Source organism: Chiloscyllium plagiosum, unplaced genomic scaffold (assembly GCF_037043375.1).
Source record: "Chiloscyllium plagiosum isolate Xiang-an unplaced genomic scaffold, Cpla_swu_hap1 HiC_scaffold_30, whole genome shotgun sequence".
Lineage (NCBI taxonomy): Eukaryota > Metazoa > Chordata > Chondrichthyes > Orectolobiformes > Hemiscylliidae > Chiloscyllium > Chiloscyllium plagiosum.
In genome coordinates, this window is record NW_028270168.1 from 15,673,792 (window position 1) to 15,817,970 (window position 144,179).

General features: G+C 43.1%; 1 long non-coding RNA gene across 2 annotated transcripts; it reads left to right on the forward strand.

Moving 5' to 3' along the window:
• The first annotated feature begins 11,769 nt into the window (after positions 1 to 11,769).
• On the forward strand, positions 11,770 to 100,656 carry LOC122563546 (uncharacterized). Of its 2 annotated transcripts, none has more exons than XR_006315644.2 (6): positions 11,770 to 11,859; positions 66,240 to 66,384; positions 66,919 to 66,991; positions 78,698 to 78,844; positions 94,685 to 94,747; positions 100,565 to 100,656. It is a non-coding gene; the product is annotated as an uncharacterized LOC122563546 (long non-coding RNA). The 2 variants fall into 2 exon arrangements; XR_015752130.1 differs by lacking the exon at positions 11,770 to 11,859 and adding an exon at positions 19,030 to 19,180.
• Positions 100,657 to 144,179: the final 43,523 nt, after the last annotated feature.

A 144,179-nucleotide genomic window follows, 5' to 3' on the forward strand; every position in this document is an offset into this window, starting at 1 on the left:
TACTAATTATCGAATTGAAATTCCCCATTTGCAGACATGGTTTCATCATTAGTCAAAATGTGTGGTGCTCGTAAAGTACAGCTGGTCAGGCAGCATCCAAAGAACAGGACAGTCGACGTTTTGAGCATAAGCTCTTCATCAGGAATGTCAAGAGCTTATGCTCAAAATGTTGACTCTCCTGCTCCTTGGACATTGCCTGACCAGCTGTGCTTTTCCACCACCATATATTTTAATTCTGATCTCCAGCATCTGCAGTCCTCACTTTCTCCAAGGTTTCATCTTTCGTCCTGTCACCTCTGAGTCAGCAGCTGCAGTTCTAAGTTCCTACTCCAGAGCTTTTGTCTAAAGATCAATGCTGATACTCCAGGGCAGTACTGAGGGTGTTCAGATGTGGCATTTAGCCAAGGCCCTGACTGCCTTCTCAGTTGGACATCAATGATCCGTGGGCCTATTTTGAAGAAGAGGAGGGGATTATTCCTCAGTGTCTGGGCCAACATTTATTCTTCACTCAACATTTCTACAGTAGATTAGCTATTTGTGCGAGTTTGCTTTGTGTAAATTGGCTGCAACATTTCTTACAACAGTGATGACACTTTACTTCATTGGCTATAAGTACTTGGAGATGTCTGAAGGTCATGAAAGGTGCTATACAAATGCAATTCTTTTGTTTAGATGCAAGTTTTAATTTTTTAAATCAAAATTAAGATTCCATCGAGTGTACAACATTAACATTGATTCAGTAAACCTTGTTAGGTAATAAATAAGCACAGCTCTGGATGCACCTGCTACCTATCAGTGTATTTTCATGTAGGAATGCAGGACATAGGAACTGGAGCAGGCTATCACCCCTTCACCCTTTAAATTCTTCGTAGCTTAACCCCTGAAGTCCAGATATCATTCTTGTAAACCTACATAGTACTCGCTCCAAGGCCAATGTATCCTTCCCAAGGTGTGGTGCCCAGATCTGCTCACAGCACTTCATGTGGGGTCTAACCAGAGTTTAGTGTAACTGCGGATTAATTTCTGCACCATTATTCTAGAAATAGAGGCCAGCATTCCATTAACTTTCTTGATTATGTTCTGTATGTGATCATGGTATTTAAAGATCTATACACCCAGGTACACACACACAGGCACTCCTATACACACACATACACATAGACACACATATACATAGACTCGCGCACAGACACTCACACACCCTTACAGACACACACACTCCCACACTCACACAGGCATCCTCTCAGAGACTTAGACCACTCTACACTCGTGCACACACATATGCACTCTCTCTCACAGACACTCACATCCCCCCACCCCAGACACGCACACACACTCCCACACTCTTACATGCACCTCCTCACAGACTTAAGACACTCTAAACTCACTACACACACATATACACTCTTTCTCACACCCACAACCCATAACCCCCAACCCAGACAGACACACACACACACAAACAGACAAAGACTCACTTGCACACATATATTTTGTGGGGTGAATTTGTACTTGCAGAGTTACATTGTACTTTGCTCAAAAACTGCATGAATTCATGTAAAATTCTCTTTTCTCACTTTTTAGATTAGAATCAATCTAAACATCATGGCATAGACAGAGAACACCTTCAACATATTGTCTAGCGAACACCCATTGTTAAAGCTCACCTGAGAATGCAACTTTCAAAAAAAGGTTTTGTGATTTACACATGAAAGAAGTGATTCTGGATTAGTGGTGCTGGAAAAGCACAACAGTTCAGGCAGCATCCAAGGAGCAGTAAAATCGATGTTTTGGGCAAAAGCCCTTCATCAGGAATACAGGCAGAGAGCCTGAAGGTTGGAGAGATAAGTGAGAGGAGGGTGGGGCTGAGGAGAAAGTAGCATAGAGTACAATAGGTGAGTGGGGGAGGGGATGAAGGTGATAGGTCAGGGAGGAGAGTGGAGTGGATAGGTGGACATGGTTGAAGTGCAGTCCTTGTTTTTACCTAGTTGATTTTAACCCTACTGCAAATCCTCATGCAAGGATGCCTGCCTTGAAGAAGTTTTCCTCCACTCTCTACAAGAATCTCAGGGAGTCCCTCTCCCACTGCAACTCCCAGGTCATTTCCTCTGCCCTGAAGCTCTTCAACCATGTCCACCTATCCACTCCATCTTCCTTCAGGCTTTTGCCTGAAACGTCGATTTTACTGCTCCTCGGATGCTTCCTGAACTGCTGTGCTTTTCCAGCACCACTAATCCAGAATCTGGTTTCCAGCATCTGCAGTCATTGTTTTTCCCTACATGGAAGAAGTGTATTCGAACAGGTGAAAGACTCAACAGACAATCAAGATATTTTTCAATATATAATTTCAGTTACATCACACTGTAACTTTTTGCTATAAATTCTGTGCCTTACAATTGTGTCCTTCACAACCACCTGATGAAGGAGCGTCGCTCCGAAAGCTAGTGCTTCCAATTAAACCTGTTGGACTATAACCTGGTATTGTGTGATTTTAAACTTGTATCAATGCATCAAACAATACGGTAACAGGAGTAGGCCATTCAGCCCCTCACGTTCATTCACAGGAATTGTAATGTTACTGGAGCACTTTTCCAAAGGTTTGATGTCATACTTTTCAGATATGACTTCAAATGCCCCAGAGCAACTGGAGAATTTAAATTCCAACTGGGTAATAAATCTAGTATAAACATGTAGTCTTAGTCATGATGAAAACCCGTCTACTTCAGTCATATCTTTCAAGGAAGGAAATCTGTATTCCTTATCTGATTGGGACTACGTATGACTCCAGACTATGGCTGAACTCTATCATTTGAAATTACTTCGCAAGCTACTCTGTAACACCAAACCAAACCAGAAAAGTCAAATAAGGATGAGACTGGACAGAATGCCTTAATTTGCACTGAAAATAATAAAGATACACACAGCCCAGTCATCCCTGCAAAGTCCTCCTCATTAGTAGGCGTCGTAGTCCCACAGGCTAGTCAAATAACAGCCTGACATAGTTATAATCATAGAGTCATAGAGATGTACAGCATGGAAACAGACCCTTCGGTCTAACCCGTCCATGCCGACCTGACATCCTAACCTAATCTAGTCACATATGCCAGCACCTGGCCCATATCCCTCCAAACCCTTCCTATTCATATACCCATCCAAATGCTTCTTAAATGTTGCAATTGTACCAGCCTCCATCACTTCCTCTGGCGGCTCATTCCATACATGTACAACCCTGTGTGTGAAAAAGTTGCCCCTTAGGTCTCTTTTATATCTTTTCCCTCTCACCCTAAACCTATCCCCTCTAGTTCTGGACTCCCCTCAAAGCCAATGTCCCAGACTGCTTCATTACCATCCCCAGTTATGGTTGACCCTCCAGAAGTGATGCCACATCGGTAAGTAGTTGTGGAGGTGTGTCCCTGGGTGTCTCTGACTCTGGCTCCAGATAAACATGGGCAGTGAAGGACATTGGACACAGGAAAGTCTATTGGCCCTGATGTCAATCCAGCAGTAACACTGAACCCATACTCTATAGTACGGGTTCTATGATGATAACAACAAAATACAAACAGGTGCTGAAGATCTGAAATAAAAACAAAAGGTATTGGCAGAAATTCAGCAGATCTGGCAGCACATCTAGGGAGAGAGAAAGAGTAAACGTTTCAGGTCTGATGAGAGTCTTCTGCAGGATTAAGAAAATGCCACCAGGCAACCTATACACATACAGCCACAACACTGGCATTGGTTAGAGACAAAGGAAAACTGCAGATGCTGGAATCCAAGGTAAACAAGCAGGAGATTGGAAGCAGGCCCAGCAGCATCAGGAGAAGTCAATGTTTTGGGTATAACTCTTCAGGATTATACCCGAAATAGTGACTTCGCCTCCTCCTGATGCTGCCTGGCTTGCTGTGTTCTTCCACCCTCCTGCTTGTCGACAATACTGGCACTTACCAACACTGTTCACCAATGCAATGGAATCCATTCCACTTACTTGGATGAGTGCAACTTCAACAAAACCCAGTCAGTTCAACACCCATTCAGGGCAAAGCAGCCCACTTGATTGGCACCCCAATGTGAATACTTGTTCCCTCCAGCACTGACACCCAGGCTGTGCACCATCTACTAGATGCACTGCAATAACTCACTGCACCATTAGATTCTGGTCTTGCCAACGACATGCACAACCCATGAAAGAATATTTTAAAAATTGTAGCTGACTTGTATCACAAGTTGATGTGGTTTTGTAGGTTCATAAGCATAATTCTAAACCATATGTTTATAAATCCTGTGGCCGACAATGACATAAGAGCTGCATCTGGAATCTAACTGAGTGTATGATATGGAGCTGTCTGTGTCAATATGCACGATCTGGCAGTTTGTGGTGTCAATGGTAGCCATGATGTGGATGAAAGACTTAACAACAATCGAGGTTTGTTAAATATATCATTTTATTTGCATGGCACTAATCTTTTGCCATAAATTCCGTGTCTTATGGTCCTACTCCACAACCACCTGATGAAGAAGCAGTGCTCCGAAAGCTAGTGCTTCCAAGTAAACCTGTTGGACTATAACCTGGTGTTGTGTGATTTTTAACTGAGTGTATTGAGTGTATTGAGTGTATGAGCCGTAATGCTGGGTCTATAGGTTGGAGGTGATGCTACTACTCTCACATCTGTTCCAATCTTCCACCTTTTAATCATGTCACAATATTATTTCCTACGCCTTCATGTCTGGCATTTAAAATCAGAATAAGTTTATTTCAGCCTATTATTAAAGGTGGTATTTTTACAAATTCGAAGCATTATTCCTATTTAGTTATCCCATGGACTAGATTTGTGGCACAGTGGTTAGCACTGCTGCCTCACAGCGCCAGAGACCTGGGTTCAATGCCCACCTCAGGCGACTGACTGTGTGGAGTTTGCACATTCTCCCCGTGTCTGCGTGGGTTTCCTCCGGGTGCTCCGGTTTCCTCCCACAGTCCAAAGATGTGCAGGTCAGGTGAATTGGCCATGCTAAATTGCCCGTAGTGTTAGGTGAAGGGGTGAATGTAGGGGTATGGGTGGGTTACGCTTCGGTGGGTAGGTGTGGACTTGTTGGGCTGAAGGGCCTGTTTCCACACTGTAAAGTAATCTAATCTAATTAAAGTGTTTTTTTAAAAATATCACAACACATTGCAAGCACCCCCTCCTAAGCATTGTCCTTCATAGCCTAATCTCTGAAGGAATATTTGATGGTTACTGTTCCCTTATTAATGTTTACCTCACTTGCTAAATGGGGAATACTGTATTTCAGGTAAAGTAAATAGACTGACTGGTATTTTTGAAGCTTAACAAGAGTCTAACCAAAACATTTTGAATAAAATATACCACTAGAACAAATCTTTTTTTAAAAAAAATTGATTGCTATCAACAGCATTGAGAAGATTGTTTTTGAATTGTGATATCCGATGGTTTAGTTAGTTTCTATCATCTCTTGGTTTAATGAATAGCACGAGCATATGGACATTTCAAGACTGATTGCAACTTTTAAAGCAGATTGATGTTAAATCGTGGTTGTGAAAGCTTTTAAAGGAACAGATGGGAGAAGTAGATTTCTTGATGACGGTTTATATTTTTTTTAAATGCCACAGTCTGGTTAGAAACAGTTTTGAATATTTTGAAGTTTTTCACTTGCCCTAACATGAATAAACCATATTTTACCTTTTACTAACAGTTAAAGCACATTCCACAACTGTAGATGTAAATTCCAAAGACAAATATTGGTTCAAATGCATCTGATTTATTCCCTGTTATGCAGATACTAACTCCCTTCATAAGGAGCTATTTGTTTGTATGAGAGACGTTTTCAAAAAACTTAGTTGGTGAGGAATCTGTACATGTAACATATTGTATAACAAAAAAGGTTGCAATAATGTTATTTTGATTTAATTGCACACGTGCACCCCCCCCCCCCCCCCACACACACACACGAATGCATACACACATGCAGCCATACACATGTACACACACGTGTAACTTAACATAATGTGCACACTGAAGGACAACCATTTGTTCATTGCAACATTATCACAGACACTGATATTACAAAGAGAGCCAAGAAAATTAGTTACACAGAACGAGGCTGTTAATTTGATAGGAATTTTCAGACTATATTTCAATGAAATGCTTAGTTTAAGTGGTGAGTGGTAATTTGCTTTGACTTTAATCTGGAGTGGGGATCTCACCACGGGATATTGACTTTTAAGGTCAGTGGTGAATGACCGTTTGGGTAAGCCTGATATAGCCGGACTCACTCTGAACCTCTTTGTTATTGTCTGCTGTATCAGCATCAAGCCATTATTGTAATAAACTCTGACAAATTAATTGACTGGGGACAGCCAGAGTAAACACCGCAAGTGTGTATTCGCTTCAGATTATCTTGAATGAAACAAAATGTGATTTCTCATGTGCTGTATACTGCTAAATTCACACTGGGGTAAACCCAGAACACATCCTACATCCTCAGATGCATATGTCAATGGAAACAACCTTTGCTCTCCCACCACTCACTAGTCGATGGTAATTGGCAAGGATGGGAGTAAACATTGAAAGGTTGGTAAAATAAAACCTGAAGGCAAATTTACTAAGAACGGAAGGTACTAAATTAGTTTATTCTTGAGGGCTGTTAATTAATCACAGCTAACTTCTGTGATTAAGATGTTATTTCTTAGATTAATTTTTAATGCATTAATGCAAAGATTACAAGGAGAATATCTATATTGGCATCGTTTTTAACTGACTATATGTAATTGGTGCTAAAACAAAGTTGGTTGAAGTGGTTTGATATTTACTTGTTTAGATCTGGCAGATATAGAAAAGCTGCACTCATTTAATGAATGGTATAAAGATTAGGGGATACCGGTTTAACTTTAGGAACAAGAAATGCAAGGATAGTGTGAGGAAGATTGTTATTTAAAGCGGTGAGCTGCTTATGAGGAAGGTGGAAGAGGGGGAAGAGTAATGATTTCAAAAGGAAATTGGATACTTACAGGGTTAGAGCAGGGGAATGGGGTTAAATAGATTGCGTGAAACAATGGACTGAATGGCCTCTCTCTGAGCAGTCATGACTCAGACTCCATAACATTGTGAGATCTTCCTGCACCTTATATCCTGTAGCATCTGGCAAAGGTTTGAGAACACACCTGCTATACAGACTCCTGGAAGGTTCCACTTGCTAGACTGAGAACCACCTCACACCTTTTTCTGCCTTGATAATAGGAGAAATCATGTTCAGTACCTAAACGCTGGTAAATATTCACGTTGTTAATAAGTCACTTCCAAATTGAGTATTCATTACTTGGGATTTTCAGCAATACATTAAACTTATAAAGGCTCATAACTGATTTTATTACTCTCTTGTTAGTGGATATCTTTGGGTACCAGACCAGTACACCAGTCAAGCTGAGGTGGTTCCAGTTGGGATTAATCTCAGCCAGGCACCATTACAATCTGACATCTTGTAACTTCTAAGATTTACAAGAACGGTTGCAGAGATGAGGGACTTCAGTTACATGGATAGATTGGAGATGCTAGACTTGTTCTCCTTAGACAAGTTTGAGAGGAGATTTGATAAAGTTATTCAAAACCATGAGGGGTTTACTTGGTGGAAAGCTCTGATTGGTGGAAGTGTCGAGAGCCAATGGGCACCAATCGAAGGTAATTGGCAAAAGAACCATCAGTGATATTTCTTCACCCAGAGAGTGGTGAGTCAGTAGAGTTCCCTGTCATGAAACGTGGTTGTTGAGTGTTTTCAAAAAGAGGTTGGATATGGTTCTGAGGGCAAAAGGCACCAAAGGGGATAGGGAGAAAGTGGGAATAGGATACTGAGTTGGACGATCAGTCACAAATCACACTGAATGGTGACAAAGGCTGAAAGGGTCAAATGGCCTGTTCTGCTGCAATTTTCTAAGTTTCTAGGACATTTGGAGAAACTGTTTTAGGATTTGTAATGCACTGCCTGAGAGTGTGTTGGAGGCAGATTTAATCATAGCTTTAATAAAGATAATTGGATAAAGGCCTGACTTAATAGAAATTTGCAGGGCAGCTACAGGAAAGAGTTGTGGAAACAGGCCAAGCTAATTTTCTGTTGCACAGTGCTGACATGAACTCGATGAACCAAATGGACTCTCGTTATGCTGAGGCAAAAGTGAGGACTGCAGATACTGGAGATCAGAGTCAAGATTAGCGTGGCGCTGGAAAAGCACAGCAGGTCAGGCAACATCCGAGGAGCAGGAAAATCAACGTTTTGGGCAAAAGCCCTTCTGCTGAAACCAATCTGGGATTCTATTTCATTCACTGGTTAGTAAAATTGGGAGCCACTCATTAACCTCGAGAATACACCAAAGTGATAATGTCCGATCCACCTCTCTAAGTCCCTGACTATGACAGCAAAAGACAAAGGAATTCTTTCACTCATTAACAAATGACATGAGGATGGGAAATGGTCTCTCCATGACTTTCCTTACTGAGAGCTCGCAAACATCTAAGTCAAACTCCGATAGTGGTTAACCATAATGGATAGCTTAATTGAATGAATTACTGATGTATTGTACTGTGTGGGGGCTGACAATACACTGGGAATCAAAATTACTAATTGAAACAAATGTATAGATTTTTGCTGTCCACCAAACAGTTGGATTCACAAATTGTGATGCTCAGTGAACAGTCTCTTTACTTAGGGCTCATTTTTCACAGTTAGGAGCATGGAAGATCCAAGTCTCCATGTTAAATGAGATGTGATTTTCAGGTTGCTGCAATGATGTTCAGTCTTATCATGTACCAAGCAATGTAATAATATCGAAGAGATATCCTGAACCTAACTACATTGTGATCAATCACAAAGTGGAGAGTGTGGTGCTGGAAAAGCACAGTAGGTCAGGCAGCATTCGTGGAGCAGGAGAATTGACGTTTCGGGCAAAAGGAATGAGGCTTGTGGGCCAGGGGCTGAGAGATAAATGGAAGGGGGGTGGGATGTGTGGTGGTGGGGGTGGGGGTGGGGGAGGTAGCTGAGAAAGCGATAGGTGGATGAAGGTGAGGGAGAAGGTGATAGGTCAGAGGGTGGAGAGATGGACAGGTCAGGATGGCGGTGCTGAGTTGGAGGCTTGCGACTGGGATAATGTGGGGGGTGGAGAAATATGGAAGCCGTTGAAATCTACATTAACTCCATGTAGTTGCAGGGTCCCAAGGTGGAATATGAGGTGTTCCACCTCCAGGCGTTGGGTGGTAACGATTTGGTGATGGAGGCAGCCCAGGACCTGCATGTCCTTGATGGAGTGGGAGGGGGAGTTGAAGTGTTCAGTGGGGTTGGTGGGTGTGGGTGTCCCAGAGATGTTCTCTGAAACAATCCACAGGAAGGTGTTCTATCTCCCCGATGTAGAGAAGACCACACTGGGTGCAATGGATGCAGTAGATGACATTGATAGAGATACAGGTAAGTTTCTGATGGATATGGAAGAATCCCTTGGGGCCTTGGACGGAGGTGAGGGGAGTGATGTGGGTGCAGGTTTTGCACTTCCTGTGGAGGCAAGGAAAGGTGCCAGGAGTGGGGAGTGGGCTGGTGAGGGGCCCACAAGCCACATTCCTGATGAAGGGCTTATGCCCAAAACGTCGCTACACCTGCTTGTCTGATGCTGCCTGACCTGCTGTGCTTTCCCAGCAACATACTCAGGACTCTGATCTCCAGCATCTGCAGTCCTCACTTTCTCCTAATCGATCACATAATCATAATGTCACTGGACTGGTGGCTCAGAGATCCAGGCTACATGTCTATGGAAATGGGTGCAAATCCTATCACAGTTGCTGATGGAATTTAAATTAATTTAATAAATCTGGAATTCAAAGGGACCCTCATCAATGGTGCCCTCTGAAATGCTTTCGCAGTCAGTCAGATCAAGAGTAGTTAGGGAGATACCACAAGTGCAGGTCTTGACAGTGATGCTTATATCACAACAAGAATAAAGAGGTAAAGAGCTGACCACTCTGTTATGGATATTTTGATGTGTAACAGAAGATTAGCAAATACTCTGGGATTGCCTCTTCATTGAATCCATTCATTACATTCCCAGCAGATGTGTCTGTTTACTGTTTAAAACATTTGAATAAAGTTTCTATCAAGCCAGGTTTCAACAATATCGTTTGCCACCTGATATTTGTCCTATGATGACCTTTGACATAGGAGCAGCGTTTGGTAAAAACAATGACTGCAGATGCTGGAAACCAGATTCTGAATTAGTGGTGCTGAAAGAGCACAGCAGTTCAGGCAGCATCCGAGGAGCAGTAAAATCGACGTTTCGGGCAAAAGCCCTTCATCAGGAATAAAGGCAGAGAGCATGAAGCGTGGAGAGATAAGCTAGAGGAGGGGGGGGGGGGGGGGGGAGAAAGTAGCATAGAGTACAAGAGGTGAGTGGGGGAGGGGATGAAGGTGATAGGTCGGGGGGGAGAGGGTGGAGTGGATAGGTGGAAAAGGAGATAGGCAGGTAGGACAAGTCATGGGGACAGTGCTGAGCTGGAAGTTTGGAATTGGGGCGAGGTGGGGGAAGGGCAAATGAGGAAACGGTTGAAGTCCACATTGATGCCCTGGGGTTGAAGTGTTCCGAGGCGGAAGATGAGGCGTTCTTCCTCCAGGCGTCTGGTGGTGAGGGAGCGGCGGTGAAGGAGGCCCAGGACCTCCATGTCCTCGACAGAGTGGGAGGGGGATTTGAAATGTTGGGCCATGTGGCGATGTGGTTGATTGATGCAGGTGTCCCGGAGATGTTCCCTAAAGCGCCCTGCAAGGAGGCACCCAGTCTCCCCAATGTAGAGGAGACCGCATCTGTAGCAACGGATACAATAAATGATATTAGTGGATGTGCAGGTAAAATTTTGATGGATGTGGAAGGCTCCTTTAGGGCCTTGGATAGAGGTGAGGGAGGAGGTGTGGGCGCAGGTTTTGCAGTTCCTGCGGTGGCAGGGGAAGGTGCCAGGATGGGAGGGTGGGTTGAAGGGGGGTGTGGATCTGACCGGGCAGTCACACATCAATTAATTTAATACACGCCGTGACATCAAACAATTCTTCCGCCGCCTCCGCCTCCAAGCTTACTTTCACAATCAAGACTCCCGTCCACCTTCCGAGGACCCCTTCGCCCATCTCCAACACACTGCATCCATCTGGAAACCCCGTGCTGGCCTATTACCTACCCTCAACCTCTTCATTTCCAACTGTCACCAGGACATTAACCTCCTTCACCGCCGCTCCCTCACCACCAGACGCCTGGAGGCAGAATGCCTCATCTTCCGCCTCGGAACACTTAAACCCCAGGGCATCGATGTGGACTTCAACAGTTTCCTCATTTCCCCTTCCCCCACTCACCTATTGTATTCTATGCTACTTTCTCCCCACCCCCCTCACTTATCTCTCCACTCTTCAGGCTCTCTGCCTGTGTTCCTGATGAAGGGCTTTTGCCCGAAACGTCGATTTTACTGCTCCTCGGATGCTGCCTGAACTGCTGTACTCTTCCAGCACCACTAATTCAGAACCAGTGTTTGGTAATTTCTATAAAATGCATGTGGAAATTGTAATGGTTTAAAGGAATATTTTAAGAAGACTTTTAAGAGTTTGCATTGATTATAAAGGGATCAATTGTTTATTTATTAGATCGTGATAAATACTGGCCCATGTGATCTGTTAGCTCTTGACCTGGAAGCAGTAGCAACAGGAAGAAGTGGTTAGACACAAGAGAGCTGATAACACAGAAGAGAGTGACAAGCAGAGAAACTGGGAGTGCAGGCACAAGATGTAGACATCAAGAGAAAGCAGACAGAGACAGAAAGCGGAGTACAAAGAATTCTTGTGAGTAGGAAAAGCAAATCCTTCAATGGAAGAGGTCTTTTTCTTTTCTGTTTGCCTCTAAGAGCTCCTATTTCCTTTTCTGTCAATGTGTGAACTGGCTAATAATAATAAAAAAATCTAAAATTTGTGAAGCTCAGAGGCTTAAAGAGCTTGGTGTTTTCCCCGAAGTGGCCAAACTGTAAATCAGGGTATCATTGGTTGCCAATTAAAAAGAAACTTTGGACAGCTACACTATCAGGACTGTTGTGACTCATGAAACTCAAGAATGAAAAATGTTATTGGAAAGTACTGCTGACTGACACTGGATCAGCAAAGAACAGCATACCGTGGAACTGCTTATCCAAGTAATGCCACATCTGTGCAGGGAGTACCTGTGGTTGTTTATGATGTCTCTTTGATGTATTTACTGTTTAAAGTGAAATTTACCTTTTTATTTGAAGTATCATTTATCCAATAGTTCATATGTAATCTCCAATAGTTCTGAAAATTATTTTAAAGTAAAAACTACAATAAGTGCAACCTTGTTGGTAATTTCCTCATTTGGGGGTCACTCAGTAATTTTGGCTCTTCCAGTTGATAGTTCGCCACAGAGATCATAACGGCCTCAAAGAAAACATTGAACAGGCAGCCAACAGTTAAATTCACTTATGTAAGATGGATGTATAGTGGGCATGGAGAGGTCACGGTGAGACTGACAATGTGACCAGATCAGAACAATTACATTTACCAGTATTCTTTGTAATTTGTTTTTCAAAACCAAAGTGGATCAGGACGCAAATTCAACAAGGTACTTCTCATTACAAGATTATGACTGAAGCTTAAAATCAAGGACACATAAAGGCACTCAAATATAACAGAAAGCACAAGTTAAGACGATGGGGGTACTACAAGTATAATTAACAATCATGACTCCTGAACAAAAACAGAAAAGGAAAATTACACTGTATGAGTCACAGCTTTCGAATTATAACATTTGCATTACGTTGATAACCCAGTAAATCCTTAACTGCAGATTTGGAAATTATCCACAAAGAATCTTGATGCAAACACTTTTGGACATTTATGAAAAAGCAGTAGCTGCACAGCGCTCCATAAAAATGAGCCTAACGTAGTTGGTAAGCAAGCAGAGAGAGAGTGTGAGAGAAAGAGAGAGAGAGAGAGAGAGAGAGAGAGAGAGAAAGTGAGTAAGTGTATGTGTGAACAGGCATTTGATACACTGCAATATTTAGTGACTGTCAGAGAGCTATCAAAAGCTCCATTTCAAATTACTTTAGCAGCTGTTGATTTGATCCAGGAAAGACCTTCTATGGATTTTATTAATAGATATATATTTTTATATATATATATATATATATATATATATATATATATATATTACTTTTTAACATATTTTTATGCTTAGAGCATATCCAATAATGATGGAACATATTCACATCATTAACATATAATTTCAGAGTGAATACATTATCTTGTTTAATATATGGACATCACCTGATGGGCAATAATTGAATGTCTGACAAAAGGCTTTGCTTCAGAATGGTGTAGTCAATGAAGAACACCAATTTTACACTGGACTTTACTTGCTGTGTGGCCTCCATACTCAGCACCAACCATAAAATAAGTATGGTGTCGAGCTAGCCTATTGACTGCTACTCAGCATTTTGACACTGGGAGCAGCAGTCATTACCTCAAGGCAAGTCTTCCTATCTCAGGAGGAAGTCCAGCCTCTGAGAGCTGCCAGCCAATTGGATGACCAACAGCTCTGTAGTGCCAGTGGTGGTCACTGCTGGAACTACAGGCAGGCTAGATAAAGAAGGGCTTCTGGCACAAATAGATTAGATTTGATGATTAGATTCCCTACAGTGTAGAAACAGGCCCTTCAGCCCAACCAGTCCTCACTGACCTCCGAAAAGTAACCCACCCAGACCAATTTCCCTCTGACTAGTGCACCTAACACTATGGGGAATTTAACATGGCCAATTCACCTGACCTGCACATCTTTGGACTGTGGGAGGAAACCAGAGCACCTGGAGGAAACCCACGCAGACAGTCACCTGAGGCTGGAATCATACCTGGGACCCTGGTACTGTGAGCCACCGTGCTACACTGGACAAATAGATTTGTCCAGTGTGTTACTGATCCTAGTCAGAAGCGTGAGGGAGTGTGTTTCAGATGGCTGAGGATTGGGGAGGAAAGTAAGGGAACTGAGTAGGACCTTGAAGAAGGGACATCTGTGATGAGTCCTGCAACGAATGTCCCGTCTGCTTTGTGAAGCTAAGGCTGAACATTTCCTTGCTGTGGTATAAAAGGGGTATAAGAGAGGTAAATCTGCTATTGAGACAAGTGACCCAGTACCACTGGATCTTGCTTTTTCTTGTTGCCTTGTGGCAAGATGGACCACTGTAAGATATTCCTTAAATAAAATGAATGTTTCCCTCACCTTAGCAGACTCTGTAGACAGTTTTTAACACTAAAATGAAACCAATTATATTCCACCTGCTTGGTGTGGGTCTCCCCTTGTCCTGAGTAAATGGTGGGGGAGGGGTTAAGGTTTTCAGGCTGTGAGTAGGCCTCTGGGTTGTAGAGGCCAATGCTTTTCTCACATACTGCCCCATAAGGTGGGAGAAAGTCAGGACAAGTGGGTAAGCTGCAGAGACAAGCAGGAGGCTGGAAAAACACAGCAAACCAGGCAGCATCAGGAGGTGGAGAAGTCAACGTTTCGGGTATAACCATTCAGGGCTAGAGGTGGGGTAGGGGGGCCGCAGATAAAGGAAGGGGTGTTTGGGGTGGGGAGAGTAGCAGAATGGTGAGGTAGTGAGATAGTAGTGGATACAACCTGCTTCATCGATGGGAGGGATGAATCCACATGGTTTGAAGAAGCCACGCATTGGATGATATGAGCCTCCAAACCCAAAATGAGATGGGGAGGGGGGAGAGGTACAATGCAGGGTTATGTTATGTCTTGCATTAGAATCCATAAGCAAATCAAAAGTCAAGGCCAGGAAATGAGTATTTTGCATCAGTATTTACTGTGGAAAAGGATATGGAAGATATAGACTGTAGGGAAATAGATGGTGACACCTTGCAAAATGTCCATATTACAGAGGAGGAAGTGTTGGATGTCTTGAAATGGGTAAATGTGGATAAATCCACAGGACCTGATCAGGTATACCCTAGAACTCTGTGGGAAGCTAGAGAAGTGATTGCTGGGCCTCTTGCTGAGATATTTGTCTCATCGATAGTCACAGGTGAGGTGCTGAAAGATTGGAGGTTGGCAAACGTAGTGCCACTGTTTAAGAAGGGCGGTAAGGACAAGCCAGGGAACTACAGATCAGTGAGCCTGACGTCGGAGGTGGGCAAGTTGTTGGAGGGAATCCTGAGGGACAGGATGTACATACATTTGGAAAGGCAAGGACTGATTAGGGATAGTCAACATGGCTTTGTGCGTGGGAACTCATGTCTCACAAACTTGATTGAGTTTTTTGAAAAAGTAACAAAGAGGATTGATGAGGGCAGAGCAGTAGATGTGATCTATATGAACTTCAGTAAGGCATTTGACAAGGTTCCCCATGGGAGACTGATTAGCAAGGTTAGATCTAATGAATGCAGGGAGAACTAGCCATTTGGATACAGAACTGGCTCAAAGGTAGAAGACAGAGGGTGGTGGTGGAGGGTTGTTTTTCAGACTGGAGGCCTGTGACCAGTGGAGTGCCACAAGGATCGGTGCTGGGTCCTCTACTTTTTGTCATTTACATAAATGATTTGGATGCAAGCATAAGAGGTACAGTTAGTAAGTTTGCAGATGACACCAAAATTGGAGGTGTAGTGGACAGCGAAGAGGGTTACCTCAGATTACAACAGGATCTTGATCAGATGGGCCAATGTGCTGAGAAGTGGCAGATGGAATTTAATTCAGATAAATGCAAGATGCTGCATTTTGGGAAAGCAAATCTTAGCAGGACTTATACACTTAATGGTAAGGTCCTAGTGAGTGTTGCTGAACAAAGAGACCTTGGGGTGCAAGTTCATAGCTCCTTGAAAATAGAGTCGCAGGTAGATAGGATAGTGAAGAAGGCGTTTGGTATGCTTTCCTTTATTGGTCAGAGTATTGAGTGCAGGAGTTTGGAGGTCATGTTGCGGTTGTGCAGGACATTGGTTAGGCCACTTTTGAAATATTGTGTGCAATTCTGGTCTCCTACCTATCGGAAAGATGTTGTGAAACTTGAAAGGGTTCAGAAAGGATTTACAAGAATGTTGCCAGGGTTGGAGGCTTTGAGCTACAGGGAGAGGCTGAACAGGCTGGGGCTGTTTTCCCCGGAGCGTCAGAGGCTATGGGGTGACCTTATAGAGGTTTACAAAATTATGAGGGACATGGATAGGGTAAATAGGCAAAGTCTTTTCCCTGAGGTTGGGGAGTCCAGAACTAGAGGGCATAAGTATAGGATGAGAGGGGAAAGATATAAAAAGACCTAAGGGGCAACTTTTTCACACAGAGGTTTGTACGGATATGGAATGAGCTGCCAGAGGAAGTGGTGGAGGCTGGTACAATTGCAACATTTAAGAGGCATTTGGATGGGTATATGAATAGGAAGGATTTGGAGGGATATGGACCGGCTGCTGGCAAGTGGGACTAGATTGGGTTGGGATATCTGGTCGGCATGGACCGATTGGACCGAAGGGTCTGTTTCCATGCTGTACATCTCTATGACTCTATAGAAACAGCATCCATTCTCCTGTCCACTATTTTAGTCACCTCTTCAAAAAAATGCAGTGACGGGGTTTGTCAGGCATGAGCTATCTATCATGAATCTATGCAGTCTACCTGTTTAACTGGTTTATCTTTTTTTATTGTAAGCCCTTTCTATGGTTCAGCCTTTGCTTATGCTGTGCTCAGTGTCTCTGTCAAAGTAGCCGAGATGATTTGTTTTCTGACTCTATAACAACCTCTTCAGGTCCTCCCACTGAAATTAGCTCATCTTTACCCAACCTATCCTAACAGATTGACAAAACAGTTAAAATAGTCAACCAAGGGTTACCCAAAACTGCCAAACTGAGTTCATGATTACAGTCTATTGTACACAATCCTCACTTGTATCATCGTACTTCAGAGCAATTCAAATTGTCATTTGGTATGTTTGAATAATTTTACATTTAAAGAAATTATTTTTAGCGATTATAATGAGTACATAATGCATTCTCATTTCTCTGGGGGATGTCATTTAGAAAAACCATTGAAATAAAATGAGTCTCTAGAGTTGGTCTAGTGCACTCATTAGCCCCCAGAACAACTGCAGAATAGATGCTGGGAAACCTAAATGGCAGCATAAAAATAAAATAGGGGAAGAGGAAAAATGGCTGTAAAGATATTGAACAGATATCTTCCTGGGCCCTTTGGTCTACTTCGATGTACAACTCAGTGCATCGTCAGAAATATGCCCATAATATACAGAAACAAAAGCAGAAATTGCTGGAAAAACGCAAGAGGTCTGGCAGCATCTGTGTAGAGAAATCAGAGTTAATGTTTCAAGAGCATTCTTCAGAACTGATGGTAGCTAGGAAAAGGTTAGGCATTATGCAGAAAACTGGGTGGGGGTAAAGGGGGAGAGTAAACGATATGCGGTGATTGAGTCCAAAGAGAAGAAAACAGTTGGATAAAGGAGTGGGTAATGGTCACCCTTGGAGAATGAATAATTGCTAATAGGGACACTAATTAGCTGACAATGGACTGTGTGTGGGAGCAGCCCATGTGATAGAATCATAGAATTCCTACAGTGCGGATGCAGACTCTTCAGCCCAAGTCCACACCGACCCTCCAGAGTATCCCACCCTGACCCATTCCCCTACCCTATATTTACCACTGACTAATGCATCTAACCGACACATTCCTGAACACTGTGGGCCATTTAGTATGCCCAATTCACCGAATCTGCACAACTTTAAAATGTGTACTGTAATGTGGACAAAAAAATATATAAACAGGGGATTTAAAATCTCAGTTCAGGAACTCTGAGCTGGCCTTGCACATGTAAAATAAAGGATGGTTTGGTGGCCTCTATGCAATTATTTCACACAATTACGCCAATAAAAAGTTTTTTTTGCAGCATGTTTTTCCTTTTAAGTATTTATTGTGGCAAGTCCCTCAACAGAAGAGAAACGTGTTTTGGCACATACAGTGTATATGGCACTCAAAACCAAGCATTGCAGAGTTTAGCTGTTCTGTGATTGATTTTGAGTCTGGTAACTGAGTCTGTGCTTGATTGATTAAGCCTGGGTATTGATTCAGAGACAAATAAGTAGACATAGAAGCTACTAGAATCTGAGCTGGAGGACGTTTTTAAAATGTTGTATAAGATGATCTAGAGAAAGTTCTTGCCTACTTAGAAAGTATAGTCACATTTACATTCCTCAGATATATGAAGTACACAACAGGCAGAACAGCTTCAGATAAAGGTACCAGGAATTATCTAGAAGTGAAAGGAGTTGACAATGGATAGTGATTGCTCCATTCAGATTTCTGATTAGCTTGCTGCAGCATATTCTAAATGGAAAACATTTATCAGCAAATTATCTGTGGCATGATTGGCGCATGAGGGGGCAGAATTTATACTCCACGTCACCACCTCCTGAAGTGAGAAAACGTGGCCAGATATTCCAGGAATCATTAGTTCTGGAGATGTGTCTCACTGAGGCTGTCACCTCCAACCATATGTCTTAAAAACAGAAATGCCAACTCTCCAATGTGGCCTCAAAAAAACTCACAATGCAGAGTGACGGTTGGTGCATTTTTCTGGACTGTGCGAAAGGAAGAAGAACTTGCATTTGTGTAACACCTCTTACAACCTCTGTGCATTTCAAAGTAATTTAGAGTAAAGGAAGAAATAGAAGTTGTAGGAAAATTGGCAGCCATTCTGCACACAGCAGAAATAGCAGTGCGATAATGAGCAGATGACCTGCTGTAGTGATGTTGTTAGGGGGATAAACACTGGCCACTACACTGCTGGAAACTGCCGTCATCTTTGAAATGCTGCCATGGGATTTTTTTTTCCACTCCCACCATCAAGACTAGGTGGGACATCAATTTGAGAGGCAGCCCCTTTCCATCAGTGCTGTTATGAGGTTTGCCAACTTCGATTTGATGCATAAATCTCTGGGATGTATCTGAAATCCACAATCTTCCAGCCTGAAGCTGAGAGTACTAGCCACTGAGCCATGGCACTCCTGCCACAATGCTGACTTGCTTTAAGTGCACTCAATCAATCTGCTTAAACGGGATGAGCAAAATTGAAATGCTTCATGATTTCGAATGTGAGATGGAATGAAGGTACCTTCCCTATTTGTTATCTTTGAGAAGGGTATAAGAAGGTCAGGTCACACAGTTCTGGATTGGTTTTTGTACCAGTAAGTGAGCCTTATATTATGCCAGTTTACAGACAATATAAATATTTGGTAGTTATTGTGACCAGACGCACAGTGTTCCGAACACTGGCTGCTCTGTGATAAGTGAGAACACATCAAGTACCTTCACTCTCCGCAGTCAAGGTGAACACTCCATTGTTGATCATCTCTGCATTAGCTGGTGCTGAAAAAGGCAACCACTATTCTGTGTGATTAACAAAAAAAAAGAAACTGCTGGAAATGGTCAGCTCATTTGGCATCATCTGTGGAGAGAGAAACTAATGTTTTGGATCAATGGTCTTCTGGTAGAACAGGAGAAATGTTAGAAAAGCAACATGTTTTAAACAAGAGGGGCTTTTATTAAAAAACATGCATTGGAAGAAGAGGAATTTAAAATGTGATGGATTAAGTGTGATTTTGAGTTTCTTCCAACTCAAACCAAGTAGTAAGACATAGGAAAAACTATAAGACATAGGAGTAGAAATTAGGCCATTCAGTTCATCAAGTCTGGTCCGCCATTCAATCATGCCTGAGATGTTTCTCAACCCCATTCTCCTGCTTTCTCCCCTTGATTCTCAAGAACCTATCTATCTCAGTCTTCAATATACTCAATGTCCTGGCCCTACAGCCTTCTGTGGCAATGAATTCCACAGATGCACCACTCTCTGGCTGAAGAGAGTGGCACGGTGGCACAGTGGTTAGCACTGCTGCCTCACAGCGCCAGGGACCCGGGTTCAATTCCCGCCTCAAGCAACTCTGTGTGTGTGGAGTTTGCACATTCTCCCAGTGTCTGCGTGGGTTTCCTCCGGGTGCTCCGGTTTCCTCCCACAGTCACAAAGATGTGCGGGTCAGGTGAATTGGCCATGCTAAATTGCCCGTAGTGTTAGATTAAAGGGGTAAATGTAGGGGTATGGGTGGGTTGCGCTTCGGCGGGTCGGTGTGGACTTGTTGGGCCGAAGGACCTGTTTCCACACTGTAAGTAATCTAATCTAATCAAGATGTTTCTCCTTATCTCCGTTCTAAAAGGTCTTCCCTTTACTCTAAGGCTATGCCCTCAGATCCCAGTCTCTCCTACCAATGGAAACATCTTGCCAACATTCACTCTGTCCAGGCCATTCAGTATTCTGTATGTTTCAATTAGATTGCACCCACCCCCACCATCCTTCTAAACTCCATCAAGTATAGACCCAGAGTCCTCAAATGTTTATCATATGTTAAGCTTTTCATTCCTGGGACCATTCTCATGAACCTCCTCTGAACATGCCAGCAGAGTGGCTCAGTGATTAGCACTGCTGCCTCATAGCACCAGGGACCCTGGTTCGATTCCCAGCCTTGGGTTACTGTCTGTGTGGAGTTTGCACATTCTCCCTGTGTCTGTGTGGGTTTCCTTGGCGTGCTCTGGTTTCCTTCCACAATCCAAAGATGTGCAGGTTTGGCAGATTGGCCGTGCAAAATTGCCCATAGCATTCAGGGATATGCAGATGAGATGGGTTAGCCATGGGAAATGCATGGTAGGGGGATGGGTCTAGGTGGGATGCTGTTCGGTATGGGCCAACTGGCCTGTTTCCACACTGTAGGGATTGTATGGACATGCTCCAGGGCCAGTACATCCTTCCTGAAATATGAGGCCCAAAACTGTGCACAATACTCCAAATATGGCCTCTCCAGAGATTTATAGAGCCTCAGAAGCACATCCCTCCTTTTATATTCAAGTCCTCTCAAAACTAAATGCCAACATTGCATTTGCTTTCCTAACTACTGACTCAACCTGCAAGTTTAGTGTTTGTGCATGTTCTGAAAACAATAAAATGAGGCCATTGGTGGCATTGTGGCTTAGTGGACAGTACTGCTGCGTTACAGCACCAGGGACCCCAGTTCAATTCCAGTCTCAGGTGACTGTGTGGATTTTGATTGTTCTCCCCAGGTGCTCTGGTTTCCTGCCACAGTCCAAAGATGTGCAGGTTAGGTGGATTGACCATGGTAAATTGCCCATAGTGTCCTGGGATGTGCAGGCTATGTGGATTAGCCATGGGAAATGCAGGGTTACAGGGATGGGGTGGGTCTGGGTAGGACGCTTTTCAGGGGGGCAGTGTAGAATCAATGGGCTGAATGGCCAGCTTCCACATTGTAGGAAGTGAAAGCAGGGAGAGTAGCCACAGAAACAAAAGGGAGGGACTGTGTTAGGGTATAAGGCTGGTGAGACTGAATGATGAAAGGGTAGATGACGTAAGACCGGGGAAGTGGGAATGGGATAAGTAATGAACCAATCCTAAAGGAGGTGCAAATGGCAGCATTGTGTACAGGCAAAAGCAACATAAGGTAAAAACAATGACTGCAGATGCTGGAAACCAGATTCTGGATCAGTGGTGCTGGAAGAGCACAGCAATTCAGGCAGCATCCGACGAGCAGCAAAATCGACGTTGATTTTGCTGCTCGTCGGATGCTGCCTGAATTGCTGTGCTCTTCCAGCACCACTGATCCAAAAGCAACATAAGCGCAGCCAGCAAAGATCAGAGGAGTAACATGTGGGTTGACCTGAAACTATCGAATTCAGAAAGCTGTAAAGTGCCCAGTTGCTTCCTCTAGGTTACATTGAGTTTCATAAGAACAGTGAAGTGGGATCAAAGTGAATGTGGAGCAGAGAATTGAAGTAATAGGTGACTGAAAGCTCAGGGACATGCTCTCAAGCTAAATGATATACTCAGCAAAGTGGTCACACAATGTCAATATGGTCTCCCCAAAGTAAAGAGCCACATTGTGAGCAGCGAATAAGGTACAAAAAATTGAAATAAGTAAAATTCTGTTTCACTTGGGAGGAGTGTAAGAACAAGGGGTTAAAAAGTAGAAGGGGGGAGTAAAAAGCTGTCACTCTTGCTGTTGCCAGGAAAGGTGCTCTTGGCACCTTGGGGGAAGTGCCACAGAGGGGATTTTCCCTTTACAATGCTGACAGAGTAACAAAGAGGTGGTTGGTGGTGGCACCACAGGAGGTGGTGGGGATGGTGGAAGATCAACCATTCACATACAGAGCATGGTGGGATGGCGATGAGGCCTGAAGGAACTCTACCATCATCATGTGGGAGAGGAGAAGGAGTTTGAGCAAGCGTGAAGAATTGACATGGACAGTAACAGGGAGAGTTGGTGGGCTGGAGGCAATTTGCCATATTTACCAATGGAATTTTAAAATTTGTATCTGTTTCATTTGTTTCCCATAATACCTTCAAGTTAAAATAATCAAAACAACATCTCAGTCCTATAGAGTCATAGAATCGTAGAGTTATACAGCACAGAAATAGAGCCTTTGGTCCAACTCATCTGACACCCCAGTCTGACCTAGTGCCATTTGCCAGTACCTGGCCAATCCTGTTCATATACCCATCCAGATGCCTTTTAAAAGTTGTAATTGTACCCGCCTCCACCACTTCCTCTGACAGCTCGTTCCATACACGCACAACCCTCTGCGTAAAAAAGCTACCCCTCAGGTCCTTTTTAAATCGTTACCCTCTCACCTTGAACCTCAGCCCTCTAGTTTTGAACTCCCCCACTCTAGGAAAAAGACCTTTACTATTTATCCTATCCATGCCCCTCATGATTTTATAAACCTCTATGAGGTCACCCCTCAGCCTCCGACGCTCCAAGGGACACATCCCCAGCCAATTCAGCCTCTCCCTATAGCTCAAATACTTCAGTCCCAGCAACATGCTGTAAAACATTTTCAGCGCCCTCTCAAGTTTAACAACATCTTGCCTATCAAAGAATGACCAGCATTGAATGCATTATTCCAAAAATGGCCTCACCAATGTCCTGTACAACCACAACATGACCTCCCAACTCCTCTACTCAATGTTCTGGCCAATGAAGGCAAGCATGCCAAATGCCTTTTCCACCACATAGGAGCAAGTTACTGCAGATGCTGGAATCTGTGCTGAGCACAACAAGTGCTGAAAATCACAGTGGGTCAGGCAGCATCTGTGGAGAGACATTTTGATTCAAGATGGAAATACATTTTGGACAGCCTTGAGTTTCTGGCATTGCTTACAATAACACATCCTATGATCTGACTTTTCCTGCTGAACCCCAGTTCTCTTCAGAACATAGAACATTCCAGCACAGTACAGGCCCTTCAGCCCTTGATGTTGCGCCGACCCGTCAAACTTGTGAAGCCCATCTAACTGACACTATTCTATTTTCATCCTTATGTTTATCTAAGGACCAATTAAATGCCCTGAAACTTGGCAAGTTGACTACTGTTGCAGGCAGTGCCATCCATGCGCCTACTACTCTGAGTAAAGAAACGACCGCTGACATCTGTCCTATATCTATCACCCCTCACATATAAAGGGACGGCTGGAAAATGGGAAGCCTTCAAAAATGAGATAATGAGAGTCCAGAGACAGTATATTCATCGAACATTACAGCACAGTAGAAGCCCTTTGATGTTGCGCCGACCTGTGAAACCAGTCTGAAGCCCATCTAACCTACACTATTCCATTCTTGTCCGTAAGCCTATCCAATGAACATTTAAATACCCTTAAAGTTGGCAGGTCTACTGCTGTTGCATTCCACGCCCCTACTACTTTTAGTAAAGAAACTAGTTCTGACATCTGCCCTATAAATATCACCCCTCAATTTAAAGCTATGTCCCCTCGTGCTAGCCATTACCATCCATGGAAAAAGGGTCTCACTATCCACCCTCTGATTACCTTATACATCTCAATTAAGTCACCTCTCAACTCTCTTCTCTAATGAAAACAGCCTCAAATCCCTCAGCTTTTCCTCATAAGACTGTCCCTCCATACCAGGCAACATCCTGGTAAATCTCCTCTGCATCCTTTCCAAAGCTTCTACATCCTTCCTATAATGCAGTGACCAGAACTGTACACAAGACTCCAGGTGCGGCTTTACTAGAGTTTTGTACAACTGCAGTATGATCTCATGGTTCTGAAACTCAGTTTCTCTATCAATAAAGGCTAACACACTGTATGCCTTCTTAATAGCCCTATCAACTGGATGGCAACTTTCAGGGATCTATATACATGGACACCGAGATCTCTCTGTTCATCTATACTACCAAGAATCTTACCATTAGCCCAGTACTCTATATTCCTGTGCCTTCCAAAGTGAATCACCTCACACTTTTCTGCATTAAACTCCATTTGCCACCTCTCAGCCCAGTTCTTTAGCTTATCTGTGTCTCTCTGTAACCTACAACATCCTTCATCACTATCCACAACTCTACCATCCTTAGTATCATCTGCAAATTTACTAACCCATCCTTCTACCCCCTCACCCAGAATATTTGTAAAAATGACAAACAGCAGTGGTCCCAAAGCAGATCCCTGTAGCACCCCACTAATAACTGAAATCTTTTTTGGAGTTTCCACACCAACGTTCCCCAAACGTTCTCCGGCTGTGACCCCATTTTGAAGCTTGAACGTTGTTGCCACAGTGATTGCGAGGGCAGAGGGGGTGGGGGTTGCTGGTTTCCAGTGGGCCACAGGGTATATTGGGTTGGGCGAGGCTGGGCTGGGTGGAGGGCTATGGCAGTGTTGAGAAGAAAAAGAGTCAGGAGGTTCCACCATTGCTGCCTCAGAGCGCATGACCCCACTATGTCCGTTCCAAACCCCACTTTGGGCAGAAAGTGCTGGAGATCACAGCGGGTCAGACAGCGTCCATGGAGAAAGAGCAAGCTAATGTTTTGAGTCCAGATGGCTCTTCATCAAAGACAGCAAAACGTTAGCTTGCTCTCTCTTCATGGATGCTATCTGACCCGCTATGATCTTCAGGATTTCAGTACAGACTCCAACATCTGCAATAATTTTCTGCCCACCTTGTTCTATACTCCTACAGAGCCTGATGCCAAATCCATTGGTTGTATTTGTACATGTGTTTATGTATAAACTTGTGTTTGTACCTGTGTGTGGGGGGGGGGTGCATACTTATCTGTGTGTGTATATTGGTCTCTAATATTCACAGTATTTTTCTTTTTATTTATGTATATATACTCCCATGCTTGTACTTGTCTCTCTGTGTGTGTACATACCTATGTAAATACCTGCATGTGTATCTGTGTGTGTATCTATACTGGGAGACACTAGTAATTAAATTGAAAGAGGAAGAATACTTTCACAATTGGAACATAGTGGAACATTGCAAGGCTATAATTATTTTTCATGCTGCAAGAGTGGAAAAGAAAAACAGCAGAAGCTGAAGAGAAAAACTACCTTTTATCTCAGAAAATAAGGTCACAAAAGGTGGTTTATTAGAATACACTGAATGTAGCATTTTAACCTGGTGTTTAACACAAGTGATTAAAACGACCAGCTTTCTCAACATTGCCACATCACATGGCACATTTATACATTTTTCTATTCAATTGCTTTTGCAAATACATAACTTACACCCCTTGTCAGACCCAGGATAATGTGTTTGCTATTTTTGTATGGTATATAATAAACTGTCTCACTCCAGCAGCCATCGCTATAATTTTGAGCCAGACAGAAATTTTGCTGAACTGCCCACTGTTAGAAGCAACAGTAAGTCCTCATTAGGAGTGAAAATATGGGCAGCTAACGCTTGCTGACCTTTTGTGGGAATGTAGCTGGTCAATCACTTGGAGAGCCTGCAGCAGAGCAATGGAGGCTGTGGATAACAATTTCAAGCTGGGATCCACTAAAGGGAAGCAATAGCTTTGTGAAGCAATAAAACTGATTTGGAGATGTCAACAGCCACAATAATATGCTAAATGTGGAGTCGAGTGTTGCATTTTTGCTCACAGGACTATTGGTAGAAAGCATTTTAATAGAAGATCCCAGTAGTTAAAAGTGTACATACAAAGCGTTTAATTGATCTCAGGGTGCTAGCTGTAATGTTCCACTCCAAGTATTAAAGATTCTCAGGGAAAGCGAGAGCATGGTGCTTTACCCAAGTGTATCTTTGTTATGTATGAGCCTGCAAGGTGAATACTAACTCTGCAGATCTCACCTACCCTCTCCCGCAGAAGTCACAATGAAGTTCAGGAACTTTAGTTGATAATCCCATGTTTACCTCTTGAATGCTGTGATTCAGGTTGCCTGAATGTCAATAAAGACCTGGAGTTAATCTCAGGGCTGTCTATGCATTACTTTGACTCTACAATTCCTTGCACAAATTGCCAGAGCAATCAAGATTATCAGCGTATACTTACGCAGTGTACACAGGGGCATTACATGCTAATGTTTGATCAGGCCTAATAAGGCAATATTAGGAGAGATACCCAAAAGCCCGGTCTAAGAGGTAGATTTTAAGCATTTTCTAAAAAATGGAGGATAAAGAGGTTGAGAATGTTCTGGAGGGCTTCAGAGCTGAAGAAACCAGGAAGCTGGAGGCTGTTCTGACTGAAGCAGAACACTGTGTCTCTTTAAAACTCCAGGAAGGATTGAGACTAGGGAAGGATATTAATCACATGCAGATACTAAAGAAGCTGTGAATGTCCTCCATAGGCCACAGAAGGTCAAGGGGGAAGATTTAAGAGAAACATCCATGGTATTGATTGAGTAAATAAGGAGAAGCTGTCTGAAGGATTAGTCATTAGAAGACACTGATTTAAGGTAATCAGTAAAACAGCCAAAACCGAGTAAGGGAGGAGAAATTGTTTCCCGCAGTGAGTTACGGTGATCTGAAAAGGAAATGAAAGCTGATTCAATCATAACCTTCATAAAGAAATTGGATAAATACTTGAGAGAGAGAAAGATCACAGGGCTGTGGGTAAAGGGCAGAGCAGTGGGATAAATTAGATCACCCTCTCAAAAAAGGCCTGCACATGATGGTGGGCTGAGCAGCCTCCTTATTGTGCCAGGTGATTGTGTAAGCTAACATCAGAAGAAGCTCATTGTAAATATAACAGGACAGCTGCTCTTGTACATGAAAGGACAAAAATTAATTCCGGTTGGCTATAATGCGTTAAAAATGAATTCTCAACTGGATGCAGTCGAGCTGTTTTGAACCTCACTGATACCCAGGCTGTATTTAATACACATGCACTGTGACTCGAGCTTTTTAAGTGAAGTGAGGATTGCAGTTCTCAGCCAAGCTTCAAGGTCACATTTTCCATTACACGAGGTAAAAAAACCACTGCCATGCCTGTCCAAACTTAGTTCTGCTCCATTCAGCTTGACCTGATCTGTTCCAGTCAGCCCTCATCTGACACAGCCCTGCCTGACAACTTGATGTTTTGCCTTGTCTGTTCTCTCCGCGGCTCCATTCCAGTCCTGTCCATCCCAGGCTGTCCTTTCCACTTCTGGGCTGATCTTGATCAATGTGCTACAGTATCTGTGACAGCATAATGATCATCTTGGCGAACCCAAATTGCCTGTCTCTGTCTCTCCAATGCCAGAGAGCGAGACAGTTGCATGAGTTGAGAGAGTAATGTGTTCAGGAACAAGAGGTGGGTTTCCACTCAAATAAAACCACATGATTGTATGTTTGTAGCATGCACTGATGCATCTGTTGTGTTCCAATTGCTGCCAGTTTTTGAGTGTGTCTTTGCATTTAAGTATTGCACCTAAAAGCATGCAGTTGAGGTGCCTGGGTGTGAGGCAGCATCCTCCTATGTTCTGGGTCCAAACCCTGCTTCAGAAAACTAACCTAGGCTGACCACTGCAGTGCAGCATTGAAGGAAGGTGAAGTCACTTTAGTTCCACACTCTCATTAGAGCGCGAGAGAGAGCGAGAGAGCGCGAGAGAGAGAGAGAGAGAACCAGCAGTAAGTTTAAACCAAGGGTCAAAACACTTCTGGTAAGGGGTGAGTTTAAGACCTTTATGGTAATGTAGTGATCAGAATCGGTGGACCTTATTGACTATGAGATCCTTGATTGTGGTTGTTAACCCAGGCCAATCAGGGAGCTCTGGCTGACAGATAGAAACAAGAGATAAGGACACTGCTTGTCACTGGCCACTCGGGTGTTTCCTTTCTTTCTGGTGGTGAAATACAAATAAAGATTTACACACTTGTTGTTTTTCACTGCGACTGACACCTGCACACACATGACATGGGTGCTGGGGAAAAATAAGCACCACCGCTGTCAGGCGGTAGTGAGGTGGGAGAAAAGAAAAAGAAATATAAACAGCAGTGTCAGACATCCTAAAAGAAAGAGCATAAAAAAGAAGAATAAGTAAACAGCAATGTCAGACATCCTAAAAGAAAAAAAAGAGCATAAAAAAGAAAAAATAAATAAACAGGAGTGTCAGACATCCTGACACTCTGAGATCTGGCTCTGAGGGAGCTGGATCAGTGTCAGGGACTCTCCATTTGTGAAAAAAATCAAAACAGGAGATAAGGGCACTGCTTGTCACTGGCCACTCTAGTGTTTCCTTTTTTTCCCCTGGTGGTGGAATATAAATAAAGATTTATGCGCTTGTTGTTCTTCACTGTGTCCGGCACCTGCACACACACATCATGGATGCTGGGGAAAAGGAAGCACTACTGCTGTCAGGCTGTAGTGAGGGGAGAGGAGGGAAAAAAAGAGAAATACTGGAGATAAGGGCACTGCTTGTCACTGGCCACTCGGGTGTTTTTACTTCCTGGTGGTGGAATATGAATAAAGTTTCCTGCACTCGATGATTCTTCACCGTGTCCTACACCTATATGCACACGAGAGAGAAAAATAATTTAAAGAAAAAGGAAAAAATATATATAAATGGGAGATTTAAAATCTTTTCCATTCTGGGACTGGCTCGTCACAGCCAGTGTACTGTGTACATGGAAATAACGGGTCATGTGGTGACAGGATACCACCCTCTGTGCAGTTATTTCAGACAACCTCAGCAGATACAGGCATTGAACCCACACTGCACACTAGCCATCCAGTCCACTCAGCTAAGTGACCCCCAAGGAGTGCTACACTGTTAGGATGCTGCCTGTTAGATGAGGCATCATACCAAGGCCCTGTCTGTTCTCACGAGAGACCATAAAATATCCCATGGCATTGCTTCACTGTCAAGCAGAGGGTTTGCTGATCTCTTTAGCATTCCTGATGCTAATCACTCCACCAGTGATTCAGCCTTCAGTTGCCTCTGCCTTTAGCTCTGGAATTTTCTCTGTGTACCTCTCTGCCCCACACTTCTACTTTAAGCTGCTCTCCACCCCCCCCCCCCCCCCAAAAACTGGTAAAACCTTGGTTCACCTGTCCTAATTCATTGCTAAGTGTCAATCCTTGTTCTACAATGGTGTCCCCTGATCAGGCATCGAGTACCTTTGAATGAGGGAGACCTACCCAGGGACCTGCAGGCCATCACTCAGAATGTCTTCGTAATTAACTCTCGGGAGCATGTAGGGGGTTTGAACCGGGAACTGTGAGCTACATGAGCTCCCCACAACACCAGGGTTTGGTTCTCATGTTCCCTGCATGATGCACCCCCTCCTGGTGCTGACTTAACATTAGGAGCTCTGAGAGGAAGCCCTCGAGTGGCGGATAATTGCCCATTACAGAGCGTCCGTTGGTGGGGGATGGGGTATTAAATGCCATCTGTGGCCTACCCAATCAGATTTAATTGGGCTGGAGGTGGGAAGCCACCTACCCTTTTCACTTGAATCGAGTGAGTTAAGCCTCACCCTAATCATCCCCCACCCCAGGCTCTAAGAATTTGCAACATTCCACTCAATGTTCCTGTGAATTGCCTTGGAAGGTTTTTCTGTAGTAACGGTGCTATACAAATGCAGGTTTGTTTGTTGCTAATCCAGGCTATATAAATACAGGTTTATTGTTGTTAAACGGGGCTATATAATTGCAGGTTTAGTTAGTGTTGGGTGGGGCTATATAAATACGAGTTTTTCCTTTTTTCAATGTGGATAGAGCAACTTCACATAATCTCTCATTAGAGATTTGACCACCAGGTTCACCTGAAGCCAACAGGATTCGGTATAAAATGTGAAATCACCAACAAATCCTGTTGTCAGGGTTTACTGTGGCCAAATTCATCTGGCCTAATCAACGTTTTGATTCTTATCTGAGCATCCCCAAGTGCGAATGTATTGCACATGATTGTAATCCTTATTTTGACAGTACCAGATTAAACCATGTTGAAACTGATCCAGTTACCAGTGTACGAGAGGCTATACATAACTCTGTTGCAATCAGATTCTCTGAGGAATGTTCTAGAGATCATGGCCTTCCATCCTTCAGCACAGTTGATGCAAACTCTCCTGAGATTGTGTTAATGAGTGTCCTTGGTGATTAGGCCACCATCTGGTGGTAGTTTGTCGTCAACTTGATTTGGATGAATCAACAAGCCAAGGAGAAAGACTAGCTTTGCACTACAGCTGTCTTGAGGGCGGTGCTGAGCTGGAAGTTTGGAACTGGGGTAAGGTGAAGGGAGGGGAAACTGGTGAAGTCCATTGATGCCCTGGGGAGGAAGATGAGGCATTCTTCCTCCAGGCATCGGGTGATGAGGGAGCGGTGGTGGAGGAGGCCCAGGACCTGCATGTCCTCAGCTGAGGGGGAGGGGGAGTTGAAATGTTGGGCCACAGGGCAGTGCAGTTGATAGGTACGGGTGTCCCGGAGATGTTCCCGAAAGGGCTCTGCGAGGATGCGTCCAGTCTCCCCAATGTAGAGGAGACTGCATCGGGAGCAATAAATGACATTGGTGGATGTACAGGGGAAACTTTGATAGATGTGGAAGGATCCTTTGGGGCCTTGGATGGAGGTGAGGGGGGGGGGAGGTGTGGGTGCAGGGGAAGGTACTCAGCAGACATCGTACAATCCCTATAGTGTGTAAACAGGCACTTTGGCCCCACAAGTTCCCACCGACTCTCCGAAGAGTCACCCACCCAGATCCATTCCCCTATTATTCTACATTTACCCCTGACTAATGCACCTAACCCTACACATCCCTGAACATTATGGGCAATTTAGCATGGCCAATCCATCCTAACCTGCACATCTTTGGATTGTGGAAGGAAACTGGAGCACCCAAAGGAAACCCACACAGACACAGGGAGAATGTGCAAACTCTGCACACAGAGTTGCCCGAGGGTGGCATCAAACCTGGGACCCTGGTGCTGTGAGGCAACAGTGCTAACCACAGAGGCACTTTGCCGCTCCCACTGAGCAGACATCAGGTTCTCTCCTCGCTGTAAAACTGGAAGAAAAATGGAAGGCAATTCCACTGATAGCTACCCTCATGCATCCCCTTGTTTTACAATTCCTGTAAGACTGGCAGGGGAAGAAACCCTCATCACATTTAGATGTGCATACAAGGCTATGGAGAGAGCGAGGGCTGCAGATGCTGTGGCGCTGGAAAAGCACAGCAGGTCAGGTAGCATCTGAGGAGCATAAACCCTTCATCAGGAATGTTGGGGTGGTGGGGGAAGGTGGAGTTGAGATATTGGTAGGAGGGTGGGGTGGGGCTGGGAGGAAGGTAGCTGGAAAAGTTAGGTAGATGCAGGTGGGGGTGGGAAGTGAGGCTATGGGCCAAGTGCTGGAAGATGGGATTTGAACAGTAAGGTGCTTGTTTTTGACTCGATGGGCTGAAGGTATTCTTTCTGCATTGTAGGCTTCTATGATTAGAGTCATAGAGATGTACAACATGCCCATGCTGACCAGATATCCCAACCCAATCTAGGTCCCACCTGCCAGCACCCGGCCCATATCCCTCCAAACCCTTCCTATTCATATACCCATCCAGATGCCTTTTAAATGTTGCCTCCACCACATCCTCTGGCAGCTCATTCCATACACGTACCACCCTCTGCGTGAAAAAGTTGTCTCTTAGGTCTCTTTCATATCTTTCCCCTCTCACCCTAAACCTATACCCTCTAGTTCTGGACTCACACACCCGAAGGAAAAGACTTTGTCTATTTATCCTATCCCATGCCCCTCATAATTCTATCACTCTATGACAACAACTTGAGAACTGGGATCCAACTGTTCCCTAGTGTGTGAAGTTGGATTGGTTCAGGGGTTTGGGGGAGCAGTGGAGGTGGTTTAAATAGTAAAACCATAAGAGGGAATCGTCTTTGGCATTGGATTATTGGATGTGAGTTCTGAACACTCAGTGCCACTGGGTGAGGAATTGGAAGAGTCGTTCTGAAGAAGAATCACTGGGCTTGAAATGTTAACTCTGTCTGTCTCCTGGCAGATGCTGCCAGACCTCCTGAGTTTCTCCAGCAGTTAATGTTTTTGTTGGTTTTGGAAATCAGACAGACAAAGGGTTTCAGTCTGAAATGTTGCCTTTCCTACTTCTCGGATGCTGTCTAGCCTGCTGTGCTTTTCCTCCGTCATATCTATTGACCCAGATGGGTTTGAAATGCACACCTTTAGATTGACGCCACTGGACTTTGGGGCTTGGGACTCAGCTGCAGAAAAACTGAAGAGAGCTCCAGGTATCAACCCTTGATTGACACTGAGGGCAAACCAGCTCCTGTGGAGGGGGGTGGGGGATGCTTCTGAGGGAGTGACAAGGCACACCAGAGAGGGAGATGAGTTCAGGCAAAGTGTCTCCATCAGTCTCCTTGTGAATGAGCCTTCAGACCTCTCCTGGTGTTTCAAAAATAGGAGCTAGTCATTTACACTTTGGTGTCAAGATTAGAGTGGTGCTGGAAAAGCACAGCAGGTCAGGCAGCAACTGAGGAGCAGGAAAACTGACGTTTCAGGCAAAGGCCCTTCATCAGGAATCCCCTTCCAAGGATGCATACCTTGAAGAAGTTTTCCTCTGCTCTCTACAAGGATCTCAGTGAGTCTCTCTCTTTCACCGTAACCCCCAGGTCATTGCCTGTCCCCTGAAGCTCTTCAACCATGTCCTGAAATAGACTCGCTACCACATCTCCTTCCTCAGTACCTGACTTCAGAACCAACTCATCCCACATGGACTCCGAACCACATTCAGACCAACACAGTTTGGATTTTTCCTGTTCCTCGGATGCTGCCCGACCTGCTGTGCTTTTCTAGCACCTCTCTAATCTTGACTCTGATCTGCAATCCTCACTTCCGCTTCCCCACTTTGGTGTCTAGTGGCTCTAGAGAACAATAATCTATTGTATTTAAATAGCGGTTTGAAACTAATAAAACATCCACAGCCTACATCACGAAAGAACCTACTTCTTGTAGGTGGGTGTGAAAAGTTCCAGGACAGCATATTCCCGAAGAAAACCAGGCGGATACTCCCCAGGGAACCAGCTGATGTTTATCCCTTCAAACAATGTCCAGAGTTCTTCCACAAACTTTTGCACGATTCGAAGCAAAATACTTGCAGTGGGGGTGGGGGGGGGGGCAGAGCCTGGAGATTGTGGAAGTTGCCAGATAAATGCAGCTCCTGCTTTCCTTCTGAGAGTGGCGACCTCCCTGACATTACAGCCGTAACGTTTGGTGCATTTACCCTGAACTGAATCACGTGGAGGAGGTCTTTTTGCATCCCAGAGTGATCTGTGTTTCAGACATTCTGAAAGGTCACCACGACAAAGGGAAATGGATCTGTGTCTGAAAAGGAATGAAGTTTTGATCTCTTTGACTAAAGAGAAGCATTGAAGAGGCAGATCAATAATTATTTGTACACGGGCCAATTTAGATCATTTGGAAAAGGGAGCTGATTGAATTCCAAGGCAGCTCCCACTGGCTGCTTCTGACCTTAACAACGAAGGTTGACTTGTCATGAACACAATTGTGTAACGGCACATTCTGGCACCGGAATACTAATGAGGAGTTCAGAAAGCTGGCTTCACACAGTAGCCAAAACACAAACGGCAGCCTCTGGGGAATCAGGGCTACACTGTAATGTCTCTGACAGTAAGCTGTAGAAGTCATCTGGACTCTGTATCGTGCCTGACTGGGGCGACAAATAAAACAGAGCTGTTGTGCTCAAAGCTATGACAGACGAGGACAAGTTATATATATATATATATATATATCCCCCACTGGAAATAACTGAAATTTTCATCAGAATCAAGGAGGGACTTCAAATCGACCTCTGTTTATAATTCTCTGCGAGCTGTGTGCAGCCTTGCGCTCTGGGTCTTGTCCTGTTTCTCTGGGCTCTGATCTCCCCCTCCAGTCTGAGCTGCACTCCTTTCCTGACTAAAATGAACCATTCTTTTTTCCTGCGATTGCAGGTTTAACTGGGCGGAGATGCGCTTTACATGCCGCTCTGTCTGACTTTCCTGTACACACTGCGTCCTTTCTTGCCCAACGACAGCACAAGCCGGTACTGTAATGTGATTGAGGGGACAGCCCGTGCTCTCTTGGATTTGGGTACAAACAGCACATCAGCCCATATGCTGGTGCTGGTCATGTATTTGGGGTGTCACCAGGTAAAATCTACTTTGTTGGAGCGTGTGAAAAGCGGAAATGGAATCTTTCTTTCCATTGCACACAACTCTCGACCTCTTTTCACATTGACACAGCCTAAGATTCCTTGTTAAAAATCACACAACAGCAGGTTATAGTCCGACAGGTTTAATTGGAAGCACTAGCTTTCAGAGCGCCTACCACATGAGGAAGGAGCAGCACTTCAAAAGCTAGTGCTTCCAATTAAACCTGTTGGACTATAACCTGGTGTTGTCTGATTTGTAACTTTGTACACCCCAGTCCAACACCGGCATCTCCAAATTAAGATTCTTTGGGCAGCTAGGTATACTCCAGCCTTAATTTATTTCATTCATCCTTTTAGATCACCCAGCGACCCCTAATTACTGGGAGTCTGAGTCACACCCCAGGCCAGACCAGATAAGAATGACGGGAGTTCATTCCCTAAAGGACATTTGTGTGAAATAACTCTACAGAGGCCAGTAGGCCAGTGTCCCGTCACCATGTCACCCTTTATTAACATGTGGAGGGTCCTTCACACTGATCCAGCTCCCACAGAACCTGATCTCAGAGTGAACAAAACTTCCGACACTTCTGTTCATTTGTATCGTCGACAGTCACAGGTGAAGTGCCAGCAGAATGGAGGTTGGTTAACGTGGTACCATTATTTAAGAAAGGTGGTAAGGACAAGCCAGGGAACTATAGACTGGTGAGCCTGACATCAGTAGTGGGCAAGTTGTTGGAGGGAATCCTGAGGGACAGGATTTACATGTATTTGGAAAGGCAAGGACTGGTTAGGGATAGTCAACATGGCTTTGTGCGTGGGAAATCATGTCTCACGAACTTGATTGAGTTTTTTGAAAAAGTAACAAAGAGGATTGATGAGGGCAGAGTGGTAGATGTGATCAGTAAGGCGTTCAACAAGGTTCCCCATGGGAGACTGATTAGCAAGGTTAGATCTCATAAAATATAGGGAGAACTAGCCATTTGGATACAGAACTGGCTCGAAGGTAAAAGACAGAGGGTGGTGGTAGAGGGTAATTTTTAAGACTGGAGGCCTGTAACCAACGGCGTGCCGCAAGGATCGGTGCTGGGTCCACTACTTTTCATCATTTATATAAATGATTTGGATATGAACATGGGAGTATAGTTAGTAAGTTTGCAGATGACACAAATATTGGAGGTGTAGTGTACAATGAAGAAGATTACCTTAGGTTACAACGAGATCTTGATCAGATAGGCCAATGGGCTGAGAAGTGGCAGATGCAGTTTAATTTAGATAACCGCGAGGTGCTGCATTTTGGGAAAGCAAATCTTAGCAGAACTTATACCTTTAGTCCTAGGGAGTGTTGCTGAACAAAGAGACTTTGGAGTGCAGGTTCATAGCTCCTTGAAAATAGAGTCACAGGTAGATAGGAGAGTGAAGAAAGCATTTGGTATGTTTTCCTTTATTGGTCAGAGTATTGAGTACAGGAGTTGGGAGGTCATGTTGTGGCTGTACAGAACATTGGTCAGACCACTTTTGGAGTATTGCATGCAGTTCTGGTCTCCTTCCTATTGGAAGGATGTTGCGAAAATTGAAAGGGTTCAGAAAAGATTTACAAGAATGTTGCCAGGGTTGGAGGATTTGAACTATAGGGAGAGGTTGAATAGGCTGGGGCTGTTTTCCCTGGAGCATTGGAAGCTGAGTGGTGACCTTATAGAGGTTTATAACATCATGAGGGGTATGGATTGGATAAATAGACCAGGTCTTTTCCCTGGGGTGGAGGAGACCAGATCTAGAGGGCATATGTTTTGGATGAGAGGGGAAAGATATAAAAGAGACCTAAAGGGCAACCTTTTCACACAGAGAGGGTGGTAGGTGTATGGAATGAGCTGCCAGAGGAAGTGGTGGAGGCTAGTACAATTGCAACATTTAAAAGGCATCTGGATGGGTATGGGCCAATGCTGGCAGGTGGGACTAGATTAATTTGGGATATCTGGTTGGCAATAGATGGGTTGGACCGAAGGGTCTGTTCCCGTGCTGTACATCTCAATGACTCTATGACCCTATCTCTGTCAGCCACGGCTCCCTCTTTGGAACAGGTTAACAGCCCCAATCAGGGAACTTATACCCAAGGCGGCATTGGGTCACTGTTCGAGTAGGAACATCATGCAGGGTTACAGGGAAAAGGCAGAAGGTTGGCGTTGAGTGAGAAACTCATCTGGAGAGCTGGTGAAGACATGACCGGCTGAATGGATGCCTTCTGTGTTGTAGCAATTCCATGACTGGCTAATGAGACATTTGCCCTGTTCACTCATCCCTGTAGAGGGCAGCACATTATTTCCCTCATTAGTGGAAACCACAATGAAAACTGTGACGAGCTTCAGTGTGGTGAACAGTAAGGACTGATCATTCAGCTTTGACTACAAATCTGGGCCCCTGTCCCTGCATGTATTGTCCCAAAATAGAGATATCTATAGCAATACTCTCAAACATACAATACAACTGCTGCAAAAAGTGGCGAAAGGAAAACAGAGACTAAATATAGCTTGAAATAATACAATGAAAAGAAAACAATTTTTTAAAAAACCCTTAGAGATCTCACAACACATGGTTGTTTTGCCAATATAAAATGCAGGTCCCAACTGAACAGAGTTCTGACTATCTGTAATGAGCTTTGCAGACTAGGATACTGGACAAAGTTTAATCATGTAAAGAAAGCTTTTTCTTGAGAAGTTATTTTAATAAAGTGGATTTCTTCTGTTGATGCTTACAGCTTGGTTCTTTTTACAAGAGAAGTATTTGTGTGGGGATTGCTATACAGGTAGTACTTCTTTAACGCAATAATTGCTTTCTTGAGCAACCATGCATGATAGAAGAATCGTGCTTTAGTAACAACGCTTTAAGTGTTGGTGTTACAACCAATACACGTTTTTAAAGTTCCCGCTTCAGAAACAGTGTCTCCAATTCGTCAACCTCATTACAGCGAATCTGGGTTAATGAAATGCGTGTTATGGCAGAATGTTCATGGTAACATTTTTAACGTAACAAGTTTAAGTGGACGTCTTACTTGGATGAGTTTGTAACCTAACAGAGAAGATACTCTTTTTTTGGTTAGTGTTTGATATCAGATAGATATTCTTAATCACACTGTTCAGGGATATTATTTCACATCTCTGGAACAGGTGGGATTTGAACCTGGGCCTCCTATTCCAGACCATCTATGGAATGTGTAGAAGTTGGAAATGGTCAATAGGTCAGTCGGCATCTACAGAGAGCCAAACAAACAGTTGTTTCATGTACTATCAGAGCTTGATAAAAGAACATTTGAAAAACAGCAGAACCATGGGAAGGAAAAAAGAGTTTGCATTTGTTCAGCACTTTTTGTAATGTTCAATTTTCATTCAGTTGTAACCTTTTAGATCTTGAAGCAGCCCATATTGCATTCATTGAGACCTGGACAACGTTAGGACTTGGGCAAGGACACTCATACTATTGACTGGATGGTCATATACCCAAAGACCTTGTGTATATTGCACTGACCAATGGTCATGATCTCCTGGACATCCACATCTCTGCTGCAAGGACACACACAAACAAGATTCGCTATGAGTTAGATGTGTTGGAAAATAGGGTTAGAATTGTTAGGTTGCTGTTTTTGCTGGGCTAGGATGCAACGGGCAAAAGGGCATTTTTCAGTGCTCAATGACTCTATTACAAGATAAGAAAATGAGGGTGGTGGTCATGACACTAAGAGCTGGGAATAGACAGGCAGGAGGCTGGAAGACCACAGCAAGCCAGGCATCATTAGGAGGTGCAGAGGTCGACGTTTCAGGTGTAACCTTTCTTCAGGACAGAGTCTGAACCTCCTGATGCTGCCTGGCTTGCTGTGTTCTTCCAGCCGCCTACCTGTCCCTCCTGATGCTGCCTGGCTTGCCGTGTTCTTCCAGCCTCCTGCCTGTTCCTCCTGATGCTGCCTGGCTTGTTCTTCCAGCCTCCTGCCTATCTACTTTGGATTCCAGTGTCTGCAGTTTATTTGTCGCTAAGAGCTGGGAGACAGTCACAGGCAGGTCTGACCTGGGAGATCCATGCTTCACAAGGGCATTGGAAGAGGTAAGCAGAAACAAAAAGCTCAGCTGGCTGAGAAGAAACCCCAAAGAAATCAGAGGCCAGTGCGTCGGAATAGCTATACAGTATATGTTGTGGTCCCAAGAGCAGGTCAGAGTTTGAGAACTCTGGAGGGAGGTCACCTCCTGACTTCCCCATAGTCTGGTCACTGTTTACAAGTCACATCTCCACTTGCCTATACATCTCCAACATTTAAAAAAAACCCATACCCACAAAGAAATCCATTTTATTGATGCCTCACCCACCACCTCCAACACTCACGCTCTGCACCATTTGTACACAATGGCAGCAGCACATACCATATACAAGATGTACCGCAGTAACTCACCAAGGTTCTTTTGACAGCACCTCCTAAACCTGCAAACTTTATCATTTAGAAAGACAAGGACATCAGAGGTGTTAGAATACCACCACTTGCAAGCTCCCCTCTAAGCCACACGCCATGCTGACTTGGAACTACATCACTGTTCCTTCTGGTTTGCTGCATCAGAACCCTGGAGCTCCCTTCCTCATAGCCTGCTGGTGTTGCTGACCCATGTGGAGTGCACTGATTCAAGAAGGGAACTTGCCACCAACTTCCCAAGGGCAGGAAACACTGACCTGGTCCAATGAATAAATGTTGCAATGTTGAGAAATGTGGCAGCAAAGTTACATAGAGCAAACTTTCACAAACAAGAACAAGATCAATGACTAAGTCATCTATTTCGGTGATGTTGGTTAGAACACTAGGTAAGGTGTTGTTCAGGGTGTGCTTTGGATTTTTTTACATGTATCTTGGAGAAAAGATGGGACCGCAGTTTAATTATTTTTCCTAGAAAAGAGGCACATCAAACAATTCTGTGTTCCATCAATGCAGCACTGGAGCCTCAAAGTGGGGCTTGAACACACAACATCCCTGAAACAGAGTGATAGTGCTGTCATCAGAGCCGTGACTGACATACAAATGAAGGAGAAGTCACATGCACATACCAAGAGTGAATCATGGCAACTGCATGATTGAAACAGTGAAGAGGAAGGGATAATAATAGAACATAGAACATAGAACAATACAGCGCAGAACAGGCCCTTTGGCCCTCAATGTTGCGCCAACCTGTGAACTATTCTCAGTTCGTCCCCCTACTCTATCCCAAAATCATCCATGTGCTTATCCAATAATGCCAGTGAATTCAGTCACAGAGAGAAATGACACATGGCCATGAATTAAACATAAATTGAATGTAAATACTGGGAAATGAGAAACAAAACAAATTGGTAGAAACACTGAATAATCAGCTAAGATGTGTGGGGAAAACACACCGGTTCCCATTTCAGGCCTAACCCTTCATGAGAAATGTGGAAAATAGTAGATAAACTGCAGTTAAAAGTAAACACATCAAAAGGAAGGGGAGGGAAAGATATTCAAAAAGCAAGTCTGAAACAAAATGCAGTAGGCAGCAAGGGCACAGTGGTGTAGGAGCTATGTCTTTACGGACGGAGTGGTAAGGTAGTACGGTGGAGAACTTCAAAAAAGCATTCATAAGCTCCACCTGAATTTTATTTGTGAAATGAGAATCAAGCTGCTTCTCCCAGAGTTCTTGTGGTAAAGTGGTAGTGTCCCTGCCTCTGAGCCAGCTGGCTTGGGTGCAAGTCCCACTTGTCCCTGAGGAGTGTAATGACTTCTCTGATTAGAAAAAATATAGATCAAGTCAGTCTCTTCAGTCGTGTCTCTCTGTAATGGCAGAGCAGCCCAATGGTCCTCTGGGACTACAGTGACTTTACTTGGGGGATTCTTGTGGCACAATGATAAAGTTCCTACCTCTGAGCCAGGAGCACAGGGTTCAATTCTTACCTGCTTGACAGGCTCATGTAGAAAATATCTTCAAGCTGGTTCTTTAAATCATAGGTGATCGTTCACAAAACCCCATTGCTGTGAAGGCAAATATCTACCCCATTCACATTATCATAAACATCTTCAAACTTCATTCCTGATGAAGAGCTTATGCCTGAAATGTTGACTCTCCTGCTCCTGAGATGCTGCCTGACCTGCTGTGCTTTTCCAGTGCCACATTTTTTGACTCTGATCTCCAGCATCTGCAGTCCTCACTTTCTTTTCTTCAACATTCAAATCTTGCTGGTGCCTGGTAAGATGATATTCTAGTTAGCAGTGCCCCTTTAGTAAATAGTAAAGGTACAAATTACTTTTTCAATTGCACCATTCTAAAATACAGACTTTAGATCTCATTTGACCCTTTGTCGTTCAGTTACAAAGACATTTACGTTGCCCCTCCTTGGGCCAGAGAAGTGCCATCTGTTCTACATATTAATGAAATATAATTTTTCCAAATCTGATAATTAACCAACTTAAGTACAAAAAAAGCCTCTAAATTCAGCTAAAATGAACGAAATACAATACTTAACATACCATTTGCATCTCAGCAAAGTAGTTGACTATATTTCAGATCCACACAATTGCTCAATGCCTCGTATTTTGTAATATTTTAAAGTTTGTCCAGTGCAGTTTAATATTTTTTTCATTTGGAATTTGAACTGAAGATCTGAGCATTCTTTGGTCACTTGGGATAGGACAGAACTTGAATATTGTTGAAAAGAGAGACAGGTTGCCAAATCTTTTCATCTGCACAAATCAGGACATAAAAAGAGAATGACAAATTTCAAAATAACACTTCAATGCAACAACAGCACATATTCAACCAGCCCTTCTCACAAAATGCCTACTATTATACGTAAATCTGTGATTGGGCAGCACTTGCTAAACAATATTGTGCGCATTAAGAGCTACATGAACAACTCATTTAAGACAATCAGTTGAACTTGCACTGTGACTCATTTATACTGTTAGAAGTAATGACCATTCTCAGCAAACAAAAGGAACATGTTCAAGCTTTGTGACTTTGTTGAATTACCCAGGAAGTTGAGAAACCCTGGTTTCTCTTGCTTCCTTCACAGCATAGTTTGGCATTTCAGAGCTGTCTTATCAATTAATCAGTACCTTATTCTTCTTTTGGGTTAATTGTTGTGACCACTTTTAAATTTGGTATTCTTGCATTTGTCCTGATGAGTCCAAGATTAAAAGCTATGGCAGCATTTGTCTTTTTTCAGCAAAGTACTAAGTTAACTTTTCAATTAGGACATAATGCATTTTTTAAAATAAATTGTTGTTTCGTGCAGTAATTTCCTATTAAAGTTTGCAATTAAATAGCCATAAACATCAAGTGAGGAACCCCACACTTTATATTTGCATCTGCTTAATTGCTTGATCATAGACCTAAGAACACTTACACGCTTGAAAATTATCTATGAATTACTTTGCTGAAAAAAATTCAGATTTTCTCAGCTTCAAGCCTTATCCTCATTGACCAACATTCAAAGTTAGCCACAAAGATTTGGTTGTATCTTCAAATATAAAGATGTGTGAGACAGAAGGTGTTACCTAACAGGTTAAGGTGCTGTATGTGGAGTGCTAATTCCATTTAAAAGCCTTTGAAAATCTTGAGAATAAATGAAACTTTGAGTTATTTTAACAGAAGCCTGAATTGTTCATAACTTGGCTCCGATGGTGAAATATCAGACAAGTCACTGGATAGCAGGGTAATTGATGTTTTAATCAAACAGTCATCACATCAGGCACCTTTGTAGAAATGGTATATGGTCCTTCTTAATAGTAGCGAGTGAGTAATTGGGTTCTCTGTTGTTTTGCTGACATCAAATTTGTTTTTGTCTGACAGTGAAGTTTATAATACGCAGGCTGTTGCAGGAGGCAATTTTGTTTTGTTTCTTTAACGCAGTCGCTGCATGTATCTTCAGAGAATTTTTCAACCATGAAGCACCCTGAGGAATACATTAGAAAGGAACAGTATAGACTCAGAGTAATCTAAACTTTGATTTCATTTCTTTTTCTTCCCTTCATGATTTTAATGTAATTCCGGAGGCAGGGACACATACTGCAATATGGCACCATGAACATGACAAGGCTCCAGAGTTTACCAGGGGTCAAAATCATTTCTGTTTTGAAGGCTCCTTGTGAGACATTCTCAGGGTTTACTTTTTGATACTTGTGGCCCATTTTTCCTTCTCACTAACTGTTTTATTAAGTGGTACAGTCAGGTAATAGAGATAGGTTTTGTACATCTGTGATGAATGCATTATTTCATCTTTAGAACAGTAAGTCAGGGCTTATACCAAAGATTATATGCATACACATTATTAAATCCTTTAACTGGGAACCTATAAATAAGCTGTTGTTGTTATTTTTATAATAAATAAATCTTCTGCACTCGGTTTCCAAAATGAGATCATGGAAGAACATAAACTGACACTGTTGACGTTGAATGATCCAAATATAGTTGATGATGAACTAGAACAAGTGTTTCCAATTGAAAATCTGACAACTACTTATCAGTCAAGTTAATACCAAACATCTTCTCAGGTCAAATAAACATTATTAGTTCTGCTTCATGCAGCCATAAACAAACATTTTGATCAGCCCCTTCCCTTTAAAATCTATACCCCACACTCCAACTTCATACGTAATATCCAATCTTTGTCACAGTGATAGCTGGTTGGTCTTTTGCAGAAGCATCATCAACAAGCAGAAACTCCCTTAGTTTGTAATCGGCAATATTTTTCTTGAATTGCTTGAGGTTATTTGGCATGTTTCCTTGAGTGTTAATTAAAACTTAATTGATCAGATCACAATGAAGGAGCAAATTGCAAATGTTTTCTTGCATAAAAGCCAGCTGAATTTTATCAACAATTACTCCAAAAAAAGTGGCATCAAACACAGGTAAAAAGTTTAAATAGAAGGGGGAAGAGGGTATCCACAAAGACAGAAAATTAAAGACAGTTGGAGTTTAACATTCTTGTGGGTCTTGAGGTGTTAGATTTGAAATCTGAGTAAGAAATGATTTGCTTCCATCTTATTTCTTCAGCAGTGGCAAAGTTTCCAATCTTAAGTTCTTAATAAATGGTTATTGTTATTTTTCACTGGGCATTGGATTTTGAGGTTGAGAGAGAGGCAGAAAGAGGGTCACCTGGTTATTGCTTACAAATCCAATTGTCTTTCTCTCTGCTTTGCTGCTCAGTAGCAGCTGTTGATTTAGGTCTATTTGTATATTCCAGAGTCTAGCTCCATTGTTTTTCTAAGCTGTCTAACTGAAAGGTGAGATTTTCATCTTTTCAAGTTTTTCTGTGGCTGAGTGGGCCAGGGACCTGGGTTCGAATCCAGCGTTGGGCAACTGTCTGTGTAGAGTTTGCACATTCTCCCAGTGTCTGTGTGGATTTCCTCTGGGTATTCTGGTTTCTTCACACCATCCAAAGATATGCAGGTTGGGTGAATTGGCCATCGTGTTCAGGGATGTGTAAGTTAGATGGTATGGGGACATGTAGGGTAAGGGAATGAGTCTGGGTAGATTATTCTTCAGAGGGTCAGTGTGGATGTGATGGGCTGAAGGGCCATTCCCCACACTGTAGGGATTCTATGAAGTTGGGAGGGTATGAATTCTGTGCTTGCGTGCACAGATGAGGAAAAATGGTAGTGTATGAACTTTGTGTTTCTTTTAAGAGGGACTGTGATTAGTGCTACCTCACAGTGATGTCTCCCTCAATTGCAAGGTCCAGTGTTGTGGCCAAGATAGTTTGTGACCAACAATTGCAACCACACAGTTGTACACTGCCTGCATTCCACATGCACAATGATATGATTGTAAATGACTTCAGTCTGTACCCAGCAAGTCCATGATTGCCCTGAAGAGGCTCTCTGTCACTTCTATCTGGAGCCTGTGTAGCAAACAGACACTGACTCTGCCCACTTCAACTGTGGTCGCAGCCATTTTCCATTCTTAGGTAATATTTAGGAATCAACAGGTTGTTTAGACAATGCAGGTTTCTGAGAGCCCAGGTCATCAGGTATTCCGCCCACCCCCATCCTGACCCTCCATGTCCCTTTCTACCTTTCACTCCCTCTTTAGCCCATATTCAGTGAAACCCACATGTTCCCACCCAACAATTCAAACTGCAACTCAAATTTTCATCTCTCACCCCGAACTCTGTCCACTTCAGTTCATCTCAATCCCCATTGTGCTGTATAGTTCCCTTTGTCCATTCATTATGAAGTAGAGCAATGGCAGATGAAATTTAATCCTGATAAGTGCAAGGTGATGTATTTTGGGCAGTCTAATAAGGGAAGGATATGTTTAATGAATGGTAGGTCCATAGGGTAGTACTGAGGTACAAAGGGACCTTGATGTACAAGTCCATAGATCCCTGAATGAGTCACCACAGGTAGACAGGGTGGTGAAAAAAAGCATAGGATATTTGCCTTCTTTAGCCGGGCATAGAATATAGGCGCAGGAAATCTTGTTACAACTTCATAAAATATTGGGTTGGTCACCGATGGAATACTGTGTGCAGTTCTTTTCACCACACTCTCGGAAGGATGTGATTGCACTGGAGCAGGTGCACAGGAGAGTCACCAGCATGCTGCCTGGAATGGAAAGTCTCAGTTATGATGGGGGACTGGATAGGCCGGGCTTGTCTTCCTTGGAGCAGAGGAGGCTGAGGGAGAATCTGATCAAGGTTTACAACATTGTGAGAGGGATAGACAGAGCAGCTTGTGAGAATCTCTTCCCCATGGCAGACATGTCCAAGACCAGACAGCCTACGTTTAAGGTGAAGAGGAAGTGGTTTAGAACAGAGATGAGGAAAAAAAGTGTCACCCGGAAGGGGGTAGAAATATGGAACATGCTGCCTGTGAGGATGGTGGAGGCAGATAATCCCAAAACATTTAAGAAGTATCTAGATGAGTACTTACATGCCAGGACATCATATGCTATGGACCAAGTGCAGGGATCAGTTAGTTTGGTGTTTATTAGTCACATAGATATGGAGGGCTAAAGGGCCTGTTACTATACTACATGGCTCTGTGACTGACCCCCAGGATGGACCACATCCCACTGCTCCCCCCGACTGACTCAAACAAACCTGACAGACGACTGACCGGGCCTCTGACCACTCTCTTTGTGTCTCTCTGACCGACCACTCATTAACCCCTGGCTGCTTGCTGTGGACCTGCAGGATTGACAGTCTATAGTGAGACTGACTCCCTGGCCCTAACCACATGAAGTAGATAGGAGAGAGTGAGGACTGCAGATGCTGGAGATCAGAGTCGAAGAGTGTGGTGCTGGAAAAACACAACTGGTCAGGCAGCATCTGAGGAGCAGAGGAGCAGTTTTGAGCATAAGCTCTTTGTCAGAAAGATGTAGATCAGGAACAAATAGATGCCTGGCCACTCCCAATCTCCTGCATTAATTATGGACATTGCCATTAACTGATTACAGCTAGACCCTCTGACAGACAGCAGCCATCAGTCCCCCTCCCCCACCCCACTGAACTCTGTGGCATGACCATTTGGTTGATGTATATGCAGTGTGCATGCTATAGGGGTAGTCCATGATGTAGGGGTAGTCCGTGCTGCAGGAGTGGTCCGTGCTGCAGGAGTGGTCCGTGCTGCAGGAGTGGTCCGTGCTGCAGGAGTGGTCCGTGCTGCAGGAGTGGTCCGTGCTGCAGGAGTGGTCCGCGCTGCAGGAGTGGTCCGCGCTGCAGGAGTGGTCCGCGCTGTAGGAGTGGTCCGCGCTGTAGGAGTGGTCCGCGCTGTAGGAGTGGTCCGCGCTGTAGGAGTGGTCGTGCTGTAGGAGTGGTCCGCGCTGTAGGAGTGGTCGTGCTGTAGGAGTGGTCGTGCTGTAGGAGTGGTCGTGCTGTAGGAGTGGTCGTGCTGTAGGAGTGGTCCGCGCTGTAGGAGTGGTCCGCGCTGTAGGAGTGGTCGTGCTGTAGGAGTGGTCGTGCTGTAGGAGTGGTCGTGCTGTAGGAGTGGTCGTGCTGCAGGAGTGGTCCGCGCTGCAGGAGTGGTCCGCGCTGTAGGAGTGGTCCGCGCTGTAGGAGTGGTCCGCGCTGTAGGAGTGGTCGTGCTGTAGGAGTGGTCCGCGCTGTAGGAGTGGTCGTGCTGTAGGAGTGGTCGTGCTGTAGGAGTGGTCGTGCTGTAGGAGTGGTCCGCGCTGTAGGAGTGGTCCGCGCTGTAGGAGTGGTCGTGCTGTAGGAGTGGTCGTGCTGTAGGAGTGGTCGTGCTGTAGGAGTGGTCGTGCTGTAGGAGTGGTCCGCGCTGTAGGAGTGGTCCGCGCTGTAGGAGTGTTCGTGCTGTAGGAGTGGTCGTGCTGTAGGCATGAGATGGATGTAGAATGATGCAATAGGCAATATGCCCAGCCTTTGACTGATACCTGCTGACAACTGCGACAAGCTGCCTGGGTTGTGCCTCTGCTAAACTACAAGTCAGGATTGATGAACTCTCAGCCTTTGAAGTGTGTGACTGAGCACTAACGGGAAGGCAAGGCAAAGCAGGGATGCTGAGTGCACCCAAACAGGCACAAGATGAGGGAGCGCTAAGACAGCGAGTGGACACCACTGAGGTGCAGCCTGGTCCAGTCTGTGAGTCGGTGCCTGTCCCTGCCACACAATGTCCTTTCGATGAGAATTGCAACGTTGTATCGTTGCAAAGTTGTAATGAAAAGCCTTATCAGAGATGTGCCATGGTGACGTGATGAGGTGGGTAGGTGTTGGATGCCAACATTGATGCTGGTTGTCCAAGGTGGAGGGCCAGATTAGCACCTGCTGTGACTTGTATGTTGAGAATTCCCAGTTTGTATCTGGCAGTGTTAATTGGAGAATCCATAGTAATGAGGAGAGATTAATTAATAATATGGGCAATAATGTGCATTAATCAGTGTTATTACGCCTCTCACTGCGCACTAGTGAGAATCCCACCTTGAAATCGGAACTTGATTGAAAAATGCAAGTTGGCATTGGGAAAGACCTTGTTCAATATCTCACCTGATTTTCCCAAAGTTCTGGTCATAGTGCCCTTCACTTGAGGCCTGGGACGAGTTAAAAAACAGAGAACAAACTGTTCCATTTCTGTCTGTTCACTATAGACTCCCAAGTAATGAATGGAAGATAGGAAAATGAACCTGTCGGCAAGTTTCAGAGAAATGCATAAATAACAATGTAGTAATCACAAGAGGCTTCAATTACACTGAGATAGGCTGGAAAATGAGCAGTGTGATGTGCAATGAGGGTGAAGAATTAGTAATATGTGTACTGCAGACCTTCCTTTGATCAATATGTTACTGGCTAACTGAAGAAAAAAGCAGTGCTGGATCAAGATCTGGCAAATGAAGTAAGTCAAGTATAGTGTGGTTACAGAATTGTAATATAATTTGTGTGTCAAATTGCGACAGAGGAAACAGGAAAACTCAAAGATGAACACAGTTAGGTACAAAGAAAGATTACCCAAAAAACACTAAACAACAATGGCAGCTCTTGAAGGTCTAAATTGGCCAGTATCTGTAAAATAGCCTTCCCAGTCTCAGCATGCACCTGTGTGGGCTCAGGGATGACATTTGCTACATCATGGCATGCCAATGGAATTGTGGTCCAAAAGCACAAGGAAGTGAGTAATAGGAGCAAATCAGGTATGAAAAGAGCAATAGGGAAAGGGAGATTGGATTAAGGGATAGAGAAAAGAAGACAAATTATAATTTTTTTTCAGTAAAACAAACTCTCCAACAACAATTAAAACCTCAAGGAATGAGACTCCAAACATGTAATAGTTGTATTTTTATCACCAGAAAGGTTGTTTGACAGTACTGAGCAGATCCCTTCTTTAAAATAATACTTAGAAACTGGAATAGTCAAGACCATGTTGTATGACAATGACTTTATGACTTAACATTCTGCTGTACAATGAATTTGCTTCTTCTGTAAAATGTTATCAACTTTGTGGAATCAAAAAATGTCAATAGTGAAGAGGAAAGTGAGCTGCTGTTCATGCAAGGCTAACGCTGGAGTGGTGCAATACAGGCAGTAACTTTGGATATTTGAGCCTCACATTGCTGTTCCATCTGTATAGCCATTAGCCCCACTGCCCTTTTGACAAGAAAGTCTCAACCCAGGTGAATAGAAAACACAGAGGTCCCTGTCTCCAGTACCATTTGCAGAATTCCTGGATCAGGTGAAGTGTAATACGTCCTGTAATCTTCCTGCTGGGGACAATTGCCCCCAGCTGCCTGTTAACCTTTATTCATCATTTATTATTTATTTTCTACTGCGCCTGGAAGAGATTCCATTTTAAATGCTGTCTATTTCACTTCACCTCCTCAGGGGTGACAGCTCTAGTACGCACCCCCGTGGTCTCACTTTCTTCCATTCAATCTGTCCGCTCTCCCATATTTGTAGCAAACAAGCCATGAAATACTTCAGAGCTTAAAAAAAACACATGCTGTTTAATGTTCAGCCACTTCAACTAACACCGTGCAGCTGCCAATCAAACAGAGAATCGTCACGGCAGGAGTGGGTTTGGCCAGGTGGGAAGAAGCAGTCAGGGGAAATTATTGTAATGTGAATATAAAAGGCTGGAACGGCTCAGCAGGCCTGGCAGCGTTAACATTCCAAATCATTGACCTTGCCGTCATGGAGATAGAAAGACCTGCACTGATATAGCGCATCTCATAACCTTGGGGTGTCCCTAAGGACTTTACAGCCAACAAAGTACTTTATTGGAGTGCACTCACTGTTATAATATAGGAAACACAGGAGCCAATTGGTGCACAGCAATCTCTCAAAAAACAACAACTTGATTATTTTTCAGTCGATGGAGGACTAAACCTTGGCTTCAATGCCAATGGAACCACTCCCCTGTTCTTCTTTGAGGTGTGTAAAGGGGATTTCTCCATTCATCTGAAAGCTGAGACACTACCTCAGTTTAATCCATCATCTGCAAGACAGCCCCTATGACAATGCAGCACTCCCTCAGTGCTGCATTGAAACATTAGCCTTCGTTTCTGCACACCAGTCTCTGGAGTGGAGGTTGAGCTTACTACCATAATGCTGCAAGGCCAGTAGGATACCAAGCTGAAACTTTATTGCTGGAACAGCACAGCAGGTCAGGCAGCATCTAGGGAACAGAAGATTCGACGTTTCGGGCACATGCCCTTCTTCAGGAATGAGCAGAGAGTGTTCAGCAGGAGAAGATAAAAGGTAGGGAGGAGGGACTTGGAGGAGGGGCGTTGGAAATGTGATAGGTGGAAAGAGGTCAAGGTGAAGGTGATAGGTCGGAGTAGGGTGGAGGCGGAGAGGTCAAGAAGAAGACTGCAGGTCAGGAAGGCGGTGCCGGGCTGGAGGGATTCGGCTGAGACAAGGTGGGGGGAGGGGGGATGAAGAAACTGGTGAAGTCCAAGTTCATCCCCTGTGGTTGGAGGGTTCCCAGTCGGAAGATAAGACGCTCCTCCTCCGACCGTCGCGTTGTTGTGGTTTGGCGGTGGATGAGTCCAATGACCTGCATATCCTCGGTGGAGTGGGAGGGGGAGTTGAAATGCTGTGCTACAGGGTGATTGGGTTGGTTCGTCCGGGTGGCCCAGAGGTGCTCTCTGAATCGCTCCGCAAGTAGGCGGCCTGTCTCGCCAATATAGAGGAGGCCACACCGGCTGCAGCGGATGCAGTAGATAATGTGGGTGGAGGTGCAGGTGAATCTGTGGCGGATATGGAAGTTTCCTTTGGGGCCTTGGAGAGAAGTGAGGGGGGAGGTGTGGGCGCAAGTGTTGCACCTCCTGCGGTTGCAAGGGAAGGTGCCGGGAGTGGAGGTTGGGTTGGTGGGGGGTATGGATCTGACAAGGGAGTCGCGGAGGGAGTGGTCTCTACGGAAAGCTGATAGAGGAGGGGAGGGAAATATATCCTTGGTGGTGGGGTCCGTTTGGAGGTGGCGGAAGTGACGGCGGATGATGCGCTGTACATGGAGATTGGTGGGGTGGTAGGTGAGGACCAGTGGGGTTCTGTCCTGGTGGCGGTTGGAGGGGCGGGGCTCAAGGGCGGAGGAGCGGGAAGTGGAGGAGATGCGGTGGAGGGCATCGTCGATCACGTCGGTCCTCACCTACCACCCCACCAATCTCCATGTACAGCGCATCATCCGCCGTCACTTCCGCCACCTCCAAACGGACCCCACCACCAAGGATATATTTCCCTCCCCTCCTCTATCAGCTTTCCGTAGAGACCACTCCCTCCGCGACTCCCTTGTCAGATCCATACCCCCCACCAACCCAACCTCCACTCCCGGCACCTTCCCTTGCAACCGCAGGAGGTGCAACACTTGCGCCCACACCTCCCCCCTCACTTCTCTCCAAGGCCCCAAAGGAAACTTCCATATCCGCCACAGATTCACCTGCACCTCCACCCACATTATCTACTGCATCCGCTGCAGCCGGTGTGGCCTCCTCTATATTGGCGAGACAGGCCGCCTACTTGCGGAGCGATTCAGAGAGCACCTCTGGGCCACCCGGACGAACCAACCCAATCACCCTGTAGCACAGCATTTCAACTCCCCCTCCCACTCCACCGAGGATATGCAGGTCATTGGACTCATCCACCGCCAAACCACAACAACGCGACGGTCGGAGGAGGAGCGTCTTATCTTCCGACTGGGAACCCTCCAACCACAGGGGATGAACTTGGACTTCACCAGTTTCTTCATCCCCCCTCCCCCCACCTTGTCTCAGCCGAATCCCTCCAGCCCGGCACCGCCTTCCTGACCTGCAGTCTTCTTCTTGACCTCTCCGCCTCCACCCTACTCCGACCTATCACCTTCACCTTGACCTCTTTCCACCTATCACATTTCCAACGCCCCTCCTCCAAGTCCCTCCTCCCTACCTTTTATCTTCTCCTGCTGAACACTCTCTGCTCATTCCTGAAGAAGGGCATGTGCCCGAAACGTCGAATCTTCTGTTCCCTAGATGCTGCCTGACCTGCTGTGCTGTTCCAGCAATAAAGTTTCAGCTTTGATCTCCAGCGTCTGCAGACCTCACTTTCTCCCAGTAGGATACCAACTAATCCATGGCTGATAAAATAATACATAAACATATACAAATTGTCACCTGCACGTGCAGAACTTGACCATTGCTGAATAAAGTAGAGAGTGTGGAGCTGGAAAAGCACAGCAGTTCTAGGGATGCTGCCTGACCTGCTGTGCTTCTCCAGCACCACACTCTCGACTCTAATCTCCAGTATCTGCAGTCCTCACGTTTGCCATTGCTGAAGAAAAATACATTTCCATCTTGCTGAAAAATTCACAAGAAGTGCCAAAGTAAAGGGAAAATGACATTTATACTGCATAGGAAGAGAGTGCTGCTTGGCTGGCAAGTGACTCTGATTGATAAAACTGTTGCCATGGAGAATGCACCAGTTACTGATGATGTACAGCTAACTGCCAACTTTTGCTTATATTTTAAACAACTAGGTTGACTCTGATTCATCAAGGTATTCTCTGGGATGTAAGCCAGAGAATGGCTGTCACCTATTTTGTCAAGCTGAAACAGATGCAGTGTGTGTACATGCTTGTGTCACTCTGGTTCTGAAAAATACCCAATCTATCTCAGGTCACCCTGAAAGGATATGGTATTTCACAAGTTTGAGCAACAGATGAAGTTAGCTGTTTCATGCTGCCACTAATCAGACATTCTATCTATGTCTCGGATGAGTAGTATGGTATCTGAGTATCAGTGCTGGAGTAATACCAGAAAAATAGACCATATGTCCCGAAGATTGGCTGACCATGTCAATCAAGGTATTCTTTTAGTTGTTCACTGCAAACAAGTTACTGACTATCCCACTTAGTCCATACTGGCAAAACTTAAAAAGCAAACTCTAACCTTATAAGTGATTATAGTCATAGAGTTGTACAGCACAGAAACAGAACCTTTGGTCCAACCCATCCATGCTGACCAGATATCATAAATTAATCTAGCCCCTTTTGCCAGCTATTGGCTCATTTCCATCTAAACTTGTTCTATTCATATACCCAGAATGCCTTTTAATGTTGTTACAGTACCAACCCCCACCACTTCCTCTGGAAGCTTGTTCCATAAACTCACCACCGTGTGTGAGAAACAATTGCCCCTTCGGTCCCTTTTAAATCTTTCCCTTTTCACCTTAAATCCTTGCACTCTAGTTTTGGACTCTTCCAACCCAGGGAAAGGACCTTGACTATTCATCCTATCCATGCCCCTCATGATTTTATAAACCTCTAAGGTCACCCCTCACCCTCTCATGCTCCAGGGAGAACAACCCCAGTCTATTCAACCGCTCCCTGCAGCACAACCCTCCAATCCAGTTCTGTGATCAGAAAACATTTCTTAATAATTCTGAGTTTGCAAAGACTTACACTGACAACCAATTTAGGATTGTTAATTGGGTTCGCAGTATGGCACACTTACAAATACTGGAAGCTACAAATATTAGTATACCTTGCAGAAAGAAACTTGGTTCGAGAAAAAAAAACTGCAGATGTTGGAATCCCAAATAGACAGGCCGGAGGCTGGAAGAATGCAATAAGCCAGGCAGCATCAGGAGGGACAGGCAGGAGGCTGGAAGAACGCAGTAAGCCAGGCAGCATCAGGAGGGACAGGCAGGAGGCTGGAAGAACGCAGTAAGCCAGGCAGCATCAGGAGGGACAGGCAGGAGGCTGGAAGAACGCAGTAAGCCAGGCAGCATCAGGAGGGACAGACAGGAGGCTGGAAGAACGCAGTAAGCCAGGCAGCATCAAGAGGTGGAGAAGTTGACATTTTGGGTGCACCTTTCTTCAGGACTGCTGAAGGACCCACTGATGCTGCCTGGCTTACTGTGTTCTTCCAGCCTCCTGCCTGTCCCTCCTGATGCTGCCTGGCTTACTGCGTTCTTCCAGCCTCCTGCCTGTCCCTCCTGATGCTGCCTGGCTTACTGCGTTCTTCCAGCCTCCTGCCTGTCCCTCCTGATGCTGCCTGGCTTGCTGTGTTCTTCCAGCCTCCTGCCTGTCCCTCCTGATGCTGCCTGGCTTACTGTGTTCTTCCAGCCTCCTGCCTGTCCCTCCTGATGCTGCCTGGCTTGCTGTGTTCTTCCAGCCTCCTGCCTGTCTCTCCTGATGCTGCCTGGCTTACTGTGTTCTTCCAGCCTCCTACCTGTCTATTGCAGAAAGCAACAACATGCACTTACATGATAAACCTATTTTTCTAATCAACCAGTTCAGAAATGTTATTGCATACCACTTGAACCCTGACTTCCTGGTCCATGGGTAAGGATGCTACCACTGTACCAATCACTGAGATATCTACCCATGCATCCTCACATACACTCAGTCTATCTTTCAGTTTCTCATAATTTATTCTCCCTTGCATTAAGCCACTCTTCACTTAGTTAAACCCTATGGAAAGTAAAAGAGTCACAATTAACCAATGAATTAAAGTGCACTGACAACCAGCTTTGCAATATCCATGAGGTTTGATAATTAATTTGCTATGAATTGTAACATCGGGTAGCACCATAGCACTGATTTTGTATCTAAGAATTCTGAGCAAACAATTAAGTGAAGCCTCTATTGTCCACATATTGAATAGTGTTAATCTCATGATCTTTAAACAGAAGGAAAGGAAATGGGAAATAGGTAGCAGGATGATATTCAATATCTAAATATTGTTCACAAAAGGCATTGATTTCTTTACTGACACATCCATAACAAAAAAATCTTTTAATTACAAAGATTACTTCTGTTACAGAAACATCAGGAAAGAAATCAAACTTTGGATAGAGTATTATTTTGCTTCTTAACTGCAAATTTTGCTTTAGAAATACTGACACAAGTCCATCGGGAGATTATCCAAATACCAGAGGATTACAATTAATTTTCATCAAGCAATCACTGATCGTAGTCCTTGAGGAATTCTGATTTATGATTCAGTATTGATTGCACGCTCAAACTCACTAATTAAAAGTACAGGTGAGTGAATTCAGAATTAGCTATTGATTAAGTGAAAATAGCTACTAACCAAAAGCCACGTTAACAAGAGAAAATGTTAGAAGGGCTTAGGAGGAATCAGTAAGTTTATGTAGGAACCACAAAAAATAACCACAAAAACTATCCATATAAAGTTATAACTTCTAATGTGTTCAAGTGGGGCTGTTCAGGATATAACTTTTTTTTGAGGGAATTTCCTGAGGACTATTTGTTTGATTTTACACAGGCTAATGTTTGGTTGTCAAGGATTGCCTTTATGTTTTCAGGGGCAACTTATTCATTCTCCCTAATTAATTTCTTAGATGATGCAGACACTTTGTCACAGTACCTCCTACATTTGTGTTGATGTGTGGGATATTTGGACTTACAAAGAAGCAGAAGCAAAAGATTTAGTTACTATCCTAAATAATTATCATTCACCAGTTAACTCAAAATTACAACAGAATGGAAAACATTAATTTCCTAAGCAACACAGTATATAAATTGGCATAACGTGGTCGGCATAAATTAGCATCACGTCGTTCTTCAAAATAACTGATGTATATACTTCCAAAATGCCATCACCCAAAACACATTTTCTAGAGCTCAGAAGGGAGCCCAGAGCACATTGAGGAAAGCGGACAGATCTTAAATAACGTCATTGATGATTTACCTCGAAGATAACAAAGGATGAATCAAAAGGAGATGAGACCTATCCTTCTTTCTTCTGTTGCTGAACATCGTGAGTTTTTCAGAGCACTGGTAATGTCAGTGTAGCTCTGTGGTTTGAATTGTGCTGATGCTGACTTTGTGTTGCATGGTGTACAATTGCTTTTTAACCAAGCAGATTGCCTACAGCCCCAGCCTGTCAAAGACAATCAAAGACAACCAGCAGTCCTTGTCCATGTAGAGGTCAATTGAAGTTGTCTGATGGGATTGAAGAGACAACATGGATTTTTACAGTGACTTTCTGGCTGAATTCTGACAATACTCTGTTTCTCTTTCCTGATTTGAGCTTTGCTAAATCTTTCCAGAATTACTTATTTTTATATAATCTGTTTTAAGTCCTTTTCTGGTTCACACATAATCTTAACCAGTGTTATTCAAAGAGCGCTCCCAGTGACAAAGCTGAATACATTTAGGGTATTGTTATTTTCTTTTTTTTAAATTGATGATTTACTAACATAGGTATATCTTTCTCTGTACTTTACACATCTTGTTTATACTGACTGGACGTAAGCAAAGATCACTTTTTAAAAAAATCCTCATTCTTTCTAATTTAACCTATTTTTCTAATCAACCTGTTCAGAGATATTATTATACACTTTAATCTGGTGCAGGTGAGACTTGAACCCAGGTCTCCTAGTTGTAGGGAGACCTGGGTTCTCTGTCTCTGAGCCACAATAACATCAACTTTCCTCATTCATTCACAAGAACAAACTCTTAACACCTGCTGAATGTATGGACAGATTAAAGTTTAGAAAGTCTAGATGGACATAACCTGAATAGTTTTTTATATATTTTCACAGAAGCACAGAATCCCTACAGTGCAGATAGAAGCCCCTGTGCTGAGCTACTGTAATGTAATGTTTATTTATAATTTGTTTATGTGATTGTAATGTCTATCCTTTTAACTATGTCATATTCCTAACCTATACTATCAATCGTTGTAAAGTCATGCAACTGCTTTTCTTTCTTAGATATAAAAAAAGGAATAAGAGTTATAGCTAGGTACTTTGTATCTAAGATGGTGTCATAAGAGGTGACATTATAAACTTTACACTGTACGCCTGTACTTGAGTACATGTGACAATAAAGGATTTTCTAATTCTATTCTAGAGGCTATTCAACCCGTTGAATCTGTATAGAACCTCCGAAGAGCATCCTACCCTAACCCCATAGCTCCCCATTTCCCTGGACACTATTGGCAATTTATCATGGCCAATTCACCTAGCCTGCACATCTTTGGAAACCCACACGAACACAGGGAGAGTGTGCAAACTTCACACAGACAATCACCCAAGCTTTTTTCCTTGTTTGCTGCTTTAATATCAATATTAACTTGCATATGCCTCCATTCAAATTACATATAAACGGATATTGTACCAGGTCTGATATTGCCAAAAGTGTTTTTCAAAATGTAGATTTTAAATTGTTCTCTTTATCCCCTTAGTTACTTTGTCCTTTTAGTCTTGACTTCATCAGCCAAGACATGTGAATTGTGGAAAAAACTAATTACAAGACACTGCACAGTGGGAGGAATATAATTAAGTTCGTAATCTTTGTTGAAAAATGTATTCTATTATGATCAAAGTGTTTTCTTTTTAATCGAGTTGTCAATGCTTGAGGTAATTCATGAATTTCTGGAACTGTATATGGTGAAGGATAACCAGGGCCATGAGTTCATATTTTGAAAGGATCAGCACACTGGGTGGTCCTAAATCTACTTTCTATTTTAACTCTCTTTTAACCTCTAAAGATGAGCATCAATATTGCTCTTTTTCCAAATGAAAACTGTATCACAACAATTGCCTTTATTGGAGTTTTAGTCAACCTATGTTAATCTCTTATAAATTGAATTTCACAAGGGCAATGTGGTACGGTAATTATAGTGTTCGATTGTTTCCACTGGTCGCACACCACAATTAGCAGCAAAATGTACATCAACAATGTTCCACGCAAGGTAGTCCTAATTGGCCATGTTTGTAACATGACCATGCCCATTGTTTGAGCATTCGGCCTAATTTGGCTGAAAGGGCAACGGATGAAACTGATCTTAAGCCGATCTGAAAGCCTCTAAAATAGATATCAAGATCTGGGAGTCTGTAGAAACTTAAAGGGGCATGAAACCCATGAGATTGATTTAATTTTGGTTTTGTACTCTATCCAAATTTAGTCACTATTGACTTCAGTGGCCAAGCTGTAAAACCTAAAAACAAAATTGCACTTGATGCTTCAGTTTCTTCACAAATGGATTAAGGCTGACCTACCTCCAAAGTATCTAAAAATCCAATATTTTTCTGAAGAAATCTGCTGCATCATATCAAATGGGCATGAGGTAAAAGATGAAGCTTAATTAATAAATATCAAAGAAACTTATATGAAAATAGGATAGAAGATTGTCAGGCTCACAGGAAATGTAGAACAGGGGTAAATGGATCTTTTTCAGGTCAGCAAACAGGTAGTATACAACAGGAGTCAGTTCTGGGACCTCAACTGCTTGCAATTATATAAATTACTTAGATGTATGGATGGAGGGGCTGTGGCACTGTAGTAGTATTCCTGCCTCAGAGTCAGGAGCCTTGGGCTCTAATCCCACCTGCCCCAGAAGTGGATCATGTCTGGACAAGTTGATTTAAAAAAAGTGATAAAGGGCTTGAAGATATGTTTGCTAAATTTACCAATGACACTAAGACAGGTAGAGAAGTAAGTTATGACGAGGACTCAAGAAGGCTACGAAAAGACATTGATAGATTCAGCGAATGGACAAAGATGTAGCGAATGGAGCATTACAGATGAGATGAGGTTTAGGGTTATGGTCAGGGTTAGGGTGAGATGAGGTGATGTGAGATTGCACATTTTGGCAGTAAGAACAAAAGGCGGTGAGATGTTGCAGAGCTCTGAGATATTCTTATGCATGAGTTGCAAAAATATTAGTATGCAAGCACAACACACTCATAGAAAAGCTAATGGAACATTATCACTTATTGCAAGGGGAATTAAATATGAAGGTAGGGAGGCTATGCTACAGTTATATAGGGTACTGATGAGACTCAATTTGGTGTACTGTGTACAGTACTGATCACCTTTATAAAGGAGGATGTAAGTGCCTTGGAGGCATATCAGAGAACAGTTACGAGACCAAAATCTGGAATTGACGGATTGTCTTATGAGGAAAGTGTGGACAGGCTAGGCTTATGTGCTGGACACCACTGTTTATAATTAAGGGTCACCTATTTAAAGCAGAGATTGGGATTTTATTTCTCTCAGAGTGTCATGAGTGTTTGGAGCTGTCTTTCTGAAATGGTGTGGAAGCAGAGCTGTCAAATATCTTTAAGGCTGAGATGGGTACTTTGTTCTGAAGCATAGTGTTGAAAGGTCATCAGAGCCAGGCAGGAACACGGATTTGGGCTGCAATCAGATCAGCGATGATATTATTAAATGGCAGAGCAAGTTCAAAGAGCTGACTGGCCAACTCCTTCTCAATGGGCTGAATGGCCTGCTTCCACACTGTAGGGGGTTCTATGATTCTCCTGTGTTTGTATGTGTGTTCATAGGATATGGTCACAATGAGGAAAAAACAAGGAAGACCCCGATGAGTGAGGGTAAGTTTTGTCATGCTAAGAATATCAAGCTGGAGTCTGTGGAAGCCATACAGTTTGCAAGGGGGTCTGACTTCAATCCACTGCATTTCTGTATTTCCTATCTATGCCTTACAAATACAATATTTCAGCTCTGACCCATTATTCACCAGGGGCCCTCTCATGTAGAAATCTGACAATTTTATCAGTGGTCCCATGGAGAGAAATCAATTTTCCATACTGTATCCTCAAGTGTGTGAGTATTAGCAGAGATGTATGCTCAATATTTTTAGCACACCAGAAACCCAACTGTATCAAATTGTCTGAGTTTTCAGCATGTGATTTCTGGTGCTTGGAACTGCATGAAATCAATGGCGCTAAACTTCAATGTCTTAGTGATAGGTGCATTTGTTTGAACATAACAAATAAAATTGCTTCTTCAAATAAAATACCATGAGACCATAAGATGTAGGAACACAAGTAAGGCCATTCTGCTCTGCCATTCAATGAGAACTTGGCTCATCTGACAAACCTCAACTTCACTTTCCTGCCTTTTCCCTATAACCCTTGATTCCCTTCCTGATTAAACATCTATCTCAACCTCGATTACACATACTCAAAGAACACAAGAGCACAAATACACTGCTGATGCTGTATAAGGCTCTGGTCAGACTGCATTTGGAATATTGTGAGCAGGTTTGGGCCAGGTGTCGAAGGAAGGATGTGCTGGCATTGGAGTCCAGAGAAGGTTCACAAGGATGATCCTGGGCTATGGCTTGTCACATGAGGAGTAGTTGAGGAATCATGGTCTGTGCTCAGTGGAGTTCAGAGTACAAGGGTAACTCTCATTGAAACTTACAGAATATAAGAGGCCTGGATACAGTGGACATGGTGAAGATGTTTCCATTAGTAGGAGAGACGAGGAGGGAAGACATGACTCTTTGGAAGTGAGGTGAGGAGGAATTTCTTCAGTCAGAGGTTGGTGAATCTGTGGAACTCATTGCTACAGAAAGCGGAGGAGGCCAAGTCAGTGAGCCATAGAGTCATAGCAGCTTAGCGATGTACAGCATGGAAACAGTCCCTTTGGTCTAACTCGTCCATGTCGACCAGATACCCTAACCTGATCTCGTCCCGTTTTCCAGTATTTGGCCCATATCCCTCTAAACCCTTCCTATTCTTATACCCACCCAGATGCCTTTTTAAATGCTGCAATTGTACCAGCCTCCACTACAGCCACTGGCAACTCATTTCATACACGCACCACCCTCTGCATGAAAAAGTTATCCCTTAGGTCCCTTTTATATCTTTCCTCTCTCACTCTGCCCTCTATGCCCTCTAGTTCTAGGCTCCCCTACCCCATGGAAAATACATTGTCTATCCTATCCATTTATCCTTTCCATGCCCCTCATGATTTTATAAACCTCTATAAGGTCACCCCTCAGCCTCCAACGCTCCAGGGAAAACAGCCCCAGCCTGTTCAACCTCTCCCTATAGCTCAAATATTCTTCCGTTAAGAAAAAGAGACCAGAATTGCACACAATATTCCATATCTACTTGCCACTCTACTTTCAAGAAACTATGAACCTGCACTCCAAGGTATCTTTGTTCAGCAACTTCCCCAGGACCTTACCATTAAGTATGTAAGTCCTGCTCTGAGTTGCTTTTCCAAAATGTGTATTTAAGACAGAGACAAATTGGTTCTTGATTAATAAGGGGATTAAGGGCTACAGAGAGAAGGCAGAAGAATGAGTTTGAGAACCATATCAGCCATGATTGAATGGCAAAGATGACTCGATGGGCCAAATGGCCATTTCCGTTTCTAAGTCTTATGCTCTTATGGTCTTATTGACACATCCTTGACAGCCCTCTGCAGTAAATAATTCCATAGATGTGTCACTCTCAGAGAAATCCTCCACACCTCTGCTTAAGTCAGCCACCCCTTTTTCTGAGATGGTGCCCTCCCATCCTAGACTCTCCCAGAAGGGAAAATGACCTCTTCGCATTTTAATATTCTGCAGTTGGTTTCATGCATACCTTATTTTTCTTTCTTGACCAAGAGAAGAGTTGACACTCCTCAAGGTGAGACCGAGATCAGGATTTCACCTGGTGAATGACGCCAGATGTAAATCCAGAGTGTATGTAGCAGATGTAAAAGCATTGTATCACCCATTCAGCTTCTCACAGGACATGCCAGCTACACTGGGCAGCAGAACTGTGTTTGTGACAGAAGCAGCTCTTTGCACAGAGCCTGATGGACATGCTCTTTGCTGAGGGCATTGTGTAATATTCTGGAAGATAAAGGTTAAACAAGGTGAACAACCTCTTTTATCCCAACCCCTTTGTGATTGCTGGAAGTAACATTTTTCACTTAATTAGAGAGTTACCATAAGCTGACTGAAAGTGCAGTTTTTGTGATAATTTTGCATGGGCAGCTCTGATAAATTGAGGTTTAAAAATAGTGTCAAATATTCATGGAGTAACAATAGTCTACATTTTACTGAAATCCTTAGCTTCTATAACTGGTAGCAATCTTCCATCTCATTAATCAGATTTTGCTGGGTTTTGCAGTCAATAATCAAGTGGTTAGCTGGCCATGGATGTCAAAATAAGTTGCTCACAGAGAGATAGCGAACGTTGCGGTGTGAATTTCACATTCCACACTGTTCATTTCATTCCTGGTTCTGACTCTGAGGAATCTCCAGCATCCATCAACAATGATGTACTTCATGCAGGCTAGGGAGCCAGCCACATTGAAGAATTTTCACAGTCAGCAAGCCAGAAAATAATAAGCAAGTCCTGTTCTGACGAGGGGTCACTCGATCTGAAATGTTAACTCGGATTTCTCTCCACAGATGCTGCTAAACGCATTGAGGTTTTCCAGCATTTTCTGCTTTTTTAAAGGAGGTTTTATTAATGACTTCTTTAATTTTACAGGAAGCAAAATAAGATTGGGATACAAGGTTGATTAGATTAGATTAGATTCCCTACAGTGTGGAAACAGGTCCTTCAGCCCAACAAGTTCACACCGAACCTCCGAAGAGTAACCACCCAGACCCATTTCCCTCTGACGAATGCACCTAACTCAATGGGCAATTTAACCTGGCCAATTCACCTGACCTACACAGCTTTGGATTGTGGGAGAAAACCAGAGCACCCGGAGGAAACACACGCAGACACGGGGAGAACGTGCAAACTCCACACAGACAGTCTCCCAAGGCTGGAATCAAAACTTGGTGCCTGGCGCTGTCAGGCAGCGGTGCTGACCGTAAATACCATAATTTTGAAAAAATTTAAATCGACAAGGTCTTTAGTTCTGGACTCCTCCACCCCAGGGAAGAGGGCAGAGGTTTAGGGTTAGAGGGGAAAAATTTAAAAAGGACCTAAGGGGCATCATTTTCATGCAGAGGGTGGTATGTGTATGGAATGACCTGCCATAGGACGTTGTGCAGGTTGGTACAATTACAGCATTTAGAAGGCATCTGGATGGGTATATGAATAGGAAGGATTTAGAAGAATAGGGGCCAAGTGCTGACTAGATTAATTTAGGATATGTGGTCGGCATGGACGAGTTGAACTGAAGGGTCTCGTTTGATGCTGGACAACTCTATGACTCTATGTTGAAGTTTTAACATGGAATGGAGAACTTTGATGATTTGCAAATATCAAACCAATTCTTTTCCTAGTCAGATGGATTGTTTTTCAATAATTGTGACTTAGTCTACAGACAACACAAGGATTAGGTGGACCGGTGAGCTGTGAGGAGGATGCAGAGATACTTGAATGGGATTTGGACAAGGTGAATGAGTGGGCAAATGCAGGGCAGTTACAGTATAATGTTGATAAATGTGGATTTTGGTATTCATTTTGATAATAGAAATAGGAAGGCAGCTTATTACCTGAATGGCTATAAATTGAGTGAGGGAAATGTGCAAAAAGACTTATCCATCATTCACTGAAAGTAAGCGTGCAGATACAGCCAGCATCAAAGAAGGCAAATGGCACGTTGGCTTTCATCATGAAAGGATTTGAGTACAGGGGCAGGGGTGTCTTGCTGCAATTATAAGGGGTCATGGTGAGGCCACACCTGGGGTATTGTGTGCAGTTTCGGTCTCCTGATCTGAGGAAGGATGTTCTATACAGGGAGAGGAAGGTTTACCAAATTGATTCCTGGGATGGCAGGACTGACCTATGAGAAAATGTTGCACTGGTTAGCATTCAATTTGCTGGAGTTTGAAGAATGAGGGGGAATCTCAAAATCCTAATAAGGCCAGACAGGGTAGGTGCAGGCAGGATGATCCCAATGGTGGGTGAGTTCAGAACCTGGGCTCACAGTCTGGGGATATGGGGTAAATCAGTTAGGACTGAGGTGAGGAGGAATGAGAGTGGTGAACCGGTGGATATGCTACCACAGAGAGCAGTCCTAGATCGAAATACCATATAATTTCAAAAAGGAGTTGGATGTAACCTTTAGGGCTAAAGGAATTAAAGGATATGGGGGAATAGCTGTTGAGTTGGATGGTCAGCATAACCATAATGAAGAACTGAACGGCATAATCCTGCACCTATGTTCTATATTTAAACACCCAGCAACAGGTAATTTCATAAGTTTTAACTTCTTCAAATGTTTTTAACAAAGAGAATAAGAAATACAACTTCCCATCAAATCAGTGATTTCTAATTGATTTACACCTGAAAGGATTTGAACAGCATAGCATGTGGAGGAACAGGAGACTTCTGACAGTGACATCTCGATTTCCCCATTAAATGCATACCAGGAGCTATTGCCAGTTCCCAGAATCATATAGCCAAACGCTGGCAGTTCCACAGTCACCACAGTTGGAAAATCCTAGCCATTTAATCCTCATGTGCTGAACTTTATTTGAAAGAGTACATTTCTGAATTTGGGTGCATTTATGACAGTGCATTCCTCAATGTTATAGGAGAGTTTCCTCTAGGCCCAATACATCAACCAATAAAGCCCCTATCTCTCATTCTCCCAATCACATTCTCCCCCACGCCCCTCCCTAACTATCTGCATCCTTGACCATCTGATGTTCCAACACCACCATCCAAACGTCACTTGTTATCCACATTTCTGTCCTCACCTACCTCTGTTTGTCGGCCCCAGCCCCATCAAACAGGCTTTTCATCCAAAAGAGAGGATGAAGTCGGTAAAATGTGTAAATAATGCATCCTGGTCAGATTCTTCTTCCAGGTCTAAAAATGGAGCTCCAGCTTACCCAGTACATTCATTTACCAATTTTGTTGCTTTTACTCACATTCAAGCCTCTTTCCCAAACCTCCAAATAAAGGAACCTTGCAATTAAATTCTGCAGGAATTGAATTGAATTGAATTTATTGTCACATGTACCAAGGCACAGTGAAAAGCTTTGTCTTGTGAACAGTATAGGCCGATCACAGAGCTAAGTAGCATAATAGACAATAGACAATAGATGCAGGAGTAGGCCATTCAGCCCTTCGAGCCTGCACCGCCATTCAATATGATCATGGCTGATCATTCCTAATCAGTATCCTCTTCCTGCCTTATCTCCATAACCCTTGATTCCACTGTCTTTGAGAGCTCTATCCAACTCTTTCTTAAATGAATCCAGAGACTGGGCCTCCACTGCCCCCTGGGGCAGAGCATTCCACACAGCCACCACTCTCTGGGTGAAGAAGTTTCTCCTCATCTCTGTCCTAAATGGTCTACCCCATATTTTTAAGCTGTGTCCTCTGGTTCAGCACTCACCCATCAGCGGAAACATGTTTCCTGCTGCCAGAGTGTCCAATCCTTTCATAATCTTATATGTCTCAATCAGATCCCCTCTCAATCTTCGAAACTCAAGGGTATACAAGCCCAGTCGCTTCAGTCTTTCAGTGTAAGGTAATCCCGCCATTCCAGGAATTGACCTCGTGAACCTACGCTGCACTCCCTCAATAGCCAGAATGTCTTTCCTCAAATTTGGAGACCAGAAGTGCACACAGTACTCCAGGTGTGGTCTCACCAGGGCCCTGTACCGCTGCAGAAGCATCTCTTTGCTTCTATACTCAATTCCTCTTGTTATGAAGGCCAGCATGCTATTAACCTTCTTCACTACCTGCTGTACCTGCATGCTTGCCTTCATTGACTGGTGTACAAGACCACCCAGATCTCTCTGTACTGCCCCTTTACCTAAATTGATTCCACTGAGGTAGTAATCTGCCTTCCTGTTCTTGCCACCAAAGTGGATAACCATACATTTATCCACATTAAACTGCACCTGCAATGCATCTGCCCACTCACCTTACTTGTCCAGGTCACCCTGTAATCTCCTAACATCCTCATCACATTTCACCCTGCCACCCAGCTTTGTATCATCAGAAAATTTGCTAATGTTACTATTAATACCATCTTCTATATCATTAATATATATTGTAAAAAGTCGAGGTCCCAGCACTGATCCCTGCAGTACCCCACTGGTCACTGCCTGCCATTCTGAAATGGAGCCATTTATCACTACCCTTTGTTTCCTATCAGCCAACCAATAAATAAATAAATAATAGGTAAACAGCAGCAAAAACAAAAACACAGGTACAGGTGAATGTAAAGAGTTTGTGAGTCCATTCAGTATTCTAACAACAGTAGGGTAGAAACTGTTACGAAACCGGCTGGAAACCGAATGTTTGGGAAATCTATTCTCCACGTGTTTCCACTTCACAATAGCCGAGGTAAATTGCTACAGAAAAGAGAGGAAGATATACAGTTAGTTCCAAATGATAGAGTCATGGAGCTGCACAGCACGGAAACAGACCCTTCGATGCAACTCATCCATGCTGACCAGATATCCCAACCTAATCTAGTCCCATTTGCCAGCACTTAGCCTATTTCCCTCAAAACCTTTTCTCTTCATATACCCTTTGCATGCCTTTTAAATGCTGTAATTGTACCAGCCTCTAGCACTTCATTTGGCAGCTCATTCCATACACACACCACCCTCTGTGTGAAAGTTACCCTTACGTCTTTTTAAAGATCTGTCCCTTCTAGCCTTAAACCTGCTGCCATCTCGATTTGTACAGCTCTACCCTGGGGAAAAGACCTTGACTATTTACCCTATCCTTGGCCCTCATGATTATATAAACTTCTATAAGATCTCCCCTGAGCCTGTGGCACATTGACTATACTTGAGGGTGACATTGGGTGTAGACAACAGTCAGTTCCCTTCACTTGGTGTTAATGGCCTCCCATGCGATCAGTGCACAATTCTCCAAAAACAAAAGCCAAAAGGTAAGCTTACATCAATTTGAGTCTCCGTGTTTTAGACTGCTTGCGCATCTCTTGTGTATTGATTGATTCGCTATTTTAATGTCATAGTTCCAGCAGTGGCTTACAGGAACAGAAAATAAGCCATCGATTGTGAACTATGGTTGCAGTTCTAACTGTGCACTAAAACCCCTGCCTATAAATAACCTGTTCTGCATTTACAGGAGCTGTAAATTACAACATGCCATTTAAGCATTTTGAAGGAACTGAATGAGCACTCTGTAAAAGCTCCAGGCACTTGGAATTTCTTTGTCCTGACGGTAAAATTGGTCCATTTATACTGCAGAAAAATTTCAATGGATTTTCCTGGTAAGTGATTCTTCACAGGTTTAATCGCATCCTTGTACTCTTGGCTACATCTGGCACTACTGGTTTGATAGTAATAAATGCCAAGATGAAATAGTCTTGAGGAGCAAAATGACCTACTCCTGTTCCTATATAAAACCCAAAAATTGCAATTTGTAGTTTTCCAGTGGACAGGTAAAACAAAGTGGTGATAAACTCTAAGACAACAGTACGCAATTGAATATCTTATTTTAAAGCTGTGGTTGATTTTGTGACATGTGAGACTAATGTTCCACATACATTAAAACATCATAATGATTATTTATACATCTAAAATGACACTTTTGTTTTTGCATTTACCATATTTAGTTCAGAAATCCACAGGGATGTACACCTGTAGAATTATTAGAATCCATCACTGATGACAAACATCTTTTGCTTTTGTGGAAGGTTATTGTGAGTCATTGTGCCTATATGATACATGTGGGTTAAATATGGATCCCACTCACATTCGTAAAAAAAAATTCAATACACTATTACTAAACAAACTTCTTGCAGGGTCTGGCAGGATGGATGTAGATCAGCTGTTTCCATGACTGATGAGCCCAACACTGGAGAACATAATCTCAAGGTAAGGGGTAGATCATTAAAGATTGAGACAAGGAGGAATTTCTTCCCTCAGACAGTGATGAACCTTTGCAATTCTGTACCCCAGAGAGCTGTCGAAGTTCAACCCTGGGAATGTAGAAGACAGGAATTGTTAATTTCTGAAAGATCATAACATCATGGGAAGTGGAGATTGTGCTGCTAAGGATAAAAATCGCACAACACCAGGTTATAGTCCAAAAGGTTTATTTGGAAGCACTAGCTTTCGGAGCGCCACTCCTTCATCAGATGGTTGTCCTGATGAAGGAGCAGTGCTCTGAAAGCTAGTGCTTCCAGCCCAACACCAGCACCTCCAAATCATGATTACAATCAGTGCTAATAAGGAACACTGAGCTAAGAAATCAGCTATGATTTAATTTTTTTTATTCATTCAAAGCATGTCAGCTTTGCTTGCTGGATCAGCACTAAGGCTTGATGGGCTGAATGACAGGCTCCTGTTTCTATGTTGTTAATTTGTGTTAATCTTCAGTCTTTGATTTGCACTGCAATGGATATAACTGTGCCTCATGCTACACCACTTTGTGAAGTGAGGGCTTGATTCGAAGAAAACAAAACGTTACTTTGTTGTTCCCTTCTGCTGTCTTTCTGTGAAAGAGGTGCCCTCCTGCTCCTTGGGTTTAGCATCTGTCCATGACCTGTGAGTGTGCGTGCTGCCATTCCTGTGCATGCGGCAACCAATCCATCATCAGCTACTGGAAAGCACAATCCTGGAGGCTTTGTGCAACTTTTGCTCACATTAAGGAGGGATGTACGTGCATTGAAAGCAGTTCAGAGACAGTTCACAAGGCTAAATCCAGCGATGTGGGACTTTATGTGGAAAGCTTAAGTTTAGTAGAATGAGAGGTGACCTTGTTGAAACATATGCAATTCTCCAGGAGCTGGACAGGCTGCAGGTTTGAGAGTGGAACGTTTCCTCTTGAGAGTGACGGAGCACAGTTGTGAAGAAAGGGATTCACCATTTAAGACAGAGATTGGGCAAAGTCTCTTCTCTGAGGGTTGTCAGGGTTTGGAATTCTCTCTCTCACTGAGCAGTGGCGGCTGTGCCATTGAAGAAATTCAAGGCTGTGTTCCACAGATTTTTGATTGACACAAGGCTGTGGGCAGTCAGGCAGCAGAGTGGAGTTGAGTTCACAATCAGATCAGCTGCAGTCGTATTGAATGGCAGAACAGGTTAGAGGGGCTGAATGCCCATACCATCTCCTATGTCTAATGATTCACATGTGCCTCCGTTCTCATGCCACAGGTGACTCTGATCCTTTTGCACAGACTTTGTACAATTAGAATTATTTGGATGGCAATCACAACCACAATTGTCTGGCCACATTCACACCTAGCTCAGGAATGTTGAGGTCTATGCTGTCACAGAAGTAGCCTAATATTCAGCCACCCAGCACAGACAAAGGATTGTACGTGTAGTCTTGTCCATTGTTTCAAACCATACCCACCTACCCATCAGTCAAAACAAGGCAACCAGCGCAGCTTTGTGTCAAAATGTTACCTTACTATTTGTTTGTTTTACTGTGGAAATGAAATGGTCAAAACTCAACATCTACTTTCACGTTGCTGCAAATTAAGATGGCAGAAGGCTCTGGAATCTGCTTTGCATGCACTTTTGGAAATCAGAAGCATTACACATCTGGACATGATCAAAAATTGGCTGCAATACCAAATATATCTGTCTCAGTTACAGGAGGAATCTGGGGTCAGCTGGTGAATGGGAACACTTACAACAGAGTAGTAAGTGTTTCAGCAATAACTACCAAAAAAAGGCACTGGTCCTTTCGACTGAACAATAATCCAAAGATGTAAAGTCCCACCATTTGTGGGAGTGCATCCCAGAGAAGATCACCATCGGTGCTATTCTCAAATGGTGAATGTGGCTGAAAGCGTGGGCTCTCTTTCACTCCAGAGAGCAACATTTAAAACTATGTTTTCCCTTGAAGTTGCAGATGAACAAAGCTTACATTTGCAATTTGTATTGTGGGGATGAACAAATATGCAAAGGCAGACACAGGAAGAACAGGACTTTACTGCACATCTTGTGTACATATTGTAGTCTGTCATTTGAACTGCAGATGGTAATTCTGCCTTCAGACTTGCCTTCTTGTAGACCTCATTTCACTTATCACTCGCTGTTAAGATATGACTTGTCATCTGAAGGCATGTTTCCTAGCAACATAGGACAAGTAACCTCAAAGTGTCAAACTGCTTTGGGACATAATTGTCAGTCTGAGAATAAACCCTACATAACGTGGTGTTCTATTAAGCAACCAGGTTGGATTGAGAACAGCCGCCTGTTTGATGAAGTAATGTCAAAATTAGTGGGGGAGAAAGATGGTTCTTCCTCATCACAACAAAGGATAATGTCTTTAATGCACTTTGATGTGGTTCGTGGTCCTTTGTAGGGGGAAGAGGTTGCAGGGATAGAGGGACCTGGGTACATGTGCATAAAACATTGAAGGTGGTAGGCCAGGTTGAGAGAGTGGTTGCTAAGGGATACAGCATCCTGGGCTTTATCAGTAGGGGCATGATTACAAAAGTAAGGAATTCACTTAAACTTTATCAATAAGGGTGTGCTTACAAAAGCAAGGAATTCAATTAAAACAATGTAGAACTCTGATTCGGCTTCAGCTGGTGTAGTTCGGGGCACTACGCTTTATGAATAATGTGAAGGCATTAGAGAGGGTGCAGAAAAGTATAATGAGAATAATTCAGGGATGCAGAGTTCATTTCCAACTTCAAAGTTGGGATTGTTGTCCTTGGAGAAGAGAGGCATAAGAGGAGAGATGATTGAACTGTTCAAAATCACTGTGCCTGAAGAGAGTGGGTAAGCAGAAGGAACAGGAACCAGACGCGATGTGAGAAAATGTCTACATGCAGGGAGCTGTGAGAATCTGGACGGCACTGTATCGGAGCCTGGGTCAATTCAGGTTTTCAGAGGGGAGTTTGTTTATTAACCAAAAGCAAACAAAAAATTCCTGGATTTAACATTAAATGTTCAATCCGTACACTTGTGATGGAAAAGGCTAGGATTTTAATAAGAGTGGCACAGTGGCTTGCACTGCTGCCTCACAGTGCCAGAGACCTGGGTTCAATTCCCGCCTCAGGCAACTGTGTGTGTGGAGTTTGCACATTCTCCCCGTGTCTGTGTGGGTTTCCTCCAGGTGCTCTGATATCCTCCCACAATCCAAAAATGTGCAGATTAGGTGAATTGGCCATGCTAAATTGTCTGCAGTGTTAGGTGAATGGGTAAACATAGGGGGGTGGGTTTCTCTGCAGAGGGTCGGTGTGGACTTGTTGGGCCGAAGGGCCTGTTTCCACACTAAGTAATCTAATGAGGCTTTTTAAATGTAGTGTTGTTCCTGGTTGCTGTTCAGGCCTTTCAGAATGCAGGACCCAACTGCTGGACTGTATGAGAAATGCTTGACATGAGAAGCTGGGATGTATGACAAGCCATAATTATCTGAAGACATCTAGAACAATGTTTATCCAAGATCAAGTCAGGAGGTGGTATCTGGAGCTGGCAGTTACAAAAGAGGTCAGATGGACTTCTGAAACTTGTGAACAACATTCTTCACGGTGTCCCAGTTCACACAGTTACTGGAAATAATTTGCTTCATACACAAACACTTTTGTTTTCATTTAATCCATTGGTTGCATTATTCTTTTCTTCGTGTGTCAACAGTTTTCAGGCCACACTAATTAAGATTTAGTTGCGTGCAAAATTGTAACCATAGGAACGCAAACAGCTGAAGCCAACTCTTTAATCCTGTCCTGCCACATAATTAGATCATGGCTGTTGGTGTACCTTCCATGCTCTCTTGTTGGAAATGGGCATTGCCTGGAATTTGTGGGACAGATGTTGTACCTTATGAACCGAAGCCGGAATGCTATCCGAGCCATGGTGTATTTGAACACAGACTGCTTCATTATCGGACCATCCTGTACCATGTGTTGGTAAATATCACAAAGTACCAGGTTCTCCGGTAAATACCTTATTCCATGTGTGTGATGCATGGCCCCTGATGACTTTACCTATGAAAAACTAAGAATGTCAGTTTTAAAACTTTCAACTTTTTACTGTTGGTATAATTGGGTAATTTTATTTTCTTGGCTCAGAGATATATTTGATGTACTTGCATGTCAAATCCCTACAGTGCAAAAGCAGGTCATTCAGCCCATCGAGTCCATACTGACCCTCTGAAGAACATCCCACCCAGACCAATCCCTGTACCCTGCACTTCTCATGGCTAATCCACCCAGCCTACACATTCTGGGACACAATGTGCAATTTAGCATGGTCAATCCACCTAACCTGCACATCTTTGGATTGTGGGAGGATTTCCTGGAGGAAACCCACACAGACACAGGGAGAATGAGCAAACTCCACACAGACAGTCACCCGAGGCTGGAATTGAAAGCAGGTCCCTGGTCCTGTGGGGTAGCAGTGCTAACCGCTGAGCCATTACGATTTGCAGATACAAAGTGCCTTCCCTATCTTTAGGACATTCCAAAACCTTTTATAGCCAATTAAATGCTTTCTTTCAGTTTAGAAACTTTGAAACTCCTAGGAACATAAGAGTCAGCAGTAGGATATTCAGCCCATCAAGCCTATACCACCATTCTATATGATCATGATTTTTCTGCTCCAGGCAACATGCCAGCTCCTCATAGCCCTCAACTCCTTAATATTGGAAAATCTATCAACCTCTTCTTTAAATACTTTCAGTGATATAGCCTCCACACGTCTCTAGGGTAGAGAATTCCAGGCATTCACTGCCCTCTGGAAGAAAATATCCCTTCATTTCCTGGAGTTAAATGAGTGTCCCCTTATTCTACAATTACTCCACTCCCCCCCCCACCCCTCCACCCGCCAACCGTGGTTTGAAATGCCCCACGATTGGAAACATCTTCTAAACATTGATTCTCTCAAGCTCCCTTAGAATCTTATATGTTTCCATAAGATTACCCCTCCTTTTTCTAATCTTGACTGAATTAACACTGAGAGAAACTAAGAACTGAAGATGCTGGAGATCAGAGTTGAAAAGTGTGGTGCTGGAAAAGCACAGCAGATCAGGCAGCATCTGAGGAGCAGGAGAGTGGACATTTTGGGCATAAGCCCTTCATCAGGAGTGGGGGGGGGGGGGGGTGGTGCAGGGGGCTTAGAGGTAAATAAGGGGGTGGGCGTAGGGGGTGAGGTAGCTGGGATGAACTGAACCAATTTAGCCATTCTTGATAAGTCAACCACTTCATCCCAATAATAGACAAGTGAATCTCTTCTGCACAGCCTTCAGTGCCAGTATATCCTTTATGTACTAGGACCAAAACTACCCATGGAACTTCTGGTGAGGCCTTACCAATAGTCTTACACAGTTGTAACTAGACTGCCTGATTTTTAAATCCCTGTCCTCTCAGCAATAAAAGCCAAAATTTCAGCTGACTTTTTCATTTACTCACAGCACTCTTAACATGTTGTGTTTCATGCAAAAGAAAACTCAGATCCCTCTGTGATACAATGTTTGGAGTTTCTCTCCATCTAAAACCAGTCTGCCTTCTGATTCTTTCTACCAAAATGCATAATCCCACACTTTCGAACACTAAACTCCATCCAACAAGTCATTGCCCACTTGCACAACCCTTTTACATTTCCTTGCAGATTCATGACATACCCTCCCACCTATTTTTGGTATCAGCAGCAAATTTGGATGCAACAGGCTCTGTCCCATCCTCCAAGACATTATGTGGACAATTTAGCATGGTCAATTCACCTGACCTGCACATCTTCGGATTGTGGGAGGAAACCGGAGCACCCGGAGGAAACCCACGCTGACATGGAGAGAATGTGCAAACTCCACACAGACAGTTGCCCGAGGCTAGAATCGAACCTGGGACCCTGGTGCTGTGAGGCAGCAGTGCTAACCGCTGAGCCACCATGTGGGTCTAGAGCTGCATGATGGCAGGTTCCTTTTCCTAAATGTGCATTGGTGAATATCATGGGTTTTTTTTAAAATGGCAATCAATGGTAGTTGGCAAGATTCCAGATCTTGTTTGGCTGAATTTTAATGCCACCAGTCGCCATGTTGAAATTTGAACCTGTGCCCGAACAGCATTATTCTGGGTCACTGGATTACAAGCACAGTGAAATCACCACTATGTCACTTCCTCACTGTCTTCTGCATCCTGACTGACAAACAGCACTTCCAACAGTACAGCACTCCAAGGTTAGGCTAGATTCTGTGCTTCAGTTTCTGGAGTGGGATTGCAGAAGCTGTAACCACGTGACCCAGAGGTAAAGCATTGTCCATTGAGCTGCTGCTGATACCAGGGAGTGTGGCATTGCCAGGATACTAACCAGAAGCTCTAAGCTGTAAAATGATAAATTAACTGATCTTGTGCCTGCTGCTATATGGGTTCTAGTAATTAGTAGAATATAAGAAATGGCCACATTTTCTATTTATCTCATATTTATGTCACTCTGCCTAGGGATGAACTATATCGTCAGCTGTTCTCATGTCTCCAGTTTTACTGCCTTGCTTGGTTGGTAATTTGAAACTTTGCTCACCCTTTGAATCAAGAATAATTTCCATATGGTCTGCTTTAAATTAATGTTTCACTAAATTTTAGTCTAAGCTATCTAAGTAACTGTAAAGTGATTTACTGACAGCACTTTATTTATGACATTTATTACTTCATATTCCGGTGGTTGGGGCCTTCCTCAACTCCCTTTCTAAACTGAGGAAATTTAGTTTTATTTTATCAATCATTGCAAATTTGATCATTTTGATGGTAGAACATAGAATATAGAACATCACAGCGCAGTACAGGCCCTTTGGTCTTCGGTGTTGCGTTGCCCTGTGGAACCAATCTGAAGGCCATCTAACCAACACTATTCCACTCTCATCCATATGCCTATCCAATGACCATTTAAATGCCTGTAAAGTTGATGAGTCTACTACTGTCGCAGGCAGCCTTTCCTTGTAAAACCTTCCCTCCGTACCAGGCAACATCCTAGTAAATCTGCCCTGAACCCTTTCCAAGGCTTCCACATCCTTCCTGTAATTCGGCGACCAGAACCTCTGTTGCCTGAGGCAGGAATTGCGCCAGACACCTGGTTCAATTCCCTCCTCAGGCAACAGCCTGTGTGGAGTTTGCACACTCTCCCAGTGTCTGCGTGGGTTTCCTCCGGGTTCTCCGGTTTCTTCAAAAATGTGCAGGTTAGATGAATTGGCCATGCTAAATTGCCTGTAGTGTTAGTTGAAGGGGTAAATGTAGGGCAATGGATCTGGGTGGGTTGCTCTTCGGAGGGTCGGTGTGGACTTGTTGGGCTCAAGGGCCTGTTTCCACACTGTCAGTAAGTAATCTAATCTAATCTAAAAAAATTGTACGCAATACTCCAAATGCAGCCACACCAGAGTTTTGTACAGCTGCAACATGACCTCATGGTTCTGAAACTCGATCCCTCTACTAATGAAAGCTAACACACCGTCCGTATGCCTTCTTAATAGCCCTATCAACCTGGGTGGCAACTTTGAGGGATCTATGTACATGGACACCGAGATCTCTGTGCTTATCTACACTACCAAGAATCTTATCATTCGCCCAGTACTCTGCATTCCTGTTACTGATCTTCTGTTAATATAGAGAATAATTGTTCACAGAACTGTTGACCTGAGGTTGGGATAATTAAAGACAAGCCCGATATTCATAAATGTTCATTCTCATAAGTATTCCAGAACAATTCAAGAGCAGGAATCTTGAGTAATATTTCTACCAAGTCTAGTTGTGGTATTTGTTCATTTCCCATAAAATAAACTTTATACATAACAATGATTAAAGTGTGTCACACCATAATCCTACTGTGATTGTACATACAGTGCAATGCAGATAAATTTGGTTTTGTGCAGTATATCAAATTCTTATGATGTCTCACTCCTTACAAACCATTCACAGAGCCTGAAGGGCTTTTGGACAGATTTCAGCCCCTCAGTGAACTATGGTGGGAGCTCTCCAGTCTGGAACCTTTTCCTGAGTTTGTTGCTTTGGAATGTGTCAATCTGTCAGGGGCAGCTCTTGCACTGGATTTGGGCAGACCAAAGAGAGTCTTCAAGTTCAGAATTTCCCCAGGTCTGTCTCAGTGTGTACCGCCTGGAACAGTCTACATGTACAATCAGGTATACGCATAGAAATGTACACATTAGCAAAGGAGCTGGCCACTCAGCCCCAGTAAGCTCCATTCACAACCTCATCTTCACATTTCCATTGTCATGGAGAATTACCAGGAGACGCAGAGAGTTCTTCAAGAAGATGAATCTTTTATTTGCAAACAAAAGCTGTGACAACCAGCAAGCAAATTCATGATTTCCCCCAAACTGTGGGGTCCGTTATTTTTTATACCTTTCAGTTATCATGCTTTCTTCAAGTTTATCAGTGTGTTCAATTGTGTTAGTCAGGGCTATCTTTCTGCAGTTATGCAACAAACCAATGATGTTAGTTCACGTTATCTCTCTACTTCTGCCACTATGGTTTTTCCTACTTCAAACTTAATCTTACTTTACTATATCATGATTAGATATTTACTATTACATCTGCCACAATGGTCTTCAGCCCTAGGTTGACCCTATTACATCATGCTAACATTTACTTATATGTCATGTGTTTTGATTAACCAGATTATGCTGCGTTGGTACCTAACCTAATTATACTACCTAATTAACATAATTAGAACCACTGTTCTATACCGGTTTGATGTAGTATTCCACAGATCCTTGTAACATTCCACCAGTCCTCATGTTTAACCCTTCACATGCCTTTTATTTTCCACACATCAACAGTCAATAGCCTTTCTCCCTTTTGCTTCCCAATAATCTAATTACCTCTGCTTTACCAACTTCAAATACTTTGCTTCAAAGCCTTTGGAGAAAGAAAGTTAGAAAGATTTATCAGCCTCTGAGAGGGAAAATGTTTCACTTCATCTCTGTCATAAATGGGTGACCCCCTTTATTTTTAAGCAGTGACCCTGCAATATGGGGTTGCTCATATATGAACCTTAACATTCAGCCATTCTCAAGAAGCAGATGGCTGTTGATTACTTTATTATGATCTTGGTCCATAACTCAATTGATGTTCAGAGTACAGACCAATCCTGCACCTTATTGGCACAATTCCCAGCACAAGGTTGATTAACAAATTCTAGACATCAATATGTCCCATCGATCATATCTAAGGGAAGGCAGCCATAGTTTTTCTCGTCCATAGGACTGCTCTCTCATTGGAGATGACTGATGGTGGTTTAACCTGAGGGTCACCACACCTCAGGTAAAGGTTGAGTAGGAGAGGGTGTCATAGTAATCTTAGCTGGTACAGGAACTGAACCCACAAATTGGTATCTGTCTGCATCACAAACCAGCTGTCCAGCCACCTGAACTAAATCAATCCCCTTTTAAGCAGACCTCTTTGTACATAGTTAAAAATCACACTAGACCAGGTTTTGTCCATCAGGTTACTTCCAAATAAACCTGTTGAACTATAACCTGGTGTTGTGTGATTTTTTAACTTTGCCACCTGAGTCCAACACTGGTACCTCTTTGTACATACCATTGAATTGAAGGAAGGAAAGCGAACAGCAAGTGATCATGACTGTGATGTAAGGCTGTGATGTAAGGGTTTAACATTACTAATCCCCTGATTCTGGACAGGAGATGAATTCAGCAATTTTCAGAGTGATCCCTGAACGTCTGGAATATCTGAGTTTATGCTGATTTAAGCAGTAAAATGGAATGGGGTTCCTGTGATCATCAAAGTGGTTATCATTAATCAGTGAAGTATGATCTAATAAAACTGATTAATTTATTTAAACAAAATCATAACTTCCTGGCATTGGTATTGACGTAGATTGATTGGGTCATTGCAAAAGCTTTTAGTATATTAGTGTTTCCTTTTAGTCTAATTAAATGATGGTAAAAATGTGTCAGGGTTATAAGCAAAGATAGGAAAGTCTTTATGACCTGATAGAAGATTGCTTTAATGGAACCAGTGGATCTGCCTGATATTGTCTAAAAGCTGGCCCTAATCAATTTCAACTAGGAGAAAGTGAGGTCTGCAGATGCTGGAGATCAGAGCTGAAAAATGTGTTGCTGGAAAAGCGCAGCAGGTCAGGCAGTATCCAAGGAGCAGGGCTTATGTCCGAAACGTCGATTCTCCTGCTCCTTGGATGCTGCCTGGCCTGCTGCGCTTTTCCAGCAACATATTTTTCAGCCCTAATCAGTTTCAGTCGGGTTTGTTTTTTTAGCAAGTTCTTGGTACAAGAGTGCATTTGACGAATACAACTTTCTATTAAAACATTGTTATTTCGTGAGGTGATTGTTGAGTAAGTGAGGTTTAGAGTGAGTTGTGCAGATTGCACTTGGATTGGGACTCCGCTGAGGATATCATTGTAAAAAAACTGACACATAGTAATTCTGTATAACAATGCGTTTCGGTTTAAAAAAGGAAAGACTTACATTTATGTAGCAATTTTCACAATCAGCAGACACCTCAAAATGCTTTACAAACAGTACTGCTGATGTGTAGTCACTGTGCAATGCATGGAAGACAACAGCCAACATTGCAAATAAAAAGTCCCTCAGACAACAGCATGATAATGACAACATAATGTTGTACCATTGTTCTGCTATTCTCACATTTTGATCACTTAAGCTGAACTATCAGCAGCTTTTACAGTTGCTTTTACAGGTTTACAGTTGATCACATTTTGATCACTTAAGCTGAACTATCAGCAGCTTTTCTCCACCAGCACCCTACACCTGCACCCCTCCCCTAAACTATAATATAAATGCTGCCCCCTCTACACTTCACTTCAGATCTGCTGAAGAGTCATCCAGACTTGAAACGTTAGATTGCTCTCTCTCTCTGTGGATGCTGTCTGACCTGCTGTGATCTCCAGCATTTCTTGTTTTCAGTACAGCTTCCAGCATCTGCAGAAATTTGCTCCACCATTTTCAATATTGTTTTATTGCCATGTTCAGCTATGAACTTAGTCTTTACAAGATAGTCTTGTTTTTAAAAAGTGGCTCCTAGGCACGCCTGTGAGATTTGGTTACCATGGAAGAGACACTCCAACAGAAAACTACTGAAATGACAATTTTCACACTTTGATGCAGTAACCCAGAATATGATAATTGTTTTTTTGAGACACAGGGGAGAGACAATGTAAATCCTTCTGGAATAAGGTAAAACTGCTACTGCTGTGAGAATGCAGAAGGATTTTTTTTTGTTGTTAACAATAAAGCAGTCCTGGAGTTGAATTTGTTTTTCTGACAGTCACCACAACTCAGTGTCTTCTGTTCTTCACCCTTCCACCAATGGGAACAGTTTGTTTCCATCTGCTCTGTTTAGACCCCTCATGATTTTGAAAACTTTCATTAAATCCCCTCCAACCAAGCAGCAACAGCTATTGAGCAATGCCCCATAATTAGCTACGATACCGCAGGGATTGATTGGATTGGCCAAGCATTTGTTTGTGATTGGCAAGAGTAATATGCCAAAATCAGTATCATGTGACTGCACTGTCCAATCAGAGCAGAGTGATTGATATGCATGAAATCCTCAATGAAGTTGAGTTTTGAGGAAGAGGTACCAGATCTGAAACGTTCGCTCTGATTTCTCTCCACAGATGCATCCAGACCTGCTAAGCTTTTCCAGCAATTTCTGTTTTTGATCGTCAATGAAGAATCTTGCAAAATGAGTACAATGGACCATAGAGTCATAGAGATGAAGAGCACAGAAACAGAATTTGGTCCAACTCATACATGCCAACCAGGTATGCTAACCTAATCTTGTCCCATTTGCCAGCACTTAGTCCATATTCGTCTAAACCCTTCCTATTCATATAGGCATTCAGATGCCTTTTAAATGTTGTAATTGTACCAGCCTCCACCACTTCTTCTGGCAGCTCATTCCATGAATGCTCCTTAGGTCTCTTTTATACCTTTCCCCTCTCATCCTAAACATATTCCCTCTAGTTCTGGACTTCCCCCACCTCAAGGAAAAGACGTTGTCTGTTTAGCCTATTCCTGCCCCTCATGATTTTATAGATCTCTACAAGATCACCCCTCAAACTAATCAACCAATCACCAGTCACTTTTCATTTGCCAGTGGGAGGCTGGAATAGATAATGGTGTCTGTTTGAAGGTTAATTTGAGCTATAAATAGGGGAAAAAAAGATATTTTATTAGTCTTTCACCTGTCCTTTGGGAGTCAGATTGGTTGATTCCAGGAACAGGTGAAAGTGAGTACTTCAGATGCTGAAGATTAGAGTCAAGCTGGGAAAGCACAGCAGGTCAGACAGCATCTGAGGAGCAGGAAAATCAACGTTTCAGGCAAAAGCCTGAACATTCTTGATGAAGGACTTTTGCTTCCTGCACCTCAGATGCTGCCTGACCTGCTGTGCTTTTCCAACACCACTCTAATCTTGATTCCAGGAACAGTCAACAAGTTACCGAGTGTCGAGGCTATTGGGCAGAAGGCTGTCTCAAAGCTCTGGCACTGCATCGAAGTGTTTAAGAAATATGAAAGAACCTTCCAACACTAATTCTTCGTGTCCCCTCACCCATGACATCTTGTGCCCCTCCACCCTGCCTTATAACACTTTATAATCTCCATGCCAAACAATTACTCTCTTTCCATCCCACAGCACCTTACACCTTCCATGCCAACTTATATCCCTTTGTCTACTCCATAACTCTTCACACCCTCCATGCCAACCTATGCCATTCCACCCGTCCAATAACCAGCACTGGAATTCATAGTCCCATGTCAGAGAACCTACAACCACATGCAGCTGAAAATCAATCTGTGAACTGCCAGGCAACTGACTGTGATAATAGATGGTTGTAGAATCAGTCATACAGCAATAGTCCAGTAATGGTAAGCCTCAGGCTTATGTCAACAGAGTGAAATAGCAAGCAGTAACTTTTCATTTAACACTATACTTTTTTAAGTTTAGAGGGGAGGTCAGCTCCTTTTGATAATGGTTTTTGAGGCTTTTGACAGTTGCTTTTGGCAGGTCTGTTCATAGTTCCAATGAGCTTGATAGTTGCACACATTCATTTCAACTTGTAAAGGTCGAAATGGTACCCTCCGTCTCCCAGCAATGTCAGAGGACCATAGCCAAAGGAGTACCTTACTCCTCCAAAATGATAAGCTGGCTTTCCAAATGGATCCTCAATGTTCAGACTTACTCTGACTGGTGTCGTCTGCGCATCTTGTGGCTCACACTGCTGAGTCACCAAACTCAGACTCGAGTGGAGAGAAGTGCTGATTTACATGGGCAACTACAAAATGCATTTCCATGAAATGTGACCCACCTCATTCCAGCCAGTCTGAACATGATACATACCATGTTCAGAGGCAGGATTTGTGGTTTTCAGCTTCCTCTGTAATTTTTGAGAAAATCCTTTTGTTTTAAGACAATGTGTGGCTATATTCAGGAATAATCGTACAGCATGTGATTTTTGGCAAAACTAGAAATCAATGTTTACTTGGGTTGATAAAATTTAGGCAATAGGACAAGGACAGCACTGGAATTGCAAAAGATCAGAGTAACTTTAGTTAAAACAAATAGTTGTGACACGAGGTATGGATTTTAAAATCCTATCAATTGCAACAGAAAGAATGGGGAGGTAATGGTGCCCTGGTAATGACCCAATAATTCAGAATTCCAGGTTAGTGGTCCAGGGATAGGGTTCAAATCCCACTCATGGTGGATGCTGAAATTTGAATTCAGGCAGGAAAGGGCTGAGGAAGATCAGCAATCCTCAGATTTAAGGCCTTGGAGAAGAACAAGTTTGACGAGAGATACTGAGATGGGTCCTGATTCCAGGACGAGAGTATAGGATGGGACTTGCTGACTGAATAATGACCAGTTAAAAAATCACACAACACCAGGTTATAGTCCAACAGGTTTATTTGGAAGCACTAGCTTTCAGAATGCAGCTCCTTCATCACCTCATGTAGGATCAACGCTCCAAAAGCTAGACCTTCCAAATAAACCTGTTGGACTGTAACCTGGTGTTGTGTGATTTTTAAACGGCGGCACGGTGGCCCAGTGGTTAGCACTGCTGCCTCACAGCGCCTGTAGACCCGGGTTCAATTCCCGACTCAGGCGACTGACTGTGTGGAGTTTGCACGTTCTCCCCGTGTCTGCGTGGGTTTCCTCCGGGTGCTCCGGTTTCCTCCCACAGTCCAAAGATGTGCGGGTCAGGTGAATTGGCCATGCTAAATTGCCCGTAGTGTTAGGTTTAAGGGGTAAATGTAGGGGTATGGGTGGGTTGCGCTTCGGCGGGTCGGTGTGGACTTGTTGGGCCGAAGGGCCTGTTTCCATACTGTAAGTAATCTAATCTAATCTAATCTAAGTAATCTAATCTAAAAATTCACCCCTGTCCAAGGCCGGCACCTCCACATAATGTCCATTTAAATAACTTTCTGCCTGTCTGTTAACCAGATGGAGCAACACAAATGAAATTGTTATCTAATCATTGAAACTGATCTCTTAACGGAATCCATAAATTATTCCCCTATTCCTTGGGGAATCCCCTAGTTCTTCAGGATGAAAACACTGACCTCCAGGGATAAAAATTCCTGACATCCCAAAAACAAATCTTTCGACTACACCATTCACATCATTATCCAGAAATGTCCACATTTGCCAACATACTTTACTTGCATTTTGGCTTTGATGTCCTTCAATTCAGGTGTTGGAACGTAAGGTAGAGATTCAATTAATGCTAAGGGGCCAATAAAGATAGAGATAAGGAGGAATCTTTTTTCCGAGAGTAGTTAATCTGAGGAATTTGTCACTGCAGACAGCCGCTGAGGCTGACTCATTAAGCTGGTTCAAGGTAGAGACAGACAGATTTTTAATCAGTAAGGGAATCAAAGGTTATGGGGAAAAGAGTGGAAACTGCAATTGAGGATCATAGGTCAACCGCGATCTCATTGTGTGTCAGGGCAAACCCAATGGGCCGAATGGCCAACTTCTGCTCTTATGGTCTTGTAACAAGCTGCACTTTGCATAGTCCTAAATACTTAATTAGTCATTGGTCCAATCATTGTTGAAGCAGTTAGTCATCTTTAGCTGATGTTTAATGTCGACACATCTGAGGGATCCTTCATCTGTAAAACTATTTGTGGCTTCCAATCCAGTGAAGATTTTTTTTAAAAAGTACATATATAATCAGCGAATGTAAAGTCTCCTTAATCCACCCATTGGTGATGTAGAGACATGAACACTGAACTGATGTCTTTGAACAGACATTCCAATTAACTTTCCAACTCTTCAATTTTCTTCTCAAAGAGAAATATTCCTTCGGAAAAGTTTCAAACAAGTTCGCCGTCCCTTGTTCTTTGAAAATTGCTCAACTAAACACACCCCCACACCTCCAAACCCATCCACATTGATTTTAGAGTTTGGATCCTTTCAAACTGCAAATAACATTTTGTTAAGGTCTGCATGGGAAGTGAGTATCAAAGTTAAGAGTTCCAGCTGTTATCTTTTTCTTCAATTTACTTAAAATTTTTAAATTTATAATCAGTACTGAGGCATAACAAAGAATGTTTGATTCATGGAGGTAATACAAAAATATGAAAAACCTTTCTGTCCAATCTAGCTTTAAATAAACAGGGTTTTGTGTGATTCCTTTCAAAATTAGATTTTTGGTGCATTCACGCTCATAAAAGTGAGGGATGACAGGGCAGTGAATGCAATAATATTCTCCTTTTCAAATAATATCATGAAGCATCTTCAGGTGAGAAACAGCTAATTCACTCAATGCTTGCTTTGACAAATCCATAAATATATTTCTGAAAGACTTGTACGGATTGGTTTCTCCAAAACACAGTGAAACAATAACAAAATACCGTGAAGACTGGAGATCTGAAACAGAGAAACAGAAAGTGCTGGAGCAGACAGGTCTGGCAGCATCTAGGGAGAGAGAAACGGAGTTAACATTTTGAGTCCAGTATGACTATTCATCAGATGTTCAGCTTTCCAATCTGGCCAACTTTCTTAAGCACTTTCTTTTTGTCACCTAGAATAAAATATTCCAGGCAGTGTAATATAGAGCCTCCCACCATGAGTGCCTGGATTTCAGCAGGACAATCCATCAGCCTGACTTTGCTCTTTTGCACATTTGATTAGATTAGATTCCCTACAGTGTGGAAACAGTCCCTTCGGCCCAACAAGTCCACACCAACCCTCCGAAGAGTAACCCACCCAGACCCATTTCCCTCCTACTAATGCACCTAACACTATGGGCAATTTAGCATGGCCAATTCACCTGACCTACACACCTTTGGATTGTGGGAGGAAACCGGAGCACCCGGAGGAAACTCATGCCGACATGGGGAGAATATGCAAACTCCACACAGACAGTCATCCAAGGCTGGAATCGAACCTGGGTCCCTGACACTGAGGCAACAGTGCTAACCACTGAGCCACTGTGCTGCCCACCAGCAGTTTCTCTGAGCAGGAAATCTTAACATCCACCAGGTAGTCCACCATAAAGCTATCGCACTGGCAATGTGGAAATTTGCCCAGGTATATCCTGTGCACAAAAAGGCAGGGTCAATTCATTCTGGCCAGTTATCAACCCGTCATTTTACTCTCAATCATCAGTAAAGTGATGGATGGGGTCATTGATCGTGCAAAGATGCAACATTTACTCAGCTCCTTACCTGATTTCAGCCTTGTTTGAAATTTGAGCAATTGACTGAACTCAAGATGTGGGGTGAGAGTGACTGCCCTTGGCATCAAGGCAGCATTTGACTGGGTAAGGGATCAAGGTGCTCTGACCAAACTGGAGTCAATGGGAATCAGAGAGGACAATCTCCGCTGACTGGAGGTACACGTAGAACAACAGTTGGAGATCAATCCCCTCAGCCCTTCATGTTTGTGCTGATAAAGGGCAAGAAACGTTAATGCCACACAACCGAAGGTAATGACAGTCTTCAACAAGAGACAATCTGACCATCTCCCCATGTCATTCAATGGCGTTACTGTCACTGAATCCCCCACTATCAGCAACCTGGATGGTTATCATCGACTCGGAACGAAACTGGACTAACCATATAAATGTTGTTGCTATGAAAGCAGGCCAGAGGCTAGAAATACTGTGAGTAACCCTGCACGTGATTCTCCAAAGCCTATCCACCGCCTCCAAGGCACAAGTCAGGATCGTGATGAAATACAGCCCACTTGCTTGGATGGGTCCAGCTCCAACAACACTCAAGAGGTTCAACAACATTCAGAACACTTCATACACCACCTTTCACATACTCCCCCACCACCTTCTACAAGGTGTAGTGCAGTAACCCACCGAATACCCTTCAACAGGACCTTTCAAGAGACCTGTGGCCTATATCCTCTGGAAGGACAAGGTAAGCAAGTGCACAAAAGCACCACCATCCTGACTCAGAACAATATCACTGTGCCTTCAGTGTTGCTGTTGCCAAACCCTGGACCTCCCTCCTTAACAGTACTATGGGTGGATTGCAGTGGTTGGAGAAGACGGTTCACCACCACCTCCTCAAGGGTAAGCAGGGGTGAGCAACAAATGCTGCACTGGGTAGTAATAACCTAAGAAAGAAAAAAACAATAATCTGCTTGCCAATTGGATGCCACTACCCTCCCAGATTAAGCCTAAAGTAGGTTGTGAGTTCTGTACTGTTCACTTGGTGAAGTTAAACAGCCACTGTTTACATTTGACAATGTGATGAGTAAATGTATTTTTCTACAAGCTGCTGTGGGAAATTGAGGACAGGCCAGTCGATTGAAGGTGCTGACCTGTCACCTTCATTCTTCAGTTTCTTGGTACTGCACATACGCAGTAATTAGTCCCAATTAGCGCAGAAATTGGAATGCAGTTTGTGTAGTTGTTTGTTCATCCGTAGCTGAAGAAAGATTCCTTGTGTATTGTGACAGATCCAGGTCAGACTCATCCTGTATCCGACCTCCATTTAACCACTGTAATCTGCCTGAATGAGCTCAAAGTAAGTACTAACGTGGAGCAGACAGTTCGAAAACGAGATCATTTCCTGTGGGTTTCAAACCAGTGTAAGCCTAGTGAGGAGACCTAACCTCCCTCAAAGACTGAGAGATTAAATGGGCAAGGGGCAGATAGCAGCAAGGCTGTGAGGAAGATCAAACTGAGAAACATGAAGAATTCAGGGACATGGAATCATAGAGTCATACAGTGCTGAAACAGACCCTTCAGTCCAACTGAACACCAACCATGTTCCTAAACTAAATTACACTCTGTAGTTCCACCTGCCTGTACTTGGCACAAATCCCTCCAAACCTTTCCTATTATGAACTTATCCAAGTGTCTTTTAAATGTTAGAGCTGAAAATGTGTTGCTGGAAAAGCGCAGCAGGTCAGGCAGCATCCAGGGAACAGGAGAATCGATGTTTTGGGCATAAGCCCTTCTTCAGGCTCTGATCTCCAGCATCTGCAGACCTCACTTTCTCCTCTTTTAAATGTTATAAATGTACCCGAATCCACCACTTTCTCTGGCAATTCACTCCACACACTAACCGCTTTCTGTATAAAAAAAATTACCCCAAATGTCCTTTTCAAATCGTTCCCCCTCACCTTAAAAATATGCCACTAGTTTTGAACTCCCCAATCCTAGGAAAAGACCATTGTCATTCACCTTGCATATGCTCCTCAATGTTTTATAAACCTCAATAAGGTCACCCCTTGGTCTGCTATGCCCCAGTGACAAAAGTCCCAGTCTTTCCAGTTTGATACCTGTCTGAAAATTAATGGAAGAGGTGACTGGGGCAACCTTTAATATTGGGGCAACCTTTAGTTATTGTACTGATTATAACATGGTCAGCCAAGGTGGACCTCATAGAATATGAGTTCCCTGATTGGGGCCGTTAACCTGGTCCATCCGGGTGTGTGGGGGGAGGGGAGGCGGAGGCGGGATCCCTGGCTGAGACATAAAAACAGAGGTGTCAGACATACTGTCAGTCTGACAAGTGGCTCTGAGGGAGCTGGGTCAGTGTCAAGGACTCTCCCCGTGTAAATACAGGGAGACCTGGTGATGGCATAACGGCCTCTGTGGAGTTATTTCAAATGATAAGAGAAACACCCACCTGAAGAAATTCGCTAATAACAGTTGTCTTTGAGTTGGGGTAAGCAGTTCTGGCATCATACTGGTATTTGGGAAGCTTGACTTGTGCAATCTGCCATCGAAGACTGGACCCAGTATAGGGAAAGAATGTGTTTTTTTTCTGGGCAAATGTCATTGGGCAGATGAAAAGCAGTGAGTAAATGAGTCCTGATGGCTTGTGGACCTGTAGCTTTTTTGGTTATTAGGAGCCTAACATTCCCTAAGGCATCAGATACTAAAACCTTTCAAGAGTTGATGGATTTAGTTAAGGAATATTATGACCCCAAGCCTCCCCTAATTCTGAGACAGTACTGGTTTTACTCAGTAACTTGAGAACCAGGGCAAATCTTTATCAGGATTTTTGAGGCGGTTAAGACAACTGGCAGAGGCATGTGACTTTGCTTTTAACCCTGAATGAGATGCTGAGAGATACTTCAGTGTGTGGGACTAATGATGTAACCATGCAAAACTGGCTTCTAGCTGAAGACCAACTGGACTTCAAACAGGTACTACAACTGCCTTTATCATTGGAAAATGCAATAAGTGGAAACTATGAGTTGCAAGGTATTCTGATGGAAGTGGACACCCTCACCAGTCCGACTGAGCTTGGACAACACCACTCGAGTGAAGGCAACTGCACAGCCTCACTTGGGATACATCCTGAACAGAGGGACCGTAGGTCAGCCCACAGCAAAACCTCCCCAAAAAGCCAAGTCTCAGCCGAATGGTTGAAAGTTTCTTCAGGATTTGGGCCGGCCGTTGTAGTTGCTGCTAGTATGTAGACTCAAGACAGAAAGAGAGTCCCACTAGACCCAGATGGAGTAAGATAGCTCACAGGCCAGTATCCAGAAGAGTGCACTCCCTGGAAAGTCCACCTACATCCGAGTTGGAACAGTTAAATTGCTTAGCAACAACCAAATGCGAACCAATCAAAACAAATATCTGGTTAAATGGGTCACCCAGTCCTAGTGGAGCTTGGCTTCGGCGTGGCCATTTCAGTGATCACAGAACCATTCTTTAACAAGATTCCCTCTGGACTCCAACCCTTAGGTTTGCACAAGACCTCAGCTAGACTGAAAACCTACACTGGGGATCCTTTACAGATTAAGGGTACAGCTTTGGTTCCGGTCTCTTATGAGAAGCAGCTGGTTCAGTTCCCACAGACTGGAATAACAGCCTCAGCCCAAGCTTAATGCGGTGAAATTAGTTGAGAAAGACTCCCCTTGATGGGCCCATTTTTTAAATTATAAAATAACTACCTGAGTGAAGCCCTAATTAAATACCCGGATGTTTTTCAGGAAGGTTTAGGGACTATCAAAGGGGCGAAGGCCACTTTGCATGTTGACCAGGAAGCAAGCCCATGATTCTGCAAGGCCTGCACACTGCCATTTGCCTTACAGGCAAAAGTAGAGGCAGGAATCAGAAGGCTGGAAATGGAAGGAATCCTCAAACCAGTCCAGTTTGCAGAATGGGCAGCACCAGTTGTATCAATTGTGAAATCCAATAGGTCAGCTCGCCTTTGCGGGGAATTTAAACATACGCTAAACCACTTTTCACAGCTGGATAAATGCTCAACCCTTCGCACAGAGGACTGATACAATAAGCTGATTGGGAAGTGTGCTATCCCTCACAAAGCTGGACATGAGCCGTGCGTACTTGCAATTGGGGTTTGATGGGGAATTCCCAGAAATACGCTACAATTAATAGCCATAAGGGTTTGTACCAATATGCGAGTTCGTCATTTGGAGTATCATCAGGCCATGCCATTTTTCAGTGGACGATGGAGAACATTTTCCAAGGTGTACTCAGGTGGCTATTTATCTGGATGATGTGTTAATGACAGGGAAGACCAATAAGGAGCACATAGAGGACTTGGACACAGTCCATAGACGTTTCTCCCAGGTGAGTGTATGCCTTAAAAGGGAAAAGTGATTGTTCCATGCGTCCCAAGTAGCCTACTCAGTCTACATACTTGACAAAACCAGGTTACACCCGGAAGATAAAGTGAGGGCGATCGAAGGTGGTCTGGCTCCCATGTCTGTTCGGGAGCTTACATAACCTGGCCTCCCTTTTGGCAGCTTTGCATTGACTCTGACAAAAGGGTCAGCCTTGGAAATGTTCACGTAACCAAGCCATAGCTTTCAGGAAAGAAATAGCTACAATCCTCTAAGGTCAGGCAATTCCAAGTGAGCCCTGGTATTGACATGCAATGCCTCCCTGTACAGTATCAGTGTAGCATTAGCTCATTGGTGGCCAGTTGCAGAAGAATGCCTAATAGCGAATGCATACAGGAGTTTGGCTATTTTAGAGCATAAATACGCTTAGATAGAGAAGGAAGGTTTGATGGTCATATTTGGAATCAGGAAGTTCCACCAATACCTTCTCGGATGTAAGTTTGTAATAATAATGGACTGCAAAACAGACCCCGTGAGGTTAACTTAAAGAGGCCAAGGCAATGCTGCCCACAGCTTCAGGCTGAATTCAGCAGTGGGCTCTAATAGTAAGTGTGTAAAATTACAAGTTGCAACACAATCAAGGAGGCCAAGTAGCAATTGCGGATACACTGAGCTGCCCCCTGCTGGCAGATACACCCCGGGTGCTACCATCACTGGAACAGTCCGTAACAGTTTTAAATTTTCTGTTTGCACTTCCAGTCACGACTGATAATATCAGATTTGAGGCAAAAATATCCAGTCCTGACAAAACTATATCAGCTGGTGGTGATGGGGGAAACCAAAGAGCCATCATAACCAGAATTGAAATCTTTTTGGACCTGGCGAGATTAGATCACAGTAGAGGATGACATATTATTAAAGAGAGCAAGAGTGAATATCCCAATCACTGGTCATTGCCAGACACTGTCTGAGTTCAACTAGGGTCATCCAGTGGTCTCCAAACTGAAAATGTTAGAGAAATTATATCCAGTGACCAAGATTGGATGCAGAAACAGCTGCATTGGTTGGGTAGTGCTCAAAGTGCCAACAAGGTTAAAAATTACCACGAGCAGCTCCCCCACATGCTTGAGAATGGTCGGGTAACCCTGGAGTCTGAGTATTACAAATTGAACCATGAAAGGATCTGCATAGTCAATGTTCTTAGTCATTGTGGACGCCCACTCAAAAAGGCTGGATGTGCATAGAGGTCATTTGTCAAGCACAGGGATGACAATAGAAAAACTGTGTGCGTCTTTTGCAGCCCTGGAAACGTTAGAAACATTGGTCACAAATAACAGGCCATCATTTACCAGCAGGGAATTTCAATATACCCTGAAGTCGAATGGCATTCAACATATAAGGACTGTAGATGGTGGGACATCTCCTGTAAATAAAATAACAGTTCTTAAGAGTAACAGCGAGTAATAATGGCCAACTGAATGGCTTGCATATCTGCCTGGCTTGATTCAATTTCACACTGAATGCTACAAGTTTCCTGGCTTAATATCTTAGTTCCACTGTTTCATTAACACCTATTTACCATCACAGAAGCATAAAACCCCTACAGTGTGGAAACAGGCCATTTGGCCCTACAAGTCCACACCGACCCAATCCCCTACCCTATTGTGCTACATTTCCCCTGATTAGTACACCTAACCTACACATCATTGAACACTATGGGCAAGTTAGCATGGTCAATTCACCTAACCTGCACATCTTTGGACTGTGGGGGGGGAAATCGGAGCACCCAGAGCAAATCCACACAGACATGAGGAGAATGTGCAAACTCCACACAGACAGTATAATAGGTCAAGATAACTGGTTTGCATATCTGTCTGTCAGGACTGATCCAATTCTTAAACATGCTGTTCATTTGACCAGTTTTCCCAGCATGCCATTCAATTGGTCAATATTGCTTTTAGAGTCCCAATATTATTTAGAAGGAACATTCCACCACCTACATATCCCCCTTTTTAAACTCGTGAGTTTTTACAAACTTAGTTCAAAATTGTGTTGCCTGGTGGCAAGAGGTTTACACACCTTAAACATTGAAACCCATTACATTTTTCAAAAATTATCAAAAACCATTGTTACATTAAAAATTTACAAAAAAGTTACGTAAATAGCAGGCTACAACAGAAGAGGAAATCCACTACCCACGTGGTTTATTGAATAGGTGTTAATGAGACAGTGGAACTGAGCTATTAAGCCAAGAAATTTACGGCATTCAATGTCAAATTGAATCCTGCCAGACAGATATTCACCTTGATTGACTATTGAATGAGTTCTTGATGAGACAATGCTACAAGGTTTCGGGTAGAACAATAGATCTCAGTTTCAGTAGAACTGTTTTTGAGACAGCTCAGCTCCTAGCGTCAGCTCAATCAACAGGGGAAACTACCATATCTTTTGTAACACTCTTCCTGAGATAGAAACAATTGAAACTATACTCATTACATTGTTACTTCAAACTGCTGCTAAACCACTGTACTCAGAAAGGACCCAGATAACTAGTTAAAAGAAGGAGCAACGCTCTGAAAGCTAGTGCTTCCAAATAAACCTGTTGGACTATAACCTGGTGTTGTGAGATTTTTAACTTTGTCCACCCCAGTCCAACACTGGCTTTTCCACATCATTGTTAAGAGAAGCCACTCAAGTCAGAGGGCTGTCTCACACCCTTCAGGGAACAAGCAGCAAGACCCTTGGGAGCAACAACTTCAATTGCGTTTGATCAGGTGTAATCGGGAGGTGGGGGGTGGGGGTGGGGGCTGGTGTACACTTTCTAACATCTTGCGCCCCCAAAGCAGATGCTAAACTAGTGTATGGAGTGTATGGTATGAACTGAAAATGTGTTGCTGGAAAAGCGCAGCAGGTCAGGCAGCATCCAAGGAGCAGGAGAATCAACGTTTCAGGCATGAAACACCACAGGCACAAAGAAGGGCTCATGCTCGAAACGTTGATTCTCCTGCTCCTTGGATGCTGCCTGACCTGTTGCGCTTTTCCAGCAACACATTTTCAGCTCTGATCTCCAGCATCTGCAGTCCTCACTTTCTCCTAGTGTATGGTATGGACATTTAAGAACTATAAGGTTAGGGGTGGCATGATGGCTCAGTGGTTAGTACTGCTGCCTCACAACGCCTAGGACCCGGGTTCGATCACAGCCTCAGGTAACTTTGTGTGTGGGTTTCCTCCCACAATCCAAAGATGTGCAGGCTAGGGTGAATTGGCCATGCTAAATTGCCCATAGTGTTCAGGGATGTGTAGGTTAGTGCATTGGTCAGGGGTAAATGTAGAGTGGTAGGGGACTGGATCTGGGTGGGTTATCTTTTGGAGAATCGGTGTGGACTTGTGGCCTGTTTCCACTGTAGAGATTCTATCAATACCCTGGATATTGGATGAAAAGACTGGTTTGTAATGTTGTATATATGGCTATCTTTGGTAAAACACATTTCATTATAATTGGCAAACAAGTCCCACTACTAAGCAAATAGATCAGACCATACAAAAAAAAAAGCTTACAGGACAGCTTCATACCATCCATCATCCAATGGTCTGGCAGAAAGAGTAGTCCAAACTTTGAAGGCAGGCTTAGAGAAAAAGCTTACAGCCTCACTCAAAGCCAAACTGTCCCAGTTGCTATTTGATTATAGGACCACTCTTTGCGCACCTATAGGAATAACTCAAGCAGAATTGCTAATGGGGAGAAGACTCCGCACCCGATTAAATCTGTTATTCCCGGACCTGGATGGATAGTGAAATGGCATCAGGAATGCCAGTGCTAGACACAAGAGAGAGAGTTTACTTCAAGGGATGAGGTTTGGGGTAGGAACGACAGGATTAGCCTTGCATGGGTAACAGGCATGGTCGATGCAAGTGAGAGGTCAGGTCCAATGATGTATTATGTTCAGGTAGGTATGACATACCTGAATAAGCACATGGACCATATGAAAGCTGCAAACTTGCAAACAGTGCAAGAGCAAAACATGTCCGGTTCCTTGAAACAGTCGGAAAGGCTGTTGGAACCCATAGGTTCTGTCTCTCCATCAAATATTGAAGAGACCTCAAAATCTGAGAAGGACACAAGTTGCTTTCTCGAAGCCTTTGCTGCCTGAAGAAGAGAATGAATATCTCCTGAGATGCTTTAGGTGCAAGAGACTGTGTGTCACACACTGCCCATATCAGAGGCAGAATCAAAGGAACCTGAGCCGGTGCTAAAACACTCCAGGAGGAGCTACAAAAGAAACCCAGCCCATTTCCTCAGACACAGAGCAGAAGGGATATAGTGATTGTAATGAGGTCAGCCAGGTGGACATCGTGGAACATGAGTTCCCTGACTGGACCTGAGTAATAGCCCAAATCAGGGAGCCCTGGCTGACAGATATAAACAGGAGTGTCAGAGATTCTGTTGACTCAGGGAGTTGGTTCTGAGGGAGTTGGATCAGTGTCAAGGATTCTCCGCTTGCAAATAAGGGGTGACTTGGTGATGGGATACTGGCATCTGTGGAGTTATTTCAGTAATATTTGAAAGTTACATCTCTAGACTTTGATAATTAGGCCAAAGAGTCTAGAATGGACTTGAACACTTTACAAAATGGGAGTTTCATTTCATTTTCATTCGATTGTACAACAGTGCACTATGCTACAATTGTACAACAGTGCACTATGCTATAATTGTACAACAGTGCACTGTGCCACGATTGGACAAGAGTACACTAATCGTGTTCAGCTAATCCAGCCAGACTACCTGCTGCTGGATTTAAAAGTTGAAGTTCAAAATTGGAGGAAGGTCAATTTTGACGGTATTAGGCAAGAACTTTCAAAAGCGGATTGGGGGCAAATGTTCGCAGGGAAAGGGATGGTTAGAAAATGGGAAGCCTTCTAAAGTGAGATAAGAAGAGTCCAGAGACAGTATTCCTGTTGGGGTGAAAAGCAAGATCGGTAGGTGTAGGGAATACTAGATGACGAGAGAAATTGATGTTTTGGCTAAGACAAAGAAGGAAGCACATGTCAGGTATAGAGAGTAAAGATCGAGAGAATCATTAGAAGAATATAATGGTAGTAGGAGCATAGTTAAGAGGAAATCAAAAGGGCAAAAAGGGGACATGAGATAGTTTGGCAAATAGGGTTAAGGAGAATCCAAAGGGATTCTATATGTACATTAAGGACAAAAGGGTAACTAGGGAGACAATAGGGGCCCACAAAGATCAGCAAGGTAGCCTGTGTGTTGAGCCACAGGAGATGGGAGAGACATTAAAACGAGTATTTTGCATCAGCGTTTACTGTGGAGAAGGCCGAGGAAAATATAGAATGTGGAGAAATAGATGGTGACAGATGGAGGTGCTGGATGTCTTAAAATGCATAAAGGTGGATAAATCCCTAGGACCTGATCAGATATACCCTAGGACCCAATGGGAAGCTAGGGAAATCATTGCTGGGCCCCTTGCTGAGATATTTGTATCATTGTCACAGGTGAGGTGCCGGAAGACTGGAGGTTGGCTAATGTGGTGCCGCTATTTAAGAAAGTTGGTAAGGACAAGCCAGGGAACTATAGACCAGTCAGCCTGACATTGGTAGTGGGCAGGTTATTGGAGAGAATCTTGAGTTTAGAGAGAATCAGCGTTTAGATTTATTTGGAAAGGCAAGGACTAATTGGGCAAGTCAGTGTGGCTTTGTGTGTGGGAAATCATGCCTCATGAACTTGATTGAGTTTTTTAAAAAGTAACGAAGAGGATTGATGAGGGCAGAGTGGTGGATGTGATCTATATGGACTTTAAAATGTTCAACAAGGCTCCTCATGGGAGACTGGTTAGCAAGGTTGGATCTCATGGAGTACAGGGAGAACTAGCCATTTGGATACAGAACTGGTTCAAAAGTAGAAGACAGAGGGTAGTGGTGGAGGGTTGTTTTTCAGACTTGAGGCCTGTGACCAGTGGAGTGGCAGATAGAGTTAAATTTAGATAAATATAAGGTGCTACATTTGGAAAGGCAAATCAGAGCATGACTTGTACACTTAATGGTAAGGCCCTGGGGAGTGTTGCTGTACAAAGAGACCTTGGAGTGCAGGTTCATCTCTACTTTTAAGGAGCTATGCAGATAGATAGGATAGTGAAGGAGGAGATTTGGAATGCTTTCCTTTATCGATCAGAGCATTGAGTATAGGAGTTGGGAGGTCATGTTGCGGGACATCTGAAACACAAGAAACTCAGCGCTGATGAAGCTTCGATAGCAAATGTAAACCTGAGAGTACCTTGAATCTGAGAAATAAACAAGAATATCAAAGCTTTTGCATCCTCACTTGAGCTGTACGGCCACACACCATATACCAAAACAAAGTATGTAGCTTATGGATCAGGGAAACCAAACTGGGGAAACTAATGAGCAACTGACTCCTACGCAGTTATGGCCAATATGTATTTACAGAATAGACACATGGAAAATGCATTAGGGCACTCAGTGCTCAGGAAAGATCAACCAGAAACACACAATTTTAGCAGAAGCCGAAATCTCATTTTATTGAAAAGAAGTTGAATTGAACATAATTATTTTCAACAGGACATGAAGGCTTTTCGGACAAAGAAGACAATCAGACTGTACCTTCTGATGGAAGTGAAAAAGGTCTGACCATTCCATTATTTCCAAACCTTTACTCGCCACCCCCACTGATCTTTTTACCGTCCTCTGTAATCTGTTGCAATGACAATGTTATGCAATGTTGTAAACTGTGCATATCCTGCAGACATGTAATCACTCTCCTGTCACACTGCTGATGGTAAGGCAGGTGTCATCATTATTTGGAGTGAGGATACACGGTTTGTATTTTGACTTTAAAAGTAGAAAATGCTTCTTCTGAAATAAATCTTTAAAATTGTGAATTTAGATTTTATTTAATGACAGTGAAATAGAAGGAAGTGCCAAAAATGTCATACAAACATGTGTTAAAGTTATGTTTCAGAGACTAACATTTTAGTCAAAAGCTCTAGGGTTGGCTTTGGCAGATTTTAAAATGGATCGAGATTCTGTCTTCTTGCTATCACAACCTTGCCAGATCGGACAATCTCTCTGTCAACCCCAATGCCAAAAGTAATGCAGCAGGAGACAGTATTTTTATTATTGAATTTTTATCTATGAAATAATAACCTTTATAAAGACAAATGTTCATCTGTATTGATTAAATTAAACTTCAAGAATAAAACCATGTGTACAATAATAATGAGAATTGCTGCAAAATCTCAGCAGGTCTGACAGCAGCTATGGAGAGAAAGGGACACAGTTAATCTTTCAAGTCCCATATGACTCTTTGTCAGAACTGAGGAGGGAGATTAAAAATATAGGTTTCATGATGTTTCAATCTCAGGTCAATAACATCGGTTATAAAATTACAAAAAAGGCACTATGTAAGAATCAGCACAGCATAGATGTCTTTTAAATCAGTTTATCTATTATGTCCAATTATTTTCCAACCTGTAATAATGCTCCCACTGAAGTCTACATTTAATTTTGATCAATTAGTGTTACATATGGATACATGCATTACTGCAGTAAGACTGGATGCTTGGTCTACCTGAATATGCTGTACTGTACTTCATGTACTGCATGTTTTGACACTGCATATGGGAGTTCCTTCTGACATTGTGAGCCCATTTTGACAATAGGGACCATGATTAACATTAGGGGCCATGCGTATGAGCAGGAATAGGTCAGAAATGACAGTGACAATTATCTGCATCTCATTGAAAACAGCCACTTTGTTTCTGATAGTATGTTCCAGGCAGACCATTTGAGCTGTCCTCACAAATCAGAGACAGGTTTCATTCTCTTTGTGGTAAGTTCCAAATATTCTTGTCAAACTGATTTTAAAAGATATATTTACAGATACTGATAAACAAGCATCCACATGTCTCATTGTTGGCTATTTATCTGTCAGCAAATTTATGCAAGACAAAATCCCTTTTGGCTACTATAGTCTTCAGAAAATTTCTGAAACGCATCAGCATTCCTCACAGGTTTATACATGTAGCTTTCATGAAGGATTCTTTTACAAACCCAGGATTATAACACTGACTTCAGTGTAAAGAAATATTTGGGATTAATACCATGTTATTTGTGAGCAGAATGCTTTGTTCCGTCTGTCTGGTTTGAGGATTATACATTATTAAACTTACAAAGTTGAAAACAACTCCAGTGGTTTCACCCATTTGGGCTCTGAGGAAGGGTTAATGTACCCAAAATGTAAACTCTGATCTGTCTCCACAAATGCTGCTAGACCTGCTGAGATTTTCTAGCAATTTCTGCTTTTATTTCCCATATGTTCATGGGTTTATATGTTTTAGCTTATATGACATATAAGACAGAAAGCTGAAATCTTATTGGAGATTAAATGTGTAAAATTATTAACCACTGACAATGTACACTGAAATGCTATTTCAGATTTATGTGTACAGTCTGGGTGATAGATTTCTTTAATATAGTGTGCGTAGTTGACTAATTGACTAACAGAATGACTGGTAGGTTGTCTTTCTACTGATGAACTGATGAAATAACGGTATAAAGATTAAAATGTAGGCTTCTTATACAAGAGCATTGCAAGCATAATTATAAGCTATCTTAAAGTATCGGAGATCTGTCCAATAATACAGCATTCACCGCTATGAATTCCTTTCACAAAACAATAGGACCAAGTTTTACAGTGTAAGCTAATTTTCTGACTAAGCATTTTGATCAAAATAGAATTGTTAAGGCCGGTTAAGGAAATGTATCTAACAATTCAGTAGTAGTGAGATGATTAAAAGTGTTGTGATCTGGTTGGCTTACTACCATGACTTATATGAAACAACTAGTGTAATGCCATGTTTTTTATATATTGTGAAATGCATGTTATTGAGACTGGAGCTAAGCTCACTGAAGAAAAGGTCTCTCGGCAGTGGTTTCCTGAATTGCTTGCACATTGGATTTCAGAAATAGAAGCTGTTCCAAGAACCGGATGTTCCTGCAAAAAAATCCCAAACCAAGCAGTGAATTCCCCTGATTTTCTTTGCATTTTCTCCTCTTCTATTTAAACAAAAAGCTCTTGTTTCGGAATTCTTGCATTTTGTGTGAAGTTCATTGCTGCTTTCATCAAATATTCCTTTGCTAAAGTGGTGCATAAAGCATGAGAGAGAGGTGCAAAGAGGAGAGTCTGTCTTGAATGTACTAGTTTAGGAAAAATATTTCTTTTGAGTTACTATAAACATGTTAGAAGATTCCAGGTGGGATATATTATCCAAGGTATTTTTAGATGGCAAATACTGTGGATTTAATCATGTATTGAGATGGAGCTATATTAAGCAGGTATTTTAGCGGATACCTGAAGCTTTTATGCCTTCCCATAAAAGTAAAACAATCTGTGTTTTCTTTGAACATTAATTTGCCTATTAGGGCAATTTGTTGAATTTGAAAGTAGAGGAGACTGCTGAAGGAATTTGAACTAGTGCCTTGTTTGCAAGACTGAAAGATGAAAAACATCATTTAGTCCACGTATTCAGAAGAAACCCACTTTTTTTTTCCCTCTTCCTCCTCTTCAGTGCACGGTATCCAACTGTTAAAAGGATTTGCAGCATAGCTGGCAGAAATACTTGGCAAAGTCGAGTTTTTGATGGAAAGAAAACATGTCCCTAATACTGCTGCTAATAAATTTCAAAAGTATTGCTCTGAAGTCTTTGTTCTTTACTGGAGATTCAGCAAACTTGATTTAAATCTGCCGACATGACAGAAGTGCAATGGGATTCTTTAAGGAGACACAGTGTAGTGTTACGATTACACAATAGCTGAAAATGTGTTGCTGGAAAAGTGCAGCAGGTCAGGCAGCAGCCAAGGAGCAGGAGAATCGATGTTTCGGGCATGAGTCATGCCCGAAACATCGATTCTCCTGTTCCCTGGATGCTGCCCGACCTGCTACGCTTTTCCAGCAACACATTTTCAGCTCTGATCTCCAGCATCTGCAGACCTCACTTTCTCCTATGATTACACAATACCCTGATGCATTTAGCTGAAACCTTGAGCTGTTGGAACAATATTGCATACAAATCTTCTCAAAACTCACAAAGCAAAGGTGTCTCCCTTTTTTCAATAAAAATTGAATTTTTAATTATTAATAAATGATAAAACCTCTTATCGCTCAGCATTATGCTTTACATTTTCTTTGTGGTGGGGCAGGATATTTGTAGGCATCTTTTAAATTGTTTGCTGTAATTATGAGAGTCTTGGAGTTCAGAAAATTCAAAGCAATGAATAGTCTGAAAATGAGCTTGTCTGGGGAAAAGAAAAATAATTGACTGGAATTGAAGCATATACACTGTTATTTAAACAATATTATTGTAATTTAAGTATCACAGGAAAAAAACAGAATGGCTTAACTTAGACTTGACAGGAAGTTTGTTCTGTTGACTTACTGCTCAGTTCAAGTCTACATTTTGAAAAAGTATAAACAGTTTTCAGACTTGAGGCACTTGGGAATCAGGAGCCAAGATGGGACAGTAAGCAGGAAGGGGAGGCTGAATGGGAGTGAATCTGTCATGGAATATTAAGAGCAAGAGTTTGAATGGGTTGACAATGGCATTGAGATCATAGATGAACTGTAGAATCATCATTTGGGCAGCATGATGGCTCAGTGGTTAGCACTGCTACCTCACAGCACCAGTGTCCCAGGTTCAATTCCAGCCTCAGGTAACTGTCTGTGTGGAGTGCACATTCCCCATGTCTGCGTGGGTTTCCTCCCACAGTCCAAAGACGTGTAGGTCAGGTGAATTAGCCATGCTAAATTGCCCATAGTGTCAGGTGCATGTTAGTGTTAGAGGGAAATGGGTCTGAGTAGGTTACTCTTCGGAGGGTTGGTATGAACTTGGTGGACCGAAGGGGCCTGTTTCCACATTGTAGGGAATCTAATCTATAATCATAGAATTCCCTACAGTGTGGAAGCGGGCCTTTCAGCCCATCAAGTCCATACCAACCTCCCCTTCCCCCACAAGAGCATCCTACTAGATCCTCGCCCCAACCCTATCCCTATAACCTTGCCATGTCTCCCATGGCTTTCTGGTTGCAATCCCCTTCAGTTGGAGAAGGTGTAATTACGGCCCGTTAACCTCCTCCCTCCTCAGTATCCAAGGGCCCAAATACATCCAAACACCAAGCTATGTTGATTATCCCTAATCAGTCCTTGCTTTTCTAAATAAATGTACATCTTGTCCCTCAGGATTCCCTCCAATAACTTGCCCACCACCGACGTCAGGCTCACTGGTCTATATAGTTCCTTGGCTTGTCCTTACCACCCTTCTTAAAGAGTGGCACTACCTTAGCCAACCTCCAGTCTTCCGGCACCTCACCTGTGACTATCAATGATGCAAATATCTTAGCAAGGGCCACAGCAATCACTTCCCTAGCTTCCCACAGAGTTCTACACCTGATCAGGTTCTGGGGATTTAACCACTTTTATACATTTCAAGACATCCAGCACTTCCTCCTCTGTAATATGGACATTTTTCAAGATGTCACCATCTATTTTCCCACATTCTGTATCTTCCATGTCCTTTTCCACAGTAAACACCAATGCAAAGCACTCGTTTCCTGCGGCTTCACTCCAAGGCCGCCTTGCTGATCTTTGAGGGGTCAAATTCTCTCCCTAGTTACCCTTTTGTCCTTAATGTATTTGTAAAAACCCTTTGGATTCTCCTTAATTCTATTTGCCAAAGCTATCTCATGTGCCCTTTTTGCCCTCCTGATTTCCCTCTTAAGTATACTCCTACTGCCTTTATACTCTTCTAGCTTTTCTCGCTCTTTGGGCTCTATCTCCACCTACCCTTTATTCTTACCTCCTCTCCCCAACGCATCTTCTGTATAAAATCCATCCTTTTCCTTGCTACCATCAGTTTTGAAGAAGTTCTGGACCCTAAAAGTTACCTCTGATTTCTCTCCACAGACGCTGCCAGACCTGCTGAGATTTTCCAGCAATTTCTGTTTTTTGTTTCAGAGTTCCAGCATCTTCAGTTCTTCCTTTTGTTTTGTCTAACAACTTCTGGAGGTGTTCTGCCTCTGAGTCGTACCAATGGAAATTAGTCACATTAATTTGGAAACCAAAGAAGGATTGGACAAGTATATCTTTAGTTAGTTCAGTCTAAGGCAAGAGAGGTTAAGGATGAACATGATTAATGTACCACACTCGCAGACATTTGGTAGGCTCACTTTAGCATTATAACAGGGATGGACACCCTACTGGAGAGATTCATAGATGGAGATAAGAGAAAGGTTATCATGGGCTCAAGAGGCAACAACAAACTCACGGGATTTGGTGGTGGGAGTTATAGTTTGTAAGGAGCAGTCGGGGGATAATTAGAGAATGAAATTTAATGAAATAAATTCATTGGATTCGAAAGCTGTATTAACTCTGCTTTCTCTCCACAGATGCTACCAGAGTGTCTCCAGCAAGTTCTGTTTTTGTTACAGAGTGTAAATGTGTCTGTAAAGAGAATAAATGTTGACGTTTCTTTTGGACAGTCCAGTGTCAGTAACCATGTTTTTATGAAGGTATGAGGTATGTTTCCCTGTGAATTATGGCAGAGAAAAGAAAATCTAAGGCCAAAATATTATCAATACTGAGGGAGCACACAGAGTCAGAGGGTCAGTACTGAGGGACGGGCACAGTCAGAGGGTCAGTGCTGAGGGAATAGGCACATTGGGAGGATCAGTGCTGAGAGAATAGGCACAGTCAGAGAGTCAGTACTGAGGGAATAGGCACAGTCAGAGGGTCAGTACTGAGAGAATAGGCACATTGGGAGGGTCAGTACTGAGAGAATAGGCACATTGGGAGGGTCAGTACTATAGGCACAGTCAGAGGGTCAGTACTGAGGGAATAGGCACAGTTGGAAGTCAATATTGAGAGAATGGGCCACATTGGGAGGGTCAGTACTGAGGGAGCAGTATTGAATTTCCAAAGAGAGGGAGTGTCGTTTCAGTTCTGTACACATGCACACTGCTGTTACATTTGCTAACAAAATCTCAGTGCATTAGCTTCAGTACGCTTCATGTCAAGTTGTGTGGGGCCCAGATGTCTCCAGGTTTCACAAATACATGGATGATGGGAGGACATTGACACACGTAATGTTAATGTTGGTTTGCTGCTCTCTGTCAAACTATAAAAGTCTTATCAGTAAGATCTCTCCACCCATTGTATATACAAGGCTCGAAGCTGAGTTTTATCAATGACAACATATTTTTGCTACTGGCTAGAAACTGTCACCAACGAAGCTCATCAGCATCAAAGCAAGGCCATGGGCAGGGTGACAAAATATGGCAGCAGGAATTGGGAGATGCTGAGACTGTGAGGCACGGCCTTTGTGAGTCAAACTTTACACGTGAGGGTTTAGAGAGCGGACTATCATTACGGAGACATTTGCTGGCTTTTTTTTTAAACTACCCATCCAGTGTTGTGTGTCAGCCCTGTGCAGCAATCTTAATCTGTTCCTATCCCAGCATTAAACATTGAACACTTCCAAATATTAATATACCATTCAAAATATTGGCAGGAGTGAGGGGGAGAGAGGGTGGTGTGGTGTGGAAGGAGGGGAGGAGAAATTGTTGAAAAGGAGCTGAATACTGTAATGAGTAACTCCATAATTCTTACATAACATATAGAATGCATTATTTAACACTGTCTGTCTCTTGCTTTAGAATGTTGGTGTTTAGTGTCTCCCCAGCATGATACCATGAAGTGGTATTTCAGTGGCATCTGCAGTTAGATTGAGGGACTGACTGGACACCTCGAAACCAGGGGTACTCTTGCATTAAAGTAGAGAGGATGCTGCCTGACCTGCTGTGCTTTTCCAGCACCACACTCTCAACTCTGATCTCCAGCATCTGCAGTCGTGGAGTCATTTAGATGTACAACACGGAAACAGACCCTTCGATCCAACTTGTCTATGCTGACCAGATATCCTAACCTAATCTGGTCCCATTTGGCAGCACTTGGCCCAAATCCTTCCAAACCCTTCCTATTCGTATACCCATCTAGATATCTTTTAAATGCTTTAATTGTACCAGCCTCCACCACCTCCTCTGGCAGCTCATTCCATGTATGCATCACCCTCTGTATGAAAAGGTTGCCCTCTTAGGTCCCTTTTAAATTTTTTCCCTCTCACCCTAAACCTATGCCTTCTAGTTCTGGACTTCCCCCCACCCCCCACCAGGGAAAAGATCTTGAGTATTTATCCTATCCATGTCCCTCATAATTTTATAAACCTCTAAGGTCACACCTCAGCCTCCGAAGCTCCAGGGCAAACAGCTCCAGCCTCTCCCTATAGCTCAAATCCTCCAACCCTGGCAACATCCTTGTAAATCTTTCTTGAACCCTTTCAAGTTTCACAACATCCTTTCTGATAGGAAGGCGACCAGAGTTGCATGCAATATTCCAAAAGTTATCTAACCGACGTCCTGTACAGCTGCAACATGACCGCTCAAATCCTGTACTCAATAGTCTGACCAATAAAGGAAAGTATACCAAATATCTTCTTCAGTCCTCACTTTCTCCTAGTTCTTCTCTATTGAACACAGTCACTGGAAGACCTTGGGAAATGTGCAGCTATCTCCTTTCACTGATGTGAGGTGAGACTTACATGTTGATGTCCCACTTGCTTCTATTCTAATCTCCTCTTCTGTTAACAGTAAAGTCTTCTGAAAGAGGCAAAGTTCTTCTTTCAATATGCAATTGGAGCTTGATGACATTGGTGAACCCTGACTGTAATTTTACCATATCCCGAGCATGGAAACATTTTGACTTTTGCTCTGGGAAAAGAAATTGGAGCCAAAATAGTGACAAATAGATAGATTCCGTACGAAGCCTGGAGACGCAAGGATAATGTCCTTGGATGAGTACACTCTAAATTCATCAGAATATATCCTGGTTCTAATCAAAACACTTCTGGTCTGGAATTTCCAACTAAATCCTTACACTAAGGTAAACAATTTCTAACTTTTCTAAAGATTTGATACCCTACAGTATGGAACCAGGTCCTTCAGCCCAACAAGTCCACACCAACCCTACAAAGAGCAAACCACCCAGACCCATTCTTCCACCCTACATTTACCCCTGACTAATGCACCTAACAGTATGGGCAATTTAGCATGGCAAATTCACCTGGCCTGCACATCTTTGGATTGTGGGTGGAAACCAGAGCACCCAGAGGAAACTCACACAGACATGGGAAGATGTGCAAGCTCCACACAGACAGTTGCCCGAGGCTGGAATCAAACCAGAGTCCCTGACATTGTTAGGCTGCAGTGCGAAGTACTGAGCCACCAAGCCGCCCACAAAAGTAACTCCTTCCTCTAGGAGAAACTGTTTCATACATCTCGATTATGCAGAAATATGGAACGCTACAGAAATCGGAAGATGAAGTATTGCATGCTTCATTTTGATTTGAAGGTAATAGCGTGGCAGAGAAAATGCATAAACTGAGTAGATTAAAGGTGATGGAAAACATCTAGAATCCAAATATTGATTGAGGAGCGGATGAAGTGGATGCTATCATTGAGGATAGTGAAGATGGGATGGAGGAATTTGCTAATACTAATTATGCAAATTGGAGATTAATAGAGATGCAGAGATGGATGGCCATCCCCTGTCAAGGGGCAGGTGTCCATTATTATAAAAATGATAGTATTTCCAACAATTGGTTGAAAAAGATACAATTTATGAAGCCGTCCAAAGTGATTAGTTCGATTTTGTTACGAACGAATCTATTTCCAACGCGGGCGTCATTGTCATATGGCAAGCCGTTCAATGTTAAAAACTGCAGAAGATGTAATGATATCTCGGAAACAGTCGCGCACATTTCTGGATGGTGCCCATATGGGAAGAATATGAGAATTAAGAGGCACAATAGGATAGTAGAGGAATTAGTTAAATTTGTTAAGAAAAACGGGTGGACTATATTGTAGAGCCACGAATCAAAGACGCGTCTGGGAAACTTTGGATACCAGCCCTTATTTTGAAGAAGGAACAGCAGATCATGGTGGTAGATGTGACTGTGAGATCAGACCTTCAATTAAATTCTCTCAAATTGGCGTTGGAGGAGAAGATAAAGAAATATAAACATTTGGAGAAAGAGATAATGGACCTCACCGGTGGAGGAAAAGTATCTTTTTATGGGTTTGTGATGGGAGCCCATGGGAAATGGTATGAGAAGAATTTGGAATTGATGAAAGACCTCGGGATTGCAAAATTTAAATCATTTGCACAGAACATCACAAGCCTAACTTTATCTTTGACCCTCGAGCTTTTACGGATTTTTATGGACTCATAATAGCTCCGATCGACTTATTTTGTCTTTGAAGTATGGTTGTTTTAAAATTCGTTTATTTGTTTTAATAGTTTTAGTAGTATTTTAAATAGTTTTAAATAGGTTGGTTTTAATTAGTGTTAAATTTAAAAATTTTATTAATAAAATTGTTGTATTTTAAAATCACTTAGGTTAATTGGTGGTGGGTAAACTAGGTGGTAATAAATAAAATGCACACTTCACGCAACAAAGGATGAGTGGTAACTTAGTCGAACGGTTAATAACCTTAGCTCATCCCTCGCCTCGCTGAAATTCTGCTTTACAATGTCATTTTAATTTTTTTTATATTTTCTTTTACCGTCCCCTTTTAGATCTTCTGGCTGTGGTTTCGCTGGATAGGTGTTCTCCACTCGTCAACGAGCGACGTTAAAATCTCGAAATGGACACGATCCATCATGTATGGTGAGTGCATTAAATAGCCAAATGCCTCGTCATCTAATTAGTGACGCGCATGAATGGATGAACGAGATTCCCATTGTCCCTACCTACTATCTAGCGAAACCACAGCCAAGGGAACGGGCTTGGCAGAATTAGTGGGGAAAGAAGACCCTGTTGAGCTTGACTCTAGTCTGGCACTGTGAAGAGACATGAGAGGTGTAGAATAAGTGGGAGGCTTCGGCCGCCGGTGAAATAGGAGTTTTGAAAACTGAACACAAAAGTTTTCCAAGCTCTCAGTGTTTCCCCCAAACAAATTCCTGATCCATCTAAACTGTAAACAAGCTAAATCCTCAAGATTCACTCTGTCCAATTGTAAAACTCTCCCAATGCCAACAAATTCTCATATCACCCTGGTGTCTTCCTGTTTCATATTGCTTTAGAAAGAAAGTCATGGATCCAGAAATGCTGACAAGTTGATTATTCAACTAGGAGAAAGTGAGGACTGCAGATGCCAGAGATCAGAGATCAGAGTCCAGAGTCGAGAGTGTGGTGCTGGAAAAAGCACAGCCAGTCAGGCAGCATCCGAGGAGCAGGAGAATCAATATTTCGAACATAAGTTCTTCATCCGGAATGAGGGCCTCATTCATAAAGCTGGAGAACTCAACAAGCTTAATTGATCATTTGAATCTAAAATCAATAGATAATTGCTAACTCAAGGTATTTGGAGCAACAGCAGTCAGAATGAGCTAGGATACAGATCAGCCAAGAGCTCACTGAATAGTGGGACAGACGTGAAGAATTGAATGGCTTCTTTCTGTTCCTGCTTTCCAGAAAGGAAGCTTGAGTTTCTCCCTCGCTTCCAAATCCCTGTGTGCTGTTCTGAATTGTGAGACTCTTCAGAAATCCTCATTCTTTCATGATTTATTTTAGTGAAGGTTCTTTCTTTCCTGCCTGCAGCTTCCTGGTGTTTCCTGCCAGTATTGGATATACAGTCAACCAGGGATATGCAGGGGAGTGTCCGGAGTTAAGATGGACTGTCGTCATGCGATTGAGGTACTCACATTAGGCCTCTTCTGACCAGGTTCCCAAAGTAGTTTAAAATTGGACCTTTTCAACTGCTGGAATAAGGAATATGTTTGTGGTTATTACATTTTTTTTGCTTTGTTCTTTCATGGGATGTGGGGTCGCCTGGCAAGATCAGCATTTATTACCCATCCCCAACTGCCTTTGAACTGAGTGGCTTACTCATTTCTTTCAGAGGGTGGTTATGAGTCAACCACATTGCTGTGAGTCTAGAGTCAAATGTAGGCCAGAGCAGTTAAGGATGGCAGATTGCCTTCTTTAAAGGACATGGGTGAAGCAGATGAGTTTTTATAACAATCGATGATAGTTTCATGACCACCATTGTGGGCAATAATTTTGTATTCCGTATTTCATTGACTGAAGTCAAATTCCACTACCTGCCATGGTTGAATTTGAACCATATCTCCAGGGCATTAGCACAGACTCTGATTTCCTAGATCCCATGACATTGCCAATAGGACACCATTGACTGTATAATCCCTGAGGACATGAACTCAAAGAAACTGCAATGATGTGGCATGGCAGGAACTTTGAAAATTATTGTGGATTTTTCCCTGCCTGCTTGAGTTTTATGACGTTTTACTATAACTTCTGAGTCCTATGATCCTGCCCCACCAGCCACCTGACGAAGGAGCAGGGCTCCGAACGCTTGTACTTCCAAATAAACCTGTTGGACTGTAACCTGGTGTTGTGTGGTTTTCACCTTTGTTTGATTTTTGGGGTCCTGATAAATTGCTCTGATTTTATTTTCTTTCAAACTCTATTGTATGTTTATTAAAAATAATTTGGTCAGAGGATGTGGATGTCACTGTCGAGGACACAATTCCTAGTTGCCTTTGAGAAGGTGGTGGTGAGCTGCCTTATTGTACTGTTGCAGTCCATGAATTTTAGGTGTATCCACACTTCGGTTGGGAGAAAGATCCAAGATTTTGACCCAGTGAATGTTAAGAAATGGCAAAAGTGGTTCCACTTTGGATGGTGTGTGGTTTGAAGGGGAACTTGCAGGTGGTGGCTTGTCTTTAGTCATCATAGGTTTGGAAAATGCAATGTAACGAGCATTTCACTTTGGTCAGCCTGCACCAGTTTGGGCTAAAGGTCCTGTCTCCATAAGCCCTGGTGAAATTGTGCCCAGTAGTAATCTCTGTTTAATGTTATGGATTTGACCATATTGGACAAATTTCTTTGGACAAACATCTCATTCATTATATGACCAAGAGACTGATAATACAGAAAACCCATTCCTTGTTTGCCTTTTTAGCATAATCAAATCATCTGTGCCACATTAATATATTAGTTTTCTTGCAAGTTTCACAAGATGTTTGTAAAACTTCCTTCTGTTTTCTGAGGTAGAAGTTTAAGTGACAGTATTTACATTACTGTTGAGAGAATCCGTATACAAGTCTTCCACGATCTAGCTCCTGTAATTAATGCATTAAAATTTCCCCCTCGACGTTACTTAATAAATAATATTCATTGATTCAACTGAAACTGGCAGCATCTGGGGATGGAAAAATAGAATGAACATTTCAGGGTTTTGGCCTTTCATCAGAACGAGAGAAATTAAGTTGGAAATGAAATTGAAGCAAAAAAGCTGAGCATTTCTAGCACTCAGTTTTCATTTCAGCTTTCCAGCGTCTGCAGTATATTTGGTTTTGAACTGAACCAGCTCCTGAAATAGGATGTTGTAATTAGCTACGGTCAAAGAGAGGACAAAGTGATTTCGTGGTTTTAAATCAAAGCGGTCCATGATATTTTTGTGCTAAATAGCCGCACCCTATAACAGCAGCCTCAGCAGCTATCTGACAGCTTTTACATTGAATACCTTTTTCCCCTTGACCTCAATCTCACCACCACTATCAGTAGAGTTAAGTTGGTTATGATGGAGTGACTAGTCAATCACAGATGCCTCAAGTGCAGCACCTCCCAACCTTCTCTCCCTGTGAACCCTGTGCCCTCTTGTGAAATTTGAAAATAGTCATGACTCCTCAGTCAGAACTGAGGAAGCAAAAGGACAGCTGTTTTGTTATTATAACTTGGTCAGAGCTTCTCAGTGAGCATCGTTACCTCTGAGTTGATAACCATAAAATTTTAACTTGTGACCCCGCAGGAGTAAGAAAGAATACGTGTGTGCAATCACAGTGATCTAAACCAGCACAGTGCACAATACCGTCACGGTGCACAATACCGTCACTGTGTGCTATACAGTCACAGCGTGCTTTACACTCAGTGTACTGTACAGTCATGGTGTACGAGACAATCAGTGTACACTATACACTCATTGTATACTATACAGTCATGGTGTGCTATACACTCAATACACTATACAGCCACAGTGAATTTTACAGTTATGGTGTACTATACATGCATGATGAACTAAATTGAGGTCCCAACTCTCACTTTGGGAAACCTTCCCCAGGTGCCTTTTGATCTAAGGGTAACTGAATTCTCTGACAGTTTTACACTTATGGTACACTATATAATCTCTGAGTACTATACACTCATGGTAAACTATACAATCACAGTCAACTGTACAATCACAACAGAGTACTGTACACTCACAGTACACTTACCCAGGCACAGTGAACTATACAATCACGGTGAATTATACAATCACAGTGCATTATACAAACACGGTGAACTATACACTCACAGTACACTATACAGTCACAGTGAACTGAACACTCATGTTACACAATACAGTCACAGTGAACTATACAGTCACGGTCAACTATATAGTCACAGTGAAGTACGCTATACAATCACGGTGAACTATACAATCATGGTAAGCAATACAGTCATGGTGAACTACACAATCACAGTACACTACACAAGCATGGTCAACTATACAATCACGATGAACTATACAATCATGGTGAACTATACTGGGTATCGGGTCCTTCGTTTTGGTGTCAACAAACACATAGACCTGGACCCAATATACCGGCCACTACAGCGGACAGCTGAAACTGACAACCGGAAGCGGCAGGGACAGGCCACAATAAATGCCGGAGGAAACACCACAAAAGCGCTTCACAGGAGGCTCCCAAGCACTGAGGATGTCACCTAGATAGGGGACGAAACGTTTTGCAACAAAAACTTCCAGCTCGGCGAACAGAACCACAGCAACGAGCACCCGAGCTACAAATCTTCTCACAAACTTTGATCACTGTGTACTATACAGATACAGTATGCTATATAGTCACGGTGAACTATATAGTCACAGTGTACAATACAGTCATGGCAAACAATGCAGTCACAGTGAACTACACAATTATGGTGTACTACACATGCACTGTGAACTAACTTGAGGTTCCAACTCTCACTTTGGGAAACCCTCCCCTGATGTGTTTTGATCTATGGATAACTGAATTCTCTGACAGTTTTCTCTAATGTAGAAGATATTTAGCTTGGATGGCATCGGATAATCTGTCAAATGTCTCCATGTTGGCTTAAGAAAAATGCATTAACAATTCCCTGTCCCCCTAATGGAATATCCAGCTTCTGTGTATGTGAAAGGTTCCTCTATGTCAGCACAGCAGCATATTGAACACCAAAGCAGAAATAAACAAGGGAAAGTTATCAGCTGACGTTAGTTATCACACCCACCAGACGCTGCACCGCCTCCTGAATATTTTTCCATCGTCCCACATAGCTGGAACTTAGACCAGACCAAAACATTTGCAACTCCTGACTTTGAATCCAAAGAGAATTATAAAATCACCAAATTTCTTTAGCAATATCTTCCTTTGTGCTGCATTATTAGGAATGCAGCAAAAAAAAAGTGGTTGTGTGTGATTGGCAGCAAGCGTGTGCAATCAATATGAAACGACAGTAATACTTCCAGGCATAGATTGTGTTTTATTCCTGGTGAAAGGCCCTGACAGTATAATCAGCCTTCCAAATTTAATTCATTTTTGCATGATTAGCTCCTGAGTGACCCTGAAAAATAGTACAGATGGGTATTCTAATTTTTTTGTCATATTACTGTTAAATTACTGTATCTTTGTGGAGATATTACTACATAGAGATATGAAAGCGGGAGTAAGAATGAATGAGGGTGTGCGATCACAGTAAATGATACACTCCTGGTACACGATACAATCACAGTGACCTATCACAGTGTACTAAACACTCACAGTGAACTACACAGTCACACTGAAACAGAGTCATGGTGAACTATACAGTCGCAGGTATCTATACAGCCACGGTGTACTATACAGTCAGGGTGTACTAAACACACAGTGAATGATACAGTCATGCTGAAGTATAGAGTCACTAAGAGAAAGTGAGGACTGCAAATGCTGGAGATCAGAGTCGAAAATCATCATTACTGATGACAGGCTTATGCTCGAAACGTCGATTCTCCTGCTCCTTGGATGCCATCTGACCAGCTATGCTTTTCCAGTGCCACACTTTTTGACTCAGTCACAAAGAAATATACAAACATGGTGAACTACACACTCACCGCGAACTACACACTCACCGCGAACTACACACTCAGTGTACTCTATAAGGCTGCCTTTGTGGACTGCATAGTACGTAGTTGTTCACCATTTGAATTTGTTAGTATTCTCTCCCAATGCATTTGATCAGATTCAAAACCCGCACAACATCGGGTTGTGGTCCAACAGTTTTATTGAAACCTGGTGTTGTGTGATTTTTGACTTTGTCCATCCCGGCTCAACGCCGGCACCGCCACATCATTTGATCAGATTGACATTGCACAAGGTGATCCATGCTGAGTGTATTCTGTTCCAGTGCATGATACGATGAAGATATTCTCTGGATGCTACATGTTTGGAAGCCTTATAGCCCTCCACCATTCAGGAATGTGGTACAACATTGATGGGCCAAAGAGCCTCTTTCATAATGTATGATTCCATGATTTTATGTCTGTGATAAGATCATGGCCTATCTTCAACCTCAATTGAATATGCCTGGATTACTGATTCAGTGGCACCAATAGATGTCTGCCAGTGGATATCAATGCTATATGTTTGCCCCCGTCTTCAATTGTTCTTATGAGAGTGGAGGGACTGGAGCAGAAAATGTGCAAGCCTGAGAGTGAAGTATTTGCTCAGATGGGAAATTGAGAGAGTTCAGAAAAGTCAAGAAGGAAAGAAATGGAAAGTAGTCAGATTCCATTAAATAAGTGCATTAAGACACAAGAATGAGCCAAGAGTTGGAAGCGTTATAGCCCTCAAATCTGCTCCACCATTCAGGAATGTGGTACAATAATCGATGAGCCAAAGGGCTTCTTCCATAATGTCTGATTCCACGATTTTATGTTTGTGATAAGATCATAACCAATCTTCAATCTCAGTTCAATATGCTTGCTTTATCTCCATGACCCTTAATTCCCTGATCTCTGCCTTGAAAGCAGTCAACCTGTTGGCATTCACGATTCCTTCTTGTAGAGAATTCCAAAGACTTGCAGCCTTTCCAAAGAATACCTTTCTCCGCATCTATGTAACAAACAGCTGACTGCATGTCCTGAAACTTCAATCACTTAGTTCAATATTCTCCAATCCAGAAGACCATAAAACACAGGATTAGGCCATTCAGCTCATCAAGTCTGCTCCCCTATTCATTGAGATCATGGCTGATCTAATAACTCCCAACTCCACTTTCTTGCTTTTTCCTCATAAACCTTACTCATCTTTTTGATTAAAGATAGTCTACCTCCACTTTGAATACGCTTAGTGACAGCCTCAACATTCTTTGGTAAAGAATTCTACAAAGTCACTATGTTCTGAGAGAAGAAATTCCTCCTTATCTCTGTTTAAATGTGTCACCCCTCATTCTGAGATTACGTCCACAGGTCTGAGGCTCTCCCACAATGGGGAACAGGTTTTCCATACTCCCCCCTGTCAAGTCTCTTCTCCCCAGAAGACAATCCCTCATACCTGGTATCAGCCGAGTGAAATGTCTCTGGACTGCCAGTACATCTTTCCTTAGATAACGGACGCACAACTGCTCACTGTACACAAGCTGTTGTCTGACACGTGTTGTGTACAGTTTTAGCAAAACCTCCCCACTTTTATATTGCATTTCCTTTGAAATACAGGCCAACAATCCATTTGCCTTCCCTGTTACCCGCTGAACGTGGATGCTATCTGTATTAAGTAGTGGATGAAGACTTTGGCCAGGGGAAACAGTCCCTCAGCATCTCCTCTGTCAACCTCTCTCAGAATTTGAAATGTTTCAATGAGATCACCTCTCATTTTTCCAATCCTGAGAATATAGACACCACCCCATTCTACTCAATCTAATAGGCCATTTACTAACCTCACCTTGAGCCAGTAAGGCTCCACGTAGAATCCCTATTGTGTGGAAAGAGGCCATTTGGCCCATTGAATCTGCACCAACCCTCCAAACCCCTGACTCTATCCCTGTGTTTACCATGGCTAATTCACCTAATGTGTACATCTTTGGACTATGGGTGGAAACCTGAGCACCCAGAAGAAACCCTCACAGACACAGTGAGAACATGCACACAGTCATCCCAAGGTGGAATCAAACCCAGGTCCCTGGTGCAGTGAGGCAGCAGGGCTAACCACTGAGTCACCATACTGCCGAATTAATTTTAAAATGTGCTAAAGCTACAGTGTAAAATCAGCTGGGTTTATCATTGCTGTTTGCAAGCTTGTACAACAGGCAAGAGCGCTCATGTGTGGATATAGGACGAGGACTCAACTTGTGGTAGTGCCTCCCATGAATGAATAATACAAGCTGCTTAATGTTTATGCTTGTATCTAAACAATGATCACTTGGGTAAGGCATCAGAGGACAATGGTGAGCATGAGACCGATATCTGCTCATGAGAGATTAAGAAAGTTGGGATAGAAATGTATGGCTTTCCTAATTAATAAACTGCAATCCACCTTCCTATTAAGTAACATAAGAACATATGCAACAAGAGCAAGGTTAAGCCAATTGGCCCATCAAGTCTGCTGTGCTATTCAGTAAGGTCATGGCTGGTCTGCAGCACCAACATCGCTTTCGCATCCTGTCCCCAAATCCATCGATCCTTTCAACATCCCAAAATCTATTGATCTCCTTCTTGAATATACTTATTAACTGAGGATCTGTGACCCTCTAGGATAGAGAATGTCAGTGACATTGAGCTCTCCCTCAAGTCTCTCCTCATGGCTGATCATGAGTCAATGTCCCATCTTTCAGATGTTTAGGAATTTTTCAAACATTGTCCAGTGAAAATGATCATGGTTAATCTTACAGATAATGTGAATATTTTTAATCATGCTGATGACTTTGGGATTGTATAAAACGTGTTTGGCTCAATTTTGTAAAGTAACTCACTGGATGAGCATATAAAGAATGACAAGCAGTGAAAGATTCTGACAGCTGCCTTCTGATTGGTTGAGCAGCAATGTTAAGAATCTGTAAATGCCAGGATAGCGGAAAAGAAATATGACCTTCAGAGCCTGCAACCAGAAAGCACACATTTCTCTCTCTCTCTCTCTTCCTGTGAGAAAAAATACAGGAAAACCAAGAAAGTGTAAAAGAAAGAATTCTAAAACAAGAAACATATAAATAAAAGCAAATTACTGCGGACACTGGAATCTGAAACAAAAAGAGAAAATGCTGGAAAATATTAACAGGTCTGGCAGCATCTGTAAGGAGAGAAAAGAGCTGACGTTGAGTCCAACTGACTCTTTATCAAAGCTTTTCTCTCCTTACAGCTGCTGCCAGACCTGCTGAGATTTTCCAGCATTTTCTCTTTTGGTTCAAGAAACATATAGGTCTACCTGATCAATCAATAAACCAAAAAACAGCAGTCATTCTGCAGACAACAGCATGTCATTGTTGCTAAAAATCAAAAGAACTGTGAGAAAATAACTTTGTACCTTGTGGTCTGGATTTTTACCTTTGGAATTTTGTTTACCCTGTTTATGTTCTCCTTCTATCTGTCCTTTGACTCCCTGAACCAGGATTGAGTGTGTGGTGCATTTGGGAGTTTTGAAGGAGTACTGTTTACGAAGTACAGTAGCAGGTTAGCAGCCCTTTCTTTTCGCTGCTTTTTTGCTAAACTGGAGCATACCTACTCAGACTCAGGGAGGATGTGCAAACTCTAGACAGACAGTCACCTGAGGTTAGAATCGAACCTAGGCCTGGTGCTGCAAAGTTGTAGTGCTAACCACTGAGCCACCATGCTTGCAGTAGAGTTAGGTTTTGGGCTGCGGTGCCGTTACAGCAGTATGAACTCCGACCTGTCCTAGGCTGCTAAAAGGTCTCCATGGCCCAATGAAATCTGCTCAGTATCTTAGTTAATATTTTTATCCCTCAACTAGGATCACTGCACAAACAGATTCCCTCGTCGTTTTTCACATTGCACAAACTTGCTATATGCAGCTTGGTAGCTGTACCTCCTACATCACCATCATGACTAGACTTTAACATAGTGCTTTGTTGGGCTGCAAAGAGCCAGGGATGTACAGAGATTATGCAAGGTCTTTCTTTCTTTAGCTTTTATCAAGCTCCAAATTCTTGAACATCGACACTTATGCCCAAAAGCCCAAAAGTACTTTTTATTGTATTCAGTAGCATGTGTCATCCAGACAGACAATTTGGATCCTTCCTGATCTCAGCTTGATAGCAAAACACATTAAATCTGAGCTGAATGCTGCTGAATAAAAAGTGTTCGTGCCTCCTCCAGCTGAAAGTGCAGCCAATGACTTTGTGCCAGCTTAACATTTCTTCCACGTGGCCATAAAAAAAATACATCTGAAATCTGGAGCAATCAGTGGGGTTTACTTTTTCTTCAGTGTGATCATCATCTTGCCTGCTTCTTTTATACAGTTTAAAGTCAGCCTGTAATTTCCGCAGTTGCTGGACCCAGAAACTGTTTCATATTGTTTTCACATACTTTGTAGACTCCAATGCCCAGACAGTAGGACTCATACATCTCAGAATGAAGCCATTCAGCCCATCAGTGCTAGTCAGTAAAAGGTTATTCAACATAATCTCACCGTCCTGTATTAGCTCTGCAGCTGGCATGATTTCATGTCTGCAAAACATTAAACTGCTCAGGAGTCTAATTAGTAAGATTTTCTTTTTAAATCCATACTTTGGGGCTAATTCTATGACAGGGAAGGGTGACCTTATGAACTAATTTTTTTCTCTCTTAGTTTGTTTTCCTTCTTTATTCTTGCCTCCCGTCCCTAAGCCTCGAGTAAAGTCATCGCAGACTCCTGGCCTCACTGTGGACTCCCAGCCTCAGCATGGACTCCTGGCTTCAAGGTGAATCCAAAGCTGATTCCTGGTCTCGATAGCCTCAGGTGAATCCCAGGGCATTCTGAACGTGAGGCCTGGTGCAGTCTGGAGGTGAGACCCAGCGTGGTCGGGAGGCAAGGCCCAGTATGGGCTGGAGGTGAGTCCTGGCACAATCTGGAGGTGAAACCCAGTGAGTTCTGGAGTTGAGGCCCAGTGTGATCTGGAGGGAAGGTCCAGTGTGGTCTGGAGGGAAAGTCTGACACAGTCCAGAGGTGAGACCCAATGTGGTCGGGAGGTGAAGCCCAGTGAGTTCTGGAGGTGAGGCCCGGTGCAGTCTGGAGATGAGGCCCAGTGCAGTCTGGAGATGAGGCCCAGTGCAGTCTGGAGATGAGGCCCAGTGCAGTCTGGAGGGGAGGCCCAGTGCAGTCTGGAGGGGAGGCCCAGTGCAGTCTGGAGGGGAGGCCCAGTGCAGTCTGGAGGGGAGGCCCAGTGCAGTCTGGAGGGGAGGCCCAGTGCAGTCTGGAGGGGAGGCCCAGTGCAGTCTGAACGGGAGGCCCAGTGCAGTCTGAACGGGAGGCCCAGTGCAGTCTGAACGGGAGGCCCAGTGCAGTCTGAACGGGAGGCCCAGTGCAGTCTGAACGGGAGGCCCAGTGCAGTCTGAACGGGAGGCCCAGTGCAGTCTGAATGGGAGGCCCAGTGTGGTTTTGAGATGAGGCCTGACGCAGTCTGGAGGTGAGGCCCAGTGCGGTCTGGAGGTGAAGCCCAGTGTGATCTGGAGGGGAGGCACAGTGCAGTCTGGGAGGCAAGGGCAAGTGCGGTCTGGAGGCGAGGCCTGCGCTGACTGGAGGCGAGGCCCAGTGCAGTCTGGAGGTGAGGCCCAGTGTGGTCTGGGAGGCGAGGGCAAGTACGGTTTGGAGGTGAGGCCTGATGCTGTCTGGAGGTGAGGTCCAATGAATTCTGGAGGTACCAGGATGTCTGATATTCTGAACTTATTATTTCTTTATTTTTTCTAATTTATTCCTATGATTTTGTATTTTAGTTGACTTGGGCAGTTGGGTGGGAGTGGGCAGGGCACTTTCTACAGAAGTTTATAAAATTATGGGAACCCAGAGGGAAATAGCAGTTACAAGAAGTTGTACTGGACCAATGCTCTGAGCTACACAGGGCAAGTCAGAGCAGAATGTGCCATTCGTAAGTTTTGCTGGGTTTTCTCCCCCTGTGAATTGGGTGTTACTATTATCGGGGGTTCCTTTTCAAACTGACTGTTCTGAAAAACCCACCTCCAACACTTATTCACCTCACATTAGAGTTCATACTTTCTTGTTCATTGGGCATTCCTGCAGTACCAGTAGTGCCCACAAGAGGCAGAGGCCCCACAATTAGGCAATGTAGCTCACCCACAGCATGTACAGTGTAATGGTGAGGGAGATCTTTGGGAGTCACTGACTCTAACTTCTTCCTTCCAAGGAGGTGGTAAGCAATCTGTCTCCTGTGATCTAGTGGAGCCCACTGGGAAAGAGCTGTCACCTTTAAATCTTAGATTCCCAAATGCTCTATACCTCTGGTGTGCTCATTCCTCACCTGAGCCTGTTGTAGACATTAACAGAGATTCTTATGAATGATCAACAGCTCCATGATTATTGTGTCTCACGTCTACCAGGTGGCTCGATGAATATTGGCTTCTGGGATCTGGTCATTCCTGTGTTTCTAAGTAGTTGATGACATGCAGTAGAATCATAGAATATCTACAGCATAGAAAGAGTCCATTTGGCCCATCGAGTCAGCACTGCCCTTCTGAAGAGCATCCCACCCAGACACACCCCTCCACCCTAACCCTGTTACCTCATATTTACCATTGTTAATCCACCTAGCGTACACATTCCTGGAGATTACTGGGTAATTTAGCCTGGCCAATCTACCTAACTTGCAGAACTTAGGTCTGTGGGAGGAAACTGGAGCACCCAGAGGAAACCCCACGCAGGCAATGGGGGATTACATGCAAACTCCACACTGAATTCATCCAAGGCTGGAATTGAACCTAGGTCCCTGGTGCTGTGAGGCAGCAGTGCCAACCACTGAGCCACTGTGTCGCTCCAAAATACTGTACCACCTCTTCACATTCTCTGCCAGATACGCATCATGCTGTGTGGCATATTACCAATTGCTAGTATGCTCACAGGAAGGGCGATTAAACATGACACTGGCAACGAGACATCATTTACACAAGCCATGGGTTCACTGCAATCTAATGAGTGAAATACACAGACAATATCAGGGCAGGAGGCAAGCTTGCAATGCCTGATGTTAAACACAATGATTAACTTCTTTTGCCTTTCTCCACTCACTACGTGGCAGACATCTCTATCCAGGATTATATATCCCTTTACAACACAGTGTTGATGTTTATATCAATGTTATCAAGATTGGTGTTACTGGATCATGGTTACTGACGTGGCACTGTCTCAACATCCATTTCCTTTCCTTTCACCTCCCAGGCTATGGAAAATCAATAAACAGCTTAAATCTTGAGAATGGAAGATTCCCTGCTGTTGCACACAGCCAGCCCCATGTTGTCCATGGGATGCACGTGTACATTCAGATAACTAGAGAACGGCTCTGTAAAAATAAACAAGGCGGCTTAAAACAGTGTTTTTCTGAGTTTGGTATATCTATTCAGATGTTGCTGTCTTTATACTTCAGAGCTGATCTTGCTGAGGTTGATCTCACCTAGCGCACACCCTGTGCAATGTAACCTGTGTGCTTATGTCTTTTTACAACCTGTGATCTGTACATCCTTGCTCACTATGATCTGCCTCTACTGGTCGTAAACAAAGCTTTTCACTGTACTTTGGTACGTGTGACAACAAATCAATTAATCAATTGATGGGGCTCTGTCATAATGCTAGAGGAAGAGGGAGGATCTGTACCAATACTCATTCTGACAGTAACAAAATGATGCAAAGAACAACTTGCATTTATATAGCACCTTTCAGGACCACAGGTTGTCCCAAAGGGCTTTGTGCCCGCTCTTGAAGAATAATTGCTGTTGTAGGGTCATCAGAACATGGCAGTTAATCTGTGCACAACAATCTCCCACAGACAGCAACATGATAACAAGCTGCTGATTGGTTTTTGCAATATTGTTGGAAGGATTATTATTGGCCAGGACTTCTCCAGGATAATGTAGCGTTTCACTGTAACCATTCCAACATGTCTTTTTGTAAAGAAATAGTTTCAATTTTGGGTGACAGTTACATTCGAACCATTTGAAAAGGTTTGCAACATCCTTGGTTCGGGTCAGATATGATTCCAGGAAGAACAACACCAGGCGGATGTGAGGATAAGGGAAAGGGGACACGATAATCCTCTCCTGAACTTTACTGTTGAGTGCTACTAGTAAAAAAAAATGACATCTAGCAACAAATTCTTTAGAATTAGTTATATTTTAAAGTCTGATCAGAGCTCTGTCATTTATTGCTTCTGACCTGAATCTTGAAATTCCTAGCATTATTCAGTCTGCTTCCACTCAATCATTAATAACATGTATTTTTGTTTACTTCGCAACAAGTAAACTGTTGTTAAAACAGTGTTTTTCTGAGTTTGGTATATCCATTCAGATGTTGCTGTCTTTATACTTCAGAGCTGATCTTGCTGAGGTTGATCTCACCTAGCGCACACCCTGTGCAATGTAACCTGTGTGCCTCTGTCTAAGTCTTTTTACAACCTGTGATCTGTATATCCTTGCTCACTATGATCTGCCTCTACTGGTCGTAAACAAAGCTTTTCACTGTACTTCGGTACGTGTGATGGGGTCCCACTTCAAAAACAGAATAACATATGGTAACACACCCCTGCCTTTATTAAATAATATACCATTGAGTTATCATAAGGTATCTAATGTGAATTTGATGGAGAAGACATCCCTGTGGTATTGCTGCTAGTAACTCAGAAACACAGGGAGTGTGTTGGGGACTTGGGTTTGAATCCCAGCACAGCAGATAGCGGAATCTGAATTTAGTTTAAAAAAATCTGAAATTAAAAGCTTAATGATGACAATGAAACCATTATCAGAAAGCTCATCCCTTTCACTAATATCCTTCAGGCAAGGAAACTGCTGTCCTCCCATAAGACTCAACATGTTCAGCTTAGATTTTGCTATTATTGGTCAGTGCATTGAGTGCAAGAGTTGGGAGGTCATGTGGCAGCTGTACAAGACATTGGTTAGGCTACATTTCGAATATTGTGTGCAATTCTCGTTTCTTTGCTTTAGGAAAGATGTTGTTAAACTTGAAAGGGTTCAGAAAAGATTTAAGAGGATGTCACCAGCGTTGGAGGTTTTGACATATAGAACGTGGCAAGATAGGCTGAGGTTATTTTCTCGGCAACATTGGAGGCTGAGGGGTGACCTTATAGAAATTTATAACATCCTGAGGGGCATGGCTAGAGTGAATAACCAAGGTCTTTTCCCTGGAGTGGGGGAGTCCAAAACTAGACTGCATAGGTTAAGGTGAGAGGGGTAAGTTTTAAAAGGGAACTGAGTGGCAACTTTTTCACGCAGTGGGTGGTGCAGGTATGGAATGAGTTGGCAGAGGAAGTGGTGGAGGCTGGCACAATTGCATCATTTAAAAGGCATCTGGATGGGTATATGAATAGGAAGGGTTGAGAGTGATATGGGCCAAGTGCTGGCAAATGGAATTAGATTAGGTTAGGATATCTGGTCGGCATGGACGAGTTGGACCGAAGGGTCTGTTTCTGTGCTGTCTACCTGTATGACTCTATGACTCTGTGTGACTCCAGACCCACAAAAATGTGGATGGCTCTTAGCCGCCTTCTGAAATGGCCCAGCAAATTACTCCATTGTATCCAAGGTCAACTAGGGATGAGCAATAAATACTGGTCCAGCCAATGACACCCACAAGGCGAATTAAAAAGTATGTTTGTAAAGCAATGGGAAAGTTGGTTGGTATAATTAAATTTGCAGTGATAATGAGAATGTGAACATTTGTTGAAGTAAATAGCTTAGATGTTTTCCAAAGGAAATTGGACTCCCACTCTGTTGGTATATTATCACACTGCTTATCAACATCTAGTACTGGATAAGCAGGAATTTCTCCAGCTAAATATTAGCACAAATGAAACAACTAGCCTCAGTCCTTGGTACAAATTCTGTTTCCTACTTACAGGCTCCATCCCGGGTGCTCCGGTTTCCTCCCACAGTCCAAAGATGTGCAGGTCAGGTGAATTGGCCATGCTAAATTGCCCGTAGTGTTAGGTAAGGGGTAAATGTAGGGGTATGGGTGGGTTGCGCTTCGGCGGGTCGGTGTGGACTTGTTGGGCCGAAGGGCCTGTTTCCACACTGTAAATAATCTAATCTAATCTAAATATCCATCTTTCTGAGGTAGTTTGTAACCATCACGTCACCCATGGATGTCAGACAATGATCGTGTCTAACAAGAAAGAATCTAACCATTGCTCCTTGACGTCCAGTTGCATTAATTTCACTGAATGTCCCATATCCAACATCCAGGGGATTACTATTGACCCAAAATTAAACTGCTACTTAAATATTGTGGCTGCAAGAGCAGATAAGAGGAATTCTGTGCCAATTTCCATATTTTCTGACTCCCCAAAGCCTGTCTACCGTTTAAAGGTCACAAGTCAGGAGTGTGATGGAATAATCCTCACTTGCCTGGATGAGTGCAGCTCCACCAATACTTAAGAAACTGGATCCAGAGCAAAGTAGCCTATTTGATTGGCATCACAGCCACAACTTTCAACGTTCACTCTCTTTATCACTGAATTGCAGTAGGAAGGTTCTGTGCTATCTACAAGATGTGCTGCAGCAACTCACCCAGTCTCCTTTGACAGCACCTTCCAAACCTATGACCTCTACCACCTGGAAGGACAAGAGAACAGATATATGGGAACAACAACAACCCTGCAAGTTCCCCTCCAAATCACACATGATGCATACTTGGAAGTATATTGCCATTCCTTCAGAGTTGCGAGGTCAAAATCCTCGAACTCCCTTTCTACCAGCATAGTGAATGTACTTACACATCAACGGTTTTAGCCATTCAAGAACACAGCTCCCACCACCAGATCAAAGTCAATTAGGGATGGGCAACACAAGCTGGCCCAGCCAGCAACAAGTACACCCCATGAACAAATACTTCTTAAAAAATCTTGTTTTCAAATTTGACCCCAAGATTAGCTTCACATCACATATCTGTACCAGCACTACCACTGCCTATTTCTACCTCCATTACATCATCCAACATCACCTCTCTTACACCTTTGTTGTCTCTAGACTTGACCACATCAATACAGTCCTTGCCAGCATTCTGCTACATTGTATCCACAATAAACTTGAAATCATGCAAACCTCTATCTTAACTTGCAACAAGTCTCCTTTCCCCACCATCTGCTATATCAATGCAAGAAATTGTTGTTGAGCACGAGAGAAATAAAATAAGAAATGGCAGCCGATGTGGGCCATTTGGCCCTTTGAATTTGCATCAACATTCAATGAGATCATTATCGAGAGTGTGGTGCTGAAAAAGCACAGTGGGTCAGGCAGCATCCGAGGAATAGGAAAATCGACATTTCAGGCAGAAGGCCTTCATCAGGAAGCTCTTCATCAGAGCTTATGCCTGAAACGTTGGTTCTCCTACTCCTCAAATGTTGCTTGACCTGCTGTGCTTTTCCAGCATCACACTTCAGACTCTGATCTCCAGCATCTGCAGTCCTCACCTCCTTCTCAATGAGATCTTTGCTGACTCTCTAATTCAAAATCATTTTCCTGCAACATTCTTGTATCCCTTGATGTTTTTAATATGTAGAAATCAGTTGATCTCTGTCTTGAATTTACACAATGACTGAATCTCCCTAGTCTCTGAGGTAGAGAATACACTACCCCCTGAGTAAAGAAATTCCTTCTCATCTGGGTGACCTTAGAGGTTTATAAAATCATGTGGGGTATAGATAAGGTGAATGGCAGGTGTCATTTCCCTAGGGTGGGGGATTTTAAGACCAAAGAGCTTATTCTTAAGGTGAGAGGAGAAAGATTTTAAAAAAGACATGAAGGGCAATTATTTTACACAAAGAGTGGTTCATGTGGAATGAACTGCCAGAAAAAATGGTGCATGTGAGTACAGTTATAACGTTGAAAAGACTTTTGGATAAGTACATGAATAAGAAATGTTTAGAGAGATACAGGCCAAGCGCAGGGAGGTGGAATTAGTTTAGTTTGGGATTATAGTCAAAGTCAGAAGTCACACGACACCAGCTTATAGTCCAATGGGTTTATTTGAAATCACAAGCTTTCTGAGCGCTGCTCCCTCATCAAGTGAAGTCAACGCTCCCCAGTCCAACACCGGCACCTCCACATCAGGGTTATGGTCGGCATGGGCTAGTTGGACCGAAAGCTCACTTTCCGTGCTCTATGACTCTATGAATATGAATTTATCTCAATTTTAAATGGGTTACCCCTTATTCTAGACCCCAGTCAGGAAAAACATCCTTCCTGCACCTACCCAGTAAAAATTTTGTATATTTGAAGGAGATCACCTCTTATCCTTCCAAAACTAAAGAATATAAGCCCAGTTTGTTTAGTCTATCCTCATAAGACATACCTTCCATCACAGGAATTTGTTTGGTAGGGGTTTGAGAAAAACTGGATAGACTAGGATAAGATTCATATGGAGAATAAACACCACTGCAGACTGGTTGTATTGAATAGTTTCTGTGCAGTATATTCTATGTAATTCTGTAAGTTATTCTGCATTTAGTTTTTTTTAACCTTTGGGATAAAAACTTTGAAATGTTTCACTTTTTAAAATGTAGACTCTTAAAGCAGTAGCTGAAAATATTTTGGCATAAAGTAATCTATTTATTTTGCTGAAGAAAATGCCATTCAGTATATGTTGAAGTAATTAGAAAAAGATTAATGGAAATATAAATGAAGCAGTTTTATAAAGGCATCAATGTTGTTTTAAAAAAATTAGTGTTACATGGTGTAGTTCCTTCCTTGTCCAGTATTGTTAGCTCAAGATGTAATATTACCCTTTTGGTGGAAAGAAGAAGAATGTGACTATATTTTAACATTGTAACCAATTTCAATTTTAAACCCCTTTTGAAATGATGCCATATGTAATTCATCAAGCCAAATTTTATTGTGAGAGAGACAGAAGATATAGAATTATTGTCAAAATATTGCTGGAATGTACATACATACAAAGAAAAAAGATAACAAGTGAACTGAGTTCCTTATAAGTTCTCAACTATCAAAATTGATAATTGATATACGAGGGAACAGTGAAAGAATGAGAGTCAGGAAGGTTAGACTTTACTTCTCGACCCAACTGAGAAAGAGTTATTGGTGTACTACAGAGGTAATGGAAACTGCATCGCACTGGAAGTTGACAATAAAAAGGATCTGAATGTTATTAAAAATGATTGCAATAAACTCTTTGTCCTTCTCAACCTTGAAAAGTGGCTTCTGTTCTATTTGTGCAAGCTCCAGTGTGTATTTCTGCAGTTTGTGAATCAATAGTTTTGTAATTGTCTTGTAGCCTTAATAGAAAAGCATGAATTGTGCCCTTTTTACAAGGTACTAGAGTCTTATCTCATTGCATTTGTTCCTGCTGCCGAGGCTTTGAGAATTGCACTTCATAACTGCAATGTCTTAAAGTTTTTTTTCCTGAACTTGATGATTGATGCATTTCATTGACAGTCCAGCAACCAGTATATCATGAAGAGTTATTGAAACCCAACTGGACAAGGCAATGGGATGGCTACTTGTTGATGAGAGGAGGAGACGAATTCAGAGCCTTTGAAGAAACTGCCATTTTGATTTAGGTGGTGTGCAGACCGACTGACACATTCTGCTATCTGTGTTTCAGCTTATTGTCTTTCAGGACATATTTTCGATTTATAGCACTTATACAGGCAGAATGGGATGGATTTTACTGCAGAAATAATGGTGAGGCTATCAGCACTGACTGTTATTCAAGTGCAAATCAGACAGAAACCGTTAGTGACGACAGTACCCTCTTTCTCTAGAAGCTGAATTATACTGGTATATGCCGAGAGATTTAGCATTGAAATATAGGGAACAGTGTGAGGTTGAAGTACTTGAGTGATTTATAAACACACTAAGTTGACAGAAAAAATTAGACTCTAGTGACTAAAGTGTAAACAAAGTTTTAACAGTGTTGTAGCTCCTAAATACTGCAAAAGCATCTCTCTGTTAATGAAACAATAGTTGTACAAGTACAGAGTCTCATCCTGGTAGATTTTAATCGTTGCCTCGAAATGGCCAGTTGGATTGTCCATCAGCTGGTACAAGATGAGCAGAACATTCCTTCAACTAAATATTGAGAAGGCCAAAGCCATTATTTATGTCCCCACTACAAATACTAATCATCAACTCCATCCCCCTCTCTGGCAACTGTCAAAGGTTAAAGCAGACTATTTGTAACCTTCATCTTGTGTCTGACCTTAAAATGAATTCTAGACCAAATATTTATGCAATTAAGGCTTCCTCTTCCTTTTTTATAATATTGTCCAATACTAGGCCAGCCTCAGCTCATCTTGGTAATGTTTCACCTTATGTTTATATTTTTGTATCTGTCAATTGGACTATTCCAACACACTGCCAATCAACCGCCTATCTTCCTCTATAAAATTAAACTAATTCAAAACGGTTACCCGTACCCTAACTTTTACCAAGTCCTGTTTACCCATCACCATTGCTCAGTAGTTCACACAGGCTCTTGGATAAACATCACATTGATTTTAAAATTCTCAGCCTTATTTTTAAATCCCATTATGGTCCCACTCCTCCCTGACTCTGTAACCTTCAGCCCTCCAAAAGATCTGTACTCGCCAAATTCTAATCTCTTGCACATTCTTGATTTTAGTCCTTGCTGCTGTTAGCCTCAGCTGTCGAGGCATGAACCTCAACAATTTCACTGAGAAAATGTACCTGCCTCTTTATGTCTTGTTCCTGCTTTGATCTTGCGCTCTGATCACTCGGTGGATCAGTTGCCCCCATGTCTCTTCCATATGTGGCTTAGCATGAAACCCTTTTGGATAATGCTCCTGTAAAGCAACCTATGGCATTGTATAAGTACAAGCTGCTTTCAAGCAGTGGGGAAGGTTTTGTTGCAGACAAATGGAAACCAGGGATTGTATACAAACTGAGACTTGGTCGGCAACAGATAACTAGGTAAAAACAATGGCTGCAGATGCTGGAAACCAGGAGTCTAGATTAGAGTGGTGCTGGAAAAACACAGCAGTTCAGGCAGCATCCGAGGAGCAGTAAAAATCGACATTTCGGGCAAAAGCTCTTCATCAGGAATACAGCAACAGATAACTGATTGGTCTGGGGAACAGTGACCAGTTGTTGATGACTAAGACTTTCACCCTGCCAACAACTATATGATTGGCTCCTGGGTAGCTGATCAGCTTGTGATTGTGACTGTTGAGATAGAAGCCATTTGACATCCAGGCAAGAAGACGCTGTCCTTCTCTCTGCAATAAAAATCACCTCTAGTCTCAAGAAAGCCTAATAATTCCCCATCATTAGTTGCTGTTGCTCTTAGCTGAAACATCAACCTGGATGTGAAAATTAAGGAAATCAGGGAATTTTTATAAAATCTTTAGCTTTTGTGATGAATCTGACAGTCACTGGGGCTTGATTTCAACCTTGAAAAGGGTGACGCTGGAAAAGCACAGCCGGTCAGGCAGCACCTGAGGAGTAGGAGAGTCAACATTTGGGGTTATAAGCTCTTCATCACGAAACTGTTATCCAGTGAGGTGTAACAGAACCATCTTGTAAGGTTTTACTACCATGTAAATGTAGGGGATTGGCTGGTACAAATTTTCATTTAAAGGGTATGATTATCATGCCATATATGACAGCTGTTGCATTTATCAATCCTGAGTAGAATATAAGAGCCCATAGTTTAGAGGATAATATGTTAGCATTGACAGATAATTGGTGGCTGGCTGGTAGAAAACAGAAAGTGTGCATAAAAGGGTCCTTCTCTGATTGTCGGGAGTTGATGAGTGAAGTTCTGCAGGGGTCTGTGCTGGAATCTCAGCTTTTTACAATTCACATCAATAATCTAGATGTGCGTTGGTGAAATAACTCCACAAAGACTGATATCACATCATCTAGTCACCCTTTGTTGACACGTGCATAGTACTTGACACTAATCCAGCTCCCTCAGCACCAGCTCCCAAAATGAACAGAACCGCGGACACTCCTGTTTATATCTGTCAGCCAGGTCTCCCTGACTGGACCAGATTATCAGCCCCAGTCAGGGAACTCATATTCTGTGAGGTCTACCTGGCTGACCTCATCACAATCACTACATTCCTCGCCCTCTGAGTCCGGGGATGTAGGCCCGTTCTTTGCCTTGTAGCCTCTCCTGGAGCATTTTCACACAAGGTCTGGTTCTTCTGACTCAGCCTCAGATCCGGGCAGCGGGTACTGGATCGTAGCCTGCCTCTTGTGCCTTGGACATCTCAGAAGAAGTTCATCCCTTTCTTCAGGTGGTCACGGCTGCGACATCTGCCCTGTCCACCTCAGATAATGCCAGGCGGAGGGGGAGAACCCATGGGTTCCGACAGCCAGTTCAGATGTTCTCAGGAGCTAGCTATGATCTGCTCCTGCCCCGTTTGTGAGTTTGCAGTTTCCATATGTTCCATGTGTTTGTTTAGGACTTCCTCTCCCACCTGACTTTGTACATCACTGGACCTGACCTGGTGTCGATCATGCCTCTTACCCATGCTGGGCCATTTCAAATGTTTTTTGGCACCAAACTTCATCCCCTGAAGTAAACTGTCTCCCTCGCTGAGAGGAGGCCTGTGTCCAGCATTGACGTTTCTGACGCCATTTCATCCACTCCCCCATCCAGACCCAGGAAAGTCAGATTTAATCTGGTGCAGAGTTTTCTCCCCATTAACAACTTTGCTGGAGCTATCCCTCTGGTTGCATGAGGAGTGTCCAATAATCAAATAGAAACTGGGATAGTATGGTATCCAGAAAGTGAGGTCTACAGATGTGTGTTGGAAACGTTTAGCAGGTCAGGCAGCATTCGAGGAGCAGGAAAATCGACGTTTTGAGCATAAACCTTTCATCAGGAAATTGGTATCGAACCAAGCTCTAGGCGGTTTTTAAACCTACTCAAAGTTTGGACTGCTCTTTCTGCCAGACTATTGGATAATGGATGGTATAGAGCTGTCCTTATATGTCCAATACCATACGACTCTGAAATACTCAAAGTCCCTGCTGTTAAATGACAGCCTGTTGTCTGTGACCAATGCTTCCGGGAGACCTTGTATTGCCAAAGATGCTCGCAACTTTTCTATCATACGACTCTCTCCACGCTTCAGGCTCACTGCCTTTATTCCTGATGAAGGGCTTTTGCCCGAAACGTCGATTTCACTGCTCGTTGGATGCTGCCTGAACTGCTGTGCTCTTCCAGCACCACTGATCCAGACCCTGAACAGTCTTGACAAGGTTGGTAAGGAAAGGATGTTTCCACTTGTGGGTGAGTCTAGAATGAGGGGGCACAGTTTAAAACTAAGGGGTCACTCTTTTACGACAGAGCTGAGGTGAATTTTCTTTCTTTCACAGAATTGTGCAACTTTTGAACTCTGCCTCAGAAGGTGGGGGAGATGGGGGAGTCATTGAATATTTTTAAAGTGGAGATGGAAAGATTCCTGTTAGGCAGGGAATCAAAAGGTAGGTTGGATTATGGAAGTCAAAACACCAATACGTTCACAGTCCCATTGAACAGCAAAGCAGGCTTGAGGGGTCAATTGGCCCACTTCCACTCCAAGTTTGTAAATTAGGCATCATCTGAGCCCTCGACACCAGATGTTGATTATTTTGGTTTGAGAGGACGGTTTGGCCTGAAGTTAGAGTCAAGCCCCTTTTGATGCATCGTAAATGCTCAGCTGAGAATTTGTAGGAGGAACGGGGTTTGGTGGCGTGGGGGTAGGGAAATCAACCGCATTTGCATTTGAAGAGATAGTTGCCTTTCTTTTCATTTTCAGAAACAGAATAGCAGTCACCAACTGTGAATTCAAATGCAGCTTAATTTCACATTTTAGGTATTGTAAAGGTGAATTTGAAGCAATCGGTTAGCACTATTCTAAGAATGTGATTGTTGTCACGATCACTATGTTTCGTATTTTCGGAAGGTTGATTACCAGACACCCCACTGGACCATCATAGATTAGCTGAACACACCATGACTGCAGGATTGCATGTTTCCAGTATTAGCTTTGGACACATTCACAGTCAGAATCTTGATGTCTATCAGATTGTCAATCATGTACTTATTTTATAAGTACATTGCTCTAGCTCCAGTCACACAAACAGTTACTCATGTACCATCACAGCAGGAAATCTCATGTCAGGATATTCACAGAAGCAACCTGTTTGTGTGGAGAAAAAAGGAAGATATCTCTCGGCAGGTCTTTTGAACCGCTTATCTGAAAATAGCCATAATTAGACATGGTTGATAAATAAACCAGAAATTCTTCTCTTCAACCTAGTTTGATTTTCCAATTATATGTAGGAGTTCTTCTCTTATTAATTATAAAAGCTGGTAATGAAATGTTCCCTACGTAAGCCACTGCAAAAGTGACTGAAGGTAGACCAACAGGCTCTTGATATTCTCCATTCCTGACACTGACTGAGATCATCAGAGATCATGCAGCAATGGTCCAAGTGTTGGATCTCAATTATTTCAAAGTACCTGTTCTTAAATACAGGCATTTTTCATTTATGTGGACCTTTCGTAAACTCTTTACTATGTTCCAAGGTTGTAAAAGGGTCTGCTTGAATAGCAGTTATTCCTCCTTATCCTATTATTTGCCCCCCAATCCCCATCCCTCGTTGAATCATTTTAATACCAACAATGCCTCAGTTAGCCAGAACTTGAATCTTGCTGAGTCTTAAACACCATCACCTGCAAGTTCCCCTCCAAACGACTTACTATCCTGACTTGAAAATATGTCACTGTTCTTTCAGCATTGTTAGGTGAAAATCTTGGATTTCCTTCTCTAATGGGTCTACCTACAGCACATGGACTGCAGCAGTTCAAGAGGGCAGCTCACCACCGCCTTCTCGAGGGCAACTAGGGATGGGTAATAAATACTGGCTGGTCAATGATGCCCAGTTCCCATGACTGAATAAAGAAATTGGGACACAATGCCAAAACATTTCAACTTGCCCCTCACCAGGACAAACTCAAGAATGCCAAAACCAACCAACGAGCAACCTTTTCTCCAGTGGTATAAATTGTTGTGATTGTCTGAAATTTGGTTTTAATCCTGATGAATCCAAGACATTAAGTTTCAGCCCTATATCTCTCTTTCCAGCCAGTTTAATATTGTGGCTCTGGACTTCCTCAATGTTTTTCTTTACTCAGCGTGAACTAAATTGGGTTACAACATTTGCACATTCAGAATGAAATCAGTTAAAAACCAACCAAATCCACCAATATTGGTGAATGATCGAAGCCTTGAGGTAACCCAAAGTTGACGCAGTGTTGAACCTCAGGCCTTGCTTACATGCTGGGCATTACAGGCATGTCATTGGTAAAGGAGATGTAAACTATGGACCCCAGCCATGTCAGCAGCAGCCCTGGTATTTCCAGATTACATATCCTTTCAAGGGGTCGGATTGGGGAGAAAGGGATCAGATTTGAAGGTGCAATGATCAGGTTAAAGAGGAGGCAGATGTGCTTCTGAACAGGAAGGGGACAACTGAGGACTGGCAATGGACTTTAGCACTGGATGTACCTGAGAAGTGTATTCCCACCATCCTCAGCTTCGTAGAGTCATAGAGTCATAGAGATATCCAGCATGGAAACAGACCCTTCGGTCCAACCCGTCATGCTGACCAGATATCCATATCCAGGTAGGCATCCTTATGTCCAAAGTGAGCCAGTCTCCTGTGGCCTCAGTTATTTTGCATCTGATCTGGTTTCAGCTGCACACACAGCTCATACAGCTGGCTTCAAACTAGCATTACAGCCCTTGCCAATGCGAAGAATGGGTGGTGGGCAGGATGGCAAGGGGGCTGGCTGAATGGGTTGAAATCCTGAATGCTTCTTTTTTTTGAATATATATCAATATCATACGTGGGGGACATTTGGCAACTATTTTTATTCATTCAAGAAATGTGAGCATCACTGGCCAGCATTTATTATCCATCCCTCATTGCCCAGTGCGAACCACATTGCTGTGTGTCTCGAGTCACATGTAGGCCAGACCAGGGCAGGATCCTTCCCTTGAAGGGGATTCTGGATTAGTGGTGCTGGAAGAGCACAGAAATTCAGGCAGCATCCAAGGAGCTTCAAAATCGACGTTTTGGGCAAAAGCCCTTCAATAGGAATAAAGGCAGTGAGCCTGAAGCGTGGAGAGATAAGCTAGAGGAGGGTGGGGGTGGGGAGAAAGTAGCATAGAGTACAATGGGTGAGTGGGGGAGGGGATGAAGGTGATAGGTCAGGGAGGAGAGGGTGGAGTGGATAGGTGGAAAAGGAGATAGGCAGGTCGGACAAGTCCGGACAAGTCATGGGGACAGTGCTGAGCTGGAAGTTTGGAACTAGGGTGAGGTGGGGGAAGGGGAAATGAGGAAACTGTTGAAGTCCACATTGATGCCCTGGGGTTGAAGTGTTCCGAGGTGGAAGATGAGGCGTTCTTCCTCCAGGCATCTGGTGGTGAGGGAGTGGCGGTGAAGGAGGCCCAGGACCTCCATGTCCTCGGCAGAGTGGGAGGGGGAGTTGAAATGTTGGGCCATGGGACGGTGTGGTTGATTGGTGCGGGTGCCCCGGAGATGTTCCCTAAAGTGCCCTGCTAGGAGGTGCCCAGTCTCCCCAATGTAGAGGAGACCGCATCGGGAGCAACGGATACAATAAGTGATATTAGTGGGTGTACAAGTAAAACTTTGATGGATGTGGAAGGCTCCTTTAGGGCCTTGGATAGAGGTGAGGAAGGAGGTGTGGGCGCAGGTTTTACAGTTCCTGCGGTGGCAGGGGAAAGTGCCAGGATGGGAGGGTGGATTGTAGGGGGGCGTGGACCTGACCAGGTAGTCACAGAGGGAACGGTCTTTGTGGAAGGCGGAAAGTGGTGGGGAGGGAAATATATCCCTGGTGGTGGGGTCTGTTTGGAGGTGGCGGAAATGTCGGCAGATGATTCCTTCCCTTGAAGATCATTAGTGAAGCAGATGTGGTTTATCTGACAAGGGTCATCATTAAACTCCTAATTTTAGCATTTACATGTGTCACAGTGAGATGTGAATCTGGGTCCCTGGAAGATTACCGGGCTCTCTGGGTTAATAGTACAGTGACAAAACCGCTAGGCCATCACTGCCACCACATAACAAGGGCATATCCCCTTCCTGTTATACAGGAGCCTTAAGCCTGTGTTTTGATCCTGATAAAAGGTGTGGCATAGTTGATCCTTCAGTCCTGAATCTCTAAAACTGAGTAAATAAAGTATTTCTGCACCATTGCTGTGGAACTGAATAAGGAGAGGATTTGGTTCAGATATTTTGCCTTCTGTACTGAGTTTCCTCTCTACCAAATATGATGGATTTGCAAATTCCACAGCGGGTTCCAGCTGCCTTGATTGCTCTCCAGTACCTCGACGGTGAATGTTCATGGACTATTTGACGAAATCTCTTCACCACAGGATGGAGGGACACCAGAACCGATATATTCCCTGTTGCTGTGCAACATCAGCTGGACAGGGCCCTCTGATACTAATCCTTGCTGATTTTCCCTTTTATAACCCAGAGTATGATGGCTACCTGAGGTGCTTCCCTTACTGTCGGACTCAGGAACAGTCCGAGGAGGTAAACTCCAAGTTTCTCCTGGACGGCAAGACTTGACCTTTTACAGGATTGCCTCGCAGAGCCGTTGGGACAGACTCAATTCAGGCTTCAAACCTACTGACTGAGGCCAGAGCAGCAGGATGTGAAGGGTAAAATAGGTAAAAGGAAAAGGAAGCTGTCTGCTTGGCAGATTGTGACACAGCAGCTGCCTCAACAGATTGATGAAAGTAGCAGAACGGGAAACATTCCGACACCTCACGGTCACCATCTGAAGTAAGCGATCCATGTGGCACAGAGACCATCACCTCACCACATGAGGGGTGGTTGGTGGCAGGGAGGGGAGGGCACAGCTAAACCACCAGGTGGCTGCCTCCTGCCTTGCCTTGATAGCAATGCAGTGTTAATAACGCTCCTGCTGTAAAGATTCAGGCAATGGTTTAGATCAGCATTCCTGACTTTTAGTCATGTGTTAGTGCACATTGAATTTCCAAGGTGCACCAGCTTGCCTGCAAGGAGAAGCTCCATTTAAATCAGTTCCCGGACTATGCATTAAGAAGAGGCCTCTGGTGTACACTGCATTGATTTTGCCAGGCTGCTTTGGAGTCTCTGTTCATTACTGATTACTCCACATGGCTGAGAGCACAGCTGTATCGCTTACACATGCATCATAGTTCAGTAGGAACTGCAATAGATTTAGGCAAATAGACTGAGGAGTCTACATTATTATAGATTCAGCGCAATTCATTCTGTGGGATTAAAGCTCTGCTAACAGGATGTTTTCTGATGGCTGGTGGTACAGAAGATAAGCTGCTTTTTGATGGGTTTCTATCCATCTTTAATTACCAGAGCTCTGAAGCCCTGCAGGGTGTTCTCACAGCCTTACAAATGCCGGAGAGCCAACAGTGGCAGTGCCGTAATCTGAGGATAGGATCGCTCCTCCTTCGACAGGATTTAGATAATGTAAACAGAGCATTATTTTGGGGTGCTAAGGAAGTGGTGCTGAGCTCGGCCCAGAAGCTTTTAGAATAATATTGCCGGGAGCATTCCCGATTTGAGAAGGCTACAATAACATTTACTCACTTTGACAAAATATTGACCAGTCTGAGGATTGGGAAGCAGTGTAGAACTTCTTGTGGTCACTATGTATTAATGTGCAATGACTTATGGTCAAGGACCAAGGGCAAAGTTTCACTCCCAGTGAGGTAGCAAAAATGCATTCTTTACAAATTCAATTGGGAGAATGAAAAGGAAACTTTCTGTAAAGTAAGCTGAATGCTCGATTTGATTTGGTGATAGATGAAAGCTGTGAATGGATAAATAGGTGAGTGGGTAGGGGTCAGTGAGATCCATAGCAAAGTTGATAGTCCGGATGCATGGTTTTTATTGGATAGGTCAGCAGGTGGGTGAGGAGTGGCAATTGGGTATAATGTAAGGATGGCGGTATGAATGCCATATAGAGTCATAGAGATGTACAGCATGGAAACAGACCCTTCACTCCAACCCGTCCATGCCGAACAGATATCCCAATCCAATCTAGTCCCACCGGCCATGATTGGAAAGGAAAGTTAACACCAAGACTGCAAAGATTTTGCACGTGGCAAAATGAGGAAGGGGAAAGTCAGTCACAAAGCATGTACTGATCATATCGGGTTGGCTGTTGAGCAGTCTTTCAGCCTGATAAGGGCCCAACAGGTAGCCTGGCTATGTCAAGATCCCTGATATTTTTTCAGGGATCAGTACTTCCATGCCAGATGTTTGATCAGCTTAATCCAGTGTTGCTGAGGTTAAGGAGGAATGCCAAGCATCGACAGAACCAGAAACACAGACTCATAGGCTGTAGTTGTGGAGGAGCAAGCAGTGTGATTGGGTAGTGGGTGAACAGACAGAGTAGCAAAGGTGTTGCAGTTACCTGCAGCTGATTGAAAGGCAGTTCTGGAGATGTTTTTGCAATAACTAGGGATGTCATCACCTACATTTGCACCTCCTGCAGGCAGATCTGCAGCTGTCACTTGGGAAGTAGGACTATGCCTGGCATATGGAAGATCACAGCGATAGTGAACTCCCTGCACTGACTCCTTTCAAACCTCAAGTGTGGAAATGTGTATCATCACATCAATGTGAGTTCACCAATGCCCTTAACAGGAAGGTCATACAGTTTGTCCAGTCCATCACGTACCCAGAGAGACAAGGTGCCCGTGTAGCCATTACTGGCTTCTCTCAGGTACAAGGGGTCACTGACTACGCGTTTGAGGCACTCATACTCCATGGAGCTCCACGGCACCATCCAGTCAGCTTCCTGAACAGGATAGGATGCCACTCTCAGTGTCTGGTGTGTTTGTGAACTCAGGCAATATTTCCTGTAGGTGTGTGCCCATTCTCCAGGCAGCTGGCATCCTGCACAACTCTCAGGCTCCTTGAATGTTTGCTCACCGACATTATCTCCAGGGTTGGCTTAATGTTTGGCAGGTGGAATCTTCAGATGCTATGTCTATTAACCTCAGAGTCTTAGAGATGTACAGCATGGAAACAGACCCTTCACTCCAACCCGTTGACTTGTCCATGTCGACCAGATATCCTAACCTAATCTAGTCCCATTTACCAGCACTTGACCCATAACCCTCTAAACTCTTCCTATTCGTATACCCTTCCAGATGCCTTTTAAAAATGTTGTAATTGCATCCACGCATCACCCTCTGTGTGAAAAAGTTGCCCCTTAGGTCTCTTTTATATCTTTACCCTCTCACCCTAAACCTATGCCCTCTAGTTTTGGACTCCCCCAACCCAGGGAAAATACTTTGTCTATTTATCCTTTCCATGCCCCTCGGGAGATCACCCCTCAGCCTTCAACACTCCAGAGAAAACAACCCCAGCCTATTTAGCCACTCCCTATAGCTCAAATCCTCCAACCCTGGCAAAATCCTATCTGAACCCTTTCAAGTTTCACAACATCCTTCCGATAGGAAGGTGACCAGAATTGCATGCAATTTTCCAAGAGTGGCCTAACCAATGTCCTAAACAGCTGCAACATGACCTCCCAACTCCTACACTCAATATTCTGACCAATAAAGGAAAGCATACCAAATGTGAAACAACAATGCTGCCCATCCATCCACTTGGCACATGGCACTTGAACAGCCAACTGATCTTTTGAAGATGAGCTTCCACTGGTTGGCCCAATGAGGGAGAGAACTCCGGTACTCACTAGATAGGGCCTCCAGAGAGTGATTGATGGCTGTATCCTGCAGACGTTAGATTAATTAGGAGAAAGTGAGGACTGCAGATGCTGGAGATCAGAGCTGAAAATGTATTGCTGGAAAAGCGCAGCAGGTCAGGCAGCATCCAAGGAGCAGGAGAATCGACGTTTCGGGCATGAGCACTTCTTCAGGAATGAGGAGAGTGTGCCAAGCAGGCTAAGATAAAAGGTAGGGAGGAGGGACTTGGGGGAGGGGCGTTGGAAATGCGATAGGTGGAAGGAGGTTAAGGTGAGGGTGATAGGCCAGAGTGGGGGTGGGGGCGGAGAGGTCAGGAAGAAGATTGCAGGTCAGGTGCAGCGGATGCAGTAAATGATGTGTGTGGAGGTGCAGGTGAATTTGTGGTGGATATGGCAGGATCCCTTGGGCCTTGGAGGGAAGTGAGGGTGCACGTTTTGCAGGGGAAGGTGCCAGGAGTGGAGGTGTCAGGGTGAGCATGTAGAACAGTGGGAGGTGGACTAGCCACCTGTTTCTTCTGATGGGGAATAAGATGACTCTGACAGAGAGACACTGAGCAAGTCAATACTGATGATGCGGATTCTGAAGAAACCAATATAGTATCAAAGTGAGGCAGACAGGACCAAGCGAATCTGAACTGAAAACAAAATATACTGGAAACCACAGCAGGTCAGGCAACATCCACGGAGGCACAGCAAGCTAATGTTATGAGTCTAGATGACTCATCATTAACTGATGTGAGGTGTGGAGGGCGCAGCATTTATGCAATAGTGTTGGGGGTGGATTGCTGGGGGAGAAAATGGCTGATAGAGCAGATTAAGTGATCGGGATATGAGATTGATGGAATAAGGGTGCGTCTAACCGTCAAACTGGAAAGAACAGATGGTCCCACTGAATCGAGGTGGGGAAAGAGAGGATGTGGTGATTGAGAACACAAGTGGTAAAGCTAAAAGGAAAGAAATGGAAGTGAGTTCACAATCTGAAAGGGTCAATCTCATTATTAAGTTCAGAAGGTTGTAAAGTGCCGGGACTGAAGATGAGATGTTGTTCCTCCAGTTTGCACTGTGATTCACTGGAACACTGCAGCATGCCGAGGACTAGACACATGGACAGGCCACTGTGTTAAAATGACCGGCCACATGAAGGTCGGGGTCATGTTTGTGCACAGATCAGAGGTGTCCTGCAAAGTGGTCACTCAGTCTGCATTTGGTTTCTTCAATCTTGAGTAGGGCCCATTGGGTGCGGCGAATGCAATACACAAGTTTGCAGGAGGTATAGCTGAAATGCTACTTCACTTGGAAAGACTGTTCAGGCCCTTGGATGGTGAGCAGGGAGGAGGGGAAGGGACAGGTGTTGCACCTTCTGCAGTTACATGGGAAGGTGTCGTGGGAAGGGGTGGGATGGGTGATGTTTGTTCCTACCAAGAGAACCTAATAGTGGTTAGATTTGACAGTGAATTAGTATTATGATAGGTGTACAATCATAACTTTGGCTGGGGAAATAATAATGGGAGCCAGGAAATGGCAGAGGAGTTGAATAAATATTTTGGATCAGTCGTCACTGTGGAAGACACTAACAGCATCCCAAAATTACTAAGTACTCAAGAAGAAAAAGAAGAAATAAATTCAATAGCTATCACTAAGGAAAGGTACTGGAGAAACTGATAGGAACGAAAGCTGATAAGGATCTAATGAGGAACCTCCTAGGATGTTAAAGAAAGCAGCTGCAGAGGTAGCGGATGCACTGGCATTAATCTTCCAGGAACCCTTTGATTCAGGAAAAGTTCCAGAGGATTGGAAAACTGTCAATACAATGCCTTTATTTAAGGAGGGAAAGAGACAATAAATAGGAAACTATAAGCTAGTTAGCTTAACATCTGTTATTGGGAAATTTTTAAGATTCTACGATACAGGATGTAATAGCAATGAATTTAGAAATGCAAAATATGATTAAGCAGAATCAGTAGGGTTTTCATGAAGAGGAAATCATGCCGGATAAATTTATTAGAATTCTTTGTGGTGGTAACAAGCAGGATAGAGGAAGGGTGTAAATTAGTATTCATGACATGCTAATGAATGCAAAAGTGGTTTCTGACGATCAATGTTGACCAGTGTGAAAGCTTCTGAGAATTTAACAACTTTAACCTGCCACATCAGGAAACTGGATTTTTACTTCCCTCTCAGTTAAGTTCCCTCATCCGCTTTTTCCAAAACTCTGGCGGAGCTGGAAGATTTCACCCAGTGACTTTTCCAGTGGGTCCCAGGGAGCATGGAATCGTAGAATTCCTGCAGGGCAGAAAGAGACCGTTCAGTCTGCATCAGATCTCCAGACAGCATCCTATCCAAAACACACCCTTGTTTTTAACCATGGCTAACTCTCATAATCTACACATCCCTTCACACCATCGGCTCTGCTCACTGTGTATTCCAACACTAATCTCATTCTGAATCACCTAATACCAAAACATTGAGAGCATCCATTGACCAAAAACTGAAACAGACCAGCCATATAAATATTGTGGCTATAATAGCAGGTCAGAGGCTAGGAATTCTGCTGCAGTAACTCACCTCATGATTCCCCAGTCCTGTCCACAATATACAAGGTACAAGTCAGGAGGAGTGTGATGAAATTCTCTCCACTTTTGTAAATGGGAACAACTCCAAAACTCGCAATAGTTGGAGGAATGTGTACAATGTGCAGGATATACTGGAGTGATTCACTAAGACTCCTCCAATAGAATAATCTAACCCTTGACTTCTATTACCTGGATGGACCTGGGCAGCAGATATATGAAAACACCTCTACCCACGCGTTCCTCTCCACACCACCAGACTTTCAGCTATATCACTGTTCTTCCAACGTTGCTGCGTCAAAATCCTGGAACTTCCTCCTATTAGCATTTCAGGAATCCCTACAGCACATGAACTGCAGCAGTTCAAGAAGACAGCTCATCACCACCTTCTTAAGGATGGGCAGTAAATGCAGCCCTTGCCAAAGACTGCCACATCCCTCAAGGAATAAATAAAACTCTGTTCAACTTGCTCATACCATTGGTGGTAGAACCTGCAGCTTTTTTTCCTTCCATTCACTTATGTTATGGCACGGGGTAAATATTCCCTGCTAATTTAAACTTGGAACACAGAAAGGATTTATCACATGCAGTAATCTGTGAAAATTCGAGGGGCCAAGAACTATTTAAAGTAAAAATTAACACCTTTATTTCTTACAGTATAACAGAATAATTAACTAACAACTATTTAAAACTCCTTCCTATAACCTAACTTTTACTTTCCTTTCTTTAATGCTAGTCCAATAAAATCCCCAATTAAGATTTACCAAAAATTCAAATTTCAAAACCAAGCAGCTGTCAAATCTTCTCTTGGTATCTTCCTCTCTAGATTTTCTTCTTCTTAGGGATTTCTGTTTCACAGGTCACTGATCAATAAAGGTACCTTTAAAGGAACTATTTGTCTGGCAGTCTGTACATGCTGGTGACTTGGCAGTTCTCTCCCAACTGTTCAATTTTCTCTGACCTTATACCCCAAAGCATCAGATTGTGTCATGAGCTTTAAGTATGCTCAGTTCAAACTTGATTGGAGCTTGGTATTTTTCAGAGTACAGTTTAAACTCATTGGCCGAATTTGAATTTTTTTTCAACCTACATACCTTTGGACAGTGGGAGGAAGCCCACACAGACACAGGGAGAACGTGCAAACTCCACACAGACACCAGAGGCTGGAACCAAACCGGAAACCCTGGTGCTGTGAGGCAGTAGTGCTAACGACTGAGCCAACGTGCTACCCACGGTGCTGGACCAAAAGGTTACATTGTATCTTGTTCAGAACACTTGGTGCTGTCAGGTAGTTCTGCAAGCTTTTAACTTTCTTAAAAGGTACAGTACATCCACATCTTCATAACATTTAATTCTCTACTCCTTAACGCTCAATTTAGAAACCTCTCTTTCTAAAACCTACTCTAAAATGACATTTTTAATAAATGCTTATTACTTCTGATTTCCCTACTCTTCCTTTTTGCAACATTTTGCTTAAAGTGTTATGTAAATTTAAGTTACTTTTGTACTTCACAGATTAACACTAAGGTTAAACTGAACTTATCCCATTTGATCTCTGTTTGCACAAAAAGCTGCTCTGAACAAACAGGATTGTTAAGTCAATATATCAATGTCTTGTTGTTCAAAATATCACTATGACGCTGTAATCCTTTGCTATAAATTCTGTGTCTTATGATCTTATACTCTACAACCACCTGACGAAGGAGCAGTGCTCCGAACGTTAGTGCTTCCAATTAAACCTGTTGGACTATAACCTGTATAACCTGGTGTTGTGTGATTTTTAACTTGGTAAAAACAAGGACTGCAGATGCTGGAAACCAGAGAGTCTAGAATTACAGTGGTGCTGGAAAAGCACAACTGGTCAGGCAGCATCCGAGGAGCTGGAAAATCGACGTTTTGGGCAAAAGCCCTTCATCAGGAATGAGGAATGAGCTCATTCCTGATGAAGGGCTCCTGCCCAAAACGTCAATTTTCCTGCTCCCTGGATGCTGCCTGACCTGTTGCGCTTTTCCAGCACCACTGTAATCTAGACTCTGATTTTTAACTTTGTCCAGCCCAGTCCAATACCGGCTCCTCCACATCAGGTTAGCTGGATTGGCCATGCTAAATTGCCCATAGTGTCCAGGGAAATGTAGGGTAGGTGTGTTAGTCATGGGATTTGGAGGGCTACAGGGATGGGTTTGGTGGGATGTTCTTTGGAGGGTCAGTGTGGACTTGTTGGGCCAAATGGCCTGTTTCCACACTGTAGGGATTGTATGGATGCCCTCAATTCATCTTTTTCTCTCTCCATTACCTCCTTTAACCCCATCAGGTGGAAATTCATCCTTTATTACAATCACTTTTGAATGTTTGTAGTCAATATGAATTTATATCATAAATTATAAATTTCTCCCAGCCTGTTTGGTACTCAGGGAGCACTTAAACCTTCTACCCTGGGTCAAGGCAACAAGGAAGCCAACTCTTCACTTCCCAAAATCGGTGTCTTCCACAAGGCACAAGTCAGGAGTGTGCTGGCATATTCTCCGTTTGCCTGGATGAGTGCAGCTCTATCAGGTTAATGCCATCAGACAAGAAGCTCGCTTAATCAACACCCCAACCATAATCTTAAATATGCATGCCCTCCACGACTGGCACACAGTGGTAGCAGTGTGTACCATCCCCAAAATGCAATGCAACAGTTCACCAACACTCCATCAACAGCACATCCCATAGCTGTGACCTCTGCCACTAAGAAAGATGAGGATAGCATGGAACACCACCACGTGTACCTTGTACCTAAGATGGTGATGTATGTGGCGATATTGTACACTTTTCACTGTACTCCTGTACTTGAGTATATGTCACAATAAAGCCTAAATCTAAATTTAAACCTCCAAGTTCACCTCAAAGGCACTCAACATTCCCAAGGTGGAATTATATCAGTGTCACTGGGTCAAAGGCCTGGAAGTTCTTCCCAATCAGTGATGTGGGTGCACCACAAAACACAGACTGCTGCAGTTAAAAGAAGATGGCCTACCACTACCTTCGCAAAGATAATTTGAGGTTAGCAATTAATCTGGGTTTGCCAGTGATGTTTACATACCACAAGCAAACTAAAAAAAAAGGTCTTTGAGATGAACCAGATGAATTCGATTTATATTGCATTCACAACATACAGCCCAATGCAAAAGAGATCAGTGTATGGTTTGAATGCATAACCAAATGATGAAGTATTTGCCATGACTTACATATGATTCCTTTTACATTGTCAGCAGGGGAAAGCAGTCTGTATCAATTTGCAAACAAGGGTATATTTTATCAAAGAGAAGGATCTATTCTGGATTTTACATTGGTTTGAAATCTAGTATGTAAAATGACTCATTTTTCAATTTACTAGCACCTATTAGCATGGCCTGAGAATTCCTTGCTGCCGCCAGATTATTTCAGAAACAAAGGAACAAGAAGAGGCTATTCAGCCCCTCAAATCTGTTCCACCAATCTATCTAGCCAAGACTAATGTTAGTTCAACTCAATTTATCCACTTTAGTAGTTCTGTAACCGTTAAAACACTTACCCAATAAAAATCCACAAGGTGCAAATTTAAAAATTTTGATTGATCTCAGCCTCAACAGCTTTTGGGGAATGGATTGTTAGACTCCTCCCACCGATTTCTGTAATTTATCTGGGCCAAACAGAATCCTGCTAGTCCAGTGTTTCAGATATTTAATGGTTATGCTTCAATGGAGCAGATTTTTAACCTGCTAGTGTGCTTTTCCCACCCTGGAAATGTTCCTCTGCAAAATCCTGAAATTTTGCATATTTGCCTGTCTTAATTTGTCAAACTTTAGAGATTTGCAATTGGAATTTACAGATTGAGGTGTTCAGTTTCAAGTTTGAAACTTGAATATAATTCCTTGTTATTGATATATTTGTCCATGCAGCATGGTTTGATGGGATAGCTAAAGAATTACATAGAACAGACTACCTTCATTGCATTCCTTAGAGGCTAAAGATAATTTTGTTAATAAGTAGTGGCGCTCTTTGTTTGGGAAATTAAGTACTAAGAGCTGTTTATATCCTGGAAAAAGATCAATAAACCTGAGATATTGTGGATGTTATTAGAGGTAATTCATTAGCTATGGATGTAGAGTTCAATGTTTGTTTGATTATAAGTCTGGTAATTGATCTGTGCTCAAATGTGTGTGATTGGTTAAGTCTGGCTGTGAACTGTGAGCAAAATAAATTGACACCACAGAAGCTACTAGAAGCTGAGCTGGAACTCTGAACGCAGAGATTTTGTGATAGAGATATTTTAAAATTTCTGACTAACCCTGGTGCACACTTCATGTCATCTTTGTGTTGCTCTGTGATACAAAAAAACCAACAATGACAAACCATGCTTTACCACAAATTGTTCAGTATTCTCAGATAATGTCTTCCAGATCATAACAAACAGTTGCATTTAAAAATTCTCCCTGTCTTGCCTCAGGTCATTTGATCACTGGCATTCCTACTACTGACTCCCCCATTTACATGACCAAATTCTCCATGATTTTGAAAACCTTTCTTAAATCCCCTCCTAACTGGATCTGCTTCAAAGAAAACAATTCTATTCTCTTTACCATCCAGGCAAATAAAGAAGAAGAACAGAATGATATTTTTAAAATACATGCTCTACAGCATCATAGAGTCATACAGCAAGGAAACAGACCTTTCGGTCCACCCAGTCCATGCCGAACATAATCCCAAACTAAAGTAGTCCCACCTCCCTGCTCCTGGCCTATATCCATCCAAACCTTTCCTATTCTTGTCCTTATCTAAATGACTTTTAAACATCATAAATGTACCCACATCCACCACTTTCCCATTAAGTTCATTTCACACACAAATCACCCTCTGTTAATTCTCTCTCCTCTCACTTTAATGTAACCTAGCCTTGTAATCCCCTATCTAGGTAAAAAACAACTATTATTAAATCTATCCCTACCTCTCATTATTTTATAAACTTCTATCAGATCGCCTCTCAGCCTCCTATGCTCCAGTGAAAACAATCCCAGCCTATCCAGCCTTTCTTTATAACTCAAATCTTCTGTACCCAGTTCAAATCTCTTCTGAACCCTATTCAGCTTGATAATATACTTCCTCTAACTGGGCGACCAGAACTGGACACAGTATTCCAGAAGAGGCCTCATCAATGTCCTGTACAACCTCAGTATGACTTCCCAACTCCTATACTCAAAGGACTGAGCAATGAAGGCAAGCGTGCAAAATGCCTTTTTAACCACCCTGTCTGTATGTGATGCAAACTTCAACAAAACCTTCCAATATGTATCTTGAAGTATGCCAGCTGAATTGCTTGCATGCTTGGCTCTGGATGAAAATATTGCAGGTTTATGGGGTTATGTTTCTAAAATAGGCAGACAATTTGGTGTAATGTTGAAATGTGAAACACGTTGACCTTACAGATGAAATACCACAGAGCTGAAAAATGTGTTGCTGGAAAAGCGCAGCAGGTCAGGCAGCATCCAAGGAGCAGGAGAATCGATGTTTCGGGCATGAAACACCACAGTCCATTAAGCAGGTCGATATTAAAGTTCCCAAGGGATGAGTTGGTGACCATCTCCTGGTCTTCTGTCCAACATGCCTTGTTCAATTGTCAGCTTAAAAAACAACCCCTAGAATACCCAGTCTTTCGTGACTGAATGTAGGCTCTTACTAATGCTGAATGTTTTTAATGTGTGCTTGTAGTAGTATGAGGATGCACATGTTAATGTCACAATGATATAACATTGACATCAACAGTTGTATGTTATTGAGACCGAGAGAATGAAATAATTGTGGAGCTTTAATGTAGACATCTGTGTTCTGTATAAGGGTTTGTATATAAAAATAGTTCATAGGGACTTCAGAGAGTCAGACAATAGTTACCAACATCGGCACCTCCACATCATCACTGTTTGATAAGGCAGAGGCAGAGGTGTAGCTATGTCAGAGTTAGGATAGTACAAAGCCAGCAGCCTCTATAGTGCAGGACTGAGCACCACCGCCCAAACCTCACGCTGAACAGAATCCATGAGGGCTGATCAGCTGATGACTGTATCCATGAAGGCAAACAAAACCACCAAGTAAGCTCAAACCAGTCCTAACATTGTAAGTCATTCCTGTTGTAAAACTAATTGTTTGTGTGGGGGTGGTGGTCCTTGAAACTGTTGGAATGCGTTACATTCCACATTCCAAATTAAATGCCTTCAGCCTACAAGTCATTGCTTGCAATAATTGATAACTATGTTCAATGGCACACCTTTTCTTATTTTAACATTAACACATTTGTTACAATACTAGGCGAAAGAGTTTTGTCTGACTGAAT